At 38.3% G+C, this 117500-nt stretch overlaps 7 protein-coding genes across 16 annotated transcripts; 2 read left to right on the forward strand and 5 right to left on the reverse strand.

The window, feature by feature from the left end:
• Nucleotides 1-3642: 3642 nt before the first annotated feature.
• On the reverse strand, nt 3643-18420 carry micall2a (mical-like 2a). Its single transcript, XM_083524412.1, has 18 exons — nt 18208-18420; nt 17291-17339; nt 14934-15075; nt 13812-14095; nt 12161-12288; nt 11626-12075; nt 11105-11274; nt 10703-10760; nt 9674-9846; nt 7185-7274; nt 6993-7100; nt 6752-6810; nt 6511-6634; nt 5403-5505; nt 5141-5214; nt 4861-4975; nt 4572-4618; nt 3643-4485 (listed from the first exon to the last, which is right to left on the reverse strand). The coding sequence occupies exons 1-18, from the start codon at nt 18348-18350 to the stop codon at nt 4397-4399; spliced, it is 2406 nt and encodes an 801-aa protein (XP_083380538.1). The 5' UTR covers nt 18351-18420; the 3' UTR covers nt 3643-4396.
• Nucleotides 18421-19991: 1571 nt separating this feature from the next.
• LOC310716588 (uncharacterized protein) lies at nt 19992-23001 on the reverse strand. Its single transcript, XM_083523876.1, has 3 exons — nt 22285-23001; nt 21690-21847; nt 19992-21138 (listed from the first exon to the last, which is right to left on the reverse strand). Exons 1-3 carry the CDS (start codon nt 22517-22519, stop codon nt 20776-20778), a joined length of 756 nt encoding a protein of 251 aa, XP_083380002.1. The 5' UTR covers nt 22520-23001; the 3' UTR covers nt 19992-20775.
• Nucleotides 23002-30817: 7816 nt separating this feature from the next.
• On the reverse strand, nt 30818-66857 carry ints1 (integrator complex subunit 1). Of its 9 annotated transcripts, none has more exons than XM_083524251.1 (48): nt 66744-66857; nt 65272-65355; nt 64895-65182; nt 64552-64748; nt 64316-64453; nt 64073-64232; nt 63645-63750; nt 63341-63527; nt 63127-63272; nt 62893-63034; nt 60877-61053; nt 60013-60121; nt 59215-59335; nt 58739-58816; nt 58503-58660; nt 58315-58411; nt 57483-57574; nt 57340-57400; nt 56185-56382; nt 55933-56062; nt 55326-55505; nt 54842-54991; nt 54393-54572; nt 54105-54209; nt 53856-54023; nt 53635-53746; nt 52922-53080; nt 52692-52838; nt 51990-52088; nt 51735-51859; nt 50757-51011; nt 50081-50237; nt 47269-47400; nt 46525-46705; nt 46228-46354; nt 45991-46121; nt 45822-45909; nt 44405-44652; nt 42800-42929; nt 42476-42609; nt 42112-42304; nt 40833-40954; nt 40605-40714; nt 40401-40517; nt 40239-40309; nt 40063-40154; nt 31213-31322; nt 30818-31028 (listed from the first exon to the last, which is right to left on the reverse strand). In XM_083524251.1, the coding sequence occupies exons 2-48, from the start codon at nt 65324-65326 to the stop codon at nt 30913-30915; spliced, it is 6579 nt and encodes a 2192-aa protein (XP_083380377.1). In that variant the 5' UTR covers nt 65327-65355; nt 66744-66857; the 3' UTR covers nt 30818-30912. The 9 variants fall into 9 exon arrangements, 8 of the variants coding, with proteins under 8 accessions (XP_083380377.1, XP_083380375.1, XP_083380373.1 ...); XM_083524249.1 differs by having other exon boundaries at nt 50081-50240; XM_083524247.1 differs by having other exon boundaries at nt 52922-53083.
• LOC310716603 (uncharacterized protein) lies at nt 33364-37465 on the forward strand (the record flags this gene model as incomplete). Its single annotated transcript, XM_083523888.1, has 2 exons — nt 33364-34263; nt 37435-37465. The coding sequence occupies one exon, from the start codon at nt 33364-33366 to the stop codon at nt 34258-34260; it is 897 nt and encodes a 298-aa protein (XP_083380014.1). The 3' UTR covers nt 34261-34263; nt 37435-37465.
• A 4867-nt stretch (nt 66858-71724) lies between the features above and the next one.
• mafk (v-maf avian musculoaponeurotic fibrosarcoma oncogene homolog K) lies at nt 71725-86582 on the forward strand. The gene is made up of 3 exons (XM_083523267.1): nt 71725-71984; nt 81654-81700; nt 82644-86582. The coding sequence occupies exons 2-3, from the start codon at nt 81665-81667 to the stop codon at nt 83073-83075; spliced, it is 468 nt and encodes a 155-aa protein (XP_083379393.1). The 5' UTR covers nt 71725-71984; nt 81654-81664; the 3' UTR covers nt 83076-86582.
• tmem184a (transmembrane protein 184a) lies at nt 86578-105726 on the reverse strand. Of its 2 annotated transcripts, XM_083523266.1 has the most exons (10): nt 105529-105711; nt 101732-101971; nt 96178-96343; nt 95355-95445; nt 93869-93944; nt 91934-92025; nt 91665-91834; nt 90407-90604; nt 87930-88172; nt 86578-87574 (listed from the first exon to the last, which is right to left on the reverse strand). In XM_083523266.1, the coding sequence occupies exons 2-9, from the start codon at nt 101969-101971 to the stop codon at nt 87940-87942; spliced, it is 1266 nt and encodes a 421-aa protein (XP_083379392.1). In that variant the 5' UTR covers nt 105529-105711; the 3' UTR covers nt 86578-87574; nt 87930-87939. The 2 variants fall into 2 exon arrangements, with proteins under 2 accessions (XP_083379392.1, XP_083379391.1); XM_083523265.1 differs by having other exon boundaries at nt 86578-88172; nt 105529-105726.
• A 2081-nt stretch (nt 105727-107807) lies between these two features.
• On the reverse strand, nt 107808-110872 carry psmg3 (proteasome (prosome, macropain) assembly chaperone 3). Its single transcript, XM_083523268.1, has 3 exons — nt 110727-110872; nt 108176-108393; nt 107808-108089 (listed from the first exon to the last, which is right to left on the reverse strand). The coding sequence occupies exons 2-3, from the start codon at nt 108383-108385 to the stop codon at nt 107937-107939; spliced, it is 363 nt and encodes a 120-aa protein (XP_083379394.1). The 5' UTR covers nt 108386-108393; nt 110727-110872; the 3' UTR covers nt 107808-107936.
• Between the last annotated feature and the right edge of the window lie 6628 nt (nt 110873-117500).

The following is a 117500-nucleotide window of genomic DNA, read 5'->3' on the forward strand; positions in this document are numbered from 1 at the left end:
CAGTGTGGGTTCTGTCTAAAAGGCTTAGAATGTCACTAAATGCCAAATCAAAAAAAAAAAAACCCTGCCTTGTAGGTCTTAAAGACAGGACATTCGAGCATCCGAGAGCTACCTGCAAACGATGAGGTTAATATACTTATCACAAATATATAGCGCAGGATGTTGGGGCGAGTGTTGAACAGTCTGGAGCACATTGTCCTGACATTACACACACAGAATTATACATCACAGCTCACGATGAAGTGCCAGTAGCAATTACTCCTTTGATTGTTTATCAGCAAAGCATCAAATTAAACGTTGTGTTAAATCCTGAAAAAAAATAACTTTATGGTCAACTCACCAGATTTATGCCAAATATATGAAAATATTTAAACTGTATATTGTCAATTATGCATAGTATCTGTAAATGTTGTTTTATGTCGTTTAATGTAAAATATTTCTACATCATATTTATCTCATATCGTTTTATTCGTTCTTCTGTTAAAGAAAAAAAAAATTAAACCCACTTATCAAAGAAAAAAAATAATTGGACAGCAGGAACTCCATTTGTCAAACATCTAATAGTACAAGGGAGATAAAATTACACTTCTATTCAGTGGAGAGAGAATTTTGTCTCCAGAGTGATGTTGGTGCCAGTGTGAAGTAAGTCAACCCAGAAGGTTGGTGAAAAAGACACGCTGGCATCCGGGAAGCTCGTCTTCCTGTATCCCTGCTGTTGTGGGTCCGTCACACAGATCCACAAAAACCAGGGGGCCGAATTATAGTGAGCTCTGGCGTAGCAGTGTGGGGAGCTGCCCGCACTGGCAGACGGCTAAAGTGAAGTAGAGAAAAAAGTTGCTGCACGGATGAGCCGGAGCCGAACAGAGCCGATTCCTGCGCTGGCGCTGATAACATGGCTGGATTAAGGATGTTTAAGGGAAGGGAAAATTATTCATTTGAGATGGATGAAAAGCAGCACTTGTCAAGACTCCCAAGCCGTGCCACTTTATCCATTACATCCCCACTAGCCATGTGCATATTTTTCCCCCTCAATGCAATTTTTTTGTAGTGAAATGAGCACATTATCCTCTCTTTAACCACACTTATGGACACAAAGCCAAAATCGAATCTTTATGAAAGTGAGAAAGGATGAGAAGGAAAAGAAACAAAAAATCAATGGATGTTACAACATAAGAATCGCACACATACTCCAAAAGAACCTTGGTGTCCAAAATGTAATCGTCTGAAGTGCAAGGGAAAGTGGATTTGCATTTTCAGCTGCCATCGAGCATTAAGACACAGATCAAACAGCATGTCTAGTAACTGTAGTCATGCCTAATTATCAGAACCAGCCTTCTGCCAGTCTATCATTTGGAATGCAATTAATGATTAAAGCAACAAAGTCTTTCCCTCCTGCCCATGCTGGCTCTGAAACGCTTACGATGCAGAAAATATGTCAGCCATTCTGTACAAATATTATGATCGAGCTGATGAGGGCCCAGTCTCCAGTATGGATGGCCGATAAATTAGAGGCACGCTTCTCGTTTACTCATCAGAGCTAATGAGCCTGATAAAATTACCTCAAGGATCATAATTACAGGCTAGTGGCAGAGACACTGGCACTCTCCGTGTACCACACACACACACACACACACACACACACACACACACACACACACACACACACAAAGACAAACAGAACGCCACATGGCATGTGGGCCCGCTTTAAACTGTGTGGGCAGGGATAGACCGTCCCAGTACATTTCAAATAACTACAATGTCACGAATCCGAAGCAGCACAGCAATTAAAAAGCACTGTAACACCTAGGAAAGATCCAAACCGAATCACAACCGGCACGATTAAAGACCAGCTTTGTCGAATCCTTAATCGTACCCGTAATATAAGTGCAGGTCAATCCGCGATTCTAAATTAATTACATGTGGTCGCTTGCCCTGTTGATGAGCAGCAGTGCTTTTCTTTCGATTGCACTTACACCTTATACACAGAAATCTGCGGGACAGCACATTTTAAGTGAGCGCACGAATTTCCAAATGGCACGGGGTGCTCTCCAAGTGACTCAAACCCTCTATAGTGCTTAATTCCTTCATTAGTGGTCATCCCCGTTATCAGCTTCCCTGTATACATTAAGCACTCGAGCCCTAATGACATCATTTGATGGGCACAGGCGGAGCGAGTTGCGAGAGCTCACCTCAGAGGATTTTCATTTCGCCAGTCATTTGAATTGTTTTACTTATGAATATTAATGCCCCTCTAATTTGAGCCTGTTGTTAATGCTTGTCGCTAGGAGCCGGGCAAATCAGGTCCCCTTCCTGTTAAAGCCATGTATTAGACACCCTGTGACACTAAGCCCCCGCCTTTGATTCTTAATTGCAGAAGCATGAGCGTTTGCGGGGAGATGGGGCGCAAAGCTTTAATTAACTCTAATATTGCACGTATTCAGTCTCGACTGTCACCTGCATCATCGCCTGGTGTTCTGCACCCCAACATCATATCCCGGCTCCTCTGAACTAGAAAGACCATGTTCCAAGTTCATGAGCACAATTTCATGCGTCTTAAAAATTGGGGCTGGGTGTCTGATAAGTAGCAGGAGCAATATTAAATGCGAGTAAATTATCGTAATGCATTTCACCATAACTCATAATAAACTACGGCTATGTAAATCTGCTTTTTTTTCTATTTTTTTTTGTTGTTAATGTGACCAGTGGTACAGCAGCATGGCCTAACACACTTCTTAATTTCAATTCTAAATTAGGAGGAAGGGAGATGATCCTCAGGGATGTATAGAATTGATCACTAATTTAGTCGGTGGTATTCATGTGACTCTTTCACAGCACACAAATTTTTAGGTAAATGGAATTTATTAGAAATGGCTATCCATATCTATATATATATATAAAAAAAAAAAATCCAATGAAAAATGATAGAAAGATAATAAATAATCTGCATAAAGCACAAATGAACACAATTGATAAGTTATGATAATGGAAGAAAATACAGTAAAAAGTTACATGCCTTTGAATATGTAAAGTATTTTTTAAACATGTAGAGAAGAAAAACATTTTTTGGATAAGATTGGAGGAACTTTTAAGCGCATACTTTGATGTCCAAAATTGTGAGATATTTCATTTGGAAAATAAAGCAGTGCCAGTTCCACACATCCCCCAAAGAAGACTCTATGGGAATACAGGCAACTTTCCTACTGGAACCATGTGCATGCACACACATACACACACACAAGACACACAAGACACACAAGACACACACACACACACACACACACACACACACACACACACACACACACACACTTACTTCTACAGAGAACACAATGTCTATATCCAAAGCTCCACAGACTACTACATTAGTTCAGAGACCCTCCTTGAGGACCGCCAGCACCTCATCATCTCACAGCACAAATCTAGAAGTGAAAGTTTTTTTTTTTACCAAGTAGTTAAAAAAAACAGAGACAAAAAAACAAAAACATATTTACAGTTTGCAAGCAAATCACAAAGCTTAAAACATTTTCAAAACTTCGCTTAATCACTAAAAAAAATACTCTTTTATAATTTATTCTCTTGACTTTTTCTTTAACTTAAAGTCTTTCTGGAACCAAAGAAAATTCTCTTGAACACATTACCAAAGTCCACACATAATTAATCTTGTTTAATGTGTTTAAAAGCAAAAAACACATCTAATTATTTGTCTCTTTAGAATAATAAAAAAATAAAATTATTTTCAGTGATGCCAAATCTTCAGTTTGATATGTTTATGAATTTCTTATAAAATTTTAGTTTAGAATTTGGGGAAAGAAGAAAGTGTATTTTGGTGTGTAGAGTGCTTTTTTTCATTCTCTCTACTTTTTTCTTATTTTAAACACTCTTCGGAGGGGCACATGAGCCTATAGTGCCACCTTTAGGGCAACCTGGAAAGTGAAGAAAATTCATAAAATTTGTGCGACATTTGGCCAGCTTTCTTTAATGGAACACAATGTTAAAAGTGACAGTAATCATTGTAAAATAAAACATAAAATGTACAAAGAACAACATTAATAATAATAATAATAATAATAATAATAATAATAATAATAATAATAATAATAATAAGTACAGCTGATAAAGTAATAGATAAAGTAATCGATATATCAATTTAATGTTTAAATGTCAGTTTACAAAAAAATATAAATAAAACCTGTTTTTTTTTTTTTTAAACACAATATCATTCAAAAATTAATAAAAGAACACAAATGTTCCAGATGTGAGTAAGCGATGTGATGTATATTCCTTGTGCAAAGGCAATGTGTTCTATTATTTCAATAAACACAGATCATAAAAATCTGACCTACCACACTCGAGCGGTTGTGTGTGGCTGAAACACCAGTTCGGACATGGGCATAGATCATTCTTCGTTCCTTCGCTCATATTTACTTCTGCGCCTGAATAACTTCGAGAAGGATGATTTTCTTCTGCCTTTAAGTTTCCGTAGACCTGGGCCAAGAAAAATAGAGAAAGTGAAAAAAAACAAAAAAACATTTTCGATTCCTGCATGTTTAGTTTAATAAGCTGGCCCTTACCAAGCCTGTGCATCATTTCATTCAATTGATGATCTTCTTGCTCTTCTCTTGAAATGCAAATATACAAAACAATGTTTAATGGAAATGTACAGTAGGCGTTATAATTAGATGCCTGCTATATTGAGAACAGAAGAGCAGTTTAAAAAATGTCTCATACAGAAAGCAATACAGCTCCTAAATGACGCCGAAAGCATGTAAATAATGCATTTGGTCAACTGCACAGCTAATAATTAAATATTAGTGTCTTAACTGTACAAAATCTGACACACTGCGGTTAAGAACAGCTGACCTCCGTCTGTCTTCCTCCAGGCCGTCCACAATGGCATTCCTGTCGTTGACGATCTCCACCAGCCTCTTCATAAGATCAGACTCTCTCCTCCTTTCTGAAGGGTTTTTTAGATGGTCTGAGACAAAAAAAAATACAAAAACAAATATAAATAAACATGTTTGGTTTCAGTCAAAATTATTGCAGCTTGTTCCTTTAACTGCACAATACACTAAATATCACCATGGACATCAACTGATCAAGGAAATACTACTGGGGAAATAAAATGTGTTTTGAGTCTTGCCTGGTTTATTAATAAGTCTCCTGAGCTCTCCTTCCACTCCTGGCTGCTGCTCCTCTAAAACTTGAGTTTTTGCTCTGTTAAAAAGAAAAGTTGAAAAAGAAATTGAACAATCAATCATAAATCGTGTATAAACAGGATGTGCAGCTGAATTTTCTTCCAATAGAAATGTAAAGATCTGTAGTCTTTATACAGCTCTATATTGCAAACAGAACACCATTCAGAGATTAAACTGTATTTAAATTTGTTTAAAATATTAACCTACATGTACATGAGCTCGGATTCCCTCCGTATGTAACTTTGCTTCTTCCGAATCAAGTTGAACCATTCCACCATTAACGGATCCACCAAAATGTCCCCGCTGCCCTCTGCAAAACAAGCCAAGGTCACATGGGGGAAGACAGTGAAATTCTCTTATGGCTGAAGATAGACCATACATGCCACCCCAAGCAGAAATCGTGATTACATATGCTCTGGAGGAAACAACCATTTTGCGGCGAAATGCTTGGTGTGTATCTGTCGGAAATACGAGTCAGGCTTTACGCCACAAGTAATATAGCTCCATAATGCAGTCCAGAATGTCTGTTGTGCCACTGACATTGCCTTGAGGTCTGATACAGCTCGCTCACACACACAGACATTTGTGTAATTCGATCAAGCACCGGGCTCGATTTGGTCCAGAATAGGTGAGTGCGGCGGCACGCAGATGATATCACTGAGCTCAGGCCGTGGTGACCTTGAAATGAGCCAATCAGGTGTCCCTGTCCCCTCTTAGCCATCAGTCTGACTACAAAATGCTGTCTCTTTCCATTTCCTTCCCAGAATCCCGCAGGAGGACAGAGAGCTTCCCCCGTGCCTCGCCTCATTTGGCTCTGGCTGCTGGATATGTGCGCCTCTTTATTGTTCACCGCCCACCGCTCAAGGCTGCGACGGAATTCCACCTCCCAGGTGGACCGGCTCCACTAACAGGTTTGGAATGAGGCTGGAACCCTCCAAACACACACCCACCCCAACTACAACACATCTGAGTCGCAACTGATCTCATTTATGTCAACTTGGTGTCAACAAGCATACATAGTGGCGCTCAACCACGAGAAAGTTGCATGAGCTAACGGTTCTCAAAACAAGATTCGTTTCTCATTATAAAATCAATTAATGCACACAGCTATCATAATGACCAGCATGAAGTGCCAATTCCCTGCTCCCTAAAAGGCTATTTTTTTTTCTTTTTCTTTGAGCAAATCAAAGAGGCTGGGTCACAGTGGCCCGCAGAAAGAAAAGCTCATAGTCTGGGTCAAATGTTTTGAAAAAGCAAGTGAATCAAGAAGGCAATAATATGAACAGCAGGAGGAACCTGCTCTCTCGTTTCCTACCTTCCTCACAGCTACGGAGTCGTCTCTCCAGGTCAATTCCCGCTTTCTCCAAATCACTCAGGCTGTTCTCAATTTCCTGCAGCTCCTTAGTGATCTGCTCGACTGGGATGTGGTAAGGCTTGATCTGCACAAGAAGAAATATAATTTGTGTGTGTGTGTGTGTGTGTGTGGTGATAGTTTTAAAACAGTGACCTAAAGTTAAGCTGAACAGGTGAAGGTGAACTCTCACGAGTGTACTTACTGTGAGTGACACAGTTTCGGGCTGTGAACTGTTCTCGAATGGCACACTTTCCTTTTCAGCTAAGGAACAAGAGAAACTAAAATGACAGCCTGTAGAACCATTGCTTACCCAGTCGTCAGAGCTTATACGACCAAGTGAGGACTTAAAAGCCCACATTTTAAGCCCACATATACATCACACCAATGAGATTGAACCATTGTCATTTTGGAATGCATCATTTTCTATAATAACCACAAGTTACCTTGTCCTGCAGAGTATGCGATTCTATGCTGTAAAGGTCTGAAGGAGATTCTGTCATCCACTAGAGGTGGCAGGGATGGACAGAATTTGTCCTCTCCTGATATACAACCTAAAAACCAGAGCACACATCAGACTTTTGTTACCTGAAGGCTTCGTGTGATTTTAATCACAGGGCAAAAAGGTGACGCCTTACTAGATTCAGCTAGGTCTCCATGGTGTTGATCTGTACATGGCAGTGTGCATCTGGGTGATGAGCTCGCTAAGGAACGCTCACATTTAGAGCCTGTAAGTAAAAATGACACATTCACTATAACCTAATCTGAGTGTGCAGATAGTAAAATAGCAAAACCCAGGGGTTTACTATGGAGAAAAGAGGATTTATGGGTTAGAGAATGAATGTGTTAGAAAAGTCAAACCAGTTCCCTTTTCTTTGCTATACACATTTGCTGATTTTTACATTTAGGTGTGTTAAACAACTTGGCGAGAAAACAAAGAGTGGACAAACAAAGGATCTGCTAATGATCTAAATCATACATGCTCAAAGCTCAAGTACAATGGCGGTAGAGTCAAAGCCTGGCTGTTTTAGGAAAAGGCTCACTTATCTTTACAGATAATGTAAATCATGATGGTAGCTGCAGAATGAATTCAGCAGCCTACAGAAACATTCTGTTTGCCAATGTATAGAGAGATGCCTTTAATCTAATTGGGAAGAACTTTATCATGCAGCAAGACAATGCCCCAAAACACATCGCCAACTCAAGACTCTATAAGATTTAATAAAAGACAATCCTGATCCTATACTTACTGACAGCTAAAGTCTGAAAATAGACCAGTCTTCGAGTTCAACACTATAGATCATGATCTTCTCCTTGATTGCTTACAAAATTACACCGGAATTCAGGGACAGGCATTAAGCTGGTTTAAATCCTACCTGTCTGATCGTTACCATTTTGTAGACTTAAATGGAGAGCTGTCCAGGTTAATGCAAGTAAATTATGGCATGCCACAAGTTTCAGCTCTAGGACCCCTGCTTTTATAAATATACATGCTTCCCTTAGGAAATATTATCAGAAAGCATTGGATTAGCTTCCACTATTACACTGATGATACCCAGCTATATATCTTATCAGAACCAAACGATACAGCTCAATTTGCTCGGATAACTGAATGTGTTAAAGATTGGATTTGGTTGACTCATAACTTTCTATTATTAAATTCTGATAAGACGGAGATTTTGCTCATCGGCCCAAAAACCAGTACACAGAAGCTCCAGCATTTTAACCTGCATTTAGACGGATGTTCTTTAACTACTAGTTCAACAGCAAAAGACCTGGGAGTTATTTTAGACACCAACTTGACTTGACTTGACTTGACTTGACATGACTTAGAGTCCTTTTTCTAATCTTCCATTTCCTAAACTGACCATCCACCTTAATATTCAATGTTTTATGCAAGTCAAGTCAAGTCAAGTTTATTTCTGTAGCGCTTTTCACAACAGACATTGTCTCAAAGCAGCTTTACAGAATTTTAAAAGTTAAGGTGAATGATGTGCATTTATCAATGATGAGCAAGCCATGGCATGCTGAGATGCTTTTCTGCTCACCACAATTGTAAAGACTGATTATATGAGTTATGCATCATTCCGGCAGAGCAAGCTAATGTTGTTTTCTCGTTTAAGTCTTTTTTACTGATATTTTATATAATTTATCGTATAAGGGATATCTTTATGACCATCAATCAGGCATAACATTATGACCACCTGCCTAATATTGTGTTGGCCCCCCTTTTGCTGCCAAAACAGTTCTGACACATCGATCATTAACAGCAATAAATTCTTCAGCAATTTGAGCTACAGAAGCTCCTCTTTTTGGTTCTCGTCTTTTGGTCAGGTGCATCAATGAGAATTGGCCATCCAAGACCCTGTCCCCGGTTCACCACTGTTCCTTTCTTGGACTACTTTTGATAGATACTGGCCACCACAGGAACAGTCCACAAGAGCTGTAGATTTGGAGATGCTCTGACCCAGTCATCTAGCAATCACAATAAAGCCCTTGTAAAACTCGCTCAAATCCTTACCCTTGCCCATTTTTCCTGCTCCTAACACATCAACTTTGAGGACAAAATGTACCCCTGCAGCCTAATAAATACCACCCATTAACATGTGCCATGATGAAGAGATAATCAGTGTTGTTCACTTCACCACTCATAATGTTATAACTGATGGGTGTAAATAACAAATAAAAATAAAATTTGACTAGAGCCTTTAGTGGAGTTTCCCGTTTAAATGTTTGGTAAAAACATTAACCTGAGCTCTAAACCTGTATCTGTAGGATTTTATGTATTGTGCTGCTGCCACATGGCTTGTTAGAACACATACTGCACAAATCACCTGGTACAACTTATTCAATATGAAATGATCATTAGGTGGTAAGAATTCAGCAGCTGTGCTGTAGCGTGAGCGACTGTGATATCACCTGTCAGTTGCCACTATCAGGTTACATGTCAAACATCAGCTTCAGACAGTCTATTAAAAATACTTGTCTTTTTTTGTTAATCTCATACTAAAGCATCTAAGAGAAGTTTTTACAATATTCAGTAATGATACTGTATACTGATGTGATTAAAAACTGTGTGGAAAAATACAGAACATGAAGTCAGATGGCTGTGAAGTGGGGGGCATACCTGAAACAGCAGAGTCTGTGATGGGAGATTTATGAGTATAGAAATTAGCAAAATGTGCAGTGTTTGTAGTCTGGAATCCTTGCACTGAATCAGTGCACTGGTGACTCAGCTGGTTATCATGGCAGACCAGTTTGTTTTCTTCAGGAGTCACAGCATTATCCTCAGAAAACGTTCTAGAGAAAGAACAGCATTTCAGTATGCAAAGATATGATTTATTACCTTTCTTTTCAAAATAATAGCGTACATGGATACACACATGAAGACAAAATGAAAAGTAAAAGCAAGGTTGAACTAGAAACAAATTCAGGTTTAGCACACCCTGAGAAGTTAACAGAAGAATAGGAACAAAAGAAAGCCTCTGTGGTCAGATTCTGTCATCTTAGCAACCAGTCTCACTCACAACTTAGATTTATGATCAAACTCTTGATGTCACCCAAATGAGGATGGGTTCCCCTTTTGAGTCTGGTTCCTCTCAAGGTTTCTTCCTCATAACATCTAAGGGAGTTTTTCCTCGCCACAGTTGCCACAGCTGCTCATCAGGGACAAATTCACACCATTCACCTTAACTGTTGATTTGTGTAAAGCTGCTTTGAGACAATGTCTGTTGTGAAAAGCGCTATACAAATAAACTTGTATTTGTTTTTATAATTGCACTTTAATTTGTAAAGGTGTTTTTTTTAATTAAAAATAAGATTGATATCCCCTTATCCTTTTTGAACTACGCTACCACCCCACATTTACTGTGAGCAGAGCTACTTCTTACTTGAGTAGATTTTTAGACTGATAACTTCACTTGCACTTAAATACAATTTTATTGTAACAGTACTCAAAACTAACTACAAAAATTGCACATGTGAAACATTTAGTGCAAAATTAAAAGGACAGCATAAAACAAAACGAAGGTAAACACGGTGACTGTCGACACGATAAGCACAGCGGCACTAGTTCTGTCCCTGTTTACACAGTAAATTGACTATTCTTCTATTCCAAACTTAATAGATAAAAGAAATAACCAAGGTATGAACTTACTTTAATCCTGGTTCATTTGAAGCCATCTTCAACTTTTGGCCTTCACAGCACCCTACATCTTTGGATATAACCATAAGAGAAAAAAATATACCCAACAAACAAGCATGAGTCATCCATAATCAAATTATATTATTTAAAGAAGTTTTGAGATGTATAAAAAAATGTAAAATGCAAAAACGCTACAGGTCATGTTGAAAAGAAAAAACATCACAAGTTATTCGGACTCATTGTGGTGGACTAAATGAAAAACACGCTTTTTATATTGCTCGTTCCATGCGTCTGCACTCGTCCTCTCTGCTTATATTCGATGTTTATAATAATATTTCCTCTGCAACCTTTAAAAAGCATTTTAACACAGACCATAGTCTATATAAGCAAAGGTCATGGGCACGCAAACAGCACCTCTGGCGATGAAGAGGGAAGAAGGAGGTCTAGTGTGCTCTTTGTTTATGCCACTCAGCCATGAGGACTCCATGCTGCAGGTGTTAGTGAGAGAAATGCAGAAATGTCCGGCTTTGATTTCTGTGCCTGAGCCACATCTTTCCTGCTTTGAGCTGAAGACTTGAACAGATCTGGAGAGAAAAAAAAGTCTCTTGAATTATTTACTATTTAAACTTGCATCACACTGCTTGATAATTGAATTAGTCACAAAATCTACTTGGCATAATCTGATAGAGAATTGGAACCTAAAATCATATACATTAACATTATACACAGACTAAAAATCAATTCGCTGCATTACCTGTTAGAATGCATTTAGCTACTGAGATATATATATATATATATATATATATATATATATATATATATATATATATATATATATATATATATATATATATATACTGCAGTGGTACTGCAACAAAGCATGAGTTATATGAAATGTGATGAAATAGAATGCCTTAGCCTCCACTTTTCCTTACTCGTTGTCTGGGCTGAGTCCACAGCTATAAGCTTTGTTATTATTGTTGCAGTTTCCTTTGGCCAATTTTGGAGAGATCGATGTCTCATTTCCTTCTTTACACTTTGGTTCAATGATGTTCTGGGTCGTAGAGGCCTCCGAGGCTGAAAGGAAAAACCTCTGCCTGGCAGCTTGAGTCCTTAGAGCTGAAGCAGTCCATGGTTCTGGTGCTGGAGTTGGCTGAACTGATCTAGGAAGAGGTTTAACAGGGCTGGTCAGAACTGACGAATGCTGCCGTGGTGACGGCCCACTTCTGCTCTCAGGTTCTGGTCCAATCGCAATCGATCCACTACTCTTAGCTGAAGACTTGAGGTCATTCTGAGTGCAGCGGGATGAAGAACAGCGCAGTGTGCCAGGCTGTTGGCCTGATGTATACGCCCCCGACTGTAAAGCAACTGAACATTTACAGCACCTATCGAACAGGATTCAAACTAGATCAAGTAAACAGTTTATTTATAAAAAAAAACATCGTATTATATACTTAAAAAAAAGCTTACTTGAAGCAGCTCCTGTGGTACAGTTTTCCATCCACTAGGTGTCTCTGAACCAAGTGAACGTGACTCCTGCACACCGCACACTTACTGTTCAGGGTGCCAGTTTTATTGGAGTTCTCGTCTAAAACAGTCTTTGGGGAGAAAATAAAAGCTAGATTAAAATGCATGATTTAGCAAAAACAGAGCACAAAATCTTTATTTTTATTAGAGATTTTTTTTGTCCCATTTTGGTCCTAGAATTAAGCTTATTTGTGTTTAAATCAAACAAATAGCTAAACAAGAAAACATCAAATAAATTTTTTTTTATTGTTAACCTTTGTCCATTCATTGAGTGCTAACTATGACTGCTTATAGCCAACACAAACAAAAGCACATAACAACCAAACACACACAGCACTGCAGTGTGCTTAGTATTTCAAGCAGCTAGTGTCACTTTATAACCACACTAAATGGACAAATGTTTTGGAACACTAATTGCAGCCATATGTGGGTTCTCCCCCTAGGAGACCCTAAACCTGCACAATCCGAGCTCCATGAATTTTATATTAGATTAGATTAGAATAAACTTTATTGTCATTGCAGAAGGTATGGTACAAGGCAATGAAATGCAGTGAAGATATGGTTTACATGGGTTGGAGTGGACGATCTTGAGTGGTAGAACTCTCAGTTCAACCTTAGAGCACCTTGAGGATGAATGGGAACGCTGACTGCACCCTTCCTCACCCACACCCTTGTGGCTAAATGAGAACAAATCTCCACAACCAAACTCCAAAATCTAGTGGGACATCTTCCCAAAAGAGTGGAGGTTATTGTACCAGGAAATGATGACAAAATTAGAAATTAGATGTTTAAAAAGCAACACACACACACATGTTTGTAAGCAGTATAATGTACATTCCAGTAAAACTCATGCTACATTATATAAAAATGTACAGTAATCCTGTACACATGGCATGAAGTGCATTTGGAGACTATAAACATGAACTAGTCAAGAGGCAGAAGAAAACTCTCTCCACTGGGACAGTATAGTTGGTATTTCCACATATAGCTCCGTGTAGAAGTTGTTATTTCGCTTGGCATGAAGCGCTTGTCTCTAAACAGTCTCAACTGTGTGGCTTCACATACTTAGTTAAAAATGGTCTGTGTATGATATTATTGATACACAATAATATATTTTAAAATGACATTTCCAAATCTTTTAAAATCAGTTTAAATAGCAGGATGCTAAGATCAGACTGGATCTTGGTTATTTCAATAACCGTGAACATCCAAAGTAAACAAGTGACTCATTAAACCAGATGTTAAGTTGTCAGCAATATGTTCATAACCCATTGTGTGTTTAGCAGTGGGCTTTATTACAAGGCTTAGTATTGAGCATGTAAACATCTTGTATTTGTATTCAGATATATGACTTTTTGTTGTTGTTTTTTTTAATTGGGCTAACATCACATGCATTATGTTAAGAGCCTGAAATGCATTTCACACACTCACTAACACACACATACAGCAGCTTCAGAACTGCTTATCGCTGCCAAACACCAATTAGTCACAGCGCAAAAGGGTGACTTTGCCCTGCATGGCTTACTGGCTTGGCTTATTCTTATAGTTTCATTGTGAATACAAAGACAAAAGGAACTAGAAGAGACACTTGTACCTTCTCAGTATTCCTGTCTTTGGATGAAGAATCAGTAATTGGAGAGGCCTTTTTGAGGTTTTTGGAGATGGACTCTGTCGGAGTGGTAGAGACATGTTTGTTTGAGCTGCTGTTCTGTAAGATATGTGATGCTGGACGGTTTTGGGCAGCTTTAAAGTTGACAAAAGAAGACACTGGATGAGGTTTGGGGCTGTAGGTTTTGGCAGTGACAGGGAGATTCTTCTTTTCTGATGGCTCCTCTTTTGAGTCCTCTGCCGGCCGCTTGACACCTCCGACTCCTCCCACTATGAAGAATAAAAAGTTAATATTCAGTGGTTGTACATATCATATCAAGTACAAATATTACAAAAAGAAGAAGAAGAAGAAGAAGAAGAAGAAGAAGAAGAAGAAAAAGAGATGCAAGCTGAATTCTATGGGGTCAAGAACCCAAAACAAGTGAAATGTGCAACAATTGCTGCATAAGCCACTAGCAAAAGCAAATAGATTCAAGTGTTATTTGTAGTTTCACTCATGAAATATTTTTAATATGGACCCTAATATAATTTCTGACTGTAGGAGAAAATAATAATAGGTGGCAATAATAGCAATTAAATGTAAGTAATTTTAGCATGTTATTGTAACTTTTGACGAGTAGGTGGTTCTGTCATAAGGTCTCTTGCATACCCTGAGGATAAGGTACTAAAAATGACTGCCAAATTTTGTGTCAGTGAAAAAATCATCACTGAGATCCAGCCCCAGTGTTTAACAGCAAAGAGTTTGGAGTTTTCATGATTCTTTCAATTTAATGATTTACTTTATTTACTATGAGGGTGATGAATGCAAAATCCAAGATGGCAGAAAATCTAATTGGCGTAAATGGACATCAGAGGATGCGCTATCTCAGCTTTAAGATTTGGACACATGGTTCAAATGTTATCGAATGAACATACTTTATATTTAGGAACAAATTTGACCTAATGGTGGCATTAGACCATTAGCAGCACTTGGCCCAAATTTGGTCATTTTTTTCCTTAAACCCTTCCAAATCTGTGTGCCAAATTTCACAACTTTGGTGTTCTAAAGGCTACCTTCAGTGTTTAGCCCTGTAATCATTATCATTCTAAATATTAGTAAGAGTCTTACTGGGCGTGCGACCGTTGAAGTAGTTGTAGTACTGCGAGACGTAAGTGAGAACGCTGAGTCGGTCCGGGACGAGAAGAGCCACCATGTCTTCTGCATCCAGGAGTGCTGGAATCCCCAGATGATCCTCAGCCACACGAAAAGCCTGAAACACACACAAACAAATGACGTTTTTGTTTTTTTTATTTTTACTTTTATTATTACCTTATTTGCAGAAACTGCAACCTAAACCTCATATAGGCTGTGAGCTACTTTTTACAGAAAATAGGCAATGCTGAGCTGCTCTGTTCTGGCAAATAGGCATGAACTATTTCTGGGTCATAACATTTTTAAACAGAATCCTGAAATAAGAGATTTTGTTGCGTTTATGTCCACATTATAGTGTACAATTATTATAGTTTTTTTTTAGAAGTGCATACATTAGATGTCTTTTAAAATCTACTATATATTGAATATGTGTGGTGTCTTTTATAAGAAAATTTATATTGACACAAAGTGTATTATTTCTTGTATATTACACCAGTTTGCCTATTTTTTTATCAGAATAATTGATTATATTTTATTTATATATTTAAAACATTATATAGAATTTTTGATATAGATAAAAAAAATCTAATACTTGTTTCTATTAATTTGAAGCAAAAAAAGAAAAAGAAAACATTAACCTGAATGAAAGATTACACTTTTTTTTTTTTTAATAGAGCACCTTATATAATATAAACATTTCATATTAAATTACTGCTCTTCCCCCCAAAAAAAAACCCTGTTACGTACACACACTCTAAATGAGGAAGAGTAACGTCCCAAAAGTAAAAAATTTAGTCAAATAAAATCTTCAGGTTTTGTTCAGTGCGTACTGAATAACATATTTCCTGTGCACACTCCAGGACATGGAAAAGTGGACCGGGGAGGTGTATTGTTTAGGATTGACCAGGACAAGGCTCATTAAATTAAACAGGGCTCCACATCCTCCCGCATGGCAGCTGCTCCTGTAAATGTGTGCAGGACACAACACGGAGGCTATTTCAAAGCAGTTTTCCTATTTTCATCATACACACACACACACACACACACACACACACACACACACACACACACATACACTGTAATGTTTAACACAGCTTACATGGACAATAACAATAGTTAATACATCAAAGTAATTTTTTTCAGTGCCTCGAGAAAACACTGAGATACTCTGTTTTACAACTGAAGCCATATGTTAGAAGCAAAACAGAGCTACAGAAAAATACTTATCCGGGCAAGGTTTAGCATTTAAAATGTACAAAGGACCTAACATTTGTCATGACAGTCGTAGAACAGAAGTAAACTTATCCTGACGGAAAGGATCAGATGTTCGATAGCTACACTGCTTCATAATGAATGAGCTAGAGTAATTCCTCACAGCTCAGGTTCCTCCTGCAGCAACTAGTGTTTCGGAACAGATCATTGCATGTGTCTCACTGCAGGGGACTGTAATCTGGGCCCTCTGAGAAAGCAGGAAGGAAATAAAGCTTTTCATAATGGAAATGCCCCAGCTGTGGTGAATGTGTTCACTCAGTCTCAAAAGCTCAATACACGCTGGCTCATAAGAAGGAAGGATAAAAAAAAAACAACAATTAGATCGCTGAGCCAAAGCAGCCGCTCACTGCCATATAAACACTATTTTGCTATCATATTTTTAGATTAGTATTACAGTCACAACCTCTCATTTTAAGGACTATAATGTTTCACTTTAAACCCATTATACAAGTCCAAGATCAGCACCAGCTCTACCTGGAGATTGCAACCTTCAAATGGATTACCCTATAAAGTAAATTAACATTATGAACATGAACATTATTTGGTTTAAACCTCATGTGTAGTAAAACTAAGAATGACTCATGCACACAGACATTATAAAACTGCAACAGTTTAAAAAAAGTGAGAATTTTGCTTAAAAGGGTCTGCCATACTAAACTTCTATATATTTAACTGTGAGAAAGAAAATAGCAGTACACCAAGTCTGAGACATTCATTTTCAGTAACCACTTTATCCTGGTTAGGATCATCCACAGGATATCCAGAGGAACTTCAGATGTGGTGTGATACGGCTCATGTGCACACTCCCACATGGGAACAGTGTAGGCTAACCAGTCCACCTTCTGGCATAGAGGTGGTGGGAGGAAACAGGAGAACCTAGAGGAAATAAACACGGACGTGGGGAGAACATGTGACGGGTAGTAACCTGAGCACGGGATTAAACAAGGGACCTTGGAGCTGTGAGACAACAATGCTTCATGATGCACCTCCATGCTGTCCCACACAATTACATGAAAAAAAAAAAGAGTCATTTCCTTTAGTCAGGAAACAGGAAATCTTACCAAGCAGTTGTTGTCATACACATTGTCCTTATTCAGGGACTCAAAGTTTCTGAAAGGAAATAAACAGATTTGAGTCACATTGGGTAAATAGGATTGCTTCTCTAATCAACAGGAACCCATTCTGGAATCATCAGCCATTAATAATAACAATAAGCCATTAGTGAGACAAAATACTAACTGTATACAAGCTACTTGGCTGTTTTTCTCTAATATTTGAGTTTGAACACTGTTTTCAAAATGAAACACTTGATCAATGCTGTTATTCCATTGCCTTTATTACAATACTATATACACTTTATCCTTACATATAATCAGTCAAGTTCAAAAGCCTCAAATTAATTTAAATAGATATGCAATAAAATTCCTTACAAAAATCAGATTCCACATTTGTCAGCCATTACAAACAACCTTTATTATTATTAAAAAGTCATTGTTAACATTGAAACCTTGCTATTGGAGTTGCTGCATACAAAACTAATCTACAGCTTAATAAACTATATTGTTTACATTATAATTAAATACATAATACTGTATTATGATAGGCTGTAAATAACAATTTGAGTTACAGTTTGTCAATTTTACATTTGAGTTACAGTTAGATAGATAGATAGATAGATAGATAGATAGATAGATAGATAGATAGATAGATAGATAGATAGATAGATAGATAGATAATTATCACTTTGCAAAAAAAATGTAAATAAAAAGTCTAACATGTAAATACATAATACTGTATTATGATAGGCTGTAAATAACAATTTAAATTACAGTTTGTCAATTTTACATTTGAGTTGCAGTTTGATAGATCTAACATGTTTTAGTTGTTTATACTATATTTATATGTGTAATGTTTTCATATCTGGTTTATTTGAGAAACAAGTTTTGAATGAAAAAGTGAATGTATTAGTTATTCTTACATGAGGTCCGGTCTGAATTTGTGAATAAGGGCGCAGAAAGCCAGTCCGTCTCTGAATGAGGTGGTCATGTTGATTATCTCCACATCTCTGTAGCCATCGCATTGCACTTTACACCACTGCTGCAGAGCCTTAATGGCCGCCATCCTCCTCTCCAAACTACTCTACCTCTTCTGCCTCTCGGCTCTAAAGCAGAAACCCCCCCAGGAACACCAGGTTCAACTGAAATCTGTTCACACTGACACCTGGTACCTGTAGAGGTCACTGTTACACCAAAAAGTACAGACTCTGAAGTGAAAAGTTGGGAGGAAGAATGAAAAAGTTGTGAACAAGATATTATGTATATATAAGATTATTTGTGTGTGTGTGTGTGTGTGTGTGTGTGTGTGTGTGTGTGTGTGTGTGTGTGTGTGTGTGTGTGTAGATATAGATATATGGATAGATTAAGATATAGATACAGATATATAGATTTAGACAGGGCCTTTATTACATAGAGAGAACTATACAGATCATGTATCAAAGTAACACTTGGTAGTTTATCTCAATATATAAGGAAATTTGACTTCAACACAATGGAAAAACGAAGGGAAAAAGAGTGAGAACATTACTTTTCTTTTTGCACTGATGTTTTACTATATAAACCAATACATATAATATATATATAATATATATATATATATATATATATATATATATATATATATATATATATTTTTTTTTTTTTTTTTTTTTTTTTATATATATATATAAATGTGCAGTCCTTGGCATATTCTTACTAAGAAGTAAGACATGATGTCATCCCACCATTGCCTCAACAACATGCTCTGTTTTGTTTTATTCTTTTTTTTGTTATTTCATTATTTAATTTTTGAAATGGTCATGGTATTCTTTTAAAAGAAGAAAAAAATATAGATTGCACATTATCAAATATAAAAATCCATTTATAATTATCAGAAATTTTTATCTTATGTTTTGTAAATCTTTGTTTTATATTATGATTTTTTTTTTTTTTTAATGTTGGTAGTGATAGGATTTTGTGTGCCTTTTGTTTGCTGTTATTGTTTTTTTTATATACAAATAAAAGAAATGAAAAAATCTGTTTTCAAATTTCAATGTGAGGTCTTATCAGATGTTTTATATGAAACCTTGCGAGTGAGCAGTATGATCATAAAAAATTTATAATTAAAATTAAAATATCTATCTTCTAGCAAATATGAATGCATAGCAAAATATATTATTGCTGTTTATAATCAAAGCTCATACTGCATTCAATTAATCTGCAGTTACATATTCCTATAAAATCTGATATATAATCGTGTCTCGAATTCAAAATAACAGCTTTAAATATCCTTCTTGAAAATATTTCAGTAATAATATTTAACATCAAAGCCAGTAAAAGCAGATATTAAAGCTTATTTGCATTCAAATGTTGATTTGCAATGATAAATTTACAGTACATTGTATTATTTTTCAGCAAATATGATTCACAATAAAAAATAAAAATAAAAAGTCTCTGCAGATGCATCTAAGACCAGAAGAGGGTGTTCTCATATTACAGAGTCGTACAGAACAAAACTATGATCTCTCACTAGTGCAATTCCTGACAGTAGCTCAAGTTGCACATTTAAAAAAAAATAATAATAATAAAAGGTATGTCGAAACTTCTGATACACTAAGAAGGATTAAATAATCCTCTTGATCTTGATCTGGAGCTGTATGACCTACATATAAAGCATGAATTACTATAGTAGCCAAATACATAAGAATGCAAATAAAAACTAGGCTGCTTGAAAAATATATTTATCGAGAAGTGAACACATCTGAGTACACGTTATGGTCACTTAAACTAAATAAGTGTCTGTAATTATTTTCGGAAGAGGATAAAATTGCTTTCCAGGCAACACCTAGGCACACAATGAAAGGGGAAAGAAAGCATTACAAGCACGTTAACAAATGTAATCTTAACAGTGAACCTCTGTCAGTGAGGGCAGTTTTTTTCACCCATCCCCATTGTGTTCCCAACGAGCTTGTAGCAGCTTGCAGACATCCTGTGTCTCTCTTCAGTCAGTGAAACAAGATAGCTGACTGAAGCTGAAGCCATTGATGAGTTCATCATTCATTTCTTCATCAGATAAGACACTTAACATTTGTCTTTTATTAGCTCTAAATGTTTAGCCCAAAACAAACCGTATTTTTCTTTCCACCCATCCAGCCAGGACAGACAGGATCAAGACTGATCTTGATCATGATAAATATACATGTTTATAATAGATTTCTTTTATAGTGTAAAAACACATGATTAGTATGTCTTGCTCTGATTTCGAATTGCCGTTTCGGCGATCACATCTTGGGGAAAAAGTGATTTAAAGTGAATAAACAACAGAAACAGTTTAGTGTTGATACCTTAGCAATCAGAGATTTTACCAGTTTAATTCATACAAAAAAACTCAAAAATTTGTCTAAAATAAAGGGGAAAAAAAGTGAAGTATCATTCCCCAACCTGTGAAATAATGGGGTGACAATAAATAAACCAGCAGAAAAGGAATTCGGATATTTTCACAGATACATTCATCAGTCACTTTCGGACACGTGAGCTTTCAAGCACCACTTCCTATCGCCCTTGGCTGCCGTACTGTGGATCTCGGCTTCGTAATCCCTGGCCTTGGCCCTAAGTTTGGCAATGCTGCAATAGCGGAACTGCTCTGGACTTGTCTCTCCCGCCTGCTGTCTGGTCCCCTGGTGCAGTCTGTGTCCAGCGTTCTTCTCCTGTTTGCTGTCCCAGCATGGGACTTGGTCGCTGTCTGACTCCGTGCTCCTGCTAGATGGTGCTGGTTGTCTCGCCTCACTGTCATTATCCCCCGCACACATGTCTACAGTCTGGCCTTGAAGTTTCATCTGTCTGCGCATCTTCGCCCTGCGGTTCTGGAACCACACCTGTATCATTCAGACACATAAGTAAATGTGAGGGGCAACTTAGAATATCAGCGATTGATCTGAATTGAAATTACACAATACCACTTTTCCTTTTTTGATCCCGATACTGAAATTTTGATTCTCAATCCCAATATCCCAAATACATATCCTATATTGTCTTCATTAAAATAATAATAAGCTTTTTTTTTTTTTTTGCTTTGCTACTGAAGCACTTCACAGTGAACTCTCTACAATACAAAGTATTCAGGATACATATGTTATACTTTTTTTTTTTCCTTTGACATTTTTTTGCAGGATCTAATATCTAATATCTGATGTTTTGTCTGATATCTGGCGGGAAAAATTTAATGCATAGTGCCATCACTAGCAGAAACTGAGGTAATCAGTTTCACATTTTTCCAAAAAAGAAATGCTATTAAACTGATGAGCTAATTACCAAACTATCGATTTGCTGGACTTGACATTCCAAGAACAGACGAAAGAAACAGTGTTTTTATATCAGTCACAAAGTAGATTCCTTAATAATCGATAACAAAGAAAAAAGGTCATACCTGAACTCTAGCCTCGATTAAGTCCAGCCGGAGTGCCAGGGCCTCGCGCATGAACACATCGGGGTAGTGCGTGCTCTTGAAGGCCTTCTCCAGCTCTTCCAGCTGCCAGCTGCTGTAGTTGGCACGGGCGCGCCGCTGCTTGGCGGGCCGTGGCTCATCTGGAAGCATGTGGCCAATTAGGTGGATGCCAGTGGCTGACGGGGGGAACTAACAGCTCTGGATTGGCTAATTAGCGCTGCATTCATTAAGCTCTCTCTGGCGGACCCGCGTAATTGATTGTTAGTTACAAGCTGTTAGCTGATCCTTTGTAAACATTCAAGTCCCATTAAATGCCAAGGATGGCTATTATCAGAGAATAGGCCATCATCCTCAAATTACCTCTCATACTGTGAATTACACGTATATTATAAAAAAAGATAATGCCTAAATAACACCATAACACAATCTGCTTTACTGGGCAAAAGCAAACATAGTGTCTTTTCTAACAGAAGGGTGGATTTGTTTTGTTGTGACAGATAATATGCAGGAATGTGGAACATTAATACAACCATCAACAAAACTATGAATGAGACGCAGGCATTTTGATGACTCTTACCGGTGTCACTGGAAAGGCGAACCATAGAAGATGCCTGTGAGGCCAGCAGCAGAGCTTGTTTACACGGCTCAGGTTGTAGGTAGGCACGCAGGAACTCATAGCTAAGCAGTGGAGCAGGGATCAGAAGCTGAGGATGGCCCAGCCTGCTGGGGAAAGCAGGAAAGAACTGAGTCACTGGGGAGTGTAGAACTCCAGGGTTCAGAGACGAGAGGATCTGTCCAGAGCTGAACATCATGACCCACAAGGGAAAATTCAGTCTTTGAGTGACCTTTCAAGAACAGGCAGAAAAGCCAGAGCTGTAGATGTCTGAAGGTCAGGCTGTAGGATGTTCCTTTCTTGATGTGACGAGTTTCTGGAATGCAGGTCTTCATGTGAAATACAAATGAAGCTCTTATATGTTTCAAACAATCAATTAATTCTCAGGAAAAAAAAGTTAAAACATCATGCGATCTAAGAAGGCTTCCAGATCATGGATGAAGAGATGATCCGTGTTCTTCTCCAGGAAGGAGAAAAGTCACTCAAGTCAGATGTCAGATGTTAGACCTACTTTCCCAGGTGCCCCACCTTCTCGCCTTGTCACATGACTCACCTGTGACCACTAATGCATCTTGAACAGTTTTTGAAGGAAAACATTTGAAGGAGACAGGATTTCACCCTATGCTTCATTTAAGAGCAGAAAATGAGAACATCACTCTTCATCAGTGGTTCATCATGACACCTAATTCCTTCATGTGTAATAGAGAGGCCCAGCAATACTCCATTTGCAGAGTTCTTGTTTTTAGTATCTGGTCTTTTACAGGCAAGTTCAGGCACTAGTCAGCTTCTGTGTTGTCTATTAATGTGACAAATCAGACAGAAGGGACTGGAGTGTAACGAGGAAAAAAAAAAAAGGTAAAAAATAAGGTAAAAAAAAAAGGTTAAAAAAAACAAACAAAAAAAAAAAAAAAAACGCACTGTTCCTGCAATGTGAACTCTTAGACAGACATGTTGAGTCAAATGAACAAATCTTTTTTTTTTATTGATTTATTATTTTTTTTAAAGCAACATAAAATAAATTGGAAATTATAATTTATTTATTTATTTAAGTATCCAGACATTCTGAACAATATGAGTATTTCTTAGAAATAGGGCAATGAAGAAAATTCTATTAAAAATAGAAAAAAAAAAAAAAAAACAACACAAATAAAAAAAAATAAAAACACTTTCATTTTACTCCCCCTTATGTAGCCGTTCAGTAGGATTTTTGCACATTGTGCATATCTGGCACATTGCACTTCCTGTGTCTTACAATGCACATAATTTGAAAAAGAAAAGAAATGAAAGATCAGGGGGTTGGCAGCTGAGCAGCTTTCAGTAAGATCCCAGAGCTTTAGATAAAATCTCCAGCAGAAGCACAAACAGCTTCTGTTTACACAGTAAACACATCATCCTAATTGGCCCACATAATTGACATTCATTTACTAGCCCATTTACGGCATATGGCTGTTTGCATCGCTCTCATTTGCTCCTCTACACAACTGGAAAATAAGGGAGACGACCCTCGGGGAAGGTGCTGATGAGCTTCTGTAATCGAATGTGACTCAAAAATGAAATTTACAAAGAGACTCGGTCTGAAATGCAAGATTTGTTGGAGTGGCTGGGAATTCTGTCACTAAATGGAAGTGATTTACACCGCCTGTTTTGATTCAGGAACTGTCTGAGTGGGCGATCTTAATCAAAGCAGAGTCTTTACTGAAAGAAAGATCACCTGTCCAAATGAGAAGGAATCAAGGCTGGGCTGAAAACACATAAGACAAACAATAGAAAACAATTCTTTTCACAAAAGGGATTTCAACCGTGTTATTCACTATTAAACAGCTGATTTATTTGATACAAAAGCTGTACATGTGTCATTTACCTGACAAAATTCCAATTCTTCTTTACATTATAGTATTTCAATAAGAACGATGTGAATGATTGAAAACGGTGCAAAAGTCTGTTAGAAATCACATGCTTTTCTCAAATGCAAAAATTAGGATTATTATATTAAATGCAAGATTAACCATGAATTTATTATCAGTTTTTTTTTTACAAAAATGTACTTTATTTAATGTATAAATGTATTTAAATTTCTTAAATGAACATTACATTATGAAATATGATAAATGATAAGATTACAATAAATCAAATATATGACTAAATGTATTACATGACAATGTATTTTGTGCTTGAAACTCTTTTTGCTAGTTTTTGTTTTGCTAATTTAAAGCATTTACTGTTTTTTCTTTTAGAAAGAAGCTAAAATCTCTACAAGTCAACTGTTATGCTAATGAATTATATATTTATTTTTTTCCCCCATGAACAGAAAATACTCAAATTCAACTTTGAAAAATGCTTGCAAAGAGGGGTGTATAACTGTGTATTTGGATCTAGTCAATATGTCAGTTAGCTATTGTTATTGTTTTACAGTATAGACACATCAAATGCTCTTAAAAATAAGGAATTTTTTAATATGCTCTCAACTCAATTTCCAGCTAATACCAAGTTAAGCTTAACACTACCAGAGCTAAAATTTTAAATTAGCATTTTTTTTGGTCCAACTTAGGTCCATCCAAAAGCAGTCAAAATCATGCTAAAAACAGGAAGCAGATAACCAAGTGAACATCTAGCTGTTATTCAAAAAGGAATTGCAATCCATTGGCCACAGCTGCATGGCAGGTGCTGATGGACAGGCGATGAGTGCACTGTGATTGCTTGTTGGGGAACCAAACACAGGTGTGTCAATTAATCCACCGCAAATGTATTACCTCACACACACACACCTCTGCACAGTGTGCCGGTTGATCAGATCAGAGCTCAGAGAATACACAGAGCTGTCAACAGTCTCTGCGCTAACTGCTTTGGGCTTTGATCAGAACACAGCTGGTCAGAAGAAACAAAAGTCACTGGGTCACAAACAGCAACAAGGGTGAGACGTCTCTCCACACCTGGCCGGATGCCGAATATTCTCTCTGCACTGTCCACACTGGCGTTAACAGCCAGAATCTAATAACTGAGCTGCTGACACATAACTTTCAGTACTGTAGAATGACATGAATATTCTTTGATCAGATGGTTAACTGGCACATGTAGAATGCCAACAATCTCTCCGCCATTCACACAGACAAACTGTGTGTGTGTGTGTGTGTGTGTGTGTGAAGAATCAGTTCAGTAATAGCTCTTTGGTCACATGGTAAATAGAAGGATTCCAAGGACTTCTTACATCTAATGTTTGTTCTTTGGCTCTCACCCATTGAAGTGTGAGTGCAAACCAGAACAATAGAAAGGACTAGATAAACAATACAAGAAGTCCAGGAGACTCTGAAGGTCATCCAAGGAGGCACAGAGTACTATGGGCACAATTAGGATCAACAATTTGTGTATTAAATAAACATTAAAAACACGCACACATGTTGAGAAGCGGTTTGGTGTTCTACAAGAACTCTACCTCCTGAACCCTGCTATGTGATACCGGTGTGTGCAAACTGAAAACAAAAACAAGCGAACATGCATTGGTCGATATAAATTCCGCTCAGGCTAATCTCACTTGCTTTAATATAAAATCAGAATTAAAGCAAATCATCAAACTATACGATGGTAAATAGCTCTCCTAAACGCTTCAGCAACAGCAAACCATGGCACACTATTTGTTATGCTCTTCCATTCACGGCACCATTAACCGAACCCGAATGAGCTCGCGGCTGCGTCGAAGTGTGGCACGGATTCTCTTGATTGATCTATTTGTGAAGCCGGATCATAATTTAGTAAGGGCTAATTGCTTTCTGCAGCTCTAGGAAATGATTCATGCATTATGGGCCTGTCTGTTTCATGCAGGCTTACACAGCAGGGTCGAGCTGCAATATAGGAGAATAAATCGAGGGTAAAAAAAAAAAAGAAATTGGCTCTCCTTCGCTACTGTAAACCAAAATGAAAGCTCACTGATGTTGATTTTTTTGGTTGGTTTTTGTTTTAATTTATTACCAATAGATTTGCTGAATTTGATCTATTACTCAATCTTCCTGTTTTTCGAGTTGTGCTGTGGAGCGATCAGATTCCATGCTAGATGTGCCAGCACAGGACAGAGATGACACAGGGTTTTAGTGATGCGTAATGCCATTAATACTCATCAACGTGAGTGACATTTAAGCAAACAGAACGCCTGTACAGGCAGAAGATGACATGACCCTTACTTTGAGTCATGGGAAAGCGTGTTTTGAATTGTTTGCAGGCAAAAGGGAAAGCGAAGATAAAATCACAAGTTGAAGAGACGTGAAAAAGCAAGATGTATCATTTCAGCAACTGATTTAAGAATTAGACCTTTTACCACAGGTCACGTGAGCATTTTGAATTCACTTAAGCTTTTGTTTTTGTCTCGGTTTACACTGAAATAGATCTCTCCAGGTGAAGCTGAGGACACTGGCTAATGAAGCTGTTTAATGGATCTCCGAAGTGAATTTTTAATTACCACTGAGCTAAATACAGACGAAAGAAATAAACACAATGTTGGAATTGTGATCGGGTTTAGTGCATTCCCTACGTCTTTCCTCTCTCCCTGTGGTAATTGTATCTCCTTATAGTCGGCAGGGCTGATTGCTTTAGTCCCGGATCATTGGCACTGGGCTAAACCAGAGAGCCTGGGCTGCTTTTTCATGTCAAAACCTTCAAGGGAAGCATTTGCGATTTAACGGCAATCACACTTTATACTTCAAAGCCGTCAGAGGAAAAGGAAAAAGGCAGTCAACGTTCTCCTTTTTTCTATGCTATAGCCAGGTAGCAGTCATGCGTAAAGGAAGAGGAGATGATCTAAGGTGAAGGTGCTATTGAGGAGAAGACAGAGCCGACAGGTGTGCACCGGGCAGGTAGCAGCACATCACAGACTGTCCCTCTCAAAAAAATGGAGAAAACACAAGCAGTCCATTGAAATTAATGGTTCTGGGGGAAAAGATTTTCTACTTTGGAGCTTTTTCATTTTAATTGCATTGTCATTTTGGAGAGTTATTGATAACAGATATGTCAAAATTGAATGATGTTACAGTAGCTGCATTTGCAACTACACTGCAAATCTACATCTTTCTACCCAAGTGTGTATGTATATATATATATATATATATATATATATATATATATATATATATATATATATATATATATATATATATATATATTAATGAAAGAAAGAAAAGTCTTTTTTTTTTCCTCTGCTTTTAATTATAGGCCTGGCCACTAGCCGTCATGACACACATTCTTAAACCAGTGCTACTCTGCATACTACAGCCACTAAATCCGAACATAAAGATGACATTCTGAACAAACTTAAGGCTCACTCACTAATCATCAAGTCTGTTTGTGGCACATTAATATCTAAGCAGCTGCTTTTCCTGAGTAACCACACATCTGTCAGAAGGAAAAGCAATGTGTCAGTGAATCATCACAAAGTTCTCAGTAACACCTCCCCGCCCCAGCAGAACTGTCACTCAGCTCCGTTCCGCCCCAGTGCCAACCAGGCTGTGGAGAAAATGGCCCAGACCAAAAAAAAAAAAAAAAGCTGCTGAAACCCAGCTTCTAAATGCTGTTGGATTTAAAAAAAAAAAAGATTTGCTACACAACACCTTGCAGGTGCGTTAAATGCAGATCTGCTTAAGAAATGGTTTAGAAAAACTAAAGCTGTTATCATCAGATCGTCTGGTTAAAAATTGAGATTACAAATATTCTGTGTAAAGGCAACCTGGTGCAAGTGAAGACGCAAGAATGGAATGTGACTAAGTTTAGCAAAATGAAGTAGTTTTGAAAAGCTGCGTTCTGCCCCCTATAACTTTGCCTGATTTGCCATCACTAATCAAAACTATAATCTAATGGGAAGATTTGCCGCTTCGCAGCTCCAGGTTCCATGGGTCTATCTTGAGCTCGGGTTAATATTTGTGTGGAGTCTTACATGTTCTTCCTGTGTGTATGTGTGCATGTGTATGTGTTCCCTTGTTCCCGCAGACCTCCAAAAAATATGCCAGTAGGTGCACTGGCTATTCCTAATAGCACATAGATCTGAATAAGTGTGTGAATGTGTGTGAGGTGCCCTGTGTTAGACTGGTTTAAAAATGCTTTCTGCCTCAAACCAGTGTTCCAGTGACTATTTTTGCTAGGCTCTAATATGATCCCCATCTGCTTTAAAGCTTGATAAAGCTTTGATAAAGAACTCATTTAATATACACAAGCAGCAAAAGGTACACTAAATAATAGGCTAGATGTTTGTAAACATCTGACCATCACACCCATACATCAAAGAGCACATTAGTATAAAATGCCTTTGTATGCTGGATCATTGTTATTTCCCTAAGAAGAACTAATTGGTCCAAATCTGTTCCAACATGAGACATGACCGGAAATCACCGCCAGTAAACACCTTAAAAAGCAGATCTCACTGAAGGTCTTGTAGCTGAATGAACACAGATCCCTGTAGTCACACTCCAAAGTCTAGTAGAAAGCCTTTACAGAAGACTGCAGGATATTTTAACAGCAAATGGAAAATCAATGTGGAACAAGATGTTCAACAACTTTCATGGTGCAAGTGCCCACAAACTTTTGGTCATATAGTGTTTGATCTGGCAATTTGGATTTACCCTTTATTATTATTATTATTATTATTATTGTAAACTATCCCAGAGCATTTTTATTTGCCTGTTTGTTCGGGTTTTTTTGACTGACAGGATACAAGAAATAAGTCTGGAATGAGATATTCAACAAGAATGTATGGCTGTTGTGATCTGGTGACCAGTTTTGGCACTGAAATGTAAAAAAAAAAAAAAAAAGTGATAGTAAATAAGATGTTGGATATCTGATCAGAAGATTGAGAGTTCAAATCCTGCCATGCTGCCACTGTTGGGCTCTTAAGCAAACCCTCAACTGCATAGTTGTATAAATAACTAAGTTGCTCTGGATAAGCGCACCTGACAAATGCAGTAAATGTAAGTGCAAAAATAAATAAAGAGAGAGAGAAAAAAAAAAACAAAAAAAAAAACAGCACACTTACTGGTTCACTTGGCCAGGTTACAGTAAGATTAAAAAGAGAGTAAACCCAGGAGTATCACATCTCCAGCATGCGGGTGATTACTCGCTGACTAGTGTGGAGGAATGCTGTCGTGAATCATGACAATCACTACTGATGCAGCAGTCGGAGAGCTGTTTTAAAAAAAAATGTTCCTCTAAAGGTAAATACTTCACATTATGCAAAGAAAACCCCCACAGAGAACATACCACATGCTGATCTGGGTAAATATTTGATCAAACAGCAACATCAGAAATCAGACACCTTTACAATAATGTGTCCATAACATAATACTCAAATACTATGAATGTATTTAGACATTAAACATGTGATCAGATTCGAGTGTGTAAAAACTGGACTGACAATATTCCAATGCCAAAAGGTTTCTGGGAAATGAGTGATGACTGCAGGTATTTTGTAAATATCCTTGATCAATGATGACTCGCTTTGTTCGCAGTTCAAATCTCAGAAAGGTTGAAGGGAAAACATGCTGTAATGTTCTCCAAGAGTCTTACATTCACCCAGCAAGTAATCCAGGATATGTTCTGCTGCTGAGCATGCACACAATTTATTTCTGGCTTCAGGTTTACCAATAAATTCCTTAGTCACTTATGACAAGCTGAAAAGGAGAGCCAGGAATATGCTAGAGGTGAAGGAGGTGTGCGGAGCGAGAGACGGCTCGGCTTTCACCTGTATCCGCAGTTGCCGGTATGGTACGGGCTTGTCGCACTCTTCTATCCCCTTCGTGCTGCACTGCACATTGGAGCGCCCCACTGTAAACAAACACCTTCTCATCCGCTCAGGCTTCCTGCTAAAAAGCCCCTATAAGCTCGTCTCATTTGCTGAAGGGAGTGTGTGTGTGTGTGTGTATATATATATATATATATATATATATATATATATATATATATATATATATATATATATATATATATATATATATATATATATATATATATATAACAAGAGAGTGTATAATCAATTACAGACATGGTTCATAGAGCTGCATATAACCTGAGCTCACCAGCATGATCTTCATCCAGTTCCCTTCAAACGGACAAAGAGGTTTTTCAGATGAAGTGACACCAGCCAAAAACAACTCACACTTTCATGGCAAATTGGCTTCCATTAGAGCAGTGTAGCATGGCAGAAATTTTTCGTCAGGGACGCAAATATGGGGGAGAGCCAAGAAAACTTGAGCGTGACTCATTTGGAAGCATTCAGTAGGAGTTCATCGCCCTTCTGTGCTGTTCTTCAAACAATAGACCGAAATAAACTGTGATCTCATAAATGTCGCTGAAAATATGATCTCGTTGAACCGTCTCCAGGTCTGCAAACAAGAAGAACTTTTTTTCCTCTTTTTTTTTTGTTTATTATTCAAAGTATTCTACAAAGAAATAATGACAGAAAACAAACACACCTCATTCATATATAACCTATAAGAATACATGGAAAACAAATGAACATTTTGAAACGTTGATGTTAATCTGTTTTTTTTTTTTTTTTTTTTATTTTAACTGCACGACCTTCAGGTTTAAGGCAGCTAAAAATCAAACCTCAAATAACAAAGGCTATGTTGTGGCCTCCATGTGCAGGACCTTCATGGATTCTGCGATCATAGAGCTGGTGTCTATCTGGCCATAGATCCCAACTAAGAATGCTTTATGGAGCAGAATATCAGCATGTTCTACAGAGGAAAGAACAAAAAAGCACATGAGAACACCAAAGGTTTAGTTATTGTGATATTAAAGGAACATGGAACATATTTCATAGAAGCCAGAATATATATCTATAAAAACTTTAACCTTTGGACCTCCACACTAAGTTGTTTATTTCTCTTTTTTGAGAGAATAACATTGCAAGGATATTACCTTGGCAGAGGAGAACATATTCTGGAAGGTTCCTTAGGGTTGTTTGGATAACGTCATAGTTCCCACTGCCCATGCAGTACATAAAGGTGGGCAGGAAGTCTGACGCCAGGCTATATGTAAACAAGCGACAAAACAATGATGACTATTTTCAGACATTAATTGTTGAGTTGTAACAGAGTCACGATTAGTCACAGTGTATGAACAGACAATTACATAAAATAAATAAATAAATAAATAAATAAATACTGATTAAAATGTAGGTCTGCATTTTATTGCTCAGCATGCCTTTTTCCCCCTCACAGCCTCTCTTTCAGCTGACAATCACAATGAATCACAATGTAATGAATAATGACAAAGGCCTTCATTTATTGAGCTGGATCCAAATGGATTTATGCGTATGTCACTTGCACGAGACATTTGGTATTCATGAAAATCCAGTAAATTCAGGAAAAAACATTGATCTCTATTACTGCAGTGTTAATTTACACATAAGGAGACTAACTTACTTAAATTGTGACTTTAGATTATATGATTTGCATGGATTCCTGCACTTTTAGACCTGCAACAGCCTCTCGAGTTTAAAAGGTTTACTTTGCATATTATGTTTACAGAGTTTAGCACACATCCTTATCCAGAGTGACTTCTAGAATTTAGCAGAAGCACATCGTCCTGCTAGTTCACTAAATAAGGGAGTAAGAGACCTATTAACACTTTATAATATTACGGACATTAATTGAAGGATATACATTTTTTTTTGGTAAAAATTACCACAACACAAAAACCCATCAATAAAGACAATATCCATTTATTTAAAAAAAGTAAAAAAAATAAATAAAAATTAAATAAATAATTTTTTTTTTTTTTTTTAAAGGGGGGGGGTGGAAATAAAGAGAGGCTGGGACGATCTGTATGAGCAGAGAGTCATAAGCTGATAAAAGATTCAGCACTTGCTTATTATTAACTACATTCTATATAATGGCTTAGAAGTGAGTCGAATTAACTCCCACTTTTGTCTTTTCTCTTTACTCTGCTTATTGCGTGCTTCCAGACCTTTTATGGAGTTTTGTAGGCATCACTACAGGCTTTGCACTTTACAGCTGATCAACATACATATACAAGTATAAAGGAAATTATTGTTTCTAAAGCTTTTGATTGTGTTTTGAAGATTTCTAAAGTCTATTTTCGATTGCACTAATTTTAAACAAAGAGGAATAATATAATTATGACAGTTGCAAATACATCTATCTCTAGGTTTTTAGTCCGACCTCAAATGTATTTATTTTACAGACTGCAGGTGCACCCCCAGGAAATATATATATATATATATCCTGTCTGAACTGACACACTGTTCAAAATTCTGTTACATCCTAAGGGGAAAAGAGGTTTGCTTCAAGATAAAAACATTCCACAAAGCAAACTGCTATTGTCTCTGGCCAAAAGTATTGGCCAAGTATAAATAAATAACAATAAAATACAGACAGATGTTTAAACAGACTTGCCAAATGAGCAATGCTTTTCTGGGGGTTTAGGTTTTGATTTTCAAATATGCAAGAATGTGCAAAGAAGCTTTTATGGAAACATTTTCTATATGTATCTCTGTGTTTTTTTGTGTTTTTTTTTAAGGTCGATTAATAATATACTACAATAAATGGTCATTGTTACATAATATGCAAGCTACCATACCATAGACACTAATCCCTAACATCACATAGAGTGGTGTGAAAAAGTGTTTGCCCCCTTCCTGATTTCTTATTTATTTGCATGTTTGTCACACTTTAATGTTTCAGATCAAACTAATTTAAATATTAGTAAAAGATAACACCACATACAGTTTTTAAATTAAGGTTTTTATTATTGAGGGAAAACAATATTTAAAAAAAATTATAATTAAAATAAAAAAAAAGTGTCTGCCCCCAGCTTCCTGTGTTTGACTTGTTTGCCGCGAGTTACGTGTTTGTATCTCTCTCGGCGTCTTTCAAACAAATTTTGCTATCTATCCATCCGTTTTTCCTCTTTTAATAATCCTTAATTGTTTTTGTCTTCCTGACTTGTGCCTGTAGTTAGTTAACTCGACTATAACTAGTGTTGTTTATATTTATTTTCTCTCACTCACATCTCTGTATAATACATCTGTTCGTGACGATAAGCACTATGCCGGTTGTTTGTCTGCATTCGAGCACAGGTGAGGACTCGTTCGAGTTGCAAACGGTGGCGTTGGAGATGGAGGCATTGGAGAAACAGATTCGCGAGCTGCATGTAAAGCATGCCCGGCTGCGAGAGCGGAAAGCGGCGCTGGAAACATCCCGGGCGGACGCGCACTCATCCCAGGTAAACTCCCGGGTTGAACCTAACGCTCCCAGCACATCAACTCCGCGTGCTTCTATGCCCAGGCCCAGCGCACCTACAACTCCGGCACCGGTGCAACATGGACCCTGGATGCGGCCGCGGCGGAAGAGACAAGCCAAGCCCCGATCGAGGACGTCTCCACCTCCACCACCGGCCTTCGAGATCTCGACCGAGAACCGCTTCGTCCCCCTCCGCGAGACAGAACGCGACACTGTTATTCTCGGAGATTCCATCGTCCGGCATGTCCGCGCTACCCGAGCTAAAGGTAAGGTGCACACTCGCTGTTTTCCTGGTGCTCGTGTTCTGGATGTCGCTGCGCAGGTACCCGCGATCCTGAACGAGAACTTCGGAGCGGTTGTTCTCCATGCCGGATCAAACGACACCAGGCTGCGGCAAACGGAGATCTTAAAGAGGGACTTCAGGATCCTGGTGGAGACGGTACGCAGCACATCACCCACAACGAGGATCATAGTGTCAGGACCTCTTCCCACTTACCAGCGAGGGGCTGAGAAGTTTAGTAGACTTTTAGCTCTAAATGAATGGTTACAGTCATGGTGTCGGGAAAATAAACTTCTCTTTGTTAATAACTGGAACTGTTTCTGGAAGCGTCCTAGGTTCTTCCGCCCTGATGGCCTGCACCCCAGCAGAGTTGGAGCAGCAGTGCTATCAGATAACATCTCTAGGATACTTCACACCATCTGACTGGTAAGACATCGAGAAATCTCCAACTATAAGAACACGCATACTACAGACCAAATAGTTACAAGTTCACACACAGCCCAGTTTATAGAAACCGTATCTATTCCTCGTGTAGTAAAACCAAGAATTACATACACAAGATCCAGAAATAATCTTATTGCAGTTAAAACTGAAAAATGCCAGATAAACAAACACAACAAAGTTCTAAAGTTCGGTCTTTTAAACATTAGATCACTTGCACCCAAAGCACTGATTGTAAATGAGATGATCACAGATAATAATCTCGATGCACTCTGTCTCACTGAGACCTGGATTAAACCAGGTGATTATATGGGTCTAAACGAGTCTACACCGTCAGGATATGTTTATAAGCATGAGCCCCGTCAGACTGGTCGTGGGGGGGGTGTAGGAACCATTTATAGTGCTTCTCTTAATGTTAGTCAGAGATTAGGATTCAGCTTTAAATCATTTGAAGTGCTCCTTCTTAAAATTGCACTTTCAGACATGCATAGAAAACTCGCTCTGGTCACCGTGTACAGACCCCCAGGACCCTACGCTGATTTTCTTCATGAGTTTGCTTGTTTTCTCTCAGACCTCTTTATCAGTTTTGATAAAGTGCTGCTTGTAGGAGATTTTAATATTCATGTAGATGATGCAAACGATGCCCTAGGATTATCATTTGTCGATTTACTAAACTCTTTTGGAGTTAAACAAAACGTCACCAGACCAACCCACCGTTTTAACCACACACTAGACTTAATAATATCCTACGGAGCAGACGTCACTGATATAGATATTTTACCCCAGAGTGATGACGTCACAGACCATTATCTCCTACTGTACACACTACCGGTAGAGCAGATTAACAGTGTTTCACCACGGTATCGACTTGGTAGGACTATTATTCCAACCACTAAGGACAGATTTATAAATAACCTGCCTGATTTATCTCAGTTTCACATTAAACCCATAACTGCTGATCATCTTGATGAGATGGCGAACAACATAGACCTTATCCTCACTAGCACTTTAGACACTGTTGCCCCCATCCGGTTAAAAAAGGTTAGAGAACAAGCACCTGCACCTTGGTATAATAGTCATACGCATGCCCTAAAGAGAACAACACGTAATCTGGAGAGAAAATGGAGGAAAACTAAATTGGAGGTATTTAGAATTGCGTATAAAGACAGTATGCTTAGCTACAGACAGGCGCTAAAAGCTGCTAGAGCTAAACACCTGAGCAAACTCATAGAAAATAACAAAAACAACCCCAGGTTCCTTTTCAGTACAGTCGCTAAATTAACAACAAATCAGGGATCTGAAAAATGTGTTCCATCACAGTTTAGTAGTGAAGACTTTATGAATTTCTTCACTGAAAAAATAGATAACATTAGAAAAACAATTGTGGCAGTTCAACCTCTGACAGCATCTCCCGACACAATCGTACTTACAACCCCACAACTACACTGTTTTACATGTATAGGACAGGAAGAGCTGTATGATGCTATTATGAAAGCTAAATCAACAACATGTCAGTTAGATCCAATTCCCACTAAACTACTGAAGGAAGTGTTATATACAGCTGGTGAGCCTCTTCTCAATATTATTAACTCCTCACTATCATTAGGTCATGTCCCTAAATCCCTCAAGTTAGCAGTTATTAAGCCCCTCATTAAAAAACCTAATCTGGATCCAAACACGCTATCGAATTACAGACCAATTTCAAATCTCCCATTTATGTCTAAGATTTTTGAAAAGATTGTCGCTGCCCAGTTATGTAACCACTTGCAGGAGAACAATATCTTTGAAGAGTTTCAGTCAGGTTTTAGGCCCCATCATAGCACAGAAACTGCTCTAGTTAAAATCACTAACGACCTGTTTTTAGCTTCAGACCAAGGCTACATCTCCCTATTAGTTTTACTAGATCTTAGTGCTGCGTTCGACACTATAGATCATGATCTTCTCCTCGATCGCTTACAGAATTACATCGGTATTCAGGGACAGGCATTAAGCTGGTTTAAATCCTACCTGTCCAATCGTTACCATTTCGTAGATTTAAATGGAGAGCTATCCAGGATAATGCTAGTAAATTATGGCGTGCCACAAGGGTCAGTTCTAGGACCCCTGCTTTTTACAATATACATGCTTCCATTAGGAAATATTATTAGAAGGCATGGAATTAGCTTCCATTGTTATGCTGATGATACCCAGCTATATATTTCATCCAAACCAGGCGATACAGCTCAATTAGCTCGCATAACTGAGTGTGTTGAAGAAATAAGAGATTGGATGACCCATAACTTTCTGCTATTAAATTCTGATAAAACGGAGATTTTGCTCATCGGCCCAAAAAATAGTACACAGAAGCTCCAGCATCTCAGCCTGCATTTAGACGGTTGTTCTGTAACTACTAGTTCAACGGTAAAAGACCTGGGAGTTATTTTAGACAGCAACTTATCTTTTAAAAATCACATCAATCAAGTTACAAAAACAGCCTTCTTTCACCTTAGAAATATTTCTAAGCTAAGAAATATGTTATCTATATCTGATGCAGAGAAGCTCGTCCATGCGTTTATGACCTCTAGAATAGACTACTGTAATGCATTACTAGGTGGATGTCCTGCATCATTAATAAACAAGCTTCAGTTAGTTCAGAATGCCGCAGCAAGAGTTCTTACTAGGTCAAGAAAATACGATCATATAACCCCAATCTTATCGTCCCTACATTGGCTTCCTATTAAGTTTCGAATAGACTACAAACTACTGCTACTCACTTATAAAGCACTAAATGGTTTGGCTCCCATGTATCTATCCAGTCTTTTAACACGCTACAATCCGTCACGCTCCCTGAGATCTCAAAACTCTGGGCTTCTAGTAGTTCCTAGAATAGCAAAGTCCACTAAAGGCGGTAGAGCATTTTCACATTTAGCTCCTAAACTCTGGAACAGTCTTCCTGACAGTGTTTGGGGTTCAGATACACTCTCCCAGTTTAAGTGTAGATTAAAAACATATCTTTTTAGCAAAGCCTACACATAACACACATCACACACATCACATCACAACCTTGTGCTCCAGAATATATGATTACATGCACATTATCAACTTGTGCTGTTAATATCATGAACAGCAGCTACGCTAATTCCTCTCCACTGCTTCTCTTTCTCTCCCCATCCCGAGGCATCCTGAGGTTTGGCCAGCTCCAGTCACGTCCCACCTCGTGAAGATTATGGACCTATGGATGATCATGGAGAAGTAGATGCCGAGTGTTTAAAGGCCCTGGCATGGAGAAGCTGATGCTGGATCTATGATGATCACAAATTGTTCTGTATTGTTGAAAGATTTATGACCAAACTCTTGATGTCACCCATATGAGGATGGGTTCCCTTTTGAGTCTGGTTCCTCTCAAGGTTTCTTCCTCATATCATCTAAGGGAGTTTTTCCTTGCCACTGTCGCCACGGCTGCTCATCAGGGACAAACGCACACCATTCACCTTCACTGTTGTTTTCTGTAAAGCTGCTTTGAGACAATGTCTGTTGTGAAAAGCGCTATACAAATAAACTTGACTTGACTTGACTTGTTAAAACTGTGGTTTATCACACCTGATATTAATTTCTCTAGCCACGCCCAGGCCTGAGCACTGCCACACCTGTTCACAATCAAGAAATCTCTTAAATAGGACCTGCCTGACAAAGTGAAGTAGACTAAAGATCCTCAAAAGCTAGACATCATGCTGAGATCCAAAGAAATCAGAAACAAATGAGAAAGAAAGTAATTGAGATCTATCAGTCTGGAGAAGGTTATAAAGCCATTTCTAAAGCTTTGAGACTCCAGAGAACCACAGTGAGAGCCATCATTCACAAATGAGGTCACAAGAGGTCACAAAAGACCCCACATCATAATCCAAACAACTGCAGGCCTCACTTGCCTTAGTTAAGATCAGTGTTCATGACTTCACCATTAGAAAGAGACTCGGCAAAAATGGTCTGCATATGGCAGAGCTCCAAGACCAAAACCGCTGCTGAGCAAAAAGAACATAAAGGCTCGTCTCAGTTTTGCCAGAAAACATCTTGATGATCCCCAAGATTTTTGGGAAAATACTCTGTGGACTGACGAGACAAAAGTTGAAATTTTGGAAGGTGTGTGTGTGTGTGTGTGTGTGTGTGTGTGTGTGTGCGTGTGCTATCCGTTCATGACCTCAAGCTAAATCGAACTTGGGTTCTGCAGCAGGACAATGATCCAAAACACACCAGCAAGTCCACCTCTGAATGGCTGAAGTAAAACAAAAGAATTTGGAGTAGCCTAATCAAAGTCCTGACCTGAATCCGATTGAGATTCTGTGGCATGACCTTAAAAAAGCGGTTCATGCTCAAAAACCCTCCAAAGTGGCTGAATTACAACAATTCTGTACAGATGAGTGGACCAAAACTCCTCCACAGCGCTGTAACAGACTGCAAGTTATCGCAAACGCATGATTGCAGTTGTTGCTGCTAAGGGTGGGCCAACCAGTTATTAGGTTTAGGGGTACTTTTTCACACAGGGTCATGTAGTTTTGGATTTAGTTTTCCCTCAATAATAAAAACCTTCATTTAAAAAAATGCATGTTGTGTTCACTTGTGTGATCTTTTACTAATATTTAAATTAGTTTGATGATCTGAAACATTAAAGTGTGACATGCAAAAAAAAACAAGAAATCAGGAGCTCAGGCCAACACTTTTTCACACCACGATAGCTAGATAGATAGATCATCTGACAAAAGTAAGTACACCCCTAACATTTCAGCAGACATTTTAGAATATCTTCTCAGAGGACAGTACTAAAGAAATGAAACCTGGATATAGTTTAGTCAATGTGCAGCTTGTATAGCACAGTCATTACTGTAAAAACAGCTGGCAACAAAATTTAGTACACCCCAAGTGATAACAGCTGCACGTCATGTAACCACGCAAAGCCACGTGTCCTATTCACTACCACCAAATGTTCAACATGGCACCTCATAGCAAAGACACTCTGAGGAATTTTTGTATTCCACAAAGATGCCGAGGCTATAAGAAGATCAGTAACACCCTGAAACTGAGTTACAGTACAGAGGCCAGAGTCATACATTGGTTTTCCAAGACGAGTTCTCGGAACAGGCCACGCAAGGGTCCATCAAAAAAGTCATCATGCTGTGCATCGGGTGCAGAAGCTGGCTTCTAAAAACAAATGCATGAGTGCCGCCAGCATTGCTCAAGAAAGTCGAGCATGGTGGTGGTAGCGTCATGGTCTGGGGCTGCATGACTGCTGCTGGTACTGGGGAGCTGTCTAACCTTCACATTCACAGATTTGATTATCGCCATTATTTGCCATTTAATAAGAAGGAATTTTTGTAAAGTTTAGTAAGTTATAAAAGTATTAAATACGCATATTAAAAATTAATTTAACAGCAAATGTATTGCAAAAGTTACTGTTACTGCTATCTAAATACTGCACATTGTATTGTATTGCCTCTCTCTCACTCACTGTGTGTGTTAGCCAACATCCCTGTGGAAAACATACTGTTGTATACGATGTGTATCTTTTCCTCTTTTGCATGTTAAATATAAAGCCTGGAAATATTCAACTGTATTTTAAGTGCATATTGTATTGACCGGCCAACTAATGACTCGACCCGAATGTGTAATAATTCAGTGGTGCCGTTTGCACAATGCTTGATTGGCTTGATTAGCTATAAGCTTACCAATGGAAACCATAAACACCAAACATGATGACTGATTAAATTTGAGTCATGAGGAAATTTGTGTAAATATTTTTCAATGCTAGCTCACCTGGGAGTGTTCTGAACGCAGCGCAGCGCGAGTCTAAAAGCCATGTTCCGACACAGTTCCTCAGGTGAGCTCATCAGCCTCTGCAGATCACTCTGGAAGAACATACGGTACATTAAGGAGCATTGGATTTAGCACAACATGTTCTTTTAATTACTGATTTTGTTCAGATGATTTACCACAAAATACTGGATTATTTCCGGATTTCTCTTCGACTTCTCATCCACCTCAGTCAAGACATCCAACACATCTGGGAACAACAATAATCATGTCAATATTCATTTGTTCCTTTTTAATGGATTAAGCCATAAATAAGTATAAATATATTTTTAGGGTCTTACCTTCAATGGCTTCTCCTCCTGAAATCTTCTTCAGGTACTTGGTCATATCCGCAGTGCTAAGTGCTGTGGAGGCTGAGATACTGACCAGAGGCAGGGAACCGGAGGAAGAGTCCTCAGCTAGGAGTGCGAAAGAGAGGAATTAATAAACAGACGCTAGAAATGGTCTTTTTTTTTTTTTTTTGGTTGAGATGACAGATACGTTACCATCTCTGTCCTCTGAAGCGGCGTCTGAAGAGCACGTCTTCACAGGCAGAGTAAGACCCGCTAGCAGGGATTTCAGCTGCACCAGGTCTGGATTCTCTGAGGCAAGACCCCTATGAAAGAGAGAGAGAGAGAGAGACATTTTGAAACTAAAAACTGATGTATGTATAATACAATTATTCCTTATTAAAATGATTCAAAATAAAAGAAAGAAATATTTGTGTATCTTACTGTAGAATATCAGAGTGCTTCTGAAGGTAAGGCACGGCAGCTGCTGCGTCATGAGTAATGTATTTCTGAATGAACTGCACAAACTTGTTAATGATCGGCATACGGGACAGTCTTCTGAAATTCTAAAAAAAAATACAGGTTTGATGTAAATTGTAAAATTATATGTTTTGTTTAAAAAACAACAACAACAACAACCTAAAAAAAAAAACTCAGCTATAAGTATATATTGAGTATTATATTATTTAAAAATACAAATAATCAACATAAGGAAAAAAACCTCAAAGATAAAATATCAAATTTTAAAAATTATATTTATTACATATAACTGTCCACCTGACAGTAAAATTAAATGTTAAGATTTATTCAAATTAAAGCGGAAGTTCAAGTATAATGTATTAAAGTCCACCTGATAGTAAAATAAATTTGTACACAACTGCAAATCTATTAAAGACAACTGTGAACAACTTAATTGTGATTTTAATTGCAAAACATGTTTGCGATGATGCATAAATCTTTTTGTAAGATTTGATATATACAGACAATGATGCATGTACAACAATATCGTTCTAATTGTCTTAATATAACTAGCGTAATATGATTGGTTTCTATTCATATCAGTGGCTATGTTTGACACATTTTGTATCGGGGGGTCCCTGCCATGTCTCTATTGCCTTAGGGGTCCTTGACCTGAAAAACGAATTCCTCGAAAACCTCCTGTTAGAAGATTATACTAAATGTAAGATAATTATACAAATCCCATTTCTAGACAATTTAATTATATAATTTTTTTTTTATTATTTTGCTTTTACTTTTAATTCTTTCCCAAACTAAATGCTTCAAATGGGCATTTAAATGAAGACTCCAGCTTTTGTGGTATTTTTATACAACCAAACCTGGAGCATGTCAGTGTTTTAAACTGTTGCTTACATTAGCATTGAATAACTTACAGACTGTTTTCTCTCACAATAAACCTCTAAAAACAAATTTGGGAGATTTGGGGCTTAATTTGTACAAAAGCCTGTCATGTATAAGAGTTTCATTAGAGACAAACAGTTTTGTCTTCATATTTCTTTTAATCGTCTAAACAATTCACATATCTTAAAAAGATAAATATTCCAGATCCTGAGCTAAATTTACTAATTGTTTTTTGACTGAAAAGTTTATTTAATAATAAAGCACTCATATATTAAACTAAAACCTTTATAAGTGTATTAATAGAATGGCTGAACCAGCTATAGTGTTAACAACAGAATCCCTCAGCTTTGACTTTACACAATACCTGTAGGACTTTAATAAAGGACAGTAAGCAGTCCTGCAGCGCCCTCTGGTGGTCAGGGTGGAACACACGCGGCTGCAGCAACTCCAGGAAGGCCAAAACGTCACTAAAGAAAGTCATATGGTGCTGCTGCCTGAACTCATGCAGGTTCAGGTGGATCCGGCCATGCAGAAGAGCAGCAACCATAGGCAGGTGTCTGGAGGAAAAGAGAGAGTGATGGTTGTTTGTGATTCAGACATAGTACAATAACTGTTATATAACAAATAACAATTCACTAGTATGCAAACCTTTAACTTGTATTAAATAAGAGATGTTAGAAAAGCTAATCCTGGTAACAGTCTATGGCATGAGGAACAGGATAACACACCTGAGCAGAAGTACAGGGTGGGAAACGGATAACCTCCTGCAAGCCAGGGTCGCATCGAACACACGACTCTCCGCTGATTTGGACTCTCCAGTGTCGGCCATAAGTGTGATGAGACGATGCACCAGGATGTCCAGCTGTGTGAGAAAATAAATATAAAGTATATTAAACAAGCATTAAGGTTATTATTTTTATTTTAAATAATATTTTTTTTGTTTACAGTTTGTTCAGTTCACTAATATTTGTAGCAGTTATAAAATAGCAAGTCATAACTTTGTGGTCACATGAGGTCATCTGATGAACCACTCTCAGCAAATGTGCCGGTACCTTGCAGGTGCTTCCGTCAGCAGCGGCTTCTCCAACCAGCGCAGCATCTGGCAGACGTACATGCTGGATGACTTCGGGGAACTGGAGGTATATTTGCAGCAGAAGATTCTCGCACCTCCTGCTCATCACACTGCAAAAGATGTTAAAACACTTTATTTTTAAGTATCACTTTGAAATTATCGGGGCTTCCAATCCCACTCACAAGACTTGCAAGTCTTGAAGCTTAAGATCAGATTAAGTTCATGAATATTTGGTTAACCACTAAGACATGGAGAGCGTTTTACTAGTTACGTTTGGTGTAATCAATTTCCATTTTGACCCAAATTTCCAATTTGATGGAAAAAAATCTGAAATTCAAGTACTTTTTTATTTATGGGCAGAATCTTAGGCCTTTTTATAATAATCTTAAATCTAATAATATATTAATCATACCAAAATCAACTGTGTACAAAATAAGAGAACCAAAAAGAGAAAAGCAATAAATACTGACTAGACACTGTCCACCACACAAAGCCTGTGTTATGTCTTGACAAAAGAGCACAGAATAATAACCGGTCACATGTCTGACCGATTGCTTCTCTTTTATTCTTCAGAGAATAATTGAGGCCTACCAGGGCAATAATCATGCTCTGAGGCAGCAAAACGCAAACAGATCGCCAAAACCAAGAAAACTAGTAATCCTACTCAAAGCTAAAGATGGCAAACATGGTTTTTCTGTCCTCCTTCATTCTTATACCGCGAGCTCCGTGACCAGCACAGTCGCATGCATCCCAATTTGTAAGAACTAACAAGCGTTCGTTACTCATACGAAAATGCTTAGGGTTCGCGATTTTTGCTTCATGTGGTCCTACAACAGATTACTTTCATTCTAATTGCTACTTTTATGTCAGATCAATGTGGTTTAAAAATAAATAAATAAATAAAAATGTATTCTTGTCAACTCCCAAACTCTGATCTGGACTAACCCCTAACCCTCGTTAAGGAGCTTTAATAACTAAAGGCAAAATGATAAGTGGTGCTGGCCTTGGGCAAAAAATAACTGAACTGTAATCTTTAACAGTCAAAGCATAAGGAAGCAGCAGGAGAATTAATCCTCTCTGCCTTCATCAGTCTGTGGCGAGAAAACTCCTTGATATCAAAGCAGCAGGCAATTGCCATTCTTAATTCACTACAAAAAGAAATTATGCTGTGCGCTTTGCTTCCAAACTACAGTTGATGACAGACAGGGTATTCGTGACACATAGGGCAATAACATAAGCTCCGTGCATGAATAAACATTAATCGCTGTAAATGGACAGAATGCAAATGTTGGGGAATAATGAAGTCTGCGTGTCTTTTATTTTGTTGATGTCTATAAGTTGGACCTTATTTATATGTTAATAATGTACGGTTTTCTTTTATACAGTTGTGCATGTTTTTTTTTTACGCTACATATTAAAACTGTACAAGACAGAACCTCTGTCACATCAGGACTGAACTCTGTAATTCCTTCACAGCTAAGTCTTGATTTCTTCATTTACTGCTGATAATGTAAGATATGATCTATTGCCTGTGCTTAAGAAAAGAAAAGAAAAAAAAGAAGAAAAAATTAAAATGTATTTATACCTGTTCCCCCACTTCTTGATGCAGTTGAGCAGGTACTCGCAGACCGTGTGGACATTCTGGGGGTCGCTGTGGCAGCAGCTGTGCAGCAGGGGCAGACGGGACTGGATAAGAGAACAGGAGGCCTGGTCTAGAGTCTCATCAGCTTTGCCCGTGTCTCTCCAGCTCAGTTCTGACTCCCAAAGGATCAGATCCACCAGACTGATCAACTCATCACTGGTCAGCTTCAAGACAATCTTCTCAGTGCGTTTCTATAGAAGGAGCAGTGTTATTATTGTTCATTAAAAATTATTATTATTTTTTATACAGCAAATACACTATATTGCCAAAAGTTTGCGGACACCTAGTCAAAAGTATGGCATGTGCATTTTAAGCATCGCGTTCCACATTTAGTCCCAATTTGATCTTATGATTCCCTCCACTCTTCTGGGAAGCTGTTCCACCAGATTTTGAAATGTTTAGGTGAGGTGAGGTGAGAAGGCCTGGGGTGCAGTGTGTGTTTCAATTCATCCCAAAGGTATTCAGTAGGGTTGAGATCAGAGCTCTATAGCAGGCCACTCAAAATCTTCATCTCCAAACCATGTAAACTAAATCTTCATAGAGCTAGTGCACAGGAGCATTGCCATGCTGGAACAGGTTTGAGTTTCCAAGTTCAAGTGTACGTAAAATTGTATTATAATGCATCCAAAGACACCCTATAGAGGCAATTGTGTGCCTCCAGCTTTGTGGTAACAGTTTGGCAAAGAACCACATATGGCAGGAAAGGTCAGTTGTACCAATACTTTTGTCCATATAGTGATACCATGTTGGATTCGGAGTTGCAGCACAGGGAAAACAGGAAGAAATAAATATAAAACAAAGACAAAAAAAAGCTTTTTCATGTAGTTTCTCTGCTTGTTTTTTGCTTAAAGTGTCCCATGAAAAGAAGCTGAGACAAATTAGTAATGTCGCAAATGCAATTCTGCGATAAACCGGAGGCGCAAGATTCGAACCGCGGTAAAGCGGGGGATTACTGTATATCAATTCCAAAATAAAACATATGAAGTAAAGATTAAATAAAAATAATTTGCTAAAGTTAGCTAGATTATAGTGGCGTATCCCTTCCATGGTGCCCTCAGAGAAAAGTAGTAAGACGCAAGCAAGAAAAGTAAGCAAAGGAGAAGAGGAAGTGCAATAAAAACTAATTAGAAGCACATTTTATGCATTTAATCAAACTTGTAGTTTGCTAAACAGTCGGCAGAGGGCTCCAAACTCCTTCTTTAAATACATAATCCATAACAGAAATAACAGTTGTGTGCCTCCTGAAATGGCTTTCAGGCACTTACAGTTAAACATCTGTATTTTATAATCAAGCTTTTAGTTGCTGATTCATATGTTGCAGATAAGAATATTCGTTTAATTTCTGTGGCCTTCATCTGACCTGTGGAGTTTTCTGATCTCTGCCTTGCCAGATGCGAGGGATGTGACTGCATGCCCACAGGAAGTCCAAAGCTGAGGAGGGGTCCACGCTGGAAGATATAAACCTGTTAAAATCACATGCTGGCTGGTAGGAAGCATGTTGGCACAGCTGGAAAAACGTATGTGCTCACCTGTGCTCTTTAGGCTTGTTGAGCAAAGTGGTGATGCACTGATGCAAAGTGCTCCAGTTGGACTGGTGTGTGAGCAGAGCCAGCAGGTAGGGCCTGTAGGAAGGGACTGCACACACTCCAGAGCCTTTACTCTGTTTAAACAAACACACATGCTGACTACAAATAACCAGATAAGTAAACGTGGTCGGATTTGCAAACACAGGCTGGATGGAAGCAGATTGACAGATATGGGGGTACCTTGTTAACTGAGAAGAGTAATTTCTGCTGGAGGTCTGAGCACACAGAGGTCACCTCTGGGTCGAGCAACTCCAGCCAATCAACTAACAGCCCTGAGCTGGAACTGGTTCTTTTCCCTTCAGAAATACTTCACCACACACACACGTTATTAAAAGTCTTTATTAAACTCATTACATTTAAGCTAATTATATTTTTCTCTAATCAATATCTAATTCTATTTATCAAACAGAATATAATTTATTATATATCCAGAAAGAATTTCTCCACAGGAGTGCCTCAGGCAGCAACCCTTCTTACATTTTAGATTCTGCCTCCAGCTTCACCCCTCGCTCTTCGGTCTCCTGTAACAGCAACAGGATTACCATGGCAACAGGACCAGCTGTGTTACCAGGTGTGCCCGTCTGCATGCCAACAGTCATGAGTAGGGACAGCAGTTCCTCCAGGTATGGTGACTTCACCTCCATTAATCCCTGTAAGACTGGGACACACACGCACGAACAAATAGCATACGTATAACACAATGCGGTTTCTATTCGCACTATTGTGAAATGCTCCTAGGCTGTTCAGAAAAACAACTCGGCAAAGCCCAAGGCCAATACCACATGGTTAAACCAGAGATCCTCTGTAATTGCTTTTCTCCAGGAAGCCTCCAACCCCCCCAGTCTTACCAAAAACCTTTATAGCTTTCATACAACGACACTGATGGCCAGCACTGCTCTCCCTGGACATAAACAAGTCTGAAGAGGCCTTGTGGGATTTTTTTTTCCCCCCTTGTGTGTGGCTGTTTTAATCTATTTTTTTTCTGGTTTGAATTTAGATGTCAGAGGCCAAAGTCATAAAGAAAAATAAACACAAAGCCGCAGAAAATAGAAGTTTTTGAGAGAAAAAAAAAAAAAAGAAAAAGCGAGCAGTAATTGCTATCAGTTTCAACAGCAGCACATGAATTTATAACAGCTGTGAAGATATAGTATCTGGTCAAGAGGCTCAAATTCAAGCTGGTCCGAGATTATCCTAGAGTACATTATCTTAACGGAAATGTACCTTTCCTGATGAGTTCAGGCGCAGCGTTGCATTTCTCCCCCGCTCTTAGCGAGGCGATGATGCCCCTCACAGCCACCTCTGAATCCCGTCTGTATGCGAGAGCCTCTGCCAGGTGCAGAAAACCTGTATGTACTGACACGAGAATCATTCAAGCAAACATTACTAGTGTGACCAGATGCGAATCAAAGTGTTGCTAAAACAAATACTGCCTCCAATTGATGAACATACTTCATATATTAACCGTAAAACAGTATACAGCACTAGATGGCAGTGGTGGTCGTAAATGTATTTAAGTAGCTTTTTCAAGTATCTGTACTTTACTTAAGTGTTTCCATTTGGGAAGACATTTAACTTTAACTTCACTACATTTCAAATTCAGATATCTTACTTTTTACATTTTTTCAAAATCGGTCGTTCCTTTTTATTTGAGTGGATAAAAACTTCACTGGTTTTGAACTTGTGATTGGCGCTTGGTGGTATCTACTTAGCAGGAACATACAGTTCAGTGTCAGTTCAACAGCAAGCAGAACATTTGCAGAGAATAAAATTATAGAAGAAACTCCTGACTCTTAACTTGCCACAACACCCATGGCCTTATTTAAGCGATTTTTTTTTAATAGTTAAAAAGATGGTTTAGAAGAGATGGCAGATAGTCTAATAAGATTTTAAAAGGTAAAAGGATGCCTGAGGAATAGAGAAGGAGTGTGCTGATACCAGTTTTTAAGAATAAGGGAGATGTACAGACCTGCAGTAACTACAGAGGAATAAACTTGATCAGTCACACCATGAAGTTATGGGAAAGAGTAGTGGAAGCTAGGCTGAGAGAAGAGGTGACCATCTGTGAGCAACAGTATGGTTTCATTCAGAGGAAGAGCACCACAGGTGCATTATTTGCTTTGAGAATGTTGATAGAGCAGTATAGAAGAATTTGCATTGTGTGTGTGGATTTAGAGAAAACATACGACAAGGTGCGATTGGAGGAGTTGTGGTATTGTATAAGGAAGTCAGGTGTGTCAGAGAAGTATGTTAAGGTGGTGCAGGACATGTATGAAGACAGTGTTACAGCAGTGAAGTGTGCAGTAGGAAAAACAGACTGGTTCAAGGTGGAGGTTGGACTGCATCAAGGATCGGCTCTGAGCCCTTTCCTGTTTGCAGTGGTGAGGAACAGGTTGATGTGAGGAACAGGTTGATGGACGAGGTCAGACAGGAGTCTCCATGGACTATGATGTTTGAGGATGATAGTGATTTGTGGTGAGAGTAGGGAGCAGGTTGAGAAGAGCCTGGACAGCTGGAAGTATGTTTATAGAACTGTGGTGAGACCTGCGATGTTGTATGGTTTAGAGACAGTGGCATTGAGTAAAAGACAGGAGGCGGAGCTGGAGGTAGCAGAGCTGAAGATGTTGAGGTTTTCATTTGGAGTGACGACGATGGACAAGATTAGAAATGATTTTATTAGAGGGACAGCGCATGTAGGTCGTTTTGGAGACAAGGTGAGGGAGGCGAGATTGAGATAGTTTGGACATGTGCAGAGGAGGGACATGGGGTATATCAGTAGGAGAATGCAGAGGATGGAGGTGAGGGAGGACATGCAGGTAGTTGGTTTGAAAGAGGCAGATGTAGAGGACGGGGGGTATGGAGATGGATGATCTGCTGTGGCGACCCCTAATGGGAGCAGCAGAAAAGGAAGAAGAAAAAGATGGTTTTGAGCTCATTATAATTTTAATAGATGTCAATCAGTGTTTGACTCATTAATATCACTTTATTGATAAATTGGTGTGCTGAGAGTAATAGAGTAGGGCTGTAGCTATCGATTATGTTATTAATCGTGTATTCTACCGATTATTCCCACAATTAATCGAGTAATAAGAAGTACTTTTTCCTTATTAAAAAGAAATACTAAATATACTAGAGAAAATAAAATGGGTCTTAAAAAAGTAATTTATTTTCCTTTTTGATAATATTGACATTTTATTGCTAAAATGTCATACAAGAATATCTGTGACAAATATATAAATAAAAAAAATCCTAAATAAAAATATCAAAATATATTTCAGTTTACGCTTAAAAAAAAAATTTAAATAAATTTAAAAAATACTAAATAAAAAACATTTACGCACTGTACGTTGTTTTGTTTATGTCTTAGTTTGAAATGATTCCAAACTTTGGACACTTTCTGTTGTTTTCTTTGGCCTGAATCCTATGGAAGATGGATTCAGCCACATAAAAAAGTTTGAATAATTACGCCTTTTTTCCTCCTCAGGAAAGGAATCTGACTTTGTTTCTCGTACATTTCCGGTGCATTCACTGTGTTTTTGGCCTGAAGTTTGGAGCTGTTAGTGTATGAACGAGGCTCCTCTGCTTCATCCGTCTTGTTTCTTCTCTTTCACAGCTGATTGTTAGACAGGTTTCTTTTCGGGGATCGGATTCTATTGATTGTAGCCTATTTTATTTTCAATGTATAAAGCTTTCTGGCACTACAGAAGGGGTGATGCTGCCCGAAATAAAGTCAGAATTGTGAGGAAAAAAAAACATCAATGATTTTTTTGTATTTGAGTTAATCCAGGAATCCTTTCATCCCTACATTTGAGTCTTTTCACATAACTGAGTTGCAAGAGTTCAGCAAGAGTCTTGTGACAAAAATGATAATAGGGCATTATAGCCATAATAAAGCATAATACTTTGAAAACTTAAGTACATTTAAACGCAAATACTTTTGTACTTTTATTTAAGTGAAAGTTTAAATGAAGCTGGATGGTAGGTGAGATGGTAGGTGAACCACCATGTTTAACAAAAACTAGCAAGGTCTCCTCACCATCGGTGATGTGGTGCTTGTGAGAATACTGCGCCACCAGAGACTTCAGCAGGTTGATAAGCGGCCCTGCCTCCAGTGCAGAGCTCTCCAACCAGGTTAATATCTGCATGACCACCTTAAAAAAGAGTGAACTGAAAGCCACATCCTGGGATGCAATCTGCTGACAAACAGAGAGAGAGAGAGAGAGAGAGAGAGAGAGAGAGAGAGAGAGAGAGAGAGAGAGAGAGAGACAGAGAGAGAGAGAGAGAGAGAGAGAGAGAGAGAGAGAGAGAGAGAGAGAGAGAGAGAGAGAGAGGGGTCAGACCAAGTAATGATGACAGTTCTTGGAAATGTTTGTTCTGTAACCGTATGATCAGCACAAAGATATTCCTTTTGTTTCTCTAGGACATTAAAATCTGGGCCTTTTCCAGGATTATTTCCATGACTTTAACCACTGTTACTGTTTATGCAGTCATCTTAGAGTGATATTGTTATACCACTGCCAGAGGTTGTTACCTCACTTTTTGAATACAATATTTGTCTGTCCACATGTGATAGATCTTTTAGTACTATTATAGCAAATACAAATTTACTGCGATTTTCCAGTAGGTATTTTCAAATTTTCCATTCATTCACATGTTTTTCCTTGACTGGAACCCTAGTCTATGAATAAATAAATACTGAACGTTTTTCCTACCTGGTAGAGATGCAGCTGACGCAGCAAAGGGCACAAAAAAGCATGACTATGATGCATCGCCACTACCAGAGATCCAGCATGGGCCGACCCGAGCAGGGCTGCAAGGGCCTGCAGGACTCGTGCAGCTGTTCCTCCCTGCTGACCCATTCCCTTTCGTGCCAGCAACACTTCCTTAGCAAGAACCTGCTGCAGGGCCAAGGCCAAGGGGCGGGATCGGGTCGTGGGCCAGCGTGGGTCCATCTTCACCGGGAACAGCTGTACACAAAGAAACAAGTGTGATGATTGTCCAAGTACAGCAAACAACTCTCAATCTTAGTCGATTGCAGTCATCTCATTTTCACAATCATGACAAATAACAATCCCTTACTGTTGAACATTCAAAATTCAGTACAAAAAAAAAGCAAGAGTTTCTCTAAAAAGGTCAAAGTCTAGGTCAAGACCTAAGACAGAGATAATAAAAAATATATTTTAACTTTCCTGGAGTGCTGGGCAATATAACAAAATAATACAAAAAAATATACATTGTGATAAATTGTCACAAATTGTTTTTCTGATTGTTATTTTTTGTACTTTTTTTTTAAAAGACTATATATAAATTGACTGATATCACGATATAAAAACGTCTACTGATCAGTCATTACTTCACTTCTTTGCTCATGGAATGTCACAATAACATCGAAGGTCACTGTCCACTTTATTAGGAACACCTGTACATTTATGCTTTAACTGTAGCGGTTTTTTTGGCCCCTATCTAGCACAAGCATGCTGAGGATAAATGATCACACATCACACACTTCATTAAAATGTTGAGAAGTAAACATTAAACTACGGCACTTGACTTGTCTCGGCACTTGTTTATGCACTGCACTCCTGCCACATGATTGGCTGATTAGATAACTGCATTAATGTGCAGGTTTTTTTAATAAAGCTTGAGAGGACATGCTATACATTCAGTCAAAAAAAATAAACAAAGAGCACCTGCAGCAGAATGGCAGCGAGATCATCGTCAGGGCTGATGACAGGCAACTGACTCACGGCTCTCATCTTCACCAAGCTGTGTGGAGGATCTACTGCCATTTTCACCCTACTCGACTCTGCACTGTCTGCAACGTAACAACCAGCACAGCCAAGTAAGTACATCACAGATCCATGCAGGCATGTAGATAAATGACTCATAAATAAAATTATTTAGAGGTGAAAATGGGAGTAAATGTCATTGACTCCACAGCTGACCTCTGCGTGTTGGAATCGATGCACTGAGTAAACTGTGAAACGTGTGTCCTCCTGTTGCACCTCTCTCATGCTGCACCTCCACCAAATGAGCCATGTAATCTGTCACAATGTTTATGTCAACATCTAGTTAGATGTACAGGTCTTTTGCAGTAATACAGTATAGTTAAATGTCTGAGTAAACAGTTATGGGTGTGACTAAAACGATTTAAAAAAAATATATATATATATATATATATATATATATATATATATATATATATATATATATATATATATATATATATATATATATATATATATTTATACATTTATATAATGTGAACCAGAGTCTCAATGTGAATATGAGTCAAAGTAAAGTCAAACCTGATGTTATTTTCAGATTTTCATTGAATTCGAAAGTACAGGCCTGGAATTTACTGTGGCAGTTCACTTAAAAAAAACAGCTGCTGTGTAATTATATATATTACATATATATCCCACGGAACTCATGGGGGTTACGTTTTAAGACCTCCACCACAAGTTCCAAAAATCCGCAAATGTACAGTGCGGTATTTGACCAAATACATAGTTTAATAGTGTGTATATATATACACATATACACATATACACAGACAGACAGACAGACAGACAGACAGACAGACAGACAGACAGACAGACAGACAGACAGATAGAGTTGCATATAAGTGAGATGCATGTCCTCACTCTTGTCCATGATGTTCTGCTCCAGTGACTGTGGGTCATGGGAGACGGCCTGGTCCAAATACTGCAGCAGTTTGCTCATGCTGGACACTGGAATGCCGAAGGACTGCACAAACAGCAGCAGCTGCTGCGGCTCCAAATCCTGCAATGCTATTAGGAGAGAAAGATCACATACATGCTTACCAAAGGTTACAAGTGGTTCTCCATTTACTAGATCTAAAGTAGACGCTTACCCGCATCAACCAGTCTGGATACTTCTGAGCGGATCATCCTCAGTTTCAGCCAATCGGGTAAGAGCAGAGCTTCCTCTGAGGTGTCCACCAGGAAAGCAGTAGGAAGGGGTTTTTTATCAGGGAACCAGATTTCTAGTAGAGTGAGGAACTCACTTTCATCTGCTAAAGAAATAAATGTAGTGCACACTATAATTCAATGTAATACAGAGCAGAATTATATACATGAAATATTTTTAGACTGAAATATTACTCATTTAATTGTAGTATTTATCTATTGAATGTTTCTTGTGCCTTCATTTTCATTTGGAAATAAAAAATGGACTTTTATCTAGAATTAATGGGAGAAATTTACCACTTGATAGTAATAATTAAATAAAATCTTTAGCAATATATTAAGAATAAAGCAATTTTGTACTTATATTTACATATTTCACCACTTTTCCCATTTTCCAATTATATAAAATAAATGAAATGAATATTAAAATGACCACTTTAGACCTGGCAACCTTTATCAATTTTGCACAAAATAAATGGGAAAAACAATGTGCCAGAATCTTCTTTCTTCCCTAATAAACAAAAGATGAGCCGATTGGCACATATTTCTGCAATAATTGCGCTTATGTTTTAAGCTTGTCTCTGATGTAAGAAGTCACATGAATATTTCAATCAAACAATTTTTTTAGAAGGAAATGAGGCAGGGAGAAGCAGCACACCTTTGGGTGGTCCTAACGTCAGCAGGATGACCATGGCATGGACCACCAGAATGTGCATTGTAGCTGTTTCTCCTGTTGTCCAGCGCAGAAACACCTGGTCCTGAGACTCAGACTGTTAAAACCAAGATCGAGAACTTAATTAGCCCAAATATACCACATGAGACAAAAAGTTCTATATCTAGGAGTGTATGATTTTTTTTTTCAAAATTCAGTCTGCTGACCCAGCTGTAAAGATCCTCTCCTTCCTTGGTTTTCCTCATACGACAGATGTAGGTGGAGAAGATAGACAGGAGGGCGGTGAGTGTTGCGTCTGACTCTGGCCTGCATGGGTGCTTTGAGAATAGACTGTTCATGATGGTGGAGCGCTCCACGATCAGCCGAGCTACATCCTGACACACACAGAGACAAAAACAACCATGTATCTTCAGTCATGAAAAATCAATAAATTTCACAGCAAATTTTTATCTCACCAGTGCTAGATCATTGTGCAGGCCCTGCTCCCCTACTGGTGCATGCTGGGAGAGGTAGATCACATAGGCACGTATGGTCTGAGGATCAGTCTCCATGTGAATGGCCTGTAGAATAACATACACATCAGCATTTTTTAAATGAGCCAGCTAGACAAACAGAAATGCTGACTGATTAGTTTATAGTGACCACTTCACTTTAGACTAATCTGGCCTAATTTAGCACTTCCTCGTTTATCGTGATAACACAGATTTGAATGATAACTGTCATAAGCCGGATGGCAGTCTGACCTGCTGCAGGGCGCTGGCAGTCATGCCTCTCACGCTGTCAAACAACGGCAGATTGGGTAGGTCCTGCAAGAGCCACTGATAGGTAGGAAGCAGCTCCGCATCCCTAGAGTCATCCTCCATCACCTGGTCCCGCTCTTCCCCATCCTTTATCCCTCCCTCGGAAAGGACCAAGGACAGACCCTGGAAATCAGGCCCAGTCCCACAATCACAAATTAGCACTGATGCAATACTTCAAAAACATAAGAACATAACTACAAAATTATATTTGCCATCAATGTTAGAATATGCAAGTGTTTTTGGTGCTTATATTTTTCTTAATTTGCAAGCACAGTAGGGGTCGAATATTCATCAGCAATATTCATTTTTTGCTAATTTCACAGTGTATGATCACTTCTGTGTTTATTGGGAGACCGTCTAAAGAACTCCTGTTGTGCTGTTCCATACACTACCTTCATAGCAAGCACTCTGGATGCCACCTGAGAAGAGCTAAGTCTACGCAGGAAGTAGTCCAGCACCTCACAGGTTGTGTGCTCGTCTGCCTTAGGCCCCAACAGCAGATCTTGCAGCCGTCCTAAGAGTTGTCTCTGCTTTTGCTGTCTCTGTACAGGCACAGCAGAAATATTCTTATAGAACAACTAACACCAGGGATTAGAATCTTTACAGGGAATGCTGTCTATGCTATAACAAGGGTTCAGGAAAAATCACAGAAAGCATTTTTTTTTTATGTTTCTTCATGCAAAAAATAACAGCACACTACAAATGGATGCTCTGAAAATAAATACGCGTTTGTTGATAAATGCAGTGTTTATTAAACATTGTTTACATTTGTATTAACCCTAATGGTGGCTGTGTTGAACACTGGAACAGGAATGTAAAAAAAAAAAATTCTGTTTACAAATAAACTATTTCTAAAAAAAGTACAGGATACAGAACCTGTCTTTTCTTTGCTTTCTGCTCTTTGCTCTCTCCTTCTTCTTCGTCATCAGCAGATGGTGTCTCGTCAGCTGCATCATGGAGGAGGAATTCACACAGGCACTGAACAGGCAGTACGTCCAACGACCCTTCACTGGACTGGACCAGGTCTGCCAGCCATGGCATGGACTGGGAGGATGCCTGAAGAAACAAAGGCAGGGATTCACACAGGTTTAATGTCAGAATTAAACCTGTGCTATTAGGAAGGATGACAGGTTTGCTTGTGAAAGATGGACTGTATTGATGTAACCAGTATTTAGTATAATAGTTCAGTCAGATTTAAGTACAAAAAAAAAAGCATAGATATGTAGTCAGTCCCCTAGTCAATGTTCAGCAAACTATATTCCTTAATGTGAATTTTATAATATAGATATCAGATTTTGATACATTTTCTCCTACTGGTTAATAAACATTTCCAACCTACTGCATTGCAGTCTACTACAGCGGACATTAGTATATTTGCATCCCCTAATGAAGTATTGATCTTTGTTTCAATCTCATCTGAATAACAATTGCTGATATCACTACTAGGGAGAAGTTTATAAAATCATTTATCACAAGGGCTCACCTGTCTCTGGATGATGTTGAGGAGGAAGTCTGGATTGCGGCTGCGGCACAAGAGATGTCCCAAACGTAGTGACTGATTCAGACTCTTCAGCTGTTCCTGGATGTGTGGTGGTGGTCTGCGTGGCGGACCCCTGAAATTAAATACACACATTGCAAACAAGTCTATTATTGGAATTCGATTGTGAATTACATAACATCTTTGTAAGTTAAGCACCTCTACTATAAAACCATGTATGTCCTGCTGGAGACCTACTTTGGCTCCAGGCTGGTAAGCTGGCACAGCAGCAGGCTGCTGCTTTCTGTAATGGTCTGCTTGGTGGACGCAGCTGCCAGGTGGCTTTCGAAGGCCAGGATCTCCTGACGCTCCTTCTGGGAGACCTGAAGCTCACGGCTAATCATCTCCGCCTTTGTCTCCTCATCAGCCACCGTACAGGGTGGATAGGAGTAGTTGCTGAATGCAGGGGGAAAGTACGTTTTTATAGTATGTGGTGTACAACATAGCAGGTCTTACCACCGTCTTTTAAACTTTCCCTTTCACTCTTGCAGATACCCTTCCATCACATATCGTCACATATCTCAATTACTTTGCACAATGGAACTCAGGTCTTTAAATTTCACTTCTAGCCCTAACCTTAACCCTCTGCTCCTTGCAATTGCACCACTCCACTGCCCTCTCTCTATTTAATGTGCATGTCTTGCTCTTATTGACTTTCGTTCCCCTTCTCTCCAGCACGTACCTCCACCTCTTCATTCTCGTCTCAACCTGTGGTGTTTTCATTATGATTACTGTAGCATAAAGCTGTATTACATGGACCAAATAAATGCATTTTGGGTTTCTGTGGCCAAAATTGTCAGAAACATTAACAAATGATATATTAAAGGCCTCAATGTTGCATTTACAATTCAAAATACTCAGCCAATTGTATTCCGGGGAAGACTATTTTTCACGAAAATAGAATCCATCAAGGACTTGAGCTTGCCCTGGACTCATGCCTTCCATTCCCAACTTTGAATACGTAAAGAACACTGAAACAAGTTGGAAACTAAACTTTAAAGTTGACTTCAATGACCTTGATTTGATGTGATATTATGCTAACATGGCAGCTTCTCTGTTGATTATAAAAATGCACAGAGCTAGAAAACAAATACCAGCTAATCAAGCAAACCTATTTTCTTTGTTTATACAACGTCTTTCTGTGTTTCAAAGATTGGAGTGCTTGACTGGGGTGTCAGAATATCAAGTAGGAATTTGAATTGCTGGAATGCAGCATCAGGCCAAGCCATTTCTACTGTGAACTTGTACAGAGATATATATAAAAAAAAAAAATGTAAAAATTTAAATTTAATTTAAAAAACAAGTGAAACAAAGTCTTGGCATTCCAAATGCCGAAAATAAACATTTTCTTACTTGGTCATGACCATCTCCATAAGCATTTTCAAAGTGGGGTAGCCCTCCCAAGCATCCAGACCTACAACAAACAAATGAAGGCTATGAAGGCATGTTTATAGTATTTAGATATCAGATAAACTGCAGAGCTCTAAAGGCCTCACCAATTTTCTGAGGGTTGAAGGATGCCACAACAAGCAGCAGGAGCCAAGCTTTCCAGTAGAGAGTTGATATGGCCAGATTTGGAGGCTGATACCTAAAATATCACAATAAAGCCAAGACCGACATAAATCATTATAGTAATGATTATAATAATTTCACTTTATTGGACTTAATGTGGCCTATACATGGCACTAGATTTTCTTTTTCTACCAGCTAACTCACAAAAGATCTCCCGCTATACTATGATCACGATCTTAAAACAAATTACAGCATTAATAATCCTGAAAATTTTCCCAAAGTGCACAGTTTTTCATTCTTCCCTTCTTCCTTCTAATCTGAATAAACTTGCATCTCAGTTCAGTTCCATATAAGGTATCTGCTAACATCGGCAAAAGATGAATGACAAAGAGAACAAAGCTTAATTATGCAAAACTGCGGCAAAGACATGCAGCTACACGAACTTGGTATATTTGCTTATTTGTCAGGGACAAAATAAATAAACACTGTTACATAACATGCAACATATGTGTACAGAACTTTTTGCCAAAGGGAAATTTCAGAGCATGTTTCTGAGCTGGAGAAAACAAACAAGAAAAATGGCATGTATCATGTAAAACAAATAGACATCATTCAATTTTCTCACACAATGTTTTTATTATACCTTTGTACATTATTTTTTTTTACCCACAACCTACTGAGAGTTCATTCAGTACATATTTTTTAACACATGCAAATATTCTTATGCCCATTTGAAAGACGTTTTGCAGCTCACGTGTTGGGTGCAATACCAGCCCTGGATTTTGATTATTGTTCTAAATAAATAATGACTGTTACCCTGCAGGAAGCTGGATAATCTCTGGGTGATGGTATGTACACAAGTTCAGGACAGCATCGATAAGCTGAATCCTCTCCACATGCAACACATCCAAATCTACAAAAAACAGACAGAGTGAGAGAGACAGCTCGAGAGATTGCTCGAAATCTGCTAAATGAAAGAGAGTAAACAAAAGAATACAGGCTACCGTCTGACTGCGCTCCGGCAGCTCTCTTCACCAAGTGATCAGCCAGTTCCATGGCGTCTGCTGGGCCCAAAGGCAGGTCTCGGGACAGCCCAATCACCAGGATGCGCATCAGCGTGTCCTCCAGCAAAGGAACCTCTGAACACAGCCTTAGGAAAAAACTGATGCAATTGTAGAGAAAGAGCATTAAAAACTAGTGAATCCCAAAAACAATGTGCAAAAGCTTGTTAAATGCTTACTTTCTGTCACTTTCCGGAGGCCAGTTATCCCACTTGTAATATGTTTCAGGCTGCTCTGTGAATAGCACTTTGTGGAGGCTGTTGATAGTAAATATACACACACACCAATCCAAAACATCTCTATTTATAAAGATATTCAATAAGACAGTTATACCAGTATTATGTTTTTCTAGTCATACAATCTTACATCAGATCTCACATCAAATTAAACTAAATATTTATTATTCGCCCTGACCAGGCATAACATTATGAAGTGAACAACACTATCTTCATCCTCCAAGCTGATGTGTTAGAAGCAGTAATTAGCAAAAAGGGGACCGACACAAAATTAAGCAGGTGGTCATAATAATATGCCTGATCAGTGTATGTGCTGCATTCTCATTATAAATTGTGCTATATAAATGTTTTTTAAATCACTGATATCATCATGAGTTATACGACTATGCAGATACAAGTGATCATCAGTCTCCCCATACCAGTGCACATAGTCTTTCGGTCCCAGTTTGCTGATGGAAGGAACCACAGTGTGCAGCCACCACACAGCATCTCTCTGGATGGCTGCAATCTGGTTCTGAAAAGCTCTGAGAACTTCCAGATCTGATACAAAAGCAAACAGGCAACAGAACATGAACTGCCATTCCAACAATAATAATCAAAGCTTTTAGCAATAACAAATATTTGTTTTTGATTATTGATTAGTTGGTCTATGTTATGAAGCATAATTGAATATTCGCATGCATTTAATGGAAAATAGTATGTTGTTTAACTTCTCTAACAGAGACAATATATAAACTATCTAACCAAAGGTATGAGGATACCAAGCCAATACACTCATATATATTTGCTAAACATTTCATTCCTCATTTAGGAGTGTGGCTGTTGCTATTTGCATTCATCCAGCTACAAGAGCATTAGTGAGGTCACAGTCGTGTGCTTTAAACAATCTGGCACCAGTTTGGGGAGAACCACATAAGGGGGTGATGTTATTTTGCCCATATAGTGTATGTTTATAAAATACATTAACCATCCAAATTATTAGGAAAAACCAGCACAAAATGAGGTGTTCCTAATAAAGTGGACAGATAATGTTGCATTTCAAAGGCAATTTAGCGATCTGAAAAATCTGAGTTGAAAAATCAGTGCTATTTTTTTAATTGATTTTAGTTTATATGCTGAAAAGAATTTTTTACCTTTTTTTGTTTACTATGAATAACAAATAAATAAAATAAAAATCAATAATATGATACATATGGAATTACAGAAATAGCACTTACTCTTCTTTTCTCCCTTGTCCCATGCAATGCCAGCTTCTTTAACTTGTGCTGTGATGCCCAGCATCATGGACACTGTTAACAGGTCTGTCACCTGGATAACAAAACGCTCCTGTGCGCAAGGAATATAAAAAAAAAATTATAATAATAATAATAATAAAAGATTTTAGAAATTGTATTTCATTTCATACATGCTTATACTAAATAATACAAGCGAGAAGCTAGGTAAAGTGAGTCCAGTATACCTAATCCATTCTAGCTTTAATGTAAAATCCATGTTATTATGTTCACATTTGGGCATAAATAAAAATAAAGTTCCTTATTTGAATTTAGCCTGTGCAATCACCTTAAGATAGACAATATGGATTAAAATTTTTAGACACCTGACCATAAGATTCGTCTGCGCTTTTTGAACATTGCATTCTACATTTAGTCCCCAATTGCTGTCATAATAACCACCACTCTTCTGAGATGATGTTCCACCAGATTTTGAGTGTGTGCTTGTGGAAATTTGTGCTCATTCAGAAACAAGGGTGTTAGTAAAGTCAGGTGCTGATGTGGAGGCCTGGGGTGCTGTCAGTGTTTCAATTCGCCGCAGCAAGATTAAGGTTAGAACTCAAGTGCAGGACCCTCAAGCTCATCCACTCACAGGTAAACATGGACCATGGTTGGAACATGGTTGGATCTGCTAGTTCAAGTGAAGGAAAAATGCTATGCAACACCATCCAAAGACATCACACACAATTATGTGCCTCCATCTTTGTGGTAGCATTTAGGGAAACAACAACATAAGGCTCGAAAAGTTGTGTCCCAATACTTTTGGCCATATAGTGTATAGCAGCATCCTGCAATGTGGAAGTCGCTCACTTTAAACTCCATGTCAGCATATAAGGCCTCCTTCCTCTCCTGCATGAGGCCCAAGCAAAAAGACTGGAAGTTGATTTCATGCTTGGTCTGCTTGATGATCTCTCTGAGCAGAGCACGAGATGCACGCAAATAATCATCCTTGTTAGTCAGCAAGTCCTGGAATACCATGGCCAGGAACTAGATGGAGAAAGAAACATGCATTGAGCTTAAAATCAATACAAAATGATGCTTAATTAACATTTATAATTGAAATAGCTCAGTTTGATAAGATAGGGACCGGAAGCCCAAGGAGTTTCGAGAAATCTGTTAGAGAGCACTTAATTTATCAATGAAATACAGTGGAACCCCGTTGTACGAGCAACCTATAGTACGAGCAAACGGAGATACGAGCAACCTCGCTCGCAAAATTTTACCCTGTTTCACGAGGAAATTTCGAAGGCACGAGCAAACTCACGCTGCCGGTTCCCCGTTTTCGGCGGAGGCTCGCATCAGTCGCTTAGTTGATGATGTATCACTCGGTCACTCTCGTAGTTCAGTGCAGCAGAAACGTAACTGTGGCAGCGGGGGCGTGGCCGAGCGGCGGTTTGTGAATGGAGGGCGGGTCCGGGAGCAGATAGGCAGAGGATTGCCTCACCTGAAGTTAATGTGACCTAATGATTGTTCTCTCTTTTTAAGGAATCGGAGGGTGCATTTAAGGAGGAGACCGTGTGTGTGTGTGTGTGTGTGTGTGTGTGTGCGCGTGCGTGCCTGAGAGCACCAGAGACGTGCTGCGTGGGGCACTAAGCAGACCGACACAAAAAAAAAACAAATAAAAGTGGATGTGAAGCCTTTGCACCTGACCTGTTGTGGCGTTCCTTATTCCCGTATTCATACGCTCTCCCACAGTAACTTTTTAGTTTTTAGTTCTTTTATTTCACTAGAAATCTTGAAAAATGTCTCCCAAGAAAATCGGTGATGGTGCTGTGAAAACGAAAGTAAATAGAATTACATGGAAACCGAGGAGGTTATGAGCGTTTTGTGCGTCTCACACTCGCAATCAACCACTATCACATGAGTCAGTGTTAAATTATTTTTATATTACGGTCATTTGCGGTGTATTTGTTTTTTAAAATAGGCTACAAATACTTTTTAAGTGCAGGAATAAGCGATCTTATGAGATCTCGGAACGGATTAAATCGCTTTTACATTCATTCCTATGGGGAAAATCAGTTCGAACATACGAGCAAATGGACACACGAGCAATTTTCAAGAACGAATTATGCTCGTACAACGGGGTTCCACTGTAGCAGATAGTTCATGCTTTCCACAACAGATGGACTACTTTTACACTGGTGCCAAAATATTTACTCATAAATACAGTGCATTCTCTTAATAAAAAAAACAATTTATTTTTATTGTCTGAGTCTAGAAGTGATTCCCTCTGTTTTTTTGCTGCTCAGGTGATGCTGCGGGTACCACCAGACATTCCGACAGGCCGAAATGTTTTTATAAAAAAATCTATTTAATTAGATGTTTATCTGTTCCACTACAACATAGGGATTTATATCCAAAGTTACCCAATATGTTATAGGTAAAATAAAAACTGTGAAATAAAAAAATATATAATGGATAAATAAATAAAAATACCATAACATTTAGGTGAAATATAGAAACGGTTACAGAAAGAGCACTACTGGCAGAAAAACCTGAATTTGGTCAAAAACCCACTGTTAGAATTTTTTGTTTTGACATTTCCCCACACTAGTGCACAAACACATACAGACAAACACACACACACAGACACACGCATGCACAATGTGTTTCTTGTTTCTTCCCGTCTCAGTATATTTGGATTTTGATTGAAAGAGTCTGCTAAATGAATAAATGTAAGCACAAGCTGCTTAAGGATCCACTTGGATGAACCCAAACATTTTTTAAACAATGCTCCAAAGAAAACCGGTCAAATGTTTGCAAACAGTCATACTGTGAACAGATGAAAACAAAGAAATGAACTTTAGGAAAGTGAACGAGGCGAACCTTTGGGGCCTGCTCTGGGCTGTGCTGCAAGACTGTATGAAGAACTTGCATGTTGTTCGGATTTCTGGCGTTGGACAGCTCATTAAAGATCACAAGCTTAATCATGGTCCCCAGGTTATCTCTGTGTGCATTCAGGAGCTCCCTGCAATGCAGACAAATTCCACATAAACACCAGTGTACAATACACACTAAAACCTTGCAATCCTTAGAACCTATTGGAAGTGCAGGGCTTACCGGACACACAGCATGTACTGATTGAGGAGAACTTTAGGCTTAAGACGAATCTTAATGAGGTTGGAGATCACGTCCATGTCGTCAGCTCCGTGGGTTCTACAGTTCATGCACAGGGACATGAGGAGGTCCTGTGCTGGTCTTGTCAGCTGTAACAAATGCATACGGTATGACAACATGAAACCAGAAAAACAACAGCCAAACTCTCTTTTATTACCTTTGGATTCTGCAGCCACATCTCCAGCCTCTGTACAGCCATCAGTCGAACCTCCTTGTAACCGCAGGTGGCTGTTAGCAGGCGCAGCAGGTTTCGGGATACGTTGTCCATGGGTTGTCTGCGATTTAGTTGGTCCCTTAAAACATCCAGCACGTAGTCCTCCACACTATCTGCCAACTCATCATACCTACGTATGTGTGAGTCAGTCAAAAAAAAACGAGAAAAGTTATTTATCTGTAATAAAATATCAACTATGGTCAGAAGTACTGCATCATATGGCAACACATCTGTAATAGTTCAGTACCTGGACATAACCTGCCCTTCATCTTCAGGACTAAGCTTCTCCTCTGCAATTAGGAACTCAGTTTGATTGTCATCCTCATCTGGAGTGGAAGGGTGAGGACTGTTTCCTGGAAAAACAAAGCAGATCCTTTATACATTTAAATATATCTTACAAGTCATATTATTTTATTCATTAATCAGAAGCCATAGCACATATTTCTTTACCTCTTTACTCCACAGTTCATATGTTGTTCAAGGATTTCCTTTCTGCATTTGCTAATTTTTATACTTTATTTAATAAAAAGATAAGGGCTCTGCCAAATGCCATTAAATGTTAGTGTAGTTTACACGTTTGTTATTGATTGTCTTAAAACATGATGGATCCACCAGTCAGCAGTTTATTTCTTCTGATTGCACTCATACAAGTTTCCTTGCTCATGAACAGTATACCTGCACTTATATCTCCTCCTGAGCGGGTCGTTTCGGTCTGCAGCAGCATGGTCTTCGGGGGCATCTTGGTGTTAAATGCAGTCTGTATGTTGTCTACGAATGTTTTACAGTGGGAGCTGTCCACCCAGATTCTCTCACCTAGAGAGTCCTCGATGTACACCTGAGGAAAAAATAAACCATGCATGAATATGACACTTTTCTTCATCCAGAATAAAGTTCAGTGGCCAGTGTCTACTTTCTTACTTTGACAAAAATCTCAGGCCAGTTCTCGTCCTCTTCATACGCTGCCATCAGCAGATTGCAGGCCAGAACAGACACCAGGCTGTTCCCCTTGGCCTTAAAGTTAATAGAGGCATCACGCCGAAGGAGGCTGCACAAAGCCTAAACCAGGACACACAGCGAAATGAACATGCTGCTTGACAGAAATACTAAGGAGAATAATACAAAAATGAAAAAAACAAAAAACGGGTGCCTCTAACCTCAATGACTCCTTCAGTTGCAAATACATTGGGTTTGATCTTGGCAAGGAACATGAGACTGAGGTACAGAGTGATGTCCGGCTTGGCCCGGTTCATCTTCAGCTGTTTGACTGCACCACACAGCAATCCTTCAATACGCTCATCGTTGCCATCAGCCTCAGCTGCCTCGATCTCATCCAGTAATACAGCCGGAGGAACTGCAACACCAGCACAAAGCTTAGGATCATCTGATCTCAAATGTTTTAAACATAAACCTCTCAATATGGTTAAAAGAAAAACGTATGGAACATACAACTAAAAAATGTTAATTCAGTAACACTAACTAAACCTTATACTGTCTCACCTTCAATAGGCACCACAGATGGCTCTTTAATAGAGGGTGAAATCGCTCTTTTGTCAACAGCAGCTACTTCAGCCAGACGTGCAAGTGCACTGGGTGGAGTGGCAGAGTGCTTGGGTCGTTTAGTGAGATTGGACAGGCCTGAGGAGGAGGGTAAAGCTGACGAAGCCTCTCTTTTGCGGTCCGGGGGCAATCCTGTAGATGCTGGTTTGAGCAGAGCCGGGTTTGCTTTAGTCTCGCTCACCTGACTTTTGGCTCCTAAAGCGATGAAATCTCCTGGTGGAGGGTGACCTGAGACACACAAGACAAAGAGATTGTAAAAATGTACACATTAATACCTGTCACTTTTCCAAAGTTTTATAACTAACTACACCACATACCTGATGTTTTGGCACCACTGGGGCGCCTAAGGCTGGTCGGCTTCGGCCGATTCATGGCGCAAGATGTAGATCAATAATTGCAATCTGCTAAACACAGAAACAGTACAGTGATACAATGTGATGATGAAATTCTTCTTCTTCTTCTTCTTAGGGGTCGCCACAGCGGATCATCCGTCTCCATACCCCCCTGTCCTCTACATCTGCCTCTATCACACCAACTACCTGCATGTCTTCCATCACCACATCCATGAACCTCATCCTTTCCTCCAACCTGGTGGCTCCATCCTCAACATTCTTCTACAGATATACCCCATGTCCCTCCTCTGCACATGTTCAAACCATCTCAATCTCACCTCCCTCACCTTGTCTCCAAAACGTCCTACATGCGCTGTCCCTCTAATAAACTCATTTCTAAACCCGTCCATCCACATCACTCCCAACGAAAACCTCAACATCTTCAGCTCTGCTACCTCCAGCTCCACCTCCTGTCTTTTACTCAATGCAACTGTCTCTAAACCATACAACATCGCAGGTCATTTCTAATCGAGTCGATAGACAGGCTTAGAAACAAGTTTTTCAGAGTGACAGAGCATGTACGACGTTTTGGAGACAAGGTGAGGGAGGCGAGATTGAGATGGTTTGGAAATGTGCAGAGGAGGGACATGGGGTATATCGGTAGGAGAATGCTGAGGATGGAGCCACCAGGAAGGAGGAAAAGAGGAAGACCAAGGAGGAGGTTTATGGATGTGGTGAGAGAAGACATGCAGGTAGTTGTTTTGAAAGAGGCAGATGTAGAGGAAAGAGTAGTATGGAGACTGATGATCTGCTGTGGCGACCCCTAATGGGAGAAGCCAAAAGAAGAAAACTTCTTTATTAAAAACTGCTTTGTGACAATGTCCTTTGTTAAAAGTTCTACACAAATAAAACTGAACTGAATTGAAAAAAACCACGAATGAGTGTGTTTGACTGGTGTCCATGTACTTTTGGCCCTGTGGTGTATACAGAACATTTTAATAATAGTTGAATGTCATTTTTCATCACTAATTTATTTTTTAAATAAATGAATGGTTTAAAAATCATACGTGTCCTAATATAATTATCATTTACTTCTACAACTGACTATATGTGAACTTGACTATACAGATTTCTTATATTATTATTCATTTAATTCAGATAAAACAAACTGCAAAAACGATCTAGACAGCAATAGAAGTAAAACTACAAGTAAATAAAGAAAATAATACATAGAAGTATATATTAAATAGTATATTAATAGCTTGTCTTAAATCTCGGATAGGACTGTTAGCAAACAATGCTAAATAGAATAAACATCTCAGTTCCAGGACTCTGTATATTATATCTTACAAAGCAGCAGTAAGATTTATCAAGGTGTTTTAGCATTAATGTTTTATTATGCTCAAACTGTCGGTTATTTTAAGAGAATAATAATTATAATGGTTGTAAAGACTTACTTTGGGTTTTTAGAGCCGCTGCTCCATGGTAAAAATCCTTTTCTTCTCGGCCGGCCTGTGACCGCGCGGTTCTGAGCTGAGCAGCGCCCTCTCGTGCACCGGGAGAAAAATGCCGCCGGCAGAATCCCACAACAAATATTGTAATGTTTACGTCTGCAGCCTTTTTTTTTTATTATTTGAACGTTATTTATGTAGTTAATTCAAGGAAAAAATATATATGTTGTTTATATTCTTATAAATACATTAAGTAAAGTAACTAGGAAAGGTTCGAGCTAACTAAGGTCTAGGTCTGCGTCAAAGTGGTCTTTTTTTTTTGCTAATTTTCTTAATTTTAACAATATTTCTCTCTTTTCTTACGTTTGAACGTTATTTATGACGTAATTAAGTTAAGAAAGAAAGGTTTTGTATTATATTATTTTAAATAAATTAAGTAACTAGGATAGGATCAAGCTAACTAAGTAGTCTGTTTGTTTGAGTTCTGAATCCACTTCAAATCAGACCGTTTCTAATACAAATTTTCTTATAGCTATATATTAATTTATAATCTATATTTGATTATGTTCTGACTTCTGCATTATTGTGTCACTTCAACGCATGACAGTGACCCCATGCCCAAAGCGAGCTCCATGCAGCCATGTTGTTTTTGTTGAATTTGAAGAACTTAAGTGTCCTCCACAGATCCCTGACATCAACCTCACTGAACACCTTTGGGATTGACTGGAACACCTACTGCACGCCAGAGCTCTTTACCCAATAGTTCATTCAGTACCTGATTTCACTTTCACAAGTGTTAGTGAGATCAGGTACTGAATGAACTATTGTACTTTGCAGTACTTTGCAGATTGCATTCAGTGTATATATATATATATATATATATATATATATATATATATATATATATATATATATATATATATATATATATATATATATATATATATTGCAATCTGCAAAGTATGTGCATCTGTATAGACAGATTTCAGTCATGCCTGGATATGTGAACAAATCTATATGTATATACTTTATCATGAATCAGATACAGTGCAGTATTTTATTAGTGTGTTGGTTTTGCCCACTCTGTTATGGAGCACGACTACAGTTTGGGGGATGAAACTGTCTCAAAGCCTGTACTTTTTATTTTATTCATGGTCTGGTCTCTGACCCCTGAAGAAAATGGTTTAAATTGTAGCTGAGTAGGGTGAGAAGGGTCAGACACAGTTCTGGCTGTCATAACTGCAGTCGTCTCGGCTTTGCTGTCATAAATGCTGTATATTAAATGACACATAGGAATTTGGCTTTCTTCCATGAGATGTCAGAGCCAAACCAGACTTTGATGGAGGAGGTGAGTGTGGACTTTAAAATTGCAGTGTAGAATTGTAACCTTGTTACTTGTGGAATTTTCAATTTTTCCAGTTGCCCAAGGAAGTCGAAGTATTTTTAAACTACAAGAATAAATGCATTGATTTCCCATGTAATCAGCCATATCTCCCAGATTAGACATCATTTTACGTGTAAAAGCAAGTTGAGATTTTAAATTTGCATTGACATTGAGGTGTTTAGAAACTCCAGAAACACTTTATATTATATGCACATAACAATTCATCACATGCCGCCACTTCCAATGAATAACATCGATTATATCAATAAATTAGCACCTGATAAAGGGGTGGAATATATTAGGTAGCAAGTAAGAAGTCAGTTCTTGAAGAAGATGTGTTGCAAATTTAAAGAATAGACATGCACAAAGACTGTGACGGAGTCAAAACAGCAAAGGTCTTCAGGTGCGCTCTCTAAATGCAGTAATCATTACCTACCAAAACTGGTGAACTGGTGAGAGTCCTGGTGCTTGAACCGATGTGTGTGGGGAGGGAAGGTTGACCCTTCTGGTCTGATGTTACAGAGAAAACTACATTTTTTCAGAAAACACAAGCATCATATGGGAGTGCAAGTGCTAATCCACTAAAGGGTCAGAGTTGTTATGGTGGCACATGGGAAATGTACACAATATATATTTGATATACCCGACAAACAGCTAAGGTTAAGTAGGTGTAATGTCAGTTGAGTGCTCTGTAGATTGTGATATAGATGTCCTCCAGAGCCAAAGATACTAGAGATAATTTCCAAACAAGTTCCTGTAAGCTATCAATTGTCAAATATATTGTTAGGGAGACACATTTACACCCCATGAAGCTGTGTAAAGGAAAACAAGGCAGAAAAGAGAAACACTGTCGTATTACTGTTTCCCAAGCATTACTCAGCAGTATTCCAGTTGGTCTTATTTACCTCACAATGAATAAAACAAGGCATAAGAACATAGTTTTATAAGTAAACAAATTACATTGGGTTTTTTTGTTTTGTTTCCCTGTGAAGCAATATCAGATACAATTTCATTTTGAAAATTGCCCACAAAAAATGACATACAGTTTTCCAACACATTGCAGTTTTTCACAACTGGAGAGGGGTGAACGTGGTGCGATTCCCACAAAGGAGCGCCGAGGAGAAGAAATAGGGCAATAGGTTCCCAAGAATCCTCACATTACAAAATGATGTCAGGCGTAGAGACAGACATTACTCGTGCCTGCCAGACAAACTTTCACCCAAAAGAGAACAGTACACAGAGTAAGCGCTTTGCTGAAAACAACATGTGCTTGCAACCTGACCTTATGATATTAACACAAAAAGGGTTTATCTACAAACACGTATGCTATATTTATACTATTTGCTATGTTTTCACTGTTTATATGAAATTGATTTTCTGATATATCTAACAGAATTAGGTGTGCATTTGGCTTTCTTTAATCCGGCATTCCAAGTTCAAGAATAACTGCATAGTTTTCCATCCACTCAAACATTACTATGAGGACGATATGGTGGTTCAGTGTTTTTTACAGACAGATTCAGGGAAGAGTGATATTAAAAGCAAATGCAGCATGTGACTCATATGTGATCACTCTGTTTAAATAGTCCTGAGGTAAACTCTGTCCAACACTTGTATTAACTGAGATTAATTAAATAAAGTCAATACACAAAACAATTCCTTCCCCATCTGCCTGTGCCACACCGACTTGTTCCTTCAACCTTTTTTTTTTTTTTTTTAAATATTAGGCATATTTTATTTTATTTATTTTCTTCCTGATGAAGTCAGTGGAATGCTTAGTCAAGACTCTAAATATAGCGCTGGTCTCAGAAGAGTGGTCTATAAACTCAAAATGCGTTTTGAACATTTTGCACATAAGCTCTTTCTCCCCAAACCGCTACACAGTCATGAGGAAATTATTCACTGTTTTTGAGGTAAAATGTCCAAAACATTGGAATCTCTTTTTATAATGTTATTTATGTATTTTTTTTAACTACTATTCCCTGTGGCTAGAATTCAGCTTTGTTGCTGAAGTTCTGAATACAATTTGATGTTCGCTACAGACCTTCTGGTAATTTAGCTAGCTTTAATACAACAGAATGATCACCATAGGGCCACCATTAAACCGGTTTCAATCAGTTTACATTTTAGGAATGTTTAAAAACCTGCTAGAGATTTGGGTCACTTGTTTTCTTTGTAAAATGATCTTTCCTTGTCTCTGGGTTAAGGCAACGATTTCCTCGGTAAAAAGCCACCCAGAATGCAAACACGATTACTCATCAAGTCCTGCGGCCAACTTGCACTCGACTTTATACTGTTCATGAAAGAACACAGCGCACTACCATGCAATTAGATCCATATGCTGCTTCAGAAAAAATGCATGTGTGGTGAGTCAGTCAGCAGCGGTGCTGCTCAACAGAAGAAAAGAATGAGCCAGCTTGGCTGGCATGCTGCCTGTAGGCCCAGTGGATATGGCCAGCACTTAGTCAGATTCTTTGGAAGGAAATGATTTGGTAGTTTAGTATCTAGTTTTTAATTGTCTTTAGATGTAATATTTGCTTAAAGGGATTCTGACATGCCAGACTCCTGAAATAAAAACTGTAGCTTATGTGCAAAGTTATATTTTCTTTTTTATCATGTCCAAGCTCCAAGTATGAATGCATGAAAATGGAAAGGCTGTTAAACTTTTAATGTCTGCTGCTCTTGCCAAAACTTGGTGCAGTTTGTTAGAAATGTGGAATGCGGAGTTGTTTCCATGATGCACCTGCTGTTGTCTGTGGACAGAGGGCGCTGTTGATGTCTCACCAATTTAAAATAAAAATTATTGTTATTTGCCCTTTTGTTTATTCAAAGCAGGCTGATGACATTGTGATGTAAATAAATAAATATATTTGTAATTAGTGTGGAATAAGTAACAAATAATAACAATATAATAATAATAACAATAATAATAATAATTATTATTATTGTTGTTATTATTAGTATTTCAATAAATGCTTGAGTGAGAAAATAATAATAAATACTTAGTAACAAAAGGAGTTTAGTTTGAAGGCACAAGGGTACCAAAAAATAATTTTTAAAGAATGTTTTGGTTAGAAAAGTAGCGTTGTTTAACGAAGATAATTTACAAAATAATAATATTTAATACTTTTGTGAGGAAATTGTCATATAAAGAGGAACATAGAGCAAAATATTTGTCATAACTCGTTAGATAAGTAGTTTGGAGAATAAATAATCATAATAACAACAATACTAATGATAATGAATGTAAAGAGAGTGAACAAAGAAGAGTTTTTTTTAATAGTTTTACTTATGAATCGAATGCATCACCACAATAATAATAAATAGGTAAATAAACAGATAAAAAGTGGAGTTTAAAAGCTAATAATTATTAATGGGCACTTTTATGATGAGTTGATATTTACACAAATCTCTCTGTCTTTATTAGTTTGATTTGCATAAAGACAGATATTTCTCTGTGCTGATTATTGGTGCTGTATCGTCCTGATGAGAGAATTTTGCCAGCTGCGTCTATTTCTGGCCTCCCCTAGCTAGTTTCCCGCCTGGCTGACGTCATCAGAAAGTTATTTTCATGAATGGAGGGGGCGGTCACGAGGAGCCGGTGACGCGCATGCTTGCGGAAGCACCGAGTGGAATGTCGATACATTGTTGTTGTTGTTGTGTTCGTGGCTGAGGACTGAAGCTGAAGCTGAGACTCAGACTCACTTAGTTCACGCTCACCGCTTGGGTCCGACGGCGGCAGCGCGCGCATCCCGACCAGCACGAAGAGACCAGGAGCCTCCGACTTGCTCAAACGTACTCTCAGGATATTCCTCCTCACAGGCTCGTGCGAAGATTCCCGGCGGAAATTCCGCGTCCACAAGGTAAGCGGTGATGGTGTTGATGATGATGGTGATGGAGTAAATCCGATTTATTATTTAATTGTTATAAAGTTTCCTCTCTCTCTCTCTCTCTCTCTCTCTCTCTCTCTCTCTCTCTCTCTCTCTATATATATATATATATATATATATATATATATATATATATATATATATATATATATATATATATAAAATAAATAAAAAAAACACAATGCAAAATTTTTGGGCACGTGCGATAGTAGATTCCTCAACAGACCCGTAAACAACATCATCAGCAGCTCGTGCGCATTTTTTCCGACTCGTAGCAGCTACAGGCGGTGCACGCTCGTGCTGCTGCTGCGCGCGCGCGTGCGTTCACATCTATATTACATGATTTGGGGGAGGAAGAATAAAAAACAAACCGATTCTTTGTAAACTTCGGGTATTTAAAGCACTGCACACATTCCCGGGATAGATGGAAGAAATGAAGCGATGAAGGAAGAGAGACGCACTGCATGGGCTACAAGAAGAACTTTTTGCGTGTTGGTGACTTTTTTTGGGGAGGGTGAGCGCGCGTATGGCACGAGGAAACACGTGGTCTGGGCTTCGGAATCGCTGCACAAAGGGCGCAACGGTTCAGTGGCGCGAGATTCAGGGGTGGTGGTTGGGGGGTGGTGGTTGGTGGTTGGTGGGTGTCTATAACGTAAATACATTGCCCCCGGTCTCACACATACATACACGCGCAGCTAGCTCGCGCCTCTGAGCCACGCACATGAGAGAACTTGTGATTAATTTGTGGCGATTTCTGCGCGTAATTGGCGCACGCGGGAGGGCAAGAAGGAAAGGGGCGACGTTACGTCACGTCGCGCTCGTGGGTGTGGACATGTTCATCGCCGCTAGTTAGAGCCACTTGTAAGCAATCTTGTCATTTGTTCCTTCATAGGCTGCCTCCATGCATTTACATGGGGTATAATAAAAAAACATAGAAGAACTGTACTATTTAATTTCTCATCGCTTGAACTTTTCATGCTTTCACCCTTTAAACTGTGGTCTAATTCCAGCCCAATCAGACAGCTCAGAGGTAGACTTCATCCACAACTCCAGACTTAAAGTGACTTTTCAAAGGTGCAAAAGACACTGATTGCAAGAACCTGTCCCATTCTAAGCATTGTCCATAAGATGCATGCTGCAGGTAGGCTCTGACTGATTATGTGGATCGGATTTTTTTTATATGAAATGATCTCAAATTGTCCACTCTGAAGAAACATTTCGACAATAGGTCATTCTGTGACTGGTGGTAGCCGGTTACGCCCTCGCAGGGAAAGTGAGTCATAAGTGGATAATGTGATTCATTTCCACAATGGCTGATAAAGGAGCTGCCATTAGGCCATTCAGAGGCAGCAAGCCATTCAAGGGCCCCTCAAGGCAAGCAGTGCACTTGATTTCTGACGAGCATGCACTGCGTTTTACCATTTATGGGGAATCATTTCAACAGGGTGTCCGGTTTATGTGTGTGATGCAGCTCTCTTTCTTTCTCTCTATCGCTCGTTCCTTTTGTCCATTAAATGCCAGTAATGGCATAACTGTTGTTACTACACATACATATGCAGTTCTGTCGTTCTAACCGTGCTGTGCTGTAACTGCTCTAAGAAAAAAAATGCCCAAGCTCATTAAAACATTCTATATTACTCCTGATTGCACGGTTTAGGGCTGACAGAGTGCTTGCTTATTAATGACCTTTGCCTTGTGATGTGGAAAATCTTGGAGGAGTCCCACCTCAGCATGTGTCTTTATGTCACACTGTACGCAAGCAGCGTGACCTCATCCGTGGCTTACTCTGACTCACAGCAGTCTTAGGTGTCTGTGGCGTTGACCTCCCACACTTATTGCGTCGTCTGTCTGCCTCTTTCGGGATCCCAGAGGAAGTGCATATTCTGCTTATAAGATCGACACGTGGGCTGATCCCCAGTGTGGGCTGGTTTATTAACAACGACATACATGCATGTAGCTTCGATCATTACCAATGGCTGTGTGTCTCGCTAGAGGTTATTTAGTTGTGTGTGTGTGTGTGTGTGTGTGTGTGGAGTTTTGATAATTCCCAGCAAAAACCTTTGTCTAAATATGACTGTGTGTGTGGCTTGACAAAAGAGTTGCGGTAAGATCTGCATGCTTGGGTGAGCAGAACAGGATGCGTACTGTACTCATTGTGGTTTTTTTTAAAGCAGACATTGAAAGTGAACAGAACTGAGGTGGCTGGTGGATTAATCACTTAGTTTGCAACATGGGGAACTCCAAACTGTTTAGAACTTTCTATTTGAGTAGGAACTCCTGACCAACGCTGCAATATCAGCCTTAGTCATCGTGAAACAAACCTTCGCTATTTGTCCTAATTTCATCTCCAAGACCAGGAGGTCACACATTGCGGATTCCAGCTATTGATGAGCAGGAACGAAAGCAGATGATTGATAATCTGATCTTTTCAGATTTCAGATCAAAAGCAATGCAGCCAGTTAATTTAGGAGGTATAAGTGTTGCTAGAGTTTTGGTTGGTGTGTATAGGGCATGGCTCTTCCTAGGCCTCAGTGAGAGAGCCCTGTGGGGGTGTTTAAGCCATAATGTGCCAGCTTTTACCCTGCCCTTTTCCTGCTACTCTCACCAATTCCTGGATCTGACAAAAATGACCACACCACGCTGTGGTTTTGGGCTGCGGGTGAGCCGTCTGGAACTAAGAACCCATTTGGGTGATTCGGTGTTTATGCTTGTGAGAAGCCTCCCTCTTTCATTAGCTGTTGTCTGTAGACATACACAAGAGCATAAGGGTATGAGATTAGATGTTCCTGAGAGGCCTGTGGCTTTTCAACTGGTCTGTTTTTTTTTTTTTTTTCTTTCCCCAAACACACCTGCACCGATGTAAAGTACACCAGGTTTGTTACCATAGCTTAAAATAGTGGTGCACATGTTCCTTCTGTGGGATCGTGTCGGTTACTTTCTCCATGTTACCCATGGGCTTGTCTTTGTTTTGTGCATACTTTGCATTCTTTCGAATCCCTGCGTCCCAAGTTGAGGAATTTGCCTTGCTTCAATATCCACCTCTCTTCTTTATCTGCAGAAAGTTCCGGCAGTCACGCCAGCCCTTTTCCCTGTGCTTTTCCTTCCGCCCTGTGAAACGGCGGGATTTTCCAGGAAATGTCAGTTCGGGAGGGTGTGATTCCCTGCTGCTCGTCCTAGCTCTTACCAGTAAACAGCATGACTCACTGCTCGACTATGTGCTCCGTTTCCTTTACATAAGATCCTGCCGATTGTGCCGCTGCTGCACTACAGGCTTTTTTGCCTCCTTGTGAAAAATGGAGCAGGGAGGAGCTATTTCCCTTCAACTCCTCTCTTCTCAGGGCCACAAAACAGAGAGCAGTGAATGTCCTCAGTGGTGAGCCTGAAGAGTTGATAGGAAAGAAAGGAAACCATACAGTAATGACACACCAGCGCTGTTTGGCTTCTTATGTGATCTCGGCTTCCACTACCGAGCTGATACGTCAATTCTGCTTCACATTTCTATACAAGTCTGGATTCTAAAGCTGGCCTGAGACTCGAATTCTCAAAGCACCAAACAACAGCTACCCGACCATATCACTGTCTGGCCCCAGAGACGACCTTTGTGACAGTATAATTTGAACCGTGTAATGCTTAGCAAATGTGACCGCTCTTGGCTGGAGGTTTAGTATTACAAAAATACGCAGATTGTTTTATTGGTATCAAAAGCAACCACACCAGAAAGAAGAAACGACCCTTCTTGGAGCGTGTTACGTCATCGTCGGTGGTTCATGGAAAGCGTTTTGGATTTGGCAAAGGATTTTTTTTTACAGATGCACATTTTCCTTGTTGTGAAACCCCAGGCTAGAAACAAACTTTAAACACACCGCTACAATAATATTATTGTCTCTAACCATTTCATGGACATTTCGCAAAGTGATTAACATCCTTTTGATACCACCTACGTGCTAAAAGGCGGCGATGACCAACATTTCCTTGTAATCTTCACAAAGTTTTGGTTCTGTTTTTGGCTACTTCAGCCTAAATATGCGCATAAACGCACTCTGGGATTGTGCAGTGCTGCGATTCTCAGCTCCAACACCATGTTAACTGTGGCCTTGCAGAACTATAAATACCTGACTGCTCAATCTATTGGTATGGATGTATTTAATTGCCATTAGACAGCCTCTTAGACTGTTCACTGGTTAAAGGATTTATTTACAAGCTAATGATTTTCTATAACATGTCTGGAAGTGTTCTATTCCTTAGCAATTGTTCAACTTGTTAAAAGAAGCATAACTCCGTCATCAATTTTTTTTTATTGTTTTATTATAGCTACAATTAAATGGAACAACCATGAAAGAAGTTCCTGGTATCATTTATGCAATAAAGGCACCAAAATGTAATAAGATAAAAAAAATGCTATTTGTTGTGTTACCAGATCTTTCTTGAAAGACATTTCCCATGGCAGAAGCTTCTGGTCAGTTAGAACTGTGAATCTATTATCGCTGTGGTACAAATAGCTTCTAACAAACAAGGATCAACACGGTATACTGTACACCGACCAGGCATAACTTTATGACCACTAACAGGTGCCAGGATGATTGTTCAACCTTCCACCTGTTAGTGGGTGGGATTTATTAGGCAGCAAGTAAACATTTCGTCCTCAAAGCTGATGCGTTAGAAGTACGAAACCGTAAAGATTTGAGTGAGTTTGAAAAGGGCCGAATTGTGCAGCTCTTGGGGGGGATGTTCCCGGTCTGCAGTGCTCAGTATCTATCGAAAGTGTTCTAACTGCTGAAGAAGTTAATGCTGTTAATGATCGACGGGTCAGAACTGTTTTGGCAGCAAAAGGGGGCCGACACAATATTAGGCGGTTGGTCATAATGTTATGCCTGATTGATGTATATTGGTTTTTTCGTGTCAACTTTTTTATGATGGCAATATCTTCTAAAAGGGAGAACATTGTATTCCCCTCTTTGTTTTATGTCTAAATTTAGAGAAAAAAGTGCCATGAGTATAGCGGCATGAATACATGCCATAAATATAGATATCCGACTGCTCCTGAAGAAACATTCGATTTTATAGTAAAGTCAGCCGCAACAGAATAACTGTGGATTCTGTCCATTTTGAATGGCAAGTGGATGGAAAACACTGGCAGATTTATTTTTTGTCAGTCTGAGAAGCTGAACATTTTTGAAGCATTACCAAAATTTAGTCACTAAGCCTATCCAAAAAAAGCACATTTATAACCTGCTAAGTATTTCAAATGACAGCGGGTTTGGAATGCTGAAGCTCAGCTGGAATGTACGCTAACTCTATGAGCACAAGCATACACACACACACACACACACACACACACACACATACACACAAACCCCATCAACATACACATAGCAACATGCACAGAAAATCTGCTTTGTAAATGTGTCAGTTTGTAAATGAAGTACTTTTAAAATGGTTAATGACCGCTGCCAACATCTTTGTCCTTGAGGAGTAGCATTATCCTCTGTCTGAGACGTTATTTAGACGATTTACAGCCATTGTGACTTTGGCCTGAGTGTTACCGGTCCAGTCATTTCAGCAAATCATCACAGATCGTCTAAAGGAAGCTGAATGGTTTTCACAAAGCAGTCAGACTTCTTACTTTCCATGAAGTACTGGAAAGCATTTTTTTGCCTTGCATTATTATAACCTTGTATTACAATGTATAATTAATATATAAATTGTTAGTTGAACTTTGATCTAAATTGAGGTTCGGTCATTCATACATTGGATTTTGAATTGATTTTTTCTGAATAGAAAACATAGCCGCATCTATAAGTGCATGTGTGTGTACGGTGAGAAAAGCAACCCTGCTATCCCTGCACACTTCTCTATGGCCTCCCTCCTAGGGCCCTTCCCCTGTGACATGTTTTTCTGTTTTCCTAGCCTGGCTCTCGATAGCTTGAATAAGAGCTCCAATGTTTCAGCAGTCCGTTGATCGCACGTCGCCAAAGGCAGCGCTGTGTTGGGTGGAGGGGGAAAAATGCGCCCGTTGTTCTGTGAGAGCGATGATGAAAACACAGCCTTGGAATGCCTGGGCTTTTCCTTTTTAGCAGGACAGAGCAAGCAAAGTGGGGCCCCCTCTCATCAAGTCCCCTGACTTCCCTGTACGCTGGGAAAAGTGGACGACCACACGGCAAAGGAATGCGAAGGAAATTTGCTTTTTGTGTGTGTCTGTATGTATAGACTTCAATGGACAACCCAAAGGCTAGAGCCCTATATATAGAGGAGGGTGTGTGGGTTTTTTTTTTCTTTCTTTCTTTCTTTCTTTCTTTCTTTCTTTCTTTCTTTCTTTCTTTCTTTCTTTCTTTCTTTCTTTCTTTCTTTCTTTCTTTCTTTCTTTCTTTCTTTCTTTCTTTCTTTCTTTCTTCCTTGAAATACACAATTAGATGGTATTCCCTGGAAAGAAAAGCAGGGGCCCCTTCTCTTACACAGGACTTATAGAGGCTTGCTGTCTAGGAAAGCTTCTGTGAATTCTGCTAGCCTTGCATCTCTTGTCTAATAATTCTGAGACTTAACCCTTGGGAACTATCCTGTTCTTTCCACAGAGAGAGAGACAGAGAGCAAAAAAGAGTGATCATTTTTGGATTGCAAGTGCGGAGCCAAAATACAAGGCATGTTGTCATCTCTCTTGCATACCACTGTTGTGTTTCCCAAACTTTAGCTATATATGGTTTTGAGAGCCGTCTTAAATTTTTTTTATTTTAAGTCACATTTTTAGTATAAGCGTCTGCCACCATAATTAGTTTTGTGCATTGCTATTTTGATCTAAATCAAATGCATGGTGGGGGCCCAAGTTTTTGGGAACTACAACTAGATGTCCAGATGGTACGAATCAGTACTTGAATGTATTCTTATGCAGAGCTTTGTTTCGACTTTGCGGTTCATTATCTATGCTGAACCTGACCGAGGATGCCCAAGCTCCGTGTTTGATCTCCGTCATGGCCAAACCATTTGGACTGCTGGTTAATGCGTGGCAGGTGTGCTTTATTCAAACTCGACCAAAGAGTGACTAAGAATTGACTATTATAGCCGTAAACATCTGTGCTACAATGGCCCAGGAAGGCACAGAAAAATCTTTTTTTTTTATACTTTTTATTCATTTAAAATTGATCCTATCCATTTCAAATGAATCCAATTGGGTCAAAGGGTTTTAGGATGATGTGAACAGGCCCGAAGAAAGCAAAGACAAACACAGAGAACATGTACTCCCAAGCAGGAAGTCATATGACACCAAACCAAAATAGATGTTTTCCCTTGGAATAAAGAATTAATAACTCAGGAGAATAATCGCTCTCCTGTGATAACCGCTGAAACGAGAACGATGCCGCCTTTGGTCTGCACCAACGGCCATTTCCTTACTAATGATGGATCACTTATCACATTTCCACTTAAATCGCATTGTTGGCAGAATTTTACGGTCAGCACACCGAGCTAAATATAACCCCGGAGAGTTAAATAAGGGCATGAAGCGAGCCAGGAAAGCCCAGCGTAACAGAATCCTGTCAGCCTTGGTCCTAAACCTGATAAAGCACATTGTGTAAAAGCAAAAATATAACAGTGACTGTGTAAGGGAAACTATTCGTCCTGACACAGTGTCTTCTGGAATGTTCAGCATATCTTTTAAACAGCCAAGTACAGTATGGTCTGACAGGCTGAGGAAAAAAAAAGCATATCCCAACATGCTCCAAAAAAAAAAAAAAAAAAAAAAAAAAAAAAAAAAAAAAAAAGGAAATGAACGTTGTCTAATGTTCTGACGTGTTGTCTTCTTTTGAGGGTGAGGTCATGTTTGTACATTTAAAATAAGCTCATCAGGGACTTTCTGTTGTCATTTGACTTTGTATTCATGCTATACAGAGGAACTAATTTTCCATGTTGGAGAGATTGTTGCAGGGAGAGAAGTCTGTTTATATCTGCCATCTCTTATCATGCATCATATACAGCATACGGATGATTCCATGAATAAGTTGCCAGGTTTGAGTTTTTCTTCAATGGTTTGCTTATTTAATTATTAATATAATTGATCGTTGATTGTTGCTATGATCCTCAGGAAAATTTACGTCTCTCAACACAAGATGTAAAATGGATTTATACATAACTAAGCATAAATAAGCAATAACAGGATAATTTCCTCAAAAGTATATAAATAATTAGATATGTATTATTTTGATATTTATTTAATACACACACAGGTTGTTAAAGGACACTATACAGACATATTTGTGAATATAAAATGAAACTCCAGTTCTCTTCAATGGCTTTTTCATTAGTTGTTATTTGTTGCTGTGCACATTTTGACAGCCCACCTCTGTTTAGACTTCTCTCTGTCAATCTATTAGTGGAAAGTGTGTGTGTGGGTGGGTGTTTGTGGCGCTGGTGGCCGAGTATCAAGCACAACACCACTAAAGTGTTTAAAAAAAAACCAAGCAATGTCACTCTTGCTTAAGAATAGTTCAGCAACCAAATATATCCAGCCAACAGTAACCTAGTGGTCAGAAACGAAAAGCTGATTAAGGGACTATGCGATGACCAAAGCGAATTGTGTATGGGAAAAGAAAAAAGATGAACTTTAACACTACACCTACACAGTGAAACATAAGTGTCTAAAAAGGTTCTACTGAAACCTTTATTAGTGATGAAATGATGCCATTTGTTTATGGTGAAGTAACTTCACTATGTGAGCTGTGTGAATGAAAGGTTTTGTATTCGAGGTAGCTCAGCATTCCCTGGCATGTTTATGAATGAAAATTGTTTATCATAGGCCTAGGCATGTGACCAACACACACAAAGACACACACACACACTCTCATTCGAAGGGAGTCTCCATAGAAGAATTTTTTATGGTACATCCTGACCATTGATGGATGCCAGTGGACAGTGCCTGCTTTCGTACCCGGTTTCTCTTATTCTCGGTCAAGGTTTTTTTTTTATGTCAGAATGGAACCCCATATGAACTGATGACCAGACTGATCAAACAGTTCAATGTTGAGGGCTGTGACCTGCTTCTATTTCTCAACTTTTTACAGTCTATGATCTTGTAAAAACGCTCCCTCAGCATGTAAACACCATTGTCCTGTTTCTGATACCGGATTCGTTGAATATTGCTGACCCCTAATGGGCAAAATGAGGAAATTCTGCTTCTCGCTTTATCCCTAAAACTCCCATTTCTTCTTCCAATTCTCGCTCAATTCACTTTGACTCAAAGCGTTTGATAATTACCTTATATGTGCTGAGTCTGGAAGAAGTTGCGCTGCACCGGTTGGTGCTTATAAAGGCTTTTATTCCACATTTCAAGCATGTCATTAACTTGAACTGTAGTCCTAGTATGCAGTCATAAATGTCAGTGGACACCTTCTATTCTCTGCAACATACACACAACTTCTACAATACAATTTCTCCAGGTGGATAATTTATCCTAAAATTTATAAAGGCATCCTACAGGTCCCTTTTGGTTTTTTTCCAGATCATTTATAACATTAAAATGCTTTGTATGATCTCGTTTTACATCCCATAATACTCTGTGATAGAGAACAAGTGAGCAATCGATGCTTCATGTTCCTATTAGCGTTATTCATTTTTCTCCTTGTTCATTCAGTAACGTGTCTGTCGTTCTCTCCACAGATTTTCAGGGTATGACGACTCATTTCAAACCAAGCAAAGCAGTAAAGGTAAGTGCTGGCTTGAAAGTTGCCATTCAGTGTTTTGACACCTGTAACAATCATATCATTTGAAAGGCATCATAGAAAACTACTCGTGATGACATCATGACTCTACTAATGAATCTTTTGAATTATTTATTTCCACCTTAGAAATGAGCTCCACCTTCCCGTTCTCAACTCCCACCTCTTTAATGTAAATGGCAATTTTATAGGTATATAGAGTTTCTGGTAGAAGGTGGGGCTGGAAAATCAGATCAGTTCTTTTTATTGATATTTCAGTTATTCATTCGGGTATCAAAGGGCTATAAATGTTACAAGCAGCTCCAATAGGATTAAACCCAGAGAAAATTCATATAAATGATAAATACAGTAGGCAGCATTTCACCAATAGTGGCCTTGATTTCTGGGAATTTGTGTATACAATAATACTGCCGCATTCAGCACTTTAACACCAAATTCTCAATAACGGCATATCCCATAGTGATTTTAATCCTCTTCCAGCACTTCAACCTGCAAGTACACACACTTTACTAATAAGTTTCTTTTAATGGTTAAACGAGAACAGCTTTTAATGCCATGATTAACAGACATGTTTCTGTAATCTGACTATGTGGCGTAGCCACCAAACATGTATGAACACGAGAACATATTAGAACAAATGGTATTACAATAATCTAGGGATTTGCCTTAGAGCTCTGCTGTTATACAAAATTAAACGGAAGTGGTTGTTCAACGTTTAAGACGTTGGACTTCTGATCAGGAGGTTGTAAGTTTAAATCTCACTACCACTAAGATGGCACTGCTGGGTCTTTTAAGGACTCAACCCTCAACTGCTCAGAGATGCAAGCAATCAGATTTCAACAACATAAAAAAATGCTCTATAATATACTGTGCATGCAGGACTAGGCTTTAGCCATAGCTGTGAATTGATGTGCTGCTGCTCCCGATGCAGGTGAAGAAGGAGGGTGAGAATGCGCCAGCGCTGAGTGACGACGAGCTGGTGGCCATGTCAGTGCGCGAGCTGAATCAGCACCTGCGTGGCCTCACCAAGGAGGACGTGGTGCGGCTGAAGCAGCGGCGGCGCACGCTCAAGAACCGCGGCTATGCCGCGAGCTGCCGCATCAAACGCGTCACGCAAAAAGAGGAGCTCGAGCGCCAGAAGTGCCAGCTGCAGCACGAGGTAGACAAGCTGGCCCGTGAGAACGCCAGCATGCGCCTGGAGCTGGATGCGCTTCGTGCCAAGTATGAAGCTCTGCAGTGTTTCGCCCGGACCGTGGCATGCGGCCCTCTCACACCTGCCAAGGTGGCCACCACCTCCGTCATCACCATCGTCAAGTCTGCCAATCACGGCTCTCCGACTCCGCCATGCTCTGCCCCGTCATAGGAAAGAGTGAAGAGTTCCTCCTTCTAGTCCAAACTGGTTCCAAAACTTTCCCACCCTACTTCTAGTAATCAGACTGAAGGGGGTGGGATGGGGAGGCAGACGGTTTTTTTTTTTTTTTTTTTTTTTTTTCATCTGTTTCTCTCGCACAATCAAACTCCCACTCATATCCAAACAAAACCGCCTACGTCGTCTGTGCACTGTGCTCTAATGCTCCGGCACCGGCAGGGCACACTGGCCTTCTCATCTTCTCTCCCCGACCCACACTGAGATTTAGCGGAGACGATACTTGCAAACATGGGGATTAAGTACTTGATTGAACCTGCAATGGCAGTCTGTGAATGCGCTGATGCCTGTGGTATCTTTTTATTTTTTTTTACTTTAGAAAGTCAATCATCTAACACCATTTACTCCACCATCTATTCATGTAACTGTGCATGTTTGTGTAGGAAATTTCTTTGCTTACACTTGCAACAGTACAGTATATATGAACAGCTTTAAATCTTGAGCTTTTTCTAGCTGTATATGGATTATGCTACTGCAATATGGGATTTCAGATGTAAAATAAGGGGCCGTGGTTGAAATCCGGTTTCAAAGAAAACGGTAGGAGACCAGAGAAGTCCTGAAGACACGTGATTGAGTTTTAAGAATATTTTTCTTTACCTACACATTCTTCTTTTCATTTACATTCTCACAAATGGAGACAATGAGGGAACAAGCTGTTGGGAAAGAAAACAGCGAGTAACTTTAACTCAGCAATTCAGCGTATTTGATTAGCACTTATACTTTCACTTTTAAATTACAATAAGATGATAAAAGCACTTGCCATTTACACATAGGACTATATCAGGACAAGATTTTTTATATTTTTTTTTTTAGGGGAAAAGGCACTTGTCAGTTCCATTGACTGCTATTACACAGTATAGTCATAAGAAAACCCCTTCATTAACATCTAATAATAAATAATATATGCAGGTTTTTTATTTTAAAGATATGCACCAGCTATCCTGTACTTGTTTTTTTTCTCCTCGTCAGCGCCATAACGAATGGAAGGTAATCCATATTGGATATAGAGACGAGAGCTGTGTTGGCAGAAGTAACGCAAGTCCATTTTTACCTGTATATTACAGATTCGCTATCGCCTCACAAACGACAAGGAAAAAAAAACAACCAGTGAAGTGAAGATCTCGACCTTCATTTCACATTGAGGATTCCGTCCATTTAGAAAGCATTCCTACTGCCAGGTAACACGAGGTGGCACTTCACTGCCGGTGTTGGTAACCCTGATTTTTTTGAATCGCAAATAATTCGAGACAAGCCATTGGGTGAAGATGATCTAGATCTTTATGACGTGACAGCATGTTTTTTTTTTTTTTGGAAAGAGTAATAGGTAATGTGAAGCTTTACGTGTAAACACTTGTTCAGTTGATTTGATTTCTTTGAAAAACGACCACCTGTGACTTGCACGTGCAATCAGGATTATCTCTTACCCAAGTGACTATGACTGTTCCTTCTTCCCTGGCGAGGCTGTTAGGGGAATAAAAAACTGTGCTGCTGTGTAGGCTGCTGTTAGCCCTGGCTCTGTGGCCTACTGCTATGCTTTTGGCATACTTCTTATTTTGTATCTCTTTTAAATGTTTTCTGTGTCCCATTTTTTTTTCCATATCTAAATGTTTAGATTTATTGTTCTGTTGTTTCAGCTAATTTTTTATCTTTGTACAGTTTAGGTCATGACCCGCATATCTTGGGATTAGTATGAAGTTCAGAGAATGACTTTTACACACGTGTACACATTACATTTATGTTTGACAATAGCCATTCTGCTTTCAAAAAAAGAAAAAAAAAAACCCCTCCTCGTAAATCAGCACAGGAACATATCAGTGGACATATCAGTGTTTATGGTGATCTCTTGCTTCTCTGGTGGATTCAGCTAGTCACATTTCACTCTTTAAATGTGCAGGTGTCATTTTTATTTTTGTAACCAACCCCCAAAGTCATTGTTGTGATGACAGGCTGACAACATTTCAAACTGACTTTAAACAATGTACAGTTCGAAATTAAATGTCACATTAAGATAGACATTTTCGAACACCCCCCCCCCCCATCCACACACACACACCTTTATTTCTAGTTTTGAATTATAAAAAACACCTAGAAATTCCCCAGTCCCATGCCTACCTTTTTTCACTTCCTATTCCATAGAAGGAGTTAATATTTCCCCATTGAAATATTACTATCAGTTCCTCTTAATGAATTCCAGTTCGATTTTAAGCTTTTCCATTTCAAACCAAAACCAAAAATACCCAACCCTATTTGTCTGTGACTTGTACTGACCTCTAGTGGTGAGCTCTCAAAATGCTGTGAAGAAATGATGAATCTGAGACCCTGCATACTGTATCTTCTTGGATGAACAAGGCATTTCTTTTATTTTAAATTTTTTTTTGATGGACCAAGTAACTAAAAGAAATTTAGTTCGTCAGAACTATTCAATGAAACATGGTTGAGCTTATTTAAATTAGGCCACATTCTAGTATGAAACAGGGATAGGGAAAACCCCTCTGCTCTAGTCACCAGTGTTTAGTTGAACAGTTTGAACAGAGAGTGTATTTTAAATGTTGAAGAAAGAACATAAACCACCAGTGAACTCCACTGACCGCTTTGTTATTTGCTGAACAAAAGGAAACTCACTTTTTCCGTACAAGGTTCTCCCCCTTTTCTCATTTCTCTCTTGGCATACTTGAGATGCTGTTCTCACTAAGTGGGTACTTTTTCATATTTTATGTATGCTGTATGTGGCCTTTTTCTGGCTGAACAGGTTAAATTATTCTATATTTTGCATATGATATATCTATTTTTTTGAAAGTATATATTCTATACACGCTCAGTCAGTCCTTAAAGCTATGTACCATGAACGCACATAAAAATAAATGAATACAAAATGAACCAGTGCTCTTGAACACACTTGCCTATAAACACACAGAAACTCCAAACGGTTTGCTGCGCTAAATGATTCCCCTGTAGTTGAATGAAAGTTGAATGAAAAGCTAACGGAGGAAGAAGGTGAGATTAGAGTGCAGTAGTGCCTATTAAGAAGCTTTAATGTATTGTAGTAAAGGATAAATGTAGTGGTTTATTGAAATAAAATCAACCACACGGCTAAATTTTTGGAAAGTTTCCTGAGGTGTAAATCCGAACAGCGATTGTAAATACAGATGTGAAAGGCAGCGAAACCTAGACTTAGAGAAAGGGTCTGATTTACACCATTACCGAAATCTCTGTATATCTATTACACTTGAAATTTAATATTTATTTTTTATTTTTTTTTATTTTTAAAACCTCTAAATTATTGTATATACTTTCCTTTATTTACTTTCTTTCAATGAACTACCCTCATGTACAAATAAACTTGCTCCCCCCCCCCACTCTGGCTGAATATAAGAAAAGTAAATTATTCCTGTACATAAGTCGCAGTGTGCATTTTGTACTTTTAAATAAAGCTTCTTCATTAAACAAGTGTAAGTGATTTATTATAAAGGTCATTACAAGATAATTATATCACGACAGAAGAAAAGGCTTTAAAAAAAAACAACCCCCACCCCCCCTTTATAAATATCCTTCACTTTAATCTGTTTTATTTCATACAATGCGAGTATTAAACTTTATTCAAATCCTAAAATGATCCTTAAACAGTAGCTGAATTTAAAGGATAGTATGTATATATGTGACAAGACCTTGTGAGACAATACAATTAATCCAAAACTTGAACAGGAAGTTTTAGAAATAACTGCTTTTATAACGTCGCTCGTAATGGTGCAGCTGTGAATAATAACTTAATGATTTGAGTCTGTTGAAGATGGCGAAAAGAAGCGTCACTCAATATACTGGTCGTTTAAGAAAATACAATCTGTTCAGGTTAATGATCTTTTAAAAAGGATTTAAAAATATTAGCATGAAAAAAAAAAAGTGACCATGAAACACCACCACTGGATATTAATCAATCCAACAAACAACTACTTTTTCCTTTACAATAACAATATATTAACCTCAACATTCCCATCATCACCTGTGCAACTAAATTATATACAAATTATTTACAATAATAAAATAAAAAAATAAACAAAAAAAAACACAGCTCGCTTTAATTTATGGTTTAAGACTGCAGAAGTTTTCAGGATTAGAGAAGGCGAAGAGTGTAAGGTAAGAAACATTACAAAGCTTCCCTACCAGGCAGGAAAAGTTCTCATGCCATTCATTGTGTCCTTGATGCAGGAGATATGAAGTGTTTCAAAGGGCCGAGGTAAACAGTTTGAAATGCGGTGCTCCAAAACCACAATGTCTTTGAGAGACTCTTCCGTTCATCAGGAGACGGAAGCTGAGGGCCGCTGAGCAAATACTTCAAAAGAGGTGCTCTGTGAAGTGACTCCTCCGAACAGTGCGAACTTTCTGAACGCCTCCGTTACACTTATCTCATGAAGTAACACGGTCAGGAGTCACACGGGACCCTGACGACAGCACGAAGACAAGAACCGTGATTAAGCAGTGATGACACACGAGATGACTGTAAAATACCACTGCTTTCCTTTAACGGTAGAAGGAATGCTGTGTGTTCGTTTGTTAATCTTTTCACATCACCTAAAGATGTCACTGAAAATGTTCTAAATCTTCCTCATTAAGGGGGAATTTAAATAAGCGGGAGACTGAAGATGACTTGATCAATGTGGGATTACATAACCATAAACAAAGCACGTGTTACTTGGTCTAGATTATATCTGTCTAGGTTTAGAGGATGTTCTCTGTACCTGTGGGTCCCTTTTTCTCTATACATAAATACATACACACACGCGCCCGCACACACACCTGCTCGGTTTTAAAACTCATCATCCGTGTCGATCAGGGTGATTTTATCAGATTTCTTCTGGTTCTTGCTGATGGCCGGGCCCACCTTGCCGTTCTGACTCGGCTGCACCACCTCCTGCGTGGACTGCTGCGTGTACTGCTGGTAGGCTGGAGAGAAGTTGTGGATGGCATCCTGCACCATATCTCCAGGGTTGATGGTCTCTTTTAGTCCACTGGAGATGCTGTGCATGGAGGCGACATTATCTAAAAAGACAAAAGAATTACTTACATCGATGATGTAAAAAAAAAAAAATAAATAAAATAAAAAATGCACAAAATGAGGTAAACCATCCTAGACCAAGTAGCCTCCAGGCATTGGTATAAAAAAAAAAAAAAAAAAAGTTTAAAAATCATATATATCCATGATTTCTAAGTGGTAGAACTTGCAAAAAAGCAGAGTGTTCAAATACTTATTTTCCTCACTAGGAAAATAAGTATTTGAACACTCTGCTTTTTTGCAAGTTCTACCACTTAGAAATCATGGAGGGGTCTGAAATTGTCATCGTAGGTGCATGTCCACTGTGAGAGACATAATCTAAAAAAAAAATCCAGAAATCACAATATATATATATATATATATATACACACACACACACATACATATACATACATACATACATACATACATACACACACACACACACACACACACACACACAGCTGAATTGCGTTTGCCACATAACTAATTTGTTTGGTTGATTTTCCCAGTCTGAAAAACAGCATGAAAAAACTTATAGGTAATTGTTTTTATGGAATTTTATGTTGAAATAATGAAATTTAAAATATAATTATAAAATAAAGTAAAATGTTAATACAGTTCAGTACTGTATACATAAAATAGCATTTTTGGGCAGTTTTGGAACTTAACCACCGCGGAACTTAAACGGGATTACTGTGTGTGTGTAAATAAATTCTGACCCATGGACAAAAAAAACCCCAAAATGGAATAAAAAGCAACTGAAAGGCATAAGAATTATTATTATTATTATTATTATTATTATTATTATATATATATTTTTATAAATATCAAGAAGCCTTTGATAGACTCTGTTTTGTGTGTGCATTTTACATGACCTTTCTAAAAAAAATACAATGTCTTCACAGATATTGCACAAGATTCTGCCACGCCTGAGTTGCAATGCATTATTTTCACTTTTGTGAGCAAGTTCTTTGCCAGGAGCACCACCACACTACGACCTGGCTGTTCACAGAAGCTTGGATAAAAAAAATAAATAAATACAAATAATGAAATCATGCCCCATGATGTGGACTCTCCTGCTTCATTTCCCTAACGCTAGAATTGTTCAGTGAGTAAAAACAACAACAACAACAAAAAACAATTTAGCTGTGGCTTTATAAAAGGAAGTTATTTGGAGCCTGGGGCCCAGTGATATCTGCCACGTCTTCTTCTGCCCTCTAGTGGACCACAGGGAGTACTTACACTCCAGAGATTATTGCTAGGGACTGTAGCATGTTTGAGGGTCAGAAGAAGGGCTGATGAGCTCTCAGCTTTAGCAGCCGTTTTGCTTCAGGAGGAAAAGGATAGGCACAATCAAACATGAGCTCGTCCGCTGAGACGTGCCTTCTTCTGACCTTTTCTCCAACACCAAAAGGTCATTAAACCAGTCAAAACATTACCTCCAGGTCCTGTTTAAGCCAGATATCACGTAGGTATGTGGCGTCACACGATGCGTTTGAAAGCGAAGTGCTAGTAACTGAAGGCCTAATAATAATTTCCCAGACAGAATATTTCATTCCTCCCACAGAGATTTCGTATTGGCATTCAAAGCCACACAGGCATACCAATGAAATAGAGAATCTCAGCCGTATTTCATGCAGAATGCACTGAATCATAATACAGGTCTAATGAAGTGCTTGAGATTCCGGAGCCACAATATCATTAGCTCTGAGATTGAAGAATATTAAATAGACATTTTCTGCACAACCCTGAACCGTGCACTGCCAACAAGACCGAGGGTTCAAACAAAGGTGCTTTAAAATTCCTGGGCAGGATAAAAAAAAAAAAAAAAAAAAACAATGAAGAAAAAATAAAGAAAGGCACAGAAAGACCCCACACTCCAGAAGCACTGAGCAGGTTCTTCTTTGTTTACTTCCTCACTAATACACAAAGACTGATTTTGACTGCAAAAAAGGTTGAAAATTGTATCCTTGTAACCTCAAGTGAAATGTTCTTATGCCACGTGCTGTGCCACAGATGTGTGGGTTTTTTTTTTAAAGTACTATCCCTGGCTCAGAAGAGAGCTGAACTATACTGTGTTCCTCTGAACCCTGAGTCCTGCTGTCTCCTTCCACCCCTGTGAGAAACATTATTCTGAGGCCATCTACTCTGAAGTCGCGTTGCAAGCCTTCTTTTTTTTACAGCAGCAAAGGAAGTGTAAACTAAGGACAGAAGTCAGATTTCTAAGCAGCATGCCCACCTGGAGCTTGGCTCTTCTTCTCCTGGTAAACGTTGTACGTGAAGGCATAACGGAGTGCGATAGCAGCAAAGAACATTTCAATGCAATTGATGAAATTCTGCCAGCCAGCCGCTACTGTGCCTGCGCCCACCTCGTGCCCGTCTATAACTAGTGCTTCTGGGATCACGCCACAGCGCTCCAGAATAGCCAGGACCATGCCTGGGGGAAAAACAAAACAAGGGATTGTTTGTTAGTAATTCTTCAAATCATCATTATTCACATTATCACCATGGCATATACTATCTGCTAAAGTCAAGTTTAGACCTTTTTCCTGGGAAAGATTTTTATTTTTTTACTTAAATGGTATAATATTTTGATTCCATTTCGATATATAAAAGTAACTGGATTGCCCATGAGCTAAACATGTCTCAAATAAATGTCTTCAAAATAAAAAAGGATATTTGAGTAAAATAATCCAAATGTAATGAGTTTAAAATAAGTGAATAATAATTTCTGAAATTTCAGAAAGTCTTAAAAAAATTACTCATTTTATATATATATATATATAAAAAAAAGGTGTTTTGAGGAATTTACTTTTTCTTCACTTCATTTTTTCCCCCATTAGTTTCAATTTTTTGTAGTTTACTAAAGAATGAAAAGATAAATAGTCTATATATAAGTCTTTATTAACTGTGCATGAGTGGACACCATGCTGGAAAAGCAAACAAGGAGTCTTATTAAAACATTTATATGCAAATCAGACGTGAGTCAAGATCCCTCTGAGTTAATCTTATGTTAATATTGACAGAAAACAGAAAGGGTTTTTTTTTTTTTTATGAATTTTTAATTTGACAGCTGCCTGTGAAAAGGCAACATAAATAAAATCTGCTCAGAATTATAAAAAACAAGGTTTGTACTGAATATTAAACTTCATGATGGACTCACCAACAGCGCATTGCACAGAGAGCAATTATCTCGGATTGATTAGTCTTTTCAGTCACTGTGGTGAGTGGCTCACAAATTAAGATTGCTGGGACTAATTACTTAAGCACTTGTTAACAATGCGACTAGCATCCCACCACATAAGGACACTCCGGAGCGATCTCTAGGTGAAGACAATCTGCTGGTTCGTGGGCAACGTTTTGAAATGATTAATATACAGCCCTTTGCTGGGATTTAGAAACAATTACTAAAATAATAAAAGGCCCTCCAAGTTTCCCAGCTCTGTCTCCCTAGTAAACTTCCTTTCACCTCACCTCTATTATAAACCATTACCCACCTTGCCAGAAGGAGAGGAAGATGACAGATTTGATGGTCAGGAACTTCAGTACAGGTTCAAAAGGCCTCAGAAGGTCACTGGTAGCAGAGAAGAAGAGGAACAGGGCATAGAGGGACAGACTCACAGAAATGTTGTAGATGATTGTAATGTAGAGGTAGCCTCCGTTCACACTGTAGGAAGACAGGGTATAGAAGTAAAAAAAAAAAATTGCATTAGCAAACTAACTGGATCATAGCAAAGTAAAATGTAATTAAGATGTAAAAACTTACTTAAAATCTCCATCGTGATATTTGCCAAAGGCTTGTAGGAAGATCGTGATGATGGCCATGATGGGCTTCACCACACAAAACTGAAGCGTGGCCTTAATGACAATCAAAACATAGTGTTTTTAAATAGAAACATTTTAAAAGACTGCTTAAAACCTAATCCTAGTCATATATGAATATTAGGGATGTAATGAGACATTGTAAAACGATGCATCACATTGATTCACAATGTGCAAATCAGCATTCTATTATTTATTCATGTAATGCAATTGCACTGTTTGAACACCAGATGTCCCAATCTGCGAATCCCGTTGGAGTTAAAGTACTGTATATAAAGTGCATGTGGTCACATTAATGAAGAACCTGCAAGACATGCACTTGTAAAGTCTGATAGTCCAACAGCTCCAGATTGCAACCACCAACACGTGCGATACATTGTACAGTTACACCATCACACTTGGGTAAAAGCTGGCTCTTGGGTAGCTTTCAAAAACTATGCACAAACTTTCAATCTTTTTAACCAACTGTGGAGCTCGATTTCTAATATAAAAGATCCTTATGCTTCAATTGACTGATTTTAAAGTCAAATAAAATGTACGTTGAAGATACAGGTGAAACAGTTGACCATTTTGTTTATGATCTTAAACCTCTGTTTATAATTTGTAAATTGTATGAGAATTAAATGCATTTTGGTTTTTACTGACAATGTGCATAGTTTTACATCGTTTACGATACAGACTCAACACTTAATATTTCTCTCTTAAATTTAGTTATGGGATCAAATCATTTGGCGATGCCAGGATTATAAAATCAACTGATCTCTAACTGATACTACTAAAAAGCTCCAGTGTTTGTAGAGTGGTATTTATTGGTACAATAAAAAAAAAATTAATAATAAAAAAATAAAAGAAATGCACCAATCCAGTGATATATGCCCCGTTATCAGCTCAGGTCTTTTACATGCAGGCAGGTGTGCAATATCAAGTTAATTAAAAAGAGCCTCCTAATCAAAGCAGTCTACTTGGTGAAAAATATAAATGAAAGAAAAAGCCACCTCAATCTGTATGCTTCGACTGCACTCTGGTCTGAACACGTCGCAAAGGAGCTGCTTTGAAAAACGGCCACGTAGCCGTCCAGTCAAAGAGAACCATGTGTTTAGCAGTTTCCATTTTTCTATCTAAAAAAGTTCATTTCGGAGACTATTCACTGTTTTGAAGACAGAGCTCTCAAATCCAATTTCCATCAGTGTTATGCTCGGAGTGCTGGGAGCTTCTCCGCTCCCGTCGCAGACAGCATCACTCTGACAACTCCTATTATTTCTCTGTGTTTATCATCAAGTTGATCGCACCTAGTCTTCATTGTTTTTCTTTTCAAACTTTGTTGTTTTTTTTCTGTTGAATGTTATTTGAAAGAAAAGTGGACAAAAAAAAAGTAGCTGCCACTTTATTATTTAGAAGAAAAAAAAAAAGGTTATATGATAGTTTAGGTGACGAACATCCCAAGGCAAACATTTCAGAACTGTTTTCATTTTCCGTTCTGAGGAAAAACACAATTGAACGCTGTTGGTTTCTGGCTTTTGAATAAAAATATAGTTATGAATCTTCAATTCAAAAAAAAAAAAAAAAAAAAAAAAAAAAAAAAAGAAAAAAAAGAAAAGATTTAATTCAAATAAGTTTCTCTGTGATATGGTACACGGAGTGCTGGCAGACCACCTCTGAAGATCATATATTGGCATTTATACTCAAGCAGCCATTGAACACTGTGCAAAAAAAACTTAATTCAGCTCTTAGTGAAGCATAACACACCTACAAGGTGCTTAACCCTCAGCGGCTGTGTTGGTATTACCGGTGACGGTGGCAGCAAATGAAATTTATAATATTCACAGTAGGATGAATGCGACACTGCGCAGATGAATGCTTATCAAGGAGAAAAACAAACCTGTTTGCAGAATCTTAAGAAGCCGATAGAGTAGCTCATTCCTGACAGACAGCAGGTGCCATACATGCAGCTTGACCTGTGAAAAAACCCCAAAGTGAAATAAGGGACATGTAATTAAGGAACAACAGGTACAAGTGAGGTGGTAGATTTGGATGAGATGATGTTTCTTCTTTCAGATAATAAATGGAAATGGTATATGGGGCACAGCTATAATATTGACCTTTTTCCATTGTCCTTTAGCTAATTACAGCGACTAAAGAAATTCAGTTTTCCATTACCTTTACGTGAACAGGTGGCGAAACAACATTGAAACCAGGTTGTCAGAACTGACAACTTTCGAATCAAATGTAAGAGAAACACATAATTAAGCTAACTTTAAAAAGAAAGAAAAAATTTTGGTTTGGGACATTTAGCACATCCCTTAACTGTAAATGAGCACGGATGTATCCAATTTCCTTCCAAACAAAATGCTAATTAGTTCCCATCTGTGTAGAACTGTAGTGATTCTGATTAGGGCAGAATAAATCCAGCTGTTCCTTTAGCACCCCTTTGCTGGGTATTGCTTCTTAAAGTAAAGAGGGCTACAGGGAGCTTTTTAGAAGCCCTCAGTGTAATATTATTAGAAAGGCACAAAACAGGAGGAGGGGAAAGAGAGGGGAGAGGGAAAAAAAAAAATAAGATTACAAGTCTTAAACTAGGCTTCCCTAGAAATCTACCACCCTCCAGTTATAATCAGTCTTTCAGGCGCACCTGGATATTACAGCCAGGTGTGTTAGATTAGGCAGGTCAATTTCACAACGGCATAAAGAGATTATGTCTGGTATAACTCTGAGCTGCGTGTAAGGAAAGAATCGAGTCAATATATGAAATCCTGTTCGGCCATGTTTAACGTGTATAATGTGACGCTGAAGGGATTTGGTGAGACTCTGGAGAGGAAATAGAAAGTGTACAGGAAGATAAAAATGGTATGCTTACACTGTGATGAGGAAGAAGCGGAGGTAATGAGCTACTGACAGGCAACAGATGTGCTTTTTAACACTTTGTAATGCAGACAGACCTAATAAGTGTACTCGCTAAACTAAAAGCATTAACATTAATCTAAAACTCCTAATGACTATAACATTTATTTGTGCTAAAACAAACTGGATCGAATAAAAAAAATTAAATAAAGACCATTGGAAACAGCCCAGGATGATCTCAGACCACCACTAGAGGTGTTGCAGGTTTTTAGTCTATCATGAGCCCAAAGCCATTTCCCAGGCTAACAGAGTAACACTCTGATGACTCATGCTCATAAAATGAGCCAGAATTCAGTTCAAACAAAGGGAAGTGATCTAGTTTAATTGTAATTTACTTCGTATAGTCTATAGTAGTCCATATAATTCAGAAATTCCTCACATTTAAAATCATTAAACTACAAATCATGCAATCAAACGACTATAAACGTGCACCTGTTTCTCTGCAAAAGAACAGAAAGCACACTTACGGAATGGGTTTTCCTCGTATTTCAGCCATGATGGCACTCTCTCCTCCTAGATACTCGAAGGACAGGCTCAAAAAGTTGTAGATTACAAAAGCTGTGAAAAACAAACATGACACAATATTTGCGTCATCAGCAGTTAAGCAGTTGCATTAAAAAAAATACCCCTAAATGCTATACAGCTCACATTAAAAGAAAAAAAAAAATGGCCTTAATTAATTCTTTTTCTCCTTAAAGAAGGTTTAACCATTCAAAGACTTTTTCTTTTTTTCTTTTGCAGACTATTAAGAATACCTCGAAAAAAAAAAACACTACATATGGAACCGCAATGAAAAAAATAAGTAATGCTTTGAGAGCAATTTATTTGCATGAAACCTTTCGAACGTTCAGGCATAGTGCTTTTACGTAGCACAAAGTACTTCTAAGAAATTCAGCTATGAATATTTTATGCAAAGCCAAGAAGAATGAAAATTCCTCTTTGATATTACAAACTGCAACTCCCTTAAAACATTCAACTCATTTAAATTCTATTGGGTTATTCAAAAAAAAAAAAAAAAACTAAAATAACAACTACTCATTCCTCCGACAGGCTTATTTATAACTTCGTAAACACCTGCTCTCAGTTCGGCTGTTTAACATAGAAGAGGAAGATAAAAAAAAATAATGAGGACAACAGATAATCGTGCTGCATTGTAGTTTGCTTTTGCGACAAAGAAAGATGAGAGGAACAAGTTTGGACAGTTAGACATCTGCAACCTATTCTAGCTCAGTGCAGGTGTCTCCATATGTAAAGCCTGTGAGCACAACAGACAGAACGAATACTACCCACCTTCATAGCAGTCACGGATGGAGTCAAAGTAGACGTAGTACTGGTCATTGCTGATGAAGAGGAGGCTGAGCCAAGAGTCGAAGGCGTAAATGGGAACGATGAAGAGGATGCGGATGATGTAGCGCTGCTCGTTCGGCACAGTGTAGGACCTCAGGTGCGAGTAGATCTATCGCACACAAATAGTTGTGATAAGACATGATAAGAACAGGAAAAAAAATTGCCAATACATATAAATGCATTTCTTTCAGAATTTGGCTCCTGGAGTAGATAGAGCTCTGTAATTAAAATTAAAAAAAAAAAGGGAGTGGAAATTAACAAGGACCTGAGATTATGGAGTAGCAAAATGTGATCAACAGATCATATATCAGTGTTGAAGAAAATGCTAAATCAATAGAAAGGATGTAGGGGTGAAAGAAAACAGGGCAGAAAATAATTCATCTACAATAAAAGGTTCTTCTACATCTGTTTCAGCAAAACACCCTGACAGGAACAGTACTAAGCTTATCTCTTGCTTGCTGTTACACACACACACCCAAGATGAATACCGTAGTTAATGATTACACTTAGAAGGAAAGGCATGTCTATTTTGTTTTGTAAGAAATGATTTGCAAGATCAATTAACTAGGAAAAAAAAACTTATGAAAAACCATAGATAAACATTTGGCAAGATTTCAGGACACTTTATTGGCATTCGGAATATCTTTAGGATGTTTCATGCTAGAGATTTTGCAGTCACACAGCTCCAGACCAGAATCCTGTCTTTATATACACAGACTGTGATTCGTGAAATACTTTTTTAGGCTAGGCTCATGCGTGGGTGCTCCTAATCCATGAGGCTGCTCAAAAGAACCAAGGTTGATTGGGTCCACTTTCCTGTAATGAACATAAAGGGGGTAATTCATTTTATTTTTTTATGATAATTTCAAACCACAAGGAACATCACATGATTTTATTACCATAATTTTACAATTCCATCCAAAGTACAGGAGCAGATCTCCGAACAAGCATCAGGCATATGATAAGAGACTTAGAAGCTTTTTCTCTGTATGTGGCCAAAAGCTCCACACCTTCGTGCTTTTAGGCTGGGAGGGGCCGACTCTATCTCCCATGTGAACCAGAGTGACACTAGCCAATTAATAAAACGCATGCAGGATAGAGCAGATTACATTTTCCTCTGATCGTGTCATGATAAATGCAGAGGTTGCTTCTCAGGTCTCAGCGAAAGCATGTGCTTGCCCCACCCTTCCCGGCTGGTAGCCGTTCTTTGAGTGGGACGATTAGCTGAGGTGCGAGTATGGTGGTTTTATACCACAGCCTTTTTAATGTTGATGCTTGTGTAACTGCAATGTTAAACACTGAACGATGTAATCAAAAGGCTTTCTGTTCTAACTTTGTAGCAAGATAAAGAGGGTGAAATCTAGAGAAGACTGCAGTAATAGGATTCACTTTAATTGCTTCTAGTAGTATGTTTAATATTTGCTGGAAAGAAATGCAGATAGACTGAATCATGGTTTTGAGAATATACATTGAATTGGGCACATTTTTTAAAATGATCAACTGAGACCCTTTTTTCCCCCATATACAGGGTGGTGCAGGGAAATGGGAAATTTTGGAATTTGTAGTATCGGGGCATCGGCAATTGTTTGCGAGCTCGTTTAGAAACCATCGCCATTAGTTATAATGGAGTAGTGCACAAACAGCGTTTGCTGTAAAACCTTTTATAAGAATGGTGATAGTGTGAGTAGTGCGCAAAAGGAATTTCTGCATTATTACAGGTTAGAAAGTCATGATTGTGTCCCTTCTGCTGATGCGATTACAACATGGGTGTGTTATTTCTAAGAAAAGTTTTCAGCCCTAAAAAACAAAGAAAAAAAGAAGTCCCCTGGTGGTGTTTGAATGGCCTGCACACCAGAGAATATTTAGGGTGTTTGAGCAGTCATCTTGAGGAGCTCTCGTCACTCTGCTTCACAACACGCATTATTGATGTGTTAAGTTGTTTCTCCTGCACCACCCTGTACATAACATTATATGTAATATACATAATATATTGTATCTCTGTTGTATATCTATTTCATCATAGCTACCACACTCATAGGGAAGGCTGGCATAACTAAAACAGCTTGTTTTTTAACTGACCATCAGCTAGCAAAATCACAGGGCAGCTGAACACTACACTCTTGCACAGTTATCCCATTCTGTAATCCACAAGTTAAGTCATGTTTTAATTTTGTTGGTAATGCATACTGGCAGTTCATATTAACCTTACATTAATCAGCCCTAGCAGGGTTTCTGACTTTGTGTATGTATTTTAAATAAATAATGTTCAAAATTACTACCCGGCATTCTGACAACTTGCATTAAGCTTTGCTTTTGTCCCAACGGATTACAATTTCCAGTGTCAGCAGTTTCCCAGTTTTCATTAATGAAATGAATGGAAAGGCTGCTGTTTAGACAAAGCAACATGGCTGCCAAAACCTACCACGCTACCTTTCAAAATAATTCCGATCACACTGGTCTAAAAAGCCCTAAAATCCATACGTGACTTTAAAATATCTGTAAAAACGTTGGGAACGTTTTTAGAAAATGCACGCTTCAGCGTTTTTAGTTAAATAGTGCACCTGTGATGTCTGATATACTGGCCATCCAGCTCAGAATATTTCCTTCCAGTTCCATTATAAATGACAGAACACTGGATTTTTATCTCACTCCACACACCTCCTCATCATTTAAGAACATGTAAAGAGGAGGAAAATCATTTCTGCACACGAGCATATGAACCTGAGAGCAAATGACCTTACAGATCATTCTTGCTATATTTAAATACTTTGTGGGACTGTGGGTTTGTAGTTTTCCTTAGACTTCTTTCTGATGTGAGCTTTTTATAGACTGCAATCAGTAAGTAAATATTTATACAACTGTTTTGAAGTCTGTTTTTTTTTCCCACACGTGAAATCATTTTTGACAAAAGGCATATGAAAACACTTTGAAATATATAGTGGCGGAAAAAGTGTTGTAGGTTTCTTTTTTTCTAGTCATGTGGTATGATTATCTTTTTTTCCATAGATCAATAGATCAGGGGAGTGGGAGCTCAGTGGTTAAAGTGCTGGGTTACTGATCGGAAGGCCAGGGGTTTAAGCCCCGGTATCGCCAAGCTGCCAGTCTTGGGCCCTAGAGCAAGGCCCTTAACCATCTGTTCTCCAGATGCGCCGCATTATGGCTGACCCTGCACTCTGACCCCAATTTCTGAGCAAGCTGGGATATGCGAAGTACAAATTTTACTGTGCTGTATATGTGACAAAGTAAAGGCTATTCTATAAAGAGATGGCTGTTAGTCCAAATCAATAGTGGAAGTACAAAACAATCTCAACCTTCTAGTATGCATGGAGACTTGACATCACTAAGAGGGGAAAACTGCTTCAATCTCATAAGGATTTACAAAAATTTTCCTAGCAAAACCTTTGCACCACTCCTGTACAGACTGCTGTTTGAAGCACCTCAGATGAGCTGGCAGTGGACAAATTACTTGGCTGCTGGTCTGTATGACAAAATGGAACTGCACGGACATTTTTTTTTGTGTGAAGGGAGAGTATTTCATGGAGATTCATTTTCTGGCTTAACACCAACATGCCATTGTATAAGCTCCCTGAAAAACTCCTGCTTCTCAAAGGCATTATACTTTTTGGAAAGAGGACAAAAGACTTCGAAGGCAATCAAACATGTCCTCCAGGTGCCCTCCAAGCACTGCACAAAAAAACCCCTTCTCCCATCACCACTGTTCTAACAGTCAGATTACAGAATACATCATTTAAAAGTGGATTTAATGTCACATTTTTATGAGTCATGAAATGCCAAAAAAAAAAAAAGAGAAAAGAAAAAAAAAAAAAAAAAAAAAAAGAAGTGCACATGAGTTGTGTCAGCAAAACTAAGTAAATTACATTTTAGGTAGCCATGCCTTATCCCCTAATGAAAAAATCCAATAAAACAAATATATGTCATTTCTAAGGTTTTGGGCCAGATATTACAATTGGACCATGAGGTGCCCATGATCCTGTCACTGAATAAACAGTTGTATATACACTGGAACACCTCAGACTTAATGTTGGAGAGATGCTGACCCGGTCAACTAACCCACAATTTGTCAAGACCCTCCTTACATTTGCCCATTCTTTCTTCTTCCAACACAACTATGAGATATGTCTGTTCACATGGGGTCTAATATATCCCACCCTGTGCCAGGAGCTGTCTTAAGCAGATAATCAATTTTATTGACTTCACCGGTCAATGGTTTTATGTTATGGCTGATTCGTAAACATTAATATATACTCGCTTAGAAAATATGAAAATCTTACTATTAAAGCATATCCTGTAAAGGCTCTCATTACTGTTTCATTAAAGTGCAATAGTCCATACTGCTGATATCATATCAGTAACATTCTGCATAACGTGTTTGTTCAAAGTAATAATATTGACTTGTAAAATGCTTACACAGTACGAAGAAAAAAGAGCAAATATAGCAAAAACATCATAAAATGTATTTTAATCTGAGTTGTGATAATCTTGATTCAACATGCTTTAGTCAAAATAACAAGATTTTGTTACATGCAAACATTAAAGCTCTACATGGATTGTCAACAACTGTACACTGTGATTCATATAAAAAACCCACTAGCAAAGCTGACATTATTAGAATCCTGAGTGTCAACTATGCGTTAATCATTTCTAAATATCATTTGTGGCCCGAGATACATGAAGGTTTTGAATTTTATAAAGTACACTATATGAATGTAAGTATGTGAACACATGACCATCAGATCATATAAAATAGCTTTGTACGGTGTAGGCTTATTGTTTTCTTTCACTGGAACTACAAGGCCAAAACCTGTTCCAGCATGACAATGCCCATGTACACAAAGCGAGATCCATGAAGAAATGGTTTGAGTAGGAGAACTTCAGTATTCTGCACACAGACCTGACCTTAACCCTACTAAACACCTTCAGGGTGAACTGAAAGACTGGCCCAGACCTCCTCATCCAACATCACTATCTGATCTCACTTACACTCCCGTAAAAGCTGAATTATCCCAAATACTTAATGTTCCCTGAAAAGTAAAGATTATTATACAAGGAAAGGCAGCAATAAATATACAATGGGATGTTCAACAAAAACATAAGGCTTATAGTCTGTTGGCTATAAATGTTTGGCCATGTTCTAGGTGCTAGTAGGTTTGTTTTCACATCTGAAATGTATTATTGGTCACCTGTGAGAAAAGACACTGACAGCTCTACTCAAATTTCACCTAGCTGTGAGGTGAATAGGCACCTCAAGGCCAGGGTGGAGGGAGACAACACCACTTGGCTCCACACAAAGAATGTGTTCTCCACTTTTTCTTTTTTTTCAGCGATGGTCATCTCTTCCACTTTTCTAGCTTGCAGGTCACAGAACCATTAAAAACCATCATTGATCAGCAAATCACAGTGTAGTTTAAAAGCTTTCCTTACATTACATTTTAGGAGAATACACAAAAGAGCAACCCTGTCTGAAAAGCCATCCTACCTGGTGACATGTGATGAGCAGCGCAGACCAAACAAATATCCCTGAGAGGGCCTGAGCAGTAACTGTGTTGAGAAAGATCTCGTCCTCCACCAGAGTCCCGTTCTCTGATATGACTACGGTCATGTTTGGCATGTAAGAAATGTTGGACAGCAACAGTGAACGAGAGTCTGAAGAGCTCTTGCTGCTCTCTAAATACGTCGTTAAAGTGCTGTTAGCAGGGGCCTCCAACAATTCGCCCATCTGTGGAGAAAAACAAAAACATACTAAGAACAAATGTGGAAAAACTAAATGCAATAATGCTGTATTTTTGCTCAGTGGCTACAAATAATTGTGTGGTTAGGCATAAAACAGGTTTGAATTAGATTTTTAAATCGCAAAAAAGCACCCAGTATTTTAAAAAAGTGGCAAATGTGTTTAACTTTTTTTGGGGACTATTTTATTTTTTTCTTTACACGCCAACACTTTTATGCAGTAAACACCAGCATTTAAGTTAATAATAAATGCAGATTTATGATTCTCAACCAACACCAGGGAATCATGAAATCGCTAAGCTGAGCACAACTGAAACAAACTGCAAAAAACAAATAATAAAAAATAAAAAAAAACCACACAGCTTGTACATTTGTTTATACAGCAAAAGAAAACTGTGCCTGCATGTGGCTTAGATTTACAATTTTACACATTACAAACAAACAAAGTCCCACAAATTATGTGCTTTCAAACAAATTTAAGTCATGCAGCTGTCTCGACAGCTAGATGCGTTTTTGAATACCGGTGATTTCCCTCGTCCGAGTTGAATCAGCGACGGAAATGGGATGCATTCACAGTGCGTTTTCAATTCGTTGTTATTCGTATAGTAATGGACATTGTCCCAAAGCAGCTTTACAGAGATAAAACGGTTATAAAGTTGTATTGTAAAATGTGTGTATAAGTTTAGTACCTATACGTTTGTTCCTTATAATTGTAAGCTTATCCCGATTAAGAGAGCCAGTGGTGACTGTGGCATAAAAAACTCCCCGAGATGGCATGAGGAAGAAACCTTAAGAAAAAGAGTCAAGAGAATCCATCCTCATCCAGTTGGCACTGAATGTGCACTCATAGTTTAAGAATTGTTTACGTGTACTGTTCAGTGATGGGTGCTTAAATGCTAAATTATACATATTCTGTAGTCTTTGTAAACTAAATCTCTTAGCCTAACATCCAAATCATTTCAATTCACATAATATAATCAATAGTTTACAATAGACAGCCTACTTTACTATTTATATATATTCAATATATCAAATCTTTACTATTCAGTACCGGTTAATAGGTTGAACCTGGCACTGAGATGAACAGTGCGCTCATTATAGGACATGTAAAATAAAAGAAAAAAGAAAAAGAATCTGTGTGTAGAGATGGTCTGCAGTATGTCTGTAAATATTGTGCATGAGTATTAGCTGCTCCATATTGAAAAGCATATCATGGTATGGGTCAGTAAGCCATGGTCATGTTGTCCATCACCTAGGTTGCCAGCATATGTTTAGGAAGTGGAGCTCATGTCTTTCATCCATGATAGTTGACAAACACTCAGCAGGTTTATTCTCGTGCCTTTCGAGCCCAATTCACTGGCATGGCCAAATGGCTGTCTTTAGAAGGGCCTATTTCAGTTCTTTATCCTGCTTGGCTCAGAAGATATCATCATCATAACGGAGTGAGGAATTACGCTGCCTCCTAGCTAGTATGGGAGGTGTATGTGGTGACTTTCTCTCTTTGAAGGCTTACAGGCAGACCCCCTGCATTGAGAGCTAGCGCTTGTCCTCCACTCATTGGGATGTGGATACGTCTGTCGGTGGCATTTGGGTTCAGACTCAAGAGCGATAACCCGCTTCTGAAAGTTCCTCAACACCAAGGGAATCATTGTTGCATTCACAGTTAGTCATCCCAGAACCCAAAAGCTGACACCACACAGCAACTGACTTGAATTCAACTAGCAAGTGTGATCATGTTTGATAAATGTGGGGGTGACATTGTGTCTAGCAATCTCAATTAATCAGGCTTTATTTCAACGCATTGGGTAGAAAGCTTTGTTTTCACAAATCTATCATGAGCCTGAGTGCCAGAACGTGCATGAGGATAGTGAACGTTTCCCAGATGGCCTTCTCCTTGGGTGAGGGTGCACAGGAGGCAGACGTTCTGGCCATCAGAGGTTGACAGGGCTGACTGCGTACATCTCATGAACACCCATGGCACTACAATGAGAGGCCAAATTTAATAAATGTCCATGGAGGATCCTTGAAAATTAGTGTTCTGGAGCAATGGGGGATAAGGGGTGGTGGGCATCTACCAAAGTGAATCATCGTTTGTGACAACTTTTTTCATAAACCCTAGTCATTACAAGCAGAAGAAGTGCAGAACTAGTTCGGACTTCACTGGACACAATTAAAAAAGATATACTTGAAAGAAATCAAGGGCGCAATGAACGCTGAATGAATGCGGTGTTCATTCAATTCTAAATAAAAAAAAAAAAATACTGTTAACATTAAAAACATCTGCCAACATCATGAAGCATTTAACAACTGCTCTCAATACATTATGGGAAATTAAACTCCTGCTGGTTTTTTATTCACCATGCTGCCCATCTTTACAGTTGTACATCTGTTGTTTTATAAACAAACACCATGGTATTATATCAGGCACAACCGCTAATATTTAAACTACCCATTTAGCTATAAGCTACTTTGTGATGAGACACATCCTGGTTATCTTCAAGAATTAATTAGTTTTGGAAAAGGTGAAATATACTTGTGTTGTGAGAATGAACTGGTGTTCCGGTTTATCCCCAAGGTTTTCAATGGGGCTCAGATTTGTACTCGTCTACTTCCCCCTTAACACACCATGTCTTCAGGGAACTTGCTTTGTGCACAACAACACCATTTGGGCCAAGTTTGGTAGGATGAACATGCTTTTGGTTATATATCATGTATATTTAGTCTATGAAAATATATATACACTTTGTTTAAATGAAAACAGACTACATTGGGACACTAGAAAGAGGTTCCTGGTCCACTATGTTTCATCCCACAGACTGATTGCCTTCATCAACCACATTGAATGCTTCTGCTTTGCCATAAATGCATTTCACTTCGGTACAGGGTCCAAAGTCATCAGGAGAACTGGTTTCCTCTCCTTCTTGACGTCTAGCCAACCAATAGGCATACAAATAGCTACATTTAGTTGATTTAAAATTTAAAAAAAATAAATAACTTAATTAAATAAAAATAGGCTTAACACAAAGTCTAAGAAACCACATTAGTAATGATTTGTTTATTATTCCAAATCTCAATTACCCACAGAAGTGAGAAGATACGTTCATCATTGTTTGTCATCTGATGATTAATGTTTGAGCAGTAGCACCACCACCACCATTTTCTGTATTTATTCATCAAATTCATCATCTTCAGCTTCTCAATGTAATGTTCGTGAATTATATTTTGTCTACTGTGTTAAAAGGTCTACCATTGTTTTGAGAAGACTTTGTAGAACATACAAAGAAAACCATACTTCACCACTAAATAACAACCAGCTTTACCAGCCCATTTACCCAGCAGGTTAGAGAGATAGTTACACTTAATACTGAACAGCATGTGTTCTACTATGTGACTAGATGTTTTTGAGTGTCTTCTTTAAACCCTAGTCATTGGAATAAATGAGGAATAGTCTAAAGTAAGAAATATTTTGGAAATGAAAGGAAGTCAATAAAAGTAGTTAGTAAACAGGTCGTTGAGTTAAAGAGAACTACTGCCTGCGCCACTTACCTCCACAAGGTCTGCTTCACTTCACTCACTTCTGCTGATGTATTTAAAGCTCACTCCTTTGCCCCCTCAATCTTAATCGATATCGATTTTTTTTTTTTTACGAAGTAAAACGCGTACACACTTTTTTTTGGAAGAAAAACGCGGCGTTAAAAGTTGCCATTGGCGGAAATGCCTTTTACTGACAAGACGCACTTCCTCGTTATAGTCGACAGGTGAGTGAAACGCGCGCGCACGCGCCTCGAATTTACTGCACACTCGCCGTTTCACAAAAACACCGCTCAGTGTAAATAAATAAAATGTTTCCGTGTTTGTTTGTTTTTTTTTCTTATTTTTTTTTTTATATCACAACTCTCCTAAACTATGTCGCAAGCGCTCCAAACCGGGTACGAAGCGGTTACACGAGCGCACGTTTGCCGGTTCACGTGACGAACACTCGACGGGTGGGCCGTGGGTCACGTGATGTCGGTGTGCTTTACATTGTACGGCATATGTGTACGTGTGTGTGTGGTGGGGGGAATGTTTTTTTGTCCAAATATATTTGATTCACCACGCCATGTTGATTAATTTCCTATTATGGCTTACAACATGAACATTACACAATAAATAGAGAAAAAGAAAGAAGATATATCACATTACAGAAATACTGTCTTCGCATATCCCAGTGATGTTAGGAAGATGGCAGGGTCAGACAGGTTGCAGTGCCCCTGGATCACAAAGAGAGCTTGGGGCTTTGCTCAAGGGCCCCAGGGCTCTGGCGATAATCTTCTGAGGAGTAACCCAGAGCCTTAACAACTGAGGAACCTGAGAAACTATATAATATAGCGGGTGGATCTTGGTGGATTTGGTGCTTCGAAACACCAAATCCACAAAGACAACTGAACTGTCAACTGGTGGCAAGAATAAGACATCTCACAAGGCAGATGTGCACATACTATCAGCGTCCCAATGTATGATATGAAAAACATATTTAATATTGTTATATTTTACTATTAAAAAATTGATATACGAAAATTTCCGATGTCCAGTTTTGGTGAGCCCAATCTTCTGATAGTGTACACGTTTGTGCGTCCTGAAATGCTTTTTTGTTTACCACCATTGCATTGAGTTACTGTTGACTTTCTTTTAGCTTAAACTAGTCCAGCCATTTTTTGTTGATTTCTGTCATCAACAATGAGAATCAGCCTCTAACCTTTTTGTTGCTGTTGTTGTTTTTCACACCATCTGAGTAAACTATTTATACTGTTCTTTGTTAAAGTTCCAAAATATCATCAGTTTCTGAAATGCTCAAACCAGCCCATCTGGTCCCATAAACCACAACACAAACCTGTTCCAGCATTACAATGCCCCTGTGAGCAAAGCAAGCTCCATTAAGACGTGTCAAGTTTGGAGGGGAAGTGTCCTACAGAACACTAGCTGCACCCCAGGCCTCTTCAATCAACATCGGTGTCTGATCTTACAAATGCTCTGGTAGCTGAATGAGCACAAATCCCCACAGCCACTCTCTAAGATCTAGAAGAAAAGCCTTCTTGAAGCTTTTCATTGAAAGAAATGGGGTATAAATCTGGAATGCAATATACACCAGGCACACTGGCCTAGTATTGTATGGAGAGATTTGGGCAATAATTAATATCTGCATCGGAGTCTGTAATATTAGTGAATTTATAGAAGAAAAAAAAAACAAAAACAGAAAAGTTTTTTCCCCCTTAGGATGATCTATCTAAGCAGTTCTTTACCATGTTCCCAGAGTACCCCTGTCCTCTCCTTCACATTTCAGTGTGCTCCTTTTGTCCAAGCCACATATCTACATGATGCAACTAAATAGTTACTTAACAATCCTTTCTCAGTTAAAGTTGGTGTGTTTAAGCAGGAAACCGGTTCATTAAAACCTGTAAAACAGGGGATACTCCAGGACCAGTTTTGGGAACCTCAGGATCTCAGCCTATGATGACTCAGCTTAAAAGTCCAGCCAACCTACATGCTTTAATGTTTTCTCTGCTACTGATCAAATTTAGAACGGGTGTGTAAAGCAGGAAAAAGGACAAAAAAGGACAACAGGAGCAACGCTGATTTCTCCTACAAATTAAATAAAAAAGTTAAACAATGTGTTTAATGTACCAGTTGATAAATCTATTAGGTTGAGATCTGTTTCCATCGTAACACTGCTCTTTATTTTATTTTTTATAGTGACTTTTGCTGTTGTTGCTTTTTTTGTCACTAACATACAGTACAGTGTCTTTATTACATTGAACTTGTTTTAATCCAGGCAATGCATTAGTAACTAATTAAAAAACAACAATTTATTCAAGCAATAATGAAAGCATACGACTTGTCAGAAACCATTACATTAAAAATGTAATTTTCAACACAGTCAGCATTTTGTGTCACAAATGAGGCCCAAATTCTCACAGTCACCATACTTGGCAGCTCTTAATCATTTCTTTGAGGGTTTTCAGATTTTCAGCTCTGCATTCTTTAAGTGCAAGCCCCAAAAGGACGGGTCGATTTCCTGCCTCCTGGCATACAAATGATGCAACGTTTTTTGCATAGACGTGCGTAAGTGCCTGTGGAAAAAAAGAACAAAATGGAAATCTGAATCACAAATCATGTAGCTGCTATTGAGCTGTATGCTAACAGATAAGACGCAGACCTCATCTTTCCCGAGCAGCACTTTCGTAGTAAGCGTGGTTGTGCTGATTTCGCTGGATCTCGAGTCAGGCGATACGGATACCAGCGTCCCAATCTTCCCATACTGTGTAAGCACAATGAAGATGTAGTTACTGAAGTCCGTGCAAACGACTTGAGTCGAGATCCCGTCGACCGTTTTCTCGGTCTGCCGTGTTTTCACGAGAGGCGCCATGATGATTCCTGAATCCCAGATGAAAACACAGTTTTACATACTTTACAGAATGGCAGATGCTGCATTTTTCACAATATGAATATTTTAAAATGTTAAACGTCTAACCTAACAAACAGAAAACCACAGCAAACCTTTTAAAAAGCACACATGAGAATGTACAGTCCCCTCCACTAACATTGTAAATATGAGCAAAGAAGGCTATAAAATTGTCTTGATTTTCAAACTTTTTTTGCGCTTTTCCCTAAATATTCAAAAATACTCAGCTCTTATGGATATCAAACAACTTCAAATGCAACGTTCTTTTTAACATAAGCTCAATCAATACAAAAACCAATTATTTTCTACAGCCTTCTTTGCCTATATTTACTAAGGGTGCCAATATTAATGGAGGGCACTGTACGTTTCTTTGAGTGTTTTGGGATATTAGAAAATGTATGCTTAAATTTGGGCTTAAACCAGACTCATTCAGAAATGTACTTGTTTGTATTAATCATATTTTAGAATTTGGTGATTCTTTTTTGTAAAATATGTAATGTAAAGCAGCAGTATTTAATATTCTAAGCACTTTGAGTCTACATTATTAAATATTTTTACTTAGACTTGAACATAGACTAAATCAAAGGGAAGTCAAGTTTATTTGTATAGCGTTTTTCACAACAGACATTGTCTCAAAGCAGATTTACAGAAATCAACAGTTAAGGTGAATGATGTGTATTTATCCCTGATGAGCAGCCATGGCGACTGTGGCAAGAAAAAACTCCCTTAGATGTACTAAGGAAGAAACCTTGAGAGCAACCAGACTCAAAAGGGGAACCCATCCTCATTTGGGTGACATCAAGATCATGATCATTGTCTTCAAGCAATACAGGACACTGGGGAGTGAGAACTAACATGAGCAGCAAATGCAGAGTAGTGTAATATTTAGTATATATTTATTGTACATTTCTGCTTTTTTAGTGAATGAAGACAACAGATACCTTTATATTGCTCAACTATTTGTGATCAGCTTACGACTACAAATAAAACCACTTGAAGTGTTTTTTTTGGTTGATCTCATAGCAGTGACTTTTCACTTTTGACTAGAGCATAAAAACATGTAAATCTCTGTCCAACCTCTCTTTAAACATTGTGCTTTCATGGTCAACTTTGCTTTGTTTGCTAATCGATCCAGAGAGGATAAAAAAAATACAATGAAGTGTCTGTCAGCATTTAACCTGGTCTGGGATAACGTCTTTCACCTTCATCTAAGATTTATTTTGATGAGATGACTTTAGCTGAAATGTATTCATATTACATTCAGGTAACATCTATTAGGGTACATGATTCTCATTTATATTGAAAACAATTTTTTTTGTGAAAAATCTTCAAATTCATGAGCTGAAAATGGCAAGTGGTAGCAGTCATACACCCTCTTCGTCAACACAAAGAATATATATATAAAATCAAGGATGTTTCTCTGGGACTAAATTGATCAGGTGAATGTAAAGTTTTGTAGAGTTTCCGGTCATTTGGTCTGAGTCGCTATTTCCGGCTGGAAATAAAATCATGTGAAATAGGAAATTACTCCAGATCCATGTGTAAATGTAAACATGTCCAGATAGTTCTATAGACCACTTGACACAATGATGAAGAGAATACGAACGCACTCCTCTAGGGTATACTTATATGAAGCTACGTTTCGATCTTATCACCGCACTTATGCAGTTGCCAGTAGGATAACTAATCAGGAGACTTGATCCCTTGTGCTTGAATGTCTTCGCCCCCACAGGTAGTCGCTCCTAATTTACGTAAAAGTTTTCTCAACTACGTCACACCCTGGACACGCCCACATTGTCTGTATCGTGTGAACAGAGCTTGAGAAGAATGTGAAGATGGTCACAGTCATCCTCCTTAATGTGAAATCCTTCAGGGCTTGATGATCTTTCTATATCTAATTTAGTTTAAACTATAATTAGTTAATGTTACAGAATTAATGATAGAATTTAATTTGTAGTTTTACTTCTCAGATGCTTCAATATTTCAAGTTGATAATGATAATGATAATGGTATTTATTGTGGTCGTAGATTGATTATCTTGTAGTTTGATAAACCTCAACATAAACCACAATTGATATAAACTTTATAGTGAGCAGTAAGGACTGGCTTCCCACTTCCTTATTACATCAGCACACGAGCGATCTGCTAACCGGAACAGACCGCGTGTCCTCACGGTGGAGGAGCGCCGGAATCCCGGTGTGCAGACACAGGAAAACCCGACGATGTCCGCGATCAACCAAATGACCACATATACATGCAAAACAGACCTATTGCACACACTCATCAATCCATCATTTCCTCTTACCGTCCTCTTGTGTGTTCCTTCGCACACGTGACCGACTAAGTGAGCTCTCATTGGTCCATGCAAATTCCGGAAAATGTATTTTGTAGCGCCGCAACAGAGATCACGTGCACTACTGCAAACACGCCCATCAAAATGTTTGCGCATGCGCGCTACTTGGTTTCAAGCTGGAGGAATAGAGTACCTTTAGTCTGAGGAAGGTTTTATATCAAAAATATCATCAGAAATTATCTTTAAAATCTCTAAAGATTTGATTTGATTGTTTAGGATCCCAGACCCTAAAGCATAAAAATACATTTATAATTACATTTTACATTTGTGTGTGTGTGTGTGTGTGTGTGTCTGTGTGTGTCTGTGTTTTAGTGTTGGTCTTGTAAAGGGTGTCTCCTGCCTTGTGGCCAGAGTTTCCTGGAATAGACTCCAAACTCCCTTATGAACCTGTGGATGGAAAGTGGATGGATGAATGGATGATACACCACACATTTTGAGGGTTAAAAGATAAAATGTTGTAAGACAACATCTGAGAGACAACTTGATTTATGTTATCATTTATAGCCTTCATAAACAGTTCTTCCCTCAACAGCATGTCATTCTCTCTCCCTAAATCTCTTGCATTCTGTCCCTCTGTCCAGAAGTTCTGTCCTAAAAAGTTCTTACCCTCTTTCTGTATGTGGAAGAGGCTAACCCCATTGGAGAATGACTGAGATTGGCCCTTCCTGATGGAGGTTGCCTTCCTCACACTCCTGGTGGTGCAAAAGTGCTCAATGCCAGGAAGGTTGGCACCAGTGATGCTCTGTGCCATCTTCTTCACCCTCTGCAGGGCTTTCCTGTCAGACGCTGAGCAGTTTCCATACCAGACGGTGATACAGCTGGTGAGTACACTCTCAATGACACATCTAAAGAAACCATTGAGTATGGAGGAGGACATTCAGCTTCATGTAGAAAATAGAGGCATGTTGTTTACTAAGGAGGCGGTGTTCTTTGACCATGTCAGGTCATCAGAGATATGCCGGCCAAGGAATAATAGCATGTCACTGATGAATAATGGAGTAAACAGCCATAATTTTTGTTTGGTTGACAAAACATGATTCTGAAAAATGCATTTATTATTTGTCTTAGATTATGTGTAGTACCAAACTAACCTGATCTATTCTTACATACCCCTTTAGATTTTAGTGTTAGTTTTCAGGCTTTTGTTCTATACAAGCATTAACACTCCTAGATCAAGAAACAGTGCTAACTTTTATTTCATATAGCAAATTAGCTAGGCGTGGAAAAGCGAGGTTAAATTAGACTTTTTACAGTATGACTTACATGCGAGCAAACATTCCAGCTAAAAGCTGGATTCAAGTGTTAGGTATTTGTTTCAAAATGTATTATGTGTATGTTGCAATGTCTATTAAATAATGTTTGGGATAACATTAATTTAAGATTACAAATACATCATCAACATATCTACCTGTCAAGCAAAAACAAAGCAAGCTTGATGGCAGTTTTCAGGGCTTTTCATTTTTTACAGTGGCAAAAAAAACCCCTCACTAATGTTTACTTGTTTTGCTAATGCGTTTCTGGATACTTTATAATCCACTGCACCGTGTTCCCCTTAGGCTGTTTTGGTTTTTTGAAGATTTACTTGAAACCAGAATATTTGGCTAAACATAAGCCTTGTATGCTAAAGATAAATCAGTGGCTCTAAGGTAATCTTGAGCGTATCTTTTACTCCCTTAAACTAGTCCATAAAGCTTCCTGCGAGACTTGTGTGGCTGCGCATGCAAACATAACCGACAGACAGTATACAAGGGTTGTATCACAGGGAAGTTTCTTGATGGCAGGAATCCACAATGAATAGGATACCAGTCCATCATAGTTTCCTAGAGTTACCTAGAGATAGTGATGTAAATAAGTTTGTGAATATTCTCCCCACACAATCATTTACACCTAGAATCACTGATCCGCCTACCAGGAGGTCGGACAAAAACCTAAAGGAAACCCACCCAAGCATTGAGTCTGCATGCAAAACCAGCACTGAAAGCCATTTAAACTCAAGAGCTGTGCAGTGGAAATGCTACCTGTTGAGCCCCTGTGCCACCCACGTAGATGGAATGTGTTGACATTTTTAGTTACTGATTGCATCAGAACCCTGAGGAATTAGACACTTTTTTTTTGCAGAGTCAGATATAGATAGATACTGTAGATAGATAGATACGTGTTCATTGTCATTGCACAGAACAGGTACTCATAAACAGCAGTAAACTGCATGTACAGCAGTATCCAGATTATCCATGGGTAATATACAATGTACATTCAGATAATGCTTTCACTAGAGAAATCTTCCCCTTCTAGCACAAAGTTGGACATACACTTTTATAGGATGTCTTTGAATGTGGTAGAATTGAATTTTTTGTGCACAAAGCCAGCTCCATTAATATATGATTTCAATGGATTCAAGTAGCAGATCTTGCATGGCCTACTATAGTTTAGAGCTCTGACCTGAACCATACTGAATACTTTTGGGATGAATAGAAACACAAACCGCATCCTACATCAGTACCTGACTTTTGACTGATTAGACTTTTCTAACACAATTGTGAATGAATTGGCACAAATCTGCACAAGAACATTTCAAAATCTTCCCAGAAGAGTGGAGGTTATTATAACAGTAAATAGCGACTAAATGTAGAATATACAAATCTTATAATATTGTAATAAATTTATTCTGTGAATCAACACTTATAAAGAGAAAATGTATTAAAAAACATAAATAAATAAGATTGGTCTGGTATACACACGTTTAATATGTAATTTTTGTCAAAATATTTTAATGCATTATTTTTTGCAATATTGCAGGTCTTATTTATCTTAGCCTCAGAAGAATTTCTCAGAGTAGCATTTCTAAAGAGAAAATTAAATAGAATTTTTAATTTATCTTGGTTTTCAGATTTATTTGTTTGTTTGTTTTATCATTAAATGCCTCTGAGGAGTTCTGGGACATTATTTGCTGTTGATACATAGGTCCTGCTCCATAGGTCTATGCATGTAAATGAGGTGTCCTTGTTCAAACATATTACATAGTTACATGCTTAAGTTTCATTTGGACAGGCCTGTTTGTTATACCATAGATAGAATTCAAACCTACTCATCGGCCATATTGTAGGGATGTTCCTTGTACTGGGAAATCTTGCTGTAGAGCAGGAGTGTTGAAACTACTGGAGCAATGCTATAGAGATTTGTGTTTTACCTTCACTATAGCTTGGTCACGAGGGCCTTGGAAATTAGCTAATGAATTAAATCAAGTGTGCTAAATAAAGTACAACAATAAACTCTTCTCAAGGGAGCAGGCTAGTACCTCATAGCCGGGATGGGTAGGTATGTTTACTGCAGATTGCGGAGTAAAAGATTTTACTGGTGTTTTTTAAGTATTTGTATTTTACTTGATTTTTTCCCCCTGGTACTGAATTCTGAGTTTCTGAAGTTTACTAAATTCAAACAATGAACATACAACATTTTCAAACATGTTACATGTTTTATACAATTGTCTCATATAAACTTTAATAGATTTGACAGCAAGAATTCACCACATTTTTTATTTTTATTTTAAAGCAATTTGTGTTTATTTAATTTGTTTATCAAAAATAAAACTTCAATAAACAACCATGGCACATGACCTGATCAATTCGCTAATGTCACATGACAGTTTTATGCCTGATTCACATGTATGTTAATTAGGATTTACCTCATGTATTGTCCAACACCTGAGGTGAGCCTTTTGTTTGTCTTGTGTCTTGTTTATGCCCCGCTGTTTCTGTTCATATTTTATAAAAAAAAAAAAAAAAAAAAATTCTTGCATATACATCCACATCAACTACAATTCCTTACAGAATGAAAAGTCTGGAGCACTTTTGCACAGAAGAGTGGAATATGAGTGCCAGATCAAGATGGGCTAAATTGGTAGACTTTCCCCAAAAGACTGAGTGCTGCATTACAAGCAAAATGCACCTTTTCTATGCAACAGGTATACAATTGTATTTATTTATTTTTGCTTTTCCTTTCCCTCTAATAAATCTCTGTTTGTTGATTTTTTTTGTTGGTGGCTGCATTACATTAAAAGTAAAAGAAGAATCTGACATGATTTATCTTGGTTGTATTTATCAAATAAATACTAAAAACAAATGAAAAGAGTTTTTTAAATCCACTCTGGAGAATGTTCCTTGCTTCCTTTCTAAAATAAATTTTTTTTATCAGTAAACTAATTCAGTATGTGACTTCAGGCAGAGGTGCTTCAACTTTTGTCAAACTTTTTCTGTAATTATACTTTCATAATTTAAGTACATTTATACTTTTGCACTTTAGTAAAGAACATAAAGCTGTGCTTCAACATTTGCCTGCATATTTATTTAATAAATTCTTTCTTTCCTTGGGTTAAAGGATTATTCCTTGAGAATTAATAATTCTCTGAGGATTATTTATTGTGAGACAGTTAGGAAAATGATTTAGGCTTAGAATGGTAAATATACGTACTTTATTTCAGTCAGACTCTGCTCTGAGCTTGAAGTTGAATAACTTGTGAAAATGTTCCACCAGTTTTTAAAGTTTGGTTCTTGAGATTTGTGCTCATTCAGCCACAAGGGCGTTAGAAAAGTCAGGTACTGATGCAGGGCGAGGAGGCCTGGGGTGCAGTCAGCGTTCCTATTCATTCTGGAGATGTTCAACAGGCCACTCAAGATATTATACTCCAGCCCATGTAAACCATGTTGTTACAGACCTTGCTTTATGCATAGGGTCATTGTAATGCTGGGACAGGTTTAGGTCAACTAGTTCAAGTGAAGGAAAAATGTTATGCTGCCACATCCAAAGACATCCTATACAATTGTGTGCTTTCGACTTTGTGGCAAGAGTTTGGGAAAGAACCACATTTGGCTGGAAGTGTCAGATGTTCCAGTTCTTTTGTGCATATAGTGTAAGAGTATTATATATTATGTATTATTAGGGCTGCAGCGAACGATTATTTTGATAATTGATTAATCGGACGATTCTTTTTCCCCTTTTGATTAATCGATTAATCAAATTATATATATATTTTGTTATTATAACTATATAAAACCCTATTTAAGGGAATTTATGTATAATACTGTACTTAATAAATTCTAAAACTTTTAAAGCTTATAGTGGCTGCTTGTTGAGGAGCACATTGGGAATTCTCCTTTCAACAAATTCCCTCATGTTGGGTTGTTTCTTTTTGTAAAAAAAAAAAAAAAAAAAATATAAAACAGCATTTGAGTAAGAAATGTGATGCAATTTGTGTAAATCAGCATTTGTATTGTATTTTGCAAATTGACAACTTAAAAAAATCTATATAAAATAATACACATAATACCAACATTGTTTTGACAATTTTTTATAAAAAAAAATACACAGATGTTTTCTTTGTTTGTGAAGATACAAGCATCTTGAATATATAATTAATAAAATTTTGTATAATAATTAAATTATATATGCATAAATTAAATATACAAACATTAAAAACAAGCATGGGAACGTAGTAAAGCCACAGTAAATCATGATTGAAAACAGAGGTTTACTGTTGTAGTAGACAAATGCTATAAAAAGAGAATGAAACAGAGAAACGCAGCAAGCTAACAGGCTCGATTTAAAAAGAAAAAAAGGAAAGAAATATGCGTACAAATGTACAAATGCATTACCATTTGCTGAAAACCACAACAGTGACTAACAATGTTATCGTTTACTGCTGCTGTTATTTACTGCTTTTAGATTTGGTGTTTGTTCGCACCGTTTTAATTGAATCCATCACTATGTCACGTGCGAGCTGATCGTGCAAACTGATGCTCGCGAGTCCTGACAAAACAGATCCAGTGTGACTTTCCTGAATTTACAAACAAACAGTTTACAGAATAACACTTCATTAAACTACAGTATAGCATTTTCACACAATTAAGATAATACAGTTTCTGCTCACCATGCTGATGTTTTGCCTTCATCCGTGACACCAGTGTGTTTTCTTATCACGTGCTCATGCATCACTGTGGTACTTCCATGTAACATAAGCTCCACTTTGCATACCTTCCAGGTACATCTTTCTTTGTTGCGTTTAATATAAAGTGCCCCCATGCTTTGGATGACTTGGGACTCACACTTTTTCCTACTGCATGTTGACCCTGTACTGTCAATGCGGCTGTGTTTTCTTGCTGTCACACTAAACAGTAACTTGAGAAGCCCAACTAATCGATAATGGCATTCGTCGACAAAGAATTTCATTATTGATTATTATAGATTTTAGCAATTATTTGTTGCAGCTCTAATAACAATATTGTACATTTACATGAAGAGTATAAATATATACAGTAATCCCCTGGCGGTTACATTCCAAAACCGCCCACGATAAACGAAGAACCGCGATAAATGGACACCATCCCAAAAATGCTATTTTATGGATTCAGTACTGTACTGCATTTTATAATGAATAATTATGTTTTTATTAATAAATTTCATTATTTCAACATAAATCTCCATAAAAACAATTCCCTATAAGTTTTTTTTGGTCTATCGTGCTATCCGTGAGAGACTGGAAAAGTCACAGAAACAAATTAGTTATGTCGCAAATTCCACGATAAACCGGGACGTGAGATTCAAATTACTGTGTGTATGTATGTATGTATGTATGTATGTATGTATATATATATATATATATATATATATATATATATATATATATATATATATATATATATATATATATATATATATGTATGTATGTGTGTG

Source organism: Silurus aristotelis, assembly GCF_946808225.1.
Source record: "Silurus aristotelis genome assembly, chromosome: 21".
NCBI lineage: Eukaryota > Metazoa > Chordata > Actinopteri > Siluriformes > Siluridae > Silurus > Silurus aristotelis.

Excerpts from the sequence above, each read along its gene's own strand:
- mafk (XM_083523267.1), top strand. The coding sequence starts at position 81,665 with ATGACGACTCATTTCAAACCAAGCAAAGCAGTAAAG. Across the intron at positions 81,701-82,643 it reads AACCAAGCAAAGCAGTAAAG|GTGAAGAAGGAGGGTGAGAA; the intron begins GTAAGTGCTGGC and ends CTCCCGATGCAG.
- psmg3 (XM_083523268.1), bottom strand. The coding sequence starts at position 108,385 with ATGGCGCCTCTCGTGAAAACACGGCAGACCGAGAAAACGGTCGACGGG. Across the intron at positions 108,090-108,175 it reads TGCTGCTCGGGAAAGATGAG|GCACTTACGCACGTCTATGC; the intron begins GTCTGCGTCTTA and ends TTTTTTCCACAG.
- tmem184a (XM_083523265.1), bottom strand. The coding sequence starts at position 101,971 with ATGGGCGAATTGTTGGAGGCCCCTGCTAACAGCACTTTAACGACGTAT. Across the intron at positions 95,446-96,177 it reads CATCCGTGACTGCTATGAAG|CTTTTGTAATCTACAACTTT; the intron begins GTGGGTAGTATT and ends TGTTTTTCACAG. Across the intron at positions 88,173-90,406 it reads GAAGAAGAGCCAAGCTCCAG|ATAATGTCGCCTCCATGCAC; the intron begins GTGGGCATGCTG and ends TTGTCTTTTTAG.
- micall2a (XM_083524412.1), bottom strand. The coding sequence starts at position 18,350 with ATGGCGGCCATTAAGGCTCTGCAGCAGTGGTGTAAAGTGCAATGCGAT. Across the intron at positions 12,076-12,160 it reads TACCACAGGAGCTGCTTCAA|GTGCTGTAAATGTTCAGTTG; the intron begins GTAAGCTTTTTT and ends CCTGTTCGATAG. Across the intron at positions 5,215-5,402 it reads GAATCCGAGCTCATGTACAT|AGCAAAAACTCAAGTTTTAG; the intron begins GTAGGTTAATAT and ends TCTTTTTAACAG.
- LOC310716588 (XM_083523876.1), bottom strand. The coding sequence starts at position 22,519 with ATGATGTTCAGCTCTGGACAGATCCTCTCGTCTCTGAACCCTGGAGTT. Across the intron at positions 21,848-22,284 it reads TCGCCTTTCCAGTGACACCG|ATGAGCCACGGCCCGCCAAG; the intron begins GTAAGAGTCATC and ends ACATGCTTCCAG. Across the intron at positions 21,139-21,689 it reads TAATCGAGGCTAGAGTTCAG|GTGTGGTTCCAGAACCGCAG; the intron begins GTATGACCTTTT and ends TGAATGATACAG.
- ints1 (XM_083524245.1), bottom strand. The coding sequence starts at position 65,326 with ATGAATCGGCCGAAGCCGACCAGCCTTAGGCGCCCCAGTGGTGCCAAA. Across the intron at positions 55,506-55,932 it reads TCAACATCATCCAGAGACAG|GCATCCTCCCAGTCCATGCC; the intron begins GTGAGCCCTTGT and ends TTGTTTCTTCAG. Across the intron at positions 46,706-47,268 it reads GCCTGAACTCATCAGGAAAG|TCTTACAGGGATTAATGGAG; the intron begins GTACATTTCCGT and ends TGTGTGTCCCAG.